Source organism: Tachypleus tridentatus, chromosome 9 (assembly GCF_004210375.1).
Source record: "Tachypleus tridentatus isolate NWPU-2018 chromosome 9, ASM421037v1, whole genome shotgun sequence".
In the NCBI taxonomy this organism is placed as follows: domain Eukaryota; kingdom Metazoa; phylum Arthropoda; class Merostomata; order Xiphosura; family Limulidae; genus Tachypleus; species Tachypleus tridentatus.
In genome coordinates, this window is record NC_134833.1 from 99794380 (window position 1) to 99938558 (window position 144179).

General features: G+C 32.7%; 3 protein-coding genes across 5 annotated transcripts; all 3 read right to left on the reverse strand.

Annotated features, from left to right (window-relative positions):
* Positions 1 to 1327: 1327 nt before the first annotated feature.
* Positions 1328 to 13993, reverse strand: LOC143225864 (uncharacterized). The gene is made up of 5 exons (XM_076456015.1): positions 13712 to 13993; positions 5719 to 5829; positions 4773 to 4860; positions 3504 to 3601; positions 1328 to 1487 (listed from the first exon to the last, which is right to left on the reverse strand). The coding sequence occupies exons 1-4, from the start codon at positions 13976 to 13978 to the stop codon at positions 3510 to 3512; spliced, it is 558 nt and encodes a 185-aa protein (XP_076312130.1). The 5' UTR covers positions 13979 to 13993; the 3' UTR covers positions 1328 to 1487; positions 3504 to 3509.
* A 9817-nt stretch (positions 13994 to 23810) lies between these two features.
* Positions 23811 to 25093, reverse strand: WRNexo (WRN exonuclease). Its single transcript, XM_076456016.1, has one exon. It carries the CDS (start codon positions 24773 to 24775, stop codon positions 23951 to 23953), a length of 825 nt encoding a protein of 274 aa, XP_076312131.1. The 5' UTR covers positions 24776 to 25093; the 3' UTR covers positions 23811 to 23950.
* Positions 25094 to 29707: 4614 nt separating this feature from the next.
* On the reverse strand, positions 29708 to 114242 carry LOC143225869 (TOM1-like protein 2). 3 transcript variants are annotated; one of them, XR_013014118.1, is made up of 16 exons: positions 113690 to 114242; positions 94766 to 94850; positions 88393 to 88477; positions 77443 to 77589; positions 75831 to 75965; positions 74296 to 74376; positions 71347 to 71511; positions 71064 to 71142; positions 63694 to 63809; positions 60210 to 60300; positions 59366 to 59516; positions 53723 to 53810; positions 43884 to 43918; positions 41641 to 41691; positions 38278 to 38320; positions 29708 to 35214 (listed from the first exon to the last, which is right to left on the reverse strand). XR_013014118.1 is itself a non-coding variant. In XM_076456024.1 (16 exons), the coding sequence occupies exons 1-16, from the start codon at positions 113751 to 113753 to the stop codon at positions 35060 to 35062; spliced, it is 1557 nt and encodes a 518-aa protein (XP_076312139.1). In that variant the 5' UTR covers positions 113754 to 114242; the 3' UTR covers positions 34046 to 35059. The 3 variants fall into 3 exon arrangements, 2 of the variants coding, with proteins under 2 accessions (XP_076312140.1, XP_076312139.1); XM_076456024.1 differs by lacking the exon at positions 43884 to 43918 and adding an exon at positions 43782 to 43802 and having other exon boundaries at positions 34046 to 35214; XM_076456025.1 differs by lacking the exon at positions 43884 to 43918.
* Positions 114243 to 144179: the final 29937 nt, after the last annotated feature.

Here is a 144179-nt window from a genome sequence, read left to right on the forward strand (position 1 = left end):
CTGCAGATATTTGAATTAAGTAATTAATTTATAATGTTTAAAAGATATATTTTCACTGTCTTATTCTGTATTATTGTACTGTCACTTTCATTCTTAAGTGGCCTATGCTTAGTTGGAGATATAACTTATAAGCCATTTCATGAAAATGTTAATTACCTCACTCAACTGTTAAAAGCACCTTGAAAAAGAGTTTTGTGTAACAGTGTTCAGGCCAAACATCTTAAATATTTCTATGTAATTTGATAATTCCTAACTTCATCATAATGTTTCATTTTAACATTTCAGATGAGTAATTTTCTGTTAAAGTATCTAAATTTCTGTGTCCAGTGAAAATGACCTTCCACACACATCTTATCTGACATCTTCATCAACCAGTAACTTGAATAAGGTTTAGGAATAAAAGCCTACTTTCATGAGCCTCAGTTTCACTATGATGAAATTTATTTTTGTATTAGACTCTCTTTCCCATGTGAGAATATAACCTGTGTAAAGACTTAGTTTAAACTTCATAACTAATCTACATATGCTATACTAATGTTACATATTACTCCTGAAACCACTATATACAATTGAACAACATGCTACATATTGGTCCTTCTGGATAAAAGATTAAAACATACAATGACCACATGACTGCATATACATCTGTTCTTTTTCTGATGAAATGTTGTCCTCTTTCATACAGATAACTGGTATCTTCATTCTGTTTTAACAAAGGCTTTTTTGTAATAATTCCAAAGCAAAGATTTGAACTAATTTTTTACTTAAATTCCACAGGACTTTTCCCAGCATCGTATTTGAATCTTACCAAGCTTGACATCATAATGGTGTGGCATTACATAAATAATACCATGCCTGAAGTGGTCCTGATAAATTCTTTCTTGAAAGGTTTTTATATAGTAGAAAGAGTCCCAAAATTTAGATGCTATTTATGCCCATGTTAATAACTCAACCAGGAGTAGGCAATAAATATAGGAAGTACTATAATAGAAAAAATGGAATTGGTTTCTTGTAGCTCATGATATACAGAGAAATTGAGCATCACTGACTGACTGACCAACCAAAACTTCTTTTTATATAAATTGATTCTTGTAAGAAAATCTAAGAGACAAGTATGAAAAATTGTGCATGATATATTTTTGAATCTTTTTAAAATTCTTCACAGAAATATCATTTATAAAAAAATTTAAGAAAAGAATTTTAAAGTTTTATAATAAACTAATTTGTTTAGCATTTTATTAATTAAAAATCTCAGTCTGAAAGAAGTTAGACTTCCTGAACTTAGAGAAATTTGTTATTTGAATTATAAAAGTGCACTTCTTCCAGCTTTACACTGAACAGAATGTTTTTATTTTCTCAGTTTATTCATATGAAATAACTACAAAAAAAGTAACATAACTCAATCTGAACTACACTCATTTTCTATTTCAGTAGCATTTCCATAGAAGCTGGAATTCTCAGCTAAGAGGATTATATTTTCTCACACCCTGTATATAAAGAGAATAATAGTAACTTTTATATTAAACAAGGATTAACAAAAAATAGTTTTTTGAATGTATATCAGAAAATTAATTAATGTATCACTCAAAACTTTCATCTATGTTTTTGAACTACAATAAATCTGCTAAGTACACTGAAAGCTGAAATATGTATTTCATTTTTTTTTCTTTTGTACGACTTAATCCATAACCTTTATCACTTTGGGATATCAAATCAATCATCGTAAAGTAAAACTTAGTGGTTTCTCACAGTAGAGATATAACCTACTCATACAATACTTTACAAATATACTTTGTATTTCTAGAATTGGTTTGATTTCTTTCAAATTTAGCATAAAACTACATAAGGACTATCTGTACTAGCCATCTCCAACTTAGCAGTGGTAAACTAGAGAGAAGGTAGCTAGCCAGTAAACACCATCTATATTATAGCACCCCCCCTCAGCTGAAAGGGCAAGCATGTTGAGTATGATGGTATAAATATTACATGATTTGAAAAAAATCATTACTATTGAGGATTGGTGAAGTGTGAAACCCTTGAGATCATAAGCAAGTATTCCACACTTCTTTTAATTCACAATTTTTATTTTCTTCACAATGTGACACAACCTTTTCTTTTTTGAATACTTCCTTCACCTTAGGAAAACACTCTTTGTTTTGTGATGACCTTTTGAAATGGGTATCATTTTTCATTATTGTTGAAATAATGCTGCTATTAGGGATAGCAATATCCAATGAACAAAACATGAGTCACTACCTTAAGTTGCATTTTTAAAATAAATCTTCAAAAAAATAACATAAAAATGTATTTAATAATGTGTAATATTTCTAGGAAAACATGATCTCATTTCAGAATGCAAACTTCAAGAGATGTTTTTCATTAACTTCCTTTTTTCCCAACTAGTGCCTGAGAAACTTTTTTTAAAAAATGAGTTTAACACAATCTGATTTTACACTAAATGAAAAAAATATCAGGTATCATTTTTTGAAGTAATGATAATAACTGCAGGGATAGTTCCCCTATAACCTATCCTTGTGATCAGAACATTACTACCTAGATTGAAAATAATTGTGCACTTCATTACAAAAAAAGTGCATCTTTCTTTTTATGATAATTATGTTAATGGTATGTACCTAACATCACACAAATTTAAAGAAAACAATTTTAATTGGTATTTTAATATCCTGTCAGCATTATAAATTTCTAAGTTAAAATAATTTTGGCTCACAACTATATATATATAGACACACATATATGCATACATAAGATGACAGCTATTGTTCTGCTATTCACTACTACTGTATTTAAAATTGATGTACAAAACACTGGAATTTCAAAACAAAACTGAAACTGAAGAACTTAAATTTATGTTTCATTTTAATATATCTTATTAATTATTTTAGATAAATAAAAACATTTATGTAGCTTTGCAACATAGATAACACACAAGGCCAAACATTTATCACAAATTAAATGAATTTTAAAATAATTCAAATTATTAATGATAAAGTTATCTTTACAATAATGTTTTATTGTAATTCAAAGAATTGTACTGATATCTTAATGTACACACTATATAGGGCAACTCAAGTGAACCAAACTAAGAATGTTTGGTTCAGGCTGAATAAACCCAAAAACATTGCACAAATTACTATATTTTTCACTTATTAAAAAAACACACTTTTCTCAGTTGCTCTTTTCAGAAAACAGTTCGAAACTTACACTTCAAATATTATTTGACAAGTATTTAATCACCTTCATTTTTGTTTTATACTAATCTTTTTGGAACTGAATTTTTTAACTTGAATGATTTTATTTTCTAGATTTTTTGTGGCCTTGAGGGTAGCTGAATCTACTAAACACAGTTTCTTTTATTAAAAAAAAAAAAGTACAAATCAGCGTAATGTAACATTTTTCTTTTACTTATTAGGATAAAACTGTAAAAATTGTTAACCAAACTGGCATTATTATGATAAATTGTAATAAGTGTGTATGGCACTTACCCATGGTTACTCATATACATCTTCCTTATCAGCTACATATCGAATAATATCATTAGGCCTCAGCAGTCGCTCTGCATCTGAATCTGGAATTTCAAAACCTGAAGAACATCAGAGATATCTTTTATTTATATAAACTCATTCAAATTGTTTCACATGCAGCCTAATAACACTAGAATCTTCGTTAAAAATAAAGTATTAAATGTAACAAAAATACCACAGATACAAGTATGACTGACAGACAGGTAACTCAACTCATGACTCGATCAAATATATTTATGTTTTTGTTCTTTATATAGTACTTTAAATTAAAATATATATTGAAATCATTCTTAAATTTTAATGCAATTCTTCTAAGCAGTTATTCCTATTGTTTTTTTTTCAAAACAGTGTTATATACTACTACTGAACTGTCTTCACTATTATGTATCATAATTATAATGAGGATGTTAAGATTTGTACTGGGAAGTTAATCATAATTTCTAGATACAACTGTTATTTCAACACATACACAAAATATAAGATTAAATAAAATCAAATAAGTATTGCTAATGTATATTTCCAGTTCATTTACAGGTTTCACATCATGTAGTTATCCTGGTATTTCAATGTTAAGTTTTACTCATGTCCAAAACTGATAGACATTTTAAAGTTCTAACATAACATAAATGTAAAAAGCCTCACTTGAGAAAATTAACTAATTAAAATTGAATGCTCATAGCATAAAATAAACTAGAATCTATTAACCTTGAAACACTATTAGAAAATACTTATAAATTTCCAAGGCAGAGTTTTATCATTTGCAAGTGTAACTTGGACATAACTTAAGATAGTATATCCTCTTGCTCACTAACATGATTTCATGTTACAACTGTGCATCAACAAAAGTATACATTAGTGTTATCTTTAGCAAAGTGCCAGATTCACTGTTGAGCTTCATATTATAAACATCTCTCATAACTGTAAATTATGTCTGAATAAAGAAACAGTGAATGAAATAATGACAGGGAAAGCAAATGACTAAAAAACATTATGCAAAATTCAAGAATTATTTGAAGGTATTACAGTTGTCCTGCTTTGAGATTCTTAAGCTCTACTCTGTTTATGAAGATTAGATTTGCATTTTCACAGTACAAAGTTAAAAACTGACTAAATGTGTACTTTTTAACTTATATGAGTAATGAAATAAAAAGTATAGTCATTGCTGTTTTACTATCTATTATATATTTAACTTTTCTGTAATATTAGTACAAAACAAAAGTATAGCATTACCAAACTCATCCTCCATTGCCATGATAACCTCCACATGGTCTAAACTATCCAGACCCATGTCACTCATAAAATGAGAGTCTACAGTCAACTGAAAAAACAAAACAGTAAATACACAATGCCACAATGTCTAAAGTTTTGCACATGTCAACTTAAAACAAAATCTCATATCAAAGACGATATCTGTGTGAAGCAAAATATGCTAAAAGATTAAGAGAAATAATATTAAGTGTATACATGGTTTACTCTCAATAAATGTACATTTTTATTGACAACTATCATGTGTTTAATATTTAAAGCTTTTTAAAATCCTACCTACCATAAAGTATTATTCACATAATTGATATCAACTCTTTAAATGTTTAGAGATGAAAAAAATTCTTGTTGTGCCAGGTTTACTTTTAGATACAATTAAAAAACAAGACGTTTCAATATTTCAGTACTCATCTGCTGCCACTCAATGTAACAATTACATCAGACTTCTACTGTCAATAGTTACAGCGCTTCAATGTTTCACTGAAAAAAAAGGCCTGCTTTGACCAATTGTAAAGGTGTTTTGTTACACCAGCATTATGTACGGCTCCATACAGCAAGGATCACATCCTCCTTATTCTCTAGACTTTGCCCCATTTGATTACCATCCATTCTGAAGTTTGCAGAAATATCTTGATGGAAAAGAGCTTGGAACACAGGAAGATATCAAAATTACCCTCTCTACATTCTTTTCCTCCAAACCCCAAGAATTTTATAGAAGTGGCATTCAGAAGCTTGTGAATCATTGGCAGGAAGTATTGATAATAATGGAACATAAATTATTGATTAAATAACATTAAAAGCATTTGAAATCCTTTCTCTTTTTCTGAACCTAAAATCAGACATTATTTAAGGGATGACCTGATATAGATGAAAAGTTAAGATTTAAAAAAAAATTGTAACTTAATATCCTTACCTTTTCAGCATCTATTTTGTCATATAATTTTAAAACTAAAAGAACTCGATCACGAATCATTTCCAGAGTCAAAGGAGGTTTCTCGCTGAAGCTTCGAACACTAGCCAGTGGCTAAAAAAAAAGAGAAAAAGTTTACCAACACACTTTACATATACCTTTTATACTTTTTAGAGTTACAGCTATTTTTATCCTGTAAAAGATGTTTGACTAACAAATAGAGCTAAACTGGGTTTTAAAAAGAAGCCTTTGATGTTAAAAAAAATGTTTTCATTGTTGAGCAACCACTGACTCCAAGATACTCCCAGTAATAGAGAATGATCCTGTAAATCCGGTTTCACCAAAAACGTCAACTCTCAATGTAACAAATACCTGTTACCCACCCCTCTTACTACATTAAGATTTTGTTTGTATCATCAAACATACTGTTTGATAAACTTTTAGTATCCAACCTGATAAAAACAGATTCACTGAAGTAAAAAAAATAAAAAAAATCCATGAAAATATTACAGATAAAAAAATGTTTAATTACATTACAAATTATAACACACAGTAAATTTGCAGCAGTGTAACAGTGTAAGTTAATACTATAGGTCTGTTTCCTTTTTACATTTTTTTAGCATTCAAGTGAATTTCAAACAGGTATTTACCTCTGAAGTACTGAAAATCTTTCCTTGTTGAGTTTATTCTCATAATGCCAACAGCCATGTGACTCAAAGTTCTGAAAGTCCTTGATGCAATGCGAATTTGTATGCCATATATCTAGAATTTTCCAATTTGTCACCTTCTATCTAGAGATCTTACCCAAGGTCTGTTTTCTCACTCTAATTTACACTTCTAAATTGCAGTTGTGAAAAACCACATATACAATTGTGAAAGAGGTGTGTGAGAATGTACATAAGAAGTACATACCTGTTTTAAATTCACTTTCATCCTACAAATGCAAAATTCAAAGTAAGTAGGCTTACCTCTGAAAATAATATTAAGCTAAATACCTACACTGAAAAACAGGTAAGAAATGGAGAGAGTTAAAGTTAAACAAATATAGATTACAAAGCAGAAATGTAACAACCTAAGCTACATTCTATTTGACCAACTACAGGGTGTTCAGAAAGTCACTGTGCAGTTTTGAAAGCAGCGATAACAGCATTCATTCAGTCTATTTCAAGCAAGCAACTGATAACAGTGCTTAGAAACAAAACAAGAAGGATCCAAGCCTGTATTGATGCCAACGGGGGTCAGTTTCAACATTGTTTATAATTGTCATTCATATTTACCTCCTGTATTCTATATTGAAACATGTCTGTTAATAAATATATAAGTGCACAGTGACTTTCCGAACACCCTGTAGAATTTAAAACCAGACATATATGAAGAACTGGAGAATTAATGAAGCAGACCAACATTATATACAAACTGGACAAAAAGACAAAACAAAATGAAAACATTATTCTTAGCAGGGTATCTCTGCCCTAGACACCATTTAATTCACACACAAAAATTAATCATTTAAGGCAATAATATATTTTCTATTGGAGCCAACAACAGATAGGCTGTTCTCAGGGTAGGACACTACAACTTAAGGGCAATGCAATGAAAACATCAAAATATAAAAATAAAAACAGATGTTCTCAGGCTAGTTGGAGCTATGAGAGGTATTAATAAAAGGTATAGACTCAAATACCTTTTAATTCCACATAAGAATGTACACACAGATGTGAGATGTTTGGTAAAATAAACATATCTAAGAAAAATAAAAAACAAGCAACAAATGAAATCATGAAGTTGAAGAGACAGCAATATGTTGTAAATATAATTGTGCAAATGTATTTCAATTTGTCTACATAATAGTCCTCTAATAGGTATCAAAACCAGGAAGCTAAATACACTACAATATTATGAAAATATAGCATAAACCTCACCTAATTTTAGCATCTGTAGTTAAATCAAGATATATATCAAATGGATCATCAACACATGCTAATCAACTGGAGAGGATGGAAAAAGATCCATGGAGTGATATTAATTGTAAAGTATAAACAACCTATTTCAAGCTTCTTTGAAATATTCCATCTGTATAATACAGCAATGGCCAACACTGACTGGGTATAAACAAAATGTTTTTTTTAAACAAGAAACTTGGTCAAGTAGAAAAGGTATTACACATGATAAAAAACAATGGTTATCTTCTCTCATAGCTAATCATTGGTAGGAAGGTTCTTTCATGATATATACACACGCATATGAAGAACCTTCACACAGATTATAAAAGAGGAGTATGAGAAGCATCAAGGGCATAAATATCACATCTCCTACCTGAAATGAATAACAGAATATGTTTTCAGGGACAAATGCTATTTCATGTCTTTCAAGGTTCAAAATGAGGAGAAGCTAGACATTGTAAAACAAAAACTAAATCCAATTTACAATACTGTCTAGAGACTTCATCACAAAGTAAGATCCCAAAAAAAGGGGAACAAACAAAAGAGAAAGTTGTTGTTCTGAATTAAGCACAAAGATACACAATGGTCTATCTGTATTCTACCCATCGTGAGTATCGAAACCCAGTTTTTAGTGTTGCAAGCCACAGATATAATGCTGTGTCACTGGAAGGCTGAGACAGAAAGAGGGAAGTGGCATCAGTGGCAAGTTAATGTTGCACAGATAAAAGCTCTGTAGCCTGCGACAGAATTAGTAGATAATCCACAATTATGGAAAAAAAAGACCCCAAGAAAATGAAGCCAACTGTTGAGGATTTGTAGAAAAAGACATAAAACAGAATTTTTAACATATCAACTCCTGAATATAACCCAGTAAAACTGGTAGATGCCTACTAACAAAGCAAGAATGTAATAAGGTTCAATCTACTTGAGAAGAGAATCCTTCTTCTCCAGTAGAGAGTCATATGACAGGCAGTAGTGACTCTGTAGACACTGAACACTGACATGGATGATGGATGTTCAAGACTTGAATAGATGTCTCCAAAGAGGAAGCAGAATGGGACTGAGACAGACAATGCAGTGAGAGAAACCATGGTTGAGTTTGCCAGTATAGAGTAATGAGGAGAACTCCTTAATTTGTTACATTGATCTTGACCAGTATCTGAGGAAGAAGAAAAGAAGATTTGGCTTTAAGCATCCAATGCTAGAAAAGAAGGGTTTGGAACAAGAGACCAGTAAAAGTGAAAGAAGATGGTTGTCCACCACTACAAAGATATCATAAGGTAATGAACTGGCCATTTGTACTACCTATAAAAAAACTAAAAAATATGAACATTTAATAAAGATGCTGAAAATTGTCCCCAATGCAAGAAAAGCAATTTTGGCAATAATAAGGACACAGAACAGTACTACCATAATACTCAAAGTCTTGCTATGCCACAGGATCCAGCTGAAGTGTTCCTTGAACTGTATTGGACTAAAATCCCAGATGTAAAAAACTACTATGTTAATACTGACTTATTGAATGTAGAGCTATGGATAAGCCACTAAAGAAAAATATTCATCTAGGTGGTCAAATAAGCTTGTGTAGAAGACTAGATAGATACAATGGTCACAAAAAATTAAATATCCATGTAGAAGTCAATGTCAAATGAATGGAGAAAAGCTCCAACAAAACTATAAAAATCAGTCAATGATAAGGGAATGGCAGTGGAGTGATAAATTACCTCCCACTGAAATAAAGAAAGTATGGAATAGCAGATAAATAAGAATATAAAGTTAAATATTTCACATATCAATTCCTATCATCCAACAACCATAACATCAAAACTTTCATAGCAACCTCACATTCTAACTGAAAATAATGTCTCCATGAAAATATGATTTGAGACAGATCCCAAAACTACCGATTTTCACAGAACCTCAAAGAAATAGGAAAAAAAAAACTAAGAGAAGTGAATTAAACAATTTAGTTTGATTCATTTTGATAGAAGTTTAAGATTTCTTGGTTCAGAATATTTGAGCTATAAGGTCTGAAGAAAAAAATTTTAAGATTAATTAGGATTTATTCTGCCCAAAAATAAAACCAGGATCCAACATACAAACTAATGATTCAAGATAGCCCTCTCCTGAATAAAAAAAAAAAAAGATCTGGAGCATAAAACAATAAAACTGATCACAAAATTCCACCTTGCCTATATTTACTCACTGACGACTTATTAGGTCCAAAATGAATGAGTAGTAGCAAATGACAACACACAAGTGTAGGAGACTAAATAGAAGAATGAAAATTAGCTGTATATCTTCTCAAAAGAAACCTTGAGTGCATGGTTGTTGACAGCATGAGAGTAATTCAACAAGGATTTTAGTATTTCTGTGATTAATCTACCTGATTTGTAGTCAAACTGAAAATAACAAAACTACTACAAGAAATGGATAAAATATAATATGATATCTAATTACAGTTATGCAAAAATCCTGCATTTTGATATTTTTCTAAGTCTGCCCTTATATGGTATGCAGTAACACAATGCATTTTCTACCTACTAGAATAAATATAACTTGTTTTTGTTTGTTGTAGATATGTTCAGTTTTTACATAACATGGTCCACAATGTTTCTGAGTTAATTCATCCTTTGCCATCCCTTGGAGTCATCCAGTATGACCCATGGAGAAGTTTTTGTAACAGATGAGATAATTTTTTCTAAAAATATAGCAGAGAATTCTTAAATTGCATGACATTTTTCTTTAATCTTGAAGTTAATATTGCAAATGCCAGGAAAATAAAAAAATATTGTTTTTAATACCAAAAAGCATGACAAGGGATTCTGAGTTTTATGCAGATGAAAATTCCAAAATAATATATATCTGTAAAGAACAGAAATGTAATTCTTTAGAAATGGAATCATATAAAAATTAACCAGAGATCAGGAGACTGCCTAGGACCCTAATAAAAACTAATTAAAAAATTATTTTTACCTGAAAATGTATTTCAAATAGATACTCATATACATCTACTTAAAGGACTTGCATTTCACTAGCCTTGAGCTAACACCTACCTACTTGTTGAGAGGAACAGAAATGGCATCAACAAGGGGCATGCATAACAGAGAGCAAACCCAGTGAATATTCCAAGGGTAGGGACACCATTTTGTGTGTGATATCTGGTTCAGCCAAGAGAGATGCTCTGTCAACAAATTCAGAACTCTCACTACATAAGGGATAACCACCATGGTACTGACATGGTCAAGCCACCAAGACAAATCCCAAAAAAGAGGAGAGGAGAAATGCACCATTGAGGACAATAATCCCAAGAAATATTCCATTAATACCACAATGTATCAGAAGAGGCACATTTGTATACAGCCTAAGAGAATAATTGTTCCACTGAAATCAGAGTCTTCATAAGTAAATGAACCTCCTGCATAATGTATAAATGACAAGTGTAAATCTTGGTGACAAGATACTCTATTGTTCACAAGTGAAGGGTAATTTCAAATGAGATGAGAACTGAAGAACATGTCCAGATGTACAAATATTAGGTAGGCATGAGAAGAGACTTGGAATACTTGACTATCCAGTCCAGTTGAGCAGTCAACCAAAGAATAATGATGGTGTGAGAGATCTCCTCTAAAGAAGGGGCAAGAAGAAGCCAATTACCAATGTAATAATGGAACTTCAGTCCCAATCCATGAATATGGTGGGCAAATACCCTCATGAATCAACTGATGATGCAGTGGAGCAGGCACAATGCCTAAGAGATGAGTATGGAACTAAATGACTTGATTCTGTTAGACAAAACAGAGAAAAATGTCTGGCAATGGAGACCTTACAATATAAGCACAAACATGAAGAGGAAGGGCCCTGACATCATAAGGTGAGAGGATGAGAAGAAAAAGAATGGGAAGAAAAGGCATAGATTTAGCAGGCATAGGATCACAAGGACAAGGCTGAAAAACATGATAAACCAAAAACAACAATGACTGATGCCTGGATACCATGACACAGGTATTCAAAGCATCAGAAACACCACCAAAGATCTCTGAAGAAAAACAGAAATTTGACAAGGATCACAGAAATAAGGTTGAGGTACAGGAACATTAGTTAGGATGGCATCCAGACTCAACAAGTCCCAACAACAGAGGAGACAAGTAACAAGATATAGAACAGAAAACATAGTACAGCTGCAGCATTGAAAAGAAGAGAACAAACCACTCCATAAAACCCTTCAGAAGCATGATGATGTTTCTCAGAAATAAGGTGAAGAGATGAGAGCAAATGTAGGAGGGTGGTACAAAAAGAGAAAGTTAAGGTGTCTGCCCTACAAACAGGTAAAACAGATTACAAAGACTGGAAAGCAAATAACAGAAATGAAGAATGAATGTAGACCAGGACAAAAATGTAAGGTAAATGGAGAGGACAAAGCATGTGAGTAGGATGTGCAGTTGCTCAAAAAATGAATCCTAATGTAAAGAGAATGAGGAAAGACAAAGTAACTTTGAGTTTCGATTTTGTGTCATAAAGAACAAGAGAAATCAAATAAAACTGGAGAAAGATAAAAAAAAGAGCATATCTGCAAATTCATGTCAAGAAAGAGATTACAGTGGTGAAGATTTTCTTCTCTTAAGAAAGCTATATTCAGAGCAAACCCTGATGAGGAAAACATTTGATCAATACCATCGTTATACTGATCATGTCAAAGTAAGAAGAAACATCAGCCACATCAAGGGAAAGAGGATGCCCTGTATGCATGCATAAGAGAACCCATAATTCATTGAACAATGGTTGTCACATCTTCCACAAATAATGATCTTCCAGTAGCCACAGGTTCCATGTTAATAAAATCATTACCTTCACAGAATGAAGATGTTAATACCACTTCAGAATTCACAAGTAAGCAAAAAATTTTCTTTTCTTGCTCTTTAGTAAAGAAAGAAACAGTTAAACTGGAATAAAATTCAAGTTCCATAAACTCTACCCTTATAAAATTTATCACATTATGAATCCTTTGTCTTTATTATCTTTCACTACCAAAAATACTGAGTATTTCAGCCAAGTTTCCTTCCTACAGTATTTTGAAGGAATAAGATTACTCAAAATATACAAGTCTTTCTTAGCCTTAACAATATTTTTTTAATTTTACTTGTGAACATTACAACTGACAAGTTCACTAAATTGTTCTAATAAATTTTAATTTCTTGTAAATAGTAGGAACTTATGAAGAAAATTAGCTTTCTTAAAATGAGGAACAAAACTTCAAATTCTTGATAAGGCATGTAATTGTTTTATAAATAAAACTAAATTGGCTGGCATTATGTATTTTAACTTTTCTAAGATTTCAGTTGGGTTTTATACTAAATATCTGTTTGTTGCATATTTATTGAATTAGTAAAAACTTTACTTTCTTTTGAGGAATTTTCTGTTTATTTATGTCAGTACTTTTGAATACTTTAAGACATTAAACATTTATAATTTACTGATATATATTTGTAAATTCAGTGCTAGTACTATGAAAAGCTCAACTTAAGGATATTTCTCTTATTTAGAAAAGTACTATCATGAGGAAGAATGAACTTAATTATTTAAAAGTTTAAAACGAAAAGTATATGTTTTACACTTGAGATTAACATGTGAAAAGTTTGCTGCTTTTGTGAGGTGCACTGTTATTGCAGAAAATCCGTAGTTTAGTATGATTTAAAAAAGCAACATGAATTTCAATCAGCTGTTTAGAATGTTTACAAGAAGAACTATGTTGGTCTTACAGAAATGATGTCTGTAAGGATTTGATGTTATTTTAACCTTGTGTATACATAAAACACCAATAGATATATCTAAACATACCTTCCTTTTAATGTTCAATATTTTTTGTAGTAATACTGATAGTCTCAATCAGATACATAAAAAAAAAAAGTTGGTATTATGGCAAATTCTGGCCATTAAACTATATTGCTTTAAATTATATTAGTAGTAGTCCTTTACTATAATGCTATATTAACGTAATTTGTAAAAAGTTAATTTAAACTTGTTAAAAATGTCACAATCCAATTTCTTCGTACCGGGAAAACCAGGTCTGTTCGACATAGTATCGAGTTTTCTGCAAGAATACTGTGTTTCCACTTTTTTCCATATAAATTATTCGACTGAGAAAATGCAACACTAGAAATTCTTGGAGCAAAAACTCTTACGTTAAAGAACATTGAATGATTCTTTAACCCTATCCGAATAATTCTAGATGCATTATTCAATGCCATCTCTAGCGTTGATGCCCTTGCCAATACTTGGTAGAAATTTGAAGATAAAATAGGGAGCGCTCTCTGCTCCATAAACGCAAAATATTAACAATATATTGATATCTTTTTGTTGTTTGTAATGATTTTTAACAACTTGTCTGTTTTACCATACAATTTTACTTTTGCTAGTAATTTTGAACCTAATCAACCAATGGAAAAAGTGCTAGAAAAAAATGTGTTGTTTACACAGAATATTAGAAAACGTATTTATAGAAGCGTAGATTAATAGTAAAATGAATATTTTTCCTCTGCCAAATCATTAGTTGCTCTTTTAACAGAGATTCTCTTTCTTTAATTTAAGGTTGCTCTCGCTTATGACAATTGTTTCAAATTTCCGAAAGCTTTTGATAAGTTGCATAAAATAAAGAAGTTTTCTGATACTTTAGGTTTTAAAAGTATAAGTGGAAACAGTCAATGTCCCCCAGTGGCTCAGCGGTATGTCTGCGGACTTCCAGCGCTGAAAAGCGGCTTTCGATACCCGTGGTGGGCAGAGCACATATAGCCAATTGTGTAGCTTTGTGCTTAATTAAAAAAACAAAACAGAAACATCCAAAAAGTGAATTGCATACGTACCCCTGGTGGGCACAACATAAATAGTCCAATGTGAATCTTCTTGCTGAACAACAAACAAGTTTTCCGAGTATAAAAAGTAAGGTTATTGAAAATAGAAATATTTCAGATAAATAATAATGGACTTTTATTTTAGAACTTTGTTATTATTTATCAATATTGTCTAAGTTTTTGAACATTACTAAAATCATAAACAAAAAAGACAGTGAGAATAATGTTTTTAGTTTGTTTCTTGATTTGGATGATCTGTTTAAATTCAATGAGTTTTGTTTATTTTTGAATATCGCTTAAAGCTACACGAGGGCTATTTGCGCTAGCTGTCACTAATTTAGCAGTGTAAGACTAGAGGGAAGGCAGCTAGTCATCATCACCCACCGCCAACTCTTGGGCTACTCTTTTATCAACAAATAGTGGGATGGACCATCACATTATAACGCTAACACGGCTGAAAGGGCGAATATGTTTGGTGCGACGACGATTTGAGCCCGCGACTCTCAGATTACAAGTCAAAACCTTAACCTACCTGGCCATGCTGGGCAAATTCAATGAGAGACACAAAATTTGGAAAATGTGTTAAAACGTTGGTATCCTTTGATAACAGTATTTTATTTCTTACAATTAAGTGTAATAACCGCTCTACTACTAGAGGCTCTGAAAAAACTTATTGCAAAATTTGGCGTCAATATCTTACTCAGTACGATAGATCAAACAGAAAAGTCAGTTCATGGAATTATACTTTGTCATTATATTCAACTGGTAAAAATAAAAACATATTGCAGAAAGGAAGCTCTATTCAATTCATTGCTGTGATCGGAAGCCAAAGCGCAGTGTTTTTGCTTTGATTATTTGAATTTCGTGGAAAACTAAATAATGGATATCTGCGCTAGCCGTCCCTCATTTAGCAGTATAAGACTAGAGGGAAGGCAGCTAGTCATCACTACCCACCGCCAACTCTTAAGGTACTATTTTACCAACGAATAGTGGGATTTACCGAATATTATAACGCCTCCATGGCTGAAAGGGCAAGCATGTATGATATGATGGAGATTCGAACTCGCGACCCACAGTAGAGCGCCTCAACCACCTGGCCATGCCAGGCCTGCTTTGATTACGTTAATAAATGTTGATATTTAGTTAACATCAGGCGTCTAATCTATTTATTTTATTAGATTTAATCCAGTCTTTTATTAGTCAAACTAATATTTACTCCAAAATCTTGTTTTCCAATAATCCATTATAAGGCAGACGTGTCTAATACTCGTTTGGAAATAAGTTTCACTTGAAATATTCATCACAATACGCCTGTAGCATCACTGGCATGTCAACTAGGCATTGTCCAAGAATTTTAAAAAAAAAGAAGATGGTTTAGTGTACATGACTATTCTGGACTGTAAGTGATAGAAAGCATATTTTGGTCTCAAAGCTTAAAGGGAGAATATAAGAAGACTTATACCATTTCTTGAAGAGTTTTAAGCAGGCAACTGCCTGGAATAGCTGGAATCAGGAGTAGCCAATGCAACACCTGATCCTGAGCTTTAGTGATCCATACCTAGCTGCATTTAGGATCAAGAAAAGGAGCCACAAAATGGCTGAAACATAGTTATATTGGAGTTGTTTCACGAACTTTACCATATGGAAGTTTACTGATTGATTAGGCTGAGTATAAAGCTTCAAAAAGAACCAAAACCGAAAATATGGCCACTTATGAGAATTATCTTCACCAACTATATAGGATGATCTACTCAGCAATGACAGACTGAATGATCGTCTTAGTAGACATCTTCATAAAGCCATAAAATGCTATCTGAATGTGAGGCACGCCCTAACTTTGATAGGGGTAGTTTCTTTTACGAAATCGTATGAAGTAGTACTTTAAGCATGTTGTTAGAGAATAAAAGCCATCAGCAGCAGCTGTATTGTCTACAACTCAGAAAAATTAACAACATACACAGGTAGCCAATGCAGATTATGTTTCCATCTGGAAGTCATACAAAACAGGAAGAGCAAAGTGTTTGCTTTGCTTATGGTCTGGTGTGGTATTGTTAGATAAAATACAATATTTGGCTGATCAATAAAGGTAGCAAAGCTATTGGTTCCAGCCAATGGCTCAGCAGATGCCAATACTTTGCCAACCAGCGAATAAAGCAAACATATTGGTAAGTTAGCTTAGTAAATCCAGAACAATCAACAGCAAATGGTGAGTGATGTTGCAAATAGTGTGGAAAACTGATGGGCCCCAAATCATATTTAGCCACTGGCTTGGAGATCACAACAGACTGCTTGTACAAAATAATTTAATTATTAGCCATGATCTCTTTAGGCTTGATATGTATCTATAGGAATACAAAAGTGAAAGCGTGAGTTCCCGATTGACACAAGAGTAGCCAAAACATTAGTGGATCTAATGATAAATAAAGTTCTCGAAATGAAGACATTCCTCCCTCCTGTCGGTGGATACTGACTTCATTCTGGCAAATTACTCTATACTAGACATCAGAGTAGGAGTAACTCTCTGACACATGCTGTAAAATGCCACTCACAGAATGCAGGCAATTATTTTAAACGTTATAGCTGGTATCAGCTTCCACAGGATGAATGCGCTGCAGTAATAATTCATTATTCCCACCTGTACAATGAATGAGCTGATGTTGGTTAGATTAAGCCCATGGGCTGTGAATTGCATCACTGCGTGTAGTGGAGGGAATAACAACACCTCCATATATTATGAATGATGTCCCATGGCTTAATCCAAAAAGAGTCTAGTGTATTGGTGCTATGCAGTATGGTTACATAGTTAACCTGAAGATGATCTAAGAAGGTCGAAACGTTGTACTGTACTTTATTACCCATACCAGCCGTCTTTAGAATACGTGGTTGTAGAAGCTATGCATGACATTAGCTGATTATTGTCTACAAAGCAGGCAGCATTAGCTTATATAGTTATAAGTGTAAAAAGAGATGAAGGCTCAGTGTTGTGTTGAAACTATGGACAATTGACCATCCAACTGTATGTTGAAATGGTTATAAATGTAATAAGCTAATTCGAAGTAACTGACGCTAGCAGTAACGCTAGAGGTGAATCTGTTATGCCAAACTAGAAAGCAGGTGCATGGCTACAAATAGAACTGGTTGAGGATTCTGCAAACAGTCTAAATTCAATGCATCAAAAGTAGCATACTGTTTAGTTGGTTGAAAATACTGATGTATTTCAATGACCAGGTGGCTGATTAGTTTAAACATCAATGACTTATCACAGCCTAGCTACGGATGATAAATATCTGATAAAACAACCACCATAATAGTTTCTCTAGAACACTGAAATACAGTGGATGTTGAAAGATGGGATCATAAAGTTGTTATAGAGTGTCTTACCATCTTCAGTATTACTTTTCAAGAAGTTGAATAGTATACTAAAGGTCTGTCTTGATTTTAGATGGGTGAATGTGATAACTCGTGTTGATTGTTTCCCTTCGACAGATGAATGTCTAGAAGGTTCCCGTTAGTTTAAAACGTTGGATCTGGTATCTGCATAGTGGTAGGTTGAACTGAAAACAGACTTAAGACTGCTTTTGACGCAAGTCATGGCTTATATGAATTCCAAATCTGTGCAATTAGCCTGCCACTTTGTAAAAGCTGATGAAGAGTGTTCTGAAAGGGTTGCAATGGAAGAGACGCTTATTTCAATGATATTTGGTTGAATATCCAAGTTTGTGTTTGAGAACCTAAATACAGTATTCCAGGAGATAAATAAAACAGGCTTAAAACTGAAACAGAGAAGTGTACACTTATGTTTCTCAACTTATTGTAGGTCTATGGGCCCGATTAAGACAGTGACTGTATGATCTTGGTCTCAACATGTCACTAAGGCAAGATGTGCATAGTCTATTTGGTTTTGCATAGTACTATCAGAGCTTTCTGGCTAAGCTTTCCAATACAGTAGTGTACTTGTCTGCTCTTACAAAACCTGAGACACATTTAAAATGGAGTATGGAATGTGACCAAACATTCCAATCCCTAAAGTTTGCTTTAGAGGATGCTACAGTTCTAGCCTATTCAAACAAGACAGAAGATTTCTTTTGGAAACCAACACCCAAGATGATGGAATTAGGGCAATGTTATCACAGTTGCAGAATAAAGTAGCACTTGTAATTATGTAGACTAATAGCTCATGAATACAAATTATGTATGATGAAGAAAGAACTGCTCACTGTTATGATCTTTATAAAGTACTATCATCATTACTGTGGTTCTTAAAAATCTCGAAGAGATGATGGATACTGATTGTTTGTTTGTTTTTGAATTTCGCACAAAGCTACTCGAGGGCTATCTGTGCTAGCCGTCCCTAATTTAGCATTTCTAGTAAGACTAGAGGGAAGGCAGCTAGTCATCACCACCCACCGCCAACTCTTTTACCAACGAATAGTGGGATTGACCGTCACATTATAACGCCCCCACGGCTGAAAGGGCGAGCATGTTTGGCGCGATGGGGATGTGAACCCGCGATCCTCAGATTACGAATCGCACGCCTTAACGCGCTTGGCCATACTGGGCCGATGGATGCTGACAAATTACAGTAAAAATATGCTTTTGTCATTATGCATTACTCAATTCCACAGGAAAAAAATGTAAATTGACTTTCTCATTGCATACTAAGATGATGTCTATTCATGTGATGTTCTTATCCTGAATACCATGGGAGGGTTGAGACCTTAGTAATTTCTGCAATAACAATACCGAAACGTAAAAAAAGCTATTGAATGGATGCCATAATTAACACTTTAGGAGTTCCAAAAGGAGAAAATAAAGGCACTTGAACTGGTGTAGATACTGCAACAAGGAAAATTCTAATCAGCAATAAGAGAGAAAAGCAGTATAGATACACATTGCCTGTGGCACGGGTATGATTAGCTATGAGTACAAGAAGATGTGCTTCGACATCTAACTTGCCAAGTATGTGCACAGGCCTGCTGAAATATAATGCAGTTTAAAAGTGAAGGATCCTTAGGAAAGGTATGCCAAGCCCGTTTTTGAGCTTTCCTTGCTATGTGGCAGGCAGAATTCCATCAAGGACGAGGATACTGTGGGAAACGTATCAAGGTTTAGGAATACACTGAGCAGCTGCCTGGACAATAGTCAGTCACTGTTGTCATGCAGTTGTCTATCAATGATTTACAGACGAGAGTAGGTTCAACTTCTGAGAGAGCAGTAAAAGAGGGCTAGTTGGCCTAGTCCAACTTCCATCAAGGCATGCAAGCTGGGTAGCATCAACCACGGCCAGTCTCTCTCAAAATGATCACTATCCCGTGGGCTACTGTTAACCATCCAAGAAAAGTGAAGGGGAGCAGACAGAAAGATCAATAGCAGTAAATGTCTGACAAGATGCATGAAAATAAGTATAAGAACCAGTAATGAAAAGAGATATGTTCTATGGAACAACTCCTCCTTTCCATATCAACACCACCACAGATGGGATTATGTCCATTAAGATCTCCTAGGATTAAAAAGGAAAATGCTAACTGCTCAATGATGGCATTAAGATCTGACTGATCATAGGTCTATTCAGGAGCCTGATAGAAAGAACAAATAGTGATGGTATGACCCAAGAAAGCACAGATGGCAACAACCTCCAATGGTGTAACAGGTGGCAAAGACAAGGTGGGCACATGCTGATTAACCAGCAGTGCTACCTCACCATGCACTTGCCCATCACACCTGTCATTTCTGTACAAAGAAAACTGCCAAAAGGTGACTGTATTAGCAGGTTTAAGAAACGCTTCCTGTAAGGAGATACACAAAGGATGGTAAGAATCAATCAAATTCTTAATGGCATCTATACTGGAACAAAAATCCCAACAGTTCCACTGGATAAGAGTGCCCATTTTTATTTACATGAAGAAGAATGTGGTGGGGAGCCCTTCTGTTTTTGATCATGTTTTTTTCTTTATTGGTCAAAGATCTATCAACCTCCATATAACCTGCCACGGGTCAAGTAAGCAGATCTTTGTCTGTGGACAAAGATTAAAGTGACTGAGGGTGCAAATGAATGGTCGTTTTATTTTTTTGGGTTGCAGGAAAGAATGGATCCAAAGCCAAAGGAAGTGGAACTGGGCAGTCACTGGAAGGAGTGGCAGGCACACAGATGGAAGTAGACGTAGATTCGTCAGTTCTTTATATCATGGAGGATAAAAGATGCTTTAGATGTTTTGTAACTGACTCTGCTGCAGTTTACACTCCTACTGTGGCAGTAGAATGAAGTGCAGTAGCATACGTCCTAGATGTAGTTGGGGACAATAATTTTTAGCTTCTTGGTAAGAACTATTGTTTATAGTCTTCAAGTGTTGCACCTGTTTCTCCTCTACCAACTTAGGGCAAGAAACAGAGTAAGATGGGTGTGGACCACTACAGTTAACATTATGTTGTGGTTCTTTAAAATGTGCTCATTGTGATGGCAAAAACCACGATGCTTACAAGAGACCGAACAATTGAGACTGGAAAATCTGAAGGGGTTAGGAATGTAAGGCCATACATTACAGTTCAGATAACCTGCTTCGACTGTAGCAGATGCACATGGTGATGTAAACGTCAATATCAGAACATTAGTAAGCACCATAATTCCATCTATGCAAGTTGAGATTCAGTGCACCAAAGATACGTCTTAGCTGAATAAACCAAAAAGGATCTCCAACTCAGGAATGTTCTTTAAATTCTTCTCAACCATAGCTCCTGTGGAAAAATTCAAAGTTGTATGGGGAGTAACCTCGATGGGTATATCACCAAATGGCCTTCAATTTCAAGAGGAGTTTGGTTTGTTGTGGTGAAAATGTTTCCACCAAAATTTCTTCAGACACAACTTCTTTACTGACTTAGTAGAGCCAGCAAGCCCCTCTAATTCCTTTTTAATAAGAAAAGGAAAACACCTACTCTAAGGATATCTTGGATAAGGAATGAATGATTAGAAACTGAAGTACAGAATCTGACTACAATGTTGACTGTACAACAGAGTCTTCCATGTTTGGTCATTTTCTGATAATGTTTTTTCCAATTTTTCTTTTTTATTTATTTCATCATAAATAGAGTTATCCATAATAAAGATGCTACATTTCAGTGCCCACTGACCCCACCCACTATGAAGCCCTATGAGGAGATGCACCACAATGTCAAACAAAGACACTGCAGCAATGCCAGGGTTTCGCAAGCACTACACCCAAACACCAGTGTCAGAAACAATGTCCACAACACCCATTGAGAACGTTCAACTCTGATACTTGGTTGACCCTAGTCCAAGTGGGCCAGCTGACTGACCTTGGGGGGACCACCCCAAGGCCTTCTGTCTACAGAAATTCATGGCCAAAGTAGTGTGTTAGGGTTAGACCCCTTAACCACCAGAATCCTCTTCTACCTTTTATGGGTCACCAAACATGTAGGTGGATGTTTAGATCCCAGAGGAGGTAAACTGAAAGTACAGAACCACATACAGGAATCTACGTCAAGGGGCCCTACTCAATTTAAAAGAATAACATGACAATACATACATCAGTGATTATTCTTACTGTACATTGAAAAGGAGTTTAACTTCACACAAGACACAAAAAAAGAAATTTGGAAGCTACAAGATTAGCTTGTCAAGCTATTTTTAATTACTACTGTATTATGTAATATTAGAAAATTATTCAAGCAAGTCAACAACTACCTACATTCTAATTTCAAGAAGTTAACTAATTGCAGAATATATGTATGAATATACTTTAAATTTACCTCATTATAAAACTGATTGAAAATATAATTTATTTCAGTTATAAAGGGTACATTCTAGTAGCTTTAACAAATCTAGCCATTGCATCTATATGTTTTATATACTCAGACAGATCTGTAAGACTAACACAAAACAAACTAGTTCTTCCAGCACACCAAGCATTGATGATGCAATATAAGCTATTGTGAATGGAAAATAGACGTTCATGAATCATTATAATAGTACAAAATTGATCTGTATGAATAGTAAACATTACTAGATACACATATACAATAATAATGTTTTTATAAAATTGTCACCAAAAGTCCTTTTACTTTTTTTACATAAAAACGTACTTGTATTATAAAGTTCTTATAGAGGTTTACTAACTTTATTTTCCACTTTCTTAACATTTCAACTAAACATGTTACACTTCACTAAGCTTTATATTATTGTTACTTCACCTTTTGCATCTTCTAAACATTACTAGTAATATAATATGATGCTCACATAACTTCATACACATTTTACACTTAAAGACCAATGTGATGATAACTTATTTGTTCTGAAGAAAAGCAATGCCCAATTTTGCAATTTGGTGAAAAATGTTATTAAAGTAGTGTGATTGAGCTTTAAAAGTCACCTACAATGCCTAAATATTTTTATGATATAGAATGATGCGTGTCAATAAATTTAAAAATACTTTGATATTTAAGTACTTTTCTTTTGGAATTAAAACTATCAATGCTTTGTCAGACAATTTTTCAGAGAAATATTCAGTGACTATTTAGAATGCATTTTCAGTTTCATCTACCCAAGAACTTATTTTTCAGATTATGCAAAATTTAAGAAATTAAAAAAAAATGCAATTCATATAATTTACAAAAACAGCGTGTCAACTGATATTCAACTTTGAGCTTGTTGTCTTTCTTGTTTGTTAGTTCATGTGGTTATTTAAAATCCCAATCTATTTATCAGTGCCACTAGATGAAGCATTTGACAATTTAACCCTGACCTTTTAGCTGTATTGTATTTTCATTGCATTTTTGTAGTGGCATAGGAGTAGGACCTAATTTGTTTTTCAGTTTGTTGAACTATGCTATATCAGTGCATAAGTGAAAATTACTTTGCAGCAATGTTAAATGCTTAATCAGATGAAATAATGAGATGTGGCCTAATAGTAAGTAATTAAATTCAAACTCGAGCAGCAACTATGTATTTCTTATTACAAGTCTGTTAAATTACTCAATTGTAGATTTTAAATCATATAAAAATAACATGTCAAGATATTTGTCTACCCTAAGAAAAAAAAAAAAAAGATCAAGTGTAATTTTCACAATTTTTAAGCCTAAAAAGCCAGATTACATTTTACAATGTATTTACTGTATTGCGTTTAACACATGCTTTAGGATGCATAGTTCAGCTCACCTCATAAAATCTCAGTGAATGTTCTTCCAGGCATTGATTTATTTATATCCAGCAATATTAGATCTAAAATATTAAGTTTACAGTTCTTTTTCTAATATGTTAGAGATTAAGGTTAGGTAAAAAAAGTAATCTATATCCAAGCAAAATTTTAGTTTATTTTTTAACTACAAAATACAATAATAATTATAAAATACTGAATATACAATAAAATAAGTAACACTACTCAATATCATTAAAACACAAAACATTTTTGTTGTTTTCACATCGAAAATTAACTATTTCATTTCGCATAGTTTCTTGTATAAAAGAAAGGATGCAAAAGCATCTCGTGCTGCATACTGGATATGTTCTTGGGATAAAGGCCACATATGCCAAAAACTTTTTCTTACATTTGTCTCTTTTGGTAAACGTCTCTGTAAAATGAGTTGTGTAAGACCTTCCAAGCTCCATTTTCGTCCTGGCTTGTCCAAAACTTTGCAGGCTAGTTCAGAAAGGTCTATACAACTTGATTTAATAATCTTATGAACAGGAAATTTAAAGTCTTTTTCTATTTTCCATAAATCTCCTGCAATATTAAGTCCTACTTTTATAATTGTGGACTTTTCTAACAAAAATCTTAGAGCTTTTGGAAAACCTGTCATTGACGCAAGATGGAAAAGGTGACAATCATTTTCTGATGAGCATACCTGAATGAGGGAAATTTTGTTCTGCTGTCCTACTTGGTAATTAACTGACCATTCTACGTCAAACCCAACAACCAATGATCCATGTTTCTCACTTACTGCGATTAAATCTTCGCAAATTCTTGATGCATCCCCAATGTTAGTATGACAGTGTATATTCCCGTTAAAATTCAAATAAGGAAAATCATCTGATAGTACATTATCCAACAAAACCAATACTTTTCCTGCTTCACTTGAACTTGAAGAAATCGGAACGTTAGGCTTGTTTCCATGATTAACGTCACGCAAGGCAGTTTGAACACTTTCAGTTGTGCTTTTATCTGAATATTCACATTCAAAGTTCTGTACATTATTTAAAGAAACTAACCACTTTGGTATGGCACGTCTTCTCAAAGATTCTAGTTTTTTTTCAGCCATCTTGCGTTATTAATTTCCTCTTCTTAGTGCATCGAACAAAATAATTTACCTTTTGCCCGAATAACACATTCGTTATATTCCGCTTCGTTACATTAACGTCAGTAGCGGGCACTAAATCTCTCTCTTGATATCTGGGTATATATGTGTATACCCAGGAGAGTCAGGTACACTTGACCTTTTCCACCTTCCTTTTCTTTGTTTGTGTGAACTGTTTAGCATATTAATAATTACTACATAAGGGCCAAAATAACCCACACTTACTCAGTCTCCTATCAAGGCAATGTGCATGTATCTTTCACCAACAGTACATTAATGTCTAGCTCATAGATGGCCTGCTTTTATTTTAGTACTTAATTATTGTTATTATTATATTTATTTATTTATTATTTTATTTTTCAATTGTTTAATAATTTTTTTTAATGATATATAATACATAAGTTAATCTGACAGAGGCGCATAGGACTATCTTCATCATGTACGCAGTACCTGTCGAGTTCGCATAGTTCAATTTTCTCCAATTTTTATTAAAATATTTTATTGTACAATTTGTTTTGTTTGTTTGTTTTGGAATTTCACACAAAGCTACTCGAGGGCTATCTGAGCTCGCCGTCCCTAATTTAGCAGTGTAAGACTAGAGGGAAGGCAGCTAGTCATCACCACCCACCGCCAATTCTTGGGCTACTCTTTTACTAACGAATAGTGGGATTGACCGTCACATTATACGCCCCCACGGCTGGGAGGGCGAGCATGTTTAGCGCGACGCGGGCACGAACCTGCGACCCTCGGATTATGAGTCACACGCCTTACGCGCTTGGCCATGCCGGGCCTTATTGTACAATGTAGGAGTCTATCTGCTATTGTTGGTGTATTTGAATATTTGAGCATAAACTTTGAAGAGGTGATTCTAGGTACTTTATATGCTGTCGTAAGTAGTGTATTTTATAATGACTGTAATTTGGTTTTCAATTGTTCTTTGCTTACATTAATGCATGCTGGAGCTGCATAGTCTATTACAGGTATTATATATGTTTTGTATATTTTTAGGATGTTTTCAGGTGTTGCTCCACTGTTTTTACCAATTAGACTTTTAGCATAGATTGTTCTTCGCCAGATTTTAGCTTTTACATTATTTACATAGTTTGTCCATGTAAGTTTAAAATCACACGTTAATCCTAGAAATTTTGCAGATGTAGTAATCTGGAGAAGAGTTCCATTCATGTAAATCTGTGATTATGCTTTTTGGTGTTTTGTTGACTTTGTAAATATCACTAGTTGGGTTTTACGTGTTTATTTTGATTCTATATTTTTGACAGTATTCATATATTCTGTTTAATTGCGGTTGTATATTTGTGACTGCTACTGCTGGCGTTGGGGCACTTTTCCAGATTGCTACATCATCAGCGAACTGTGACGAGTATCCATGATTTGGATCTTTAAGTGCATATTGTTCACATACATGATGAAAAGAATAGGGCTAACCACCCTCCTTGAGGAACATTGGCTTTGAAGTGAAGAACTCCGAGAATGTTTCCTCTACATTGTCTGTTTCCGAAAAGTTAGAGAGCCAGCGAATAATTCCACGCGATAGTCCTATTTCGTTCTTACGGAACCGGAGATCATTATGTCATACAGTGTCAAATGCCTTATCAAGGTATCGCTAAATCTTTCTCTCTCTCTCTAGGTGTTTGGGTATATATATTTGTATACCCAGGAGGGACCGGTACACTAGATCTCTTCCTCCTTCCATTACTTAGTTGGAATGGCCTGATTAATTCATTTAGAATAAATACAAAATGGCTGATGTAATAGCACAACTTTAAATCTGGTCTTTTTCAGGGCAATGTCCATTTATATTATTCTTTCATTTTAATAAGTCTAGAACGTAGGTGGTCTGTTTTATTTTCACACTATTTTATTATTATTATTTTGAATTTGATTTTATCTTAAAGATCTGATGTACAAGTTTAACGGGGAGAGGTGTTTAGGTCTCTCTTCATCATATATGCAATATCTGTCTAGTTCGTTTAACAACTCATTTTTCGCCAATTTTTATCAAAATATTTTATTGTACTATGTAGAAGTGTATCTGGTATTGTTTATATATTTGAGTAATTGTGCATGAACTTTGAAGAAGTGGTTTTAGGTACTCTGTATGCTGATGTAATTAGTCATTCGAGTTACAGTTAACTTTTGATTAGCGCTCCTAAACTTACGCCCTCCAGTTACTATGTATATATTTATTGAACATGTGCTTATATATTATAAAGATATATTATATATATATATATATATTATATATCTTATATATTATAGGACAGGGACTGTCCTATATGCCCAACAGTAGAATATACTTTTGGGATGCTAGTAAGATTAACCAATTACACGTAAAATTTTTGATGCGATGTTTACTAACCATTTAAATAGTAAACAAGCCTGCGGCACTCAATGACGTTGAACTGTAACAATCTTATTTTTACAATGCACTTTGCACCTATGGCAAATGAAGATATAAAACCTTTAAAAGGTCAGTCTTTACTGGCTGTTGATTTTATAACTGGATGAGACAGAAGCAAATATTGCAAAAAGTAACCCCACAAAATACCCGAAGGCGGGTATCAAGCTGTTAGTGCATAATTTCATTACTGTTCTAAACACAATGAAGCTAAGCTGAAAGAGCTTCAACCTTAAACTCAATTGATGCTGCTTCCAACCATATAACCGCTGTTTAAGGGTTAAAGAAAAAGTCCACATTGTAACCGGTGTTCGCCAGTCGAGAAAACCCTTTCGGTAAAGAGGTGTTAAAAATATTCAGACTTCTTCCCCAATGAATGTGTTCTCTGTAAAAAGTCGTCGAGGAAAGTGGTTAAAGAAATATTGTGAAACTACACTGCTGTTGAATACATGTATTTTGAGTGATCTACTTATGTAGCACAGTAGTGAGAAAAATTCCCTTTTATAAAAGCCTGACTGCAGCTACCAGTCCAGAGTATCTTTTATCTAATTACGTTAAAAAAAAGGAAAAACTGAACCAGTCAGAAAAACAATAACGAAAACGGGTTGAGGTCAAAAGCAACATGGATTTCTTCATGTTTTGTTATTGCTGAAAAACACAAAAGTGCAACTTGGAATAAATGCTGTTCCATAATCATACTATAGCTGATACATATGACCAGACAATGATAAAAACAAAAGCAGCTTTTCTTGATGACGATCTGGGATACAAAAGCAGCTTTTCTTCACGTTTTGGAGACAGGAATGTATTTCACTTCCATTGAGATACAAGTTATATGGATCATCAACGGAATAGCAATGGTACATGCTCTCATACATATCTCTCCCATTTTAATGGTTTAGTATTTCTTTTCCTTAGAAAGTTTATCTTTCTTGCTAGTACTCAAGGACTGACTTTGTAAGAGACACCTGTCCTAGCATCAGCATAAAAAATGCATTGTAAGCCTTCTGCAAAAACAGTGGAAAACAAGTAATCAAGTGTTAACATCATCAGTGACACTCAAATAATGTTGGGTAATTAGTGGTATTTGCTAATCAATTACATTTGCTTAGTTGATCATTGGTATTCCTTAAGGGATGATATGAACAGCAAAATACTAACAAAAACAAAGTTGGTTGTAGTTGATTTTCCTCTAGTAAGCAGTTTCAAGTTAGTGGCTATGACAGACAGCTTTAGCAGCATTGCCAAAACAAAGATGAAGTTAGAAAGTTTGGTAACAATGGGAGTCACACACCTGAGACCCTCAAATCATGAGCCTCCCCTTGTTGATTCATCAAAGATGTGCAACTTTGAAGTACAAAAAAAAAACAACCACCAGCATATAAAGCTAAATTTGGACACAGTTTGACAACTTGGTAGATTTTTGTTTAACAACAAATAAACATAAACGCAATACTTCAATTACTTAAATAGTTGTGATCAAGAAGAAATTGATGCAATTTTGGTTACATACTAGTGCAGTAAGAGACTGTAACTCATTGTCTGAACTTTATACAACCACATTCTCACCAACATTCACAGATGCATTTGCTTTAGGCTAGTTTCTATGAATGAAATAAACCAACAGTAAACAGAGAATGATTCCTCTGATTCCTACTGTAAATGTTGTAAGGTCTGCCAGAGTAGATACATTAATGCTTGCACTGCATTACAGGTAATAATACTGTTTACCAACTACTAAAAAAAAAGGCCTTCATGATGATGAAAGAGATCCCATCAGACTGTTAAGTAATACATGCTTCTGGAGAGGCTTTTAACTCAATGTGGAACAGTTGCCACTTATCAAGGAATTTGTCTGTTATAATAAGCATGATGTAAACATTCATAGGTACAATATTCTTTGTCAGCATTTTAAGAATGGTACTGCACTTCCCACAAATGAGGAGGATTTATTATTGCAATTGAAGAACACAACTTATTAAACAGCAATTTATGACTGGAGCCTTCTTCCACACATCCATGTTCTGCCACCTACTAGCCTAGAATGGAAGGTGGAAATTGGGTAAATAAGTCATTCACTGCATGAAAACAAAGCTTGCACAAAAAGAAATTTTGCAAACAGTTCACTTTGGATATAGTAAATCAAAGTGTAACAGTAAATTTTCCATGAACATACCATGTGATTCCATAAACTGTACGTACCCAAACAGAATAAAATAAGTCAGAGAGAAAGTGATAAAGATTAGTACTGTCTGATATGAGAAACATTTTTAATGCTTGAAAAGTAAAAGTTATGAAAATATAAAAAAATGCTTTTGGTTACCTTTGTACACAAGAAAAAAAATGTGTATTTAATATGGCAAATGTGATTTCTAAGCCGTTTTGAAATTTTGCAATAGCCTGTACTACTCACCACCAAAAATAAATAAGATTAATTTGAAAGAAAATTTTTAAACATTGTAACTAAAGAAAACATAAAATTTTCTTCATTCAAGCTTTAATAGGCTCTGCTACTACAAAAAGATAAACTATACAGTATTAATAATGGGATAATAAACAAAAACTCATAATTTTCCTGAATAATGTGTGAATTTCAGTGTTAACACCTTGCAATTAACAAGACAGCAAAATTTACAAAATAATTATATCATTCCGCATAATTAAGCATCCCACTGAACCAATATGTTGTTAAAAATCCCTTACTATACAATTTGATATCAGTTTTAAAGGGTTCTACCACATACAACTTCAGTAAATATCAGGGCAACTGTTCACAAAATTATTAGATCTCAAAAACATATGAACAACTTTGATTATATAACATATTTTTGACAAGATTCTCTTTTCTTTTTTACATCAACACAAAAAATATTATATACTTACAATAACACATAATCACCATTACAACACAAATATCAATTCTCCACTAGAATAAAATACAACAGAATAGAGAAATATCTTGAATTTTTATTTTGTTTTAGGCTTTCCTCAATTTTGTCTTATTATTATTATTACAATTTTTTTAAAGACAGTATTGTCAACCCTTGCATACATTGTTAATAGAAAACTTCATTTCATATTAATTAAATCATTAGAAAAACAGATATGTTCTAATCAGGAAAGTTTCCAAACTTTATAACTTACTTTTACACATTCTTAAAGCTAATACTCTTCAATAATTTTTTATAAAGCTAAATTTGCTGGAAAGTAATAAAAAATAATAAGTATTCTTTATTTTTATACATACCCATATATGATAAAACAGCATATATTTGCCAATCTTCTATTAGTCAAATAATAACTGGTATATACAAACACAAGAGAGAAAGGAATACAATTTTAATATAGAAAAACATATCAATTATGTGTTACTTTAATCATACACTAAAAATATTATAAAAATACTAAAAAATAAATCCAGGGTATTTCAAGTTTGTTATCAAATATAATACATTTGCATTATATAAACTGTAAGAATAAATTTGTGTCTCTCTGAAATAACCATAAGAAAATAAACAATTGTAAGAAATAAACTTGAAACTTGGTGAAAAGTAATAGCTTTTAATTTGTTCATGTTTCTAGCCTGATAAATCTTTAATCAGGAGGTTATTATAACTATACTAATAATACATATTTAACATGTAGTAATTCCTGTGAAACAAAGTATATTTTACTTTCAGGAGTGTAACAGTAACAATTTGATTCTCTAACATGTCAATAAAATAAAAACATTCAAAATTTGCTGGGAATAGAATTCTACATGAAAAACAAAAAGTTTAAAATTTTTTGAGTAGCAAATGTTTAGGTAGCCTTTATAAGAAAAGAGGAAGTGTATTTAATATTTACTTCTATTAATACGTACTTAATCTCCTACATAAACACACTTCAAGAAATACCATGTAACTCACTAAATCATTTTGTGCACTTCCTTAACACAAACGTTCTCTAACTGCATAGTTGTAAACAATAAAAAACTGAACATTGTAAAAGCACATAACTTGGGAAGTAGTTGTGGGTGAGTCTTCAAATCAAGGAAATAAAAATGTCAGTAGACAGCCTAGATTACAGGAATGTTTTACCTGTATTCTATAACATTAAAAAGAACACATTTTACAATATTCAATGCATACTTTATAATATATAGAGCTCGTAAAAAATATGATTAATGCAAAATAAAAAAAGGAGAGAAGAGCACAAAAAAGAACATCTTGAGCAAAAATACAGGTGAATGATCAGAAAAACCTTATTAAATTAGAATCAACTTTGCATCACATTTACTTTCTTACAAAGGTACTGCCTCTTTAGAGTAACACCAGAAAAGTAACAAAGCTGATACCAGTGATTTTGCATCTCAATATGGTGACCAATAAAAATTATATTACACAAAAGTGTGTAAAAAACTCAAACCCAGTAACAGTTTGGCTACTTTAATGCTGAGGCTACATAAATAGATATCCATGGCCTGATAGAGATTTTCAGAAGAAATATATGAAATCAGCAATCAGTATATGAATTATTATATTAGTAGGTAGCATATGAAAAGATAATTCATAACAATTTTCTGAATCTAATGCTGTAAAAAGAATGATCAACAAATTTTCAATTTGGGAAAAATACAAGTTCACAGAGAAATAAGTTAGTAACAGTGTAAATTTCATCTTAAACTGTTCAAGCAATCAACTCAGTATTACCAATTCATCAACAAGTAATACTGGGGTAAAAAGTCCAGCAAAACTTAAGTTATGTTAACAATTTTCACAGTAGCATTAAAATATTAGTCTGTGTGATCTTTCTATAAACATACAATAGTTTTATTATAAATATATTATGAAAACCAAGAGTGAAAATTTGTTGTCTAATGTTTATTTCTAACACCAGTATGACTATTAACAATTAAACAAAAACCTATCACACAAAACATCTACAATTCTATTCAACAAGAAACTTAACTTTAGAATTCCTACCATACATAGCAATGCACTTATTGTGAGCCTCACAGACTGATTTGCTGAATGTAACATTCTTGTCACCTTAATTTTAACAAAAAAGCAAATGACAGTGAATATCCAACAACATTTATAACTATAGCATCTGACCTGCAAGAAAAAGTTGGTTTTAATCACAACCAATTCTAAGTTTTTCTCTTCTTTATGAAATCTATAGTTATAAGTGATTTTGTACTTTTAATTACTACGAACTGTATAACTGAAGTTTACACAACTTTACAAAATCTTTTCCTTTCCCCTTGCAGAATAAATCATTCTAATTAATTATGTTTTGGGTACTAAAATATTCTAGATATTAAGTACTGCAAACTCTTTAAGCTGACAAAGAATTATTATCAGTTTTGTAACTTACAATATGGAAGTGAAAAGGTCACAAACTGAAAAGACTAATTCTCAGAAAGCTGATACACTGCAGAGTTTTAATACATGCTTCACAAAATGTACAAAAAGATTTTACACCTTCTCAAATCATGAAAGTATCTAATAGAAACCTAATTCAGCCTCATGAAATTGCATTTATAAAAATCAGCTTCATATTTTTAAGTATGTTTCTAAAATGATCATTAAATATTTTGAAGCAAATGACTTTATAATATTTATTATGCCAAACTTCAAACTTTCATGTATGCAGTGAAAGTGCTTCTAGTTTATTTCTAATAGAAAAGACTATTGAAAAGAACTACAGGATTTGAAAAAATGTATTCCAGTATAAACCATTCATTTAGTTGGACTACTTAACAGATAACATTTCCAGCATGACCCCAAGTTCAGAAAAAAAAAAGGCTGATAGACAAAAGGTTGGATTCCAGATACAGAACATGTTTCTGAAAACAAATCTATGATAATTAATAACTATTGGAGAGCTATTATGATGATTCTATGGATTAGTGTTATTTTAAATGGAAATGTTAAGACCCCATAATTTATTTTCCCTCATGTAAAGGGCAATCTTATTGAAGTTTACAAAATTATCAAGAGGATCAAAAACGTTAAAGCCTCCAATTTCTTTATGTTATATTCCGAAGATAACAGGAGAAGATAACTCAAGTTTAAGATGTGTAAAGACAGACTAAGTTTCAGTTAAGACAATTTCACTTTCCTAATAAGGAGACTGACTTAAGGAATGCACTGTAATTGGCAGTAGTGGAGAGTAGCACCTTAAAGGGGTTTAAGTTAGAGAACTGATGATTTCCTGAAAAACAAAGGGTGGATTTAAAATTTTTCATTTACCAAAAAGTGGTGTGAAATGATATCCAACAAGGACCAAATGGTTTCTCAATGTCCATAGGTTATTTTTTGAGCAAATAAGGTGCTCTATATGTGAGTTTTGATTGAAAATATGGAAATTTGTTTGTTCAATTACAAGCTGAATATGAATCTGATTAAACAGCCAATATTTGTCAGTTACGGAACGTGTTTTTCAATACAATGATAGTAAATCAAATACCAACCTAATATCAGGCAACAATCTTGAGTGACCAACTGCTTCAAATTTGATCATTATTTCTGAAAACAAACCTGAGTGATAAAAATACTTTGTTTGCTCCTAAAAACAAAATACTTCTAAATGCAACCCTTGTTGAGCAACAAACTGTAAAAACCAGATGTGAGTATTATTTTTAAATGTGTGCCTAGCTGATCAATAGGTTATATGGTGAGAATGTGAGAATCATGCGAGAAAAAATAAAAATTTACTGTCACATTTGATGCACAACTGCAACAACTGGCTGTTGATAATTATAAATCTCTACTATATTAGTCAAGAAATTCTCACCTAATATGTTGTAGGAATCAAGCAACTTTGAATCATAATTGCTGTATGTTACGTACTTTATTAAACAGATTCTCACTGAAGAAAATAACCTTAATTGACTTACATATAATTAGATGTATGACCTTAAATACTTTTTAATTAAAAAAATGTAAGAAAGTTATCCAAATTAAATATGATTATCATATTAAAAGCATTTTTTCCCAACTAACATATGGAGAAGTATAAAAAAAATGCTTTGAAACACTTATCGTTAATATGTATGAAATATGTCTTTTTACTATATATGCCAACTTTAAAACTGTTCATATATACGAGGTTTACAGACTGAAACTATCTCCATAATATCAACTGATAATATATTCTTATAACAGTCATGAAATTACAGCAATAACTTTTAGTAAAAGTTACTTACTATCCTACAATAAAAATATATATTTTGATTTGTAGGTAGACAAGTATAACAAAGAAATTTAAAACTTCTTACAACCAACTATACAGTGTAGATAGAACGTAATATTGTAATACAATTCAAACTCCTCCAAGTAAAAAATACCATATGCTTTTCTAGTGACACATAATTTCCAAGACCTTCTGAGTTCAATACAATTCATGATAAATGTTGCAAAATAATGTAAATTTAATTCACTGTCTCAATAAATAAAAGTAGAAAAGACAAATCTCTTTTTTTGACAGAAAATGTGGGTGTGTATATAGTTTAAATATACAACATTTGAACTTATGATTCTCTTGTACAAGCTAATTCAATATTACAATACATTTTGTATATGTTAATCAAGGTAAGTGTGTGTGTGTGTGTGTGTGTGTGTGATTATAAACAGATATTTAACACAATTAAGCAAAAACTGATAAGAGAGAGTCTTTCTTTTCATTTGACCTAATTGCAAAACTTTATATTTTTAGCTGAGTATTATTAAGATTGAAAAGGTTGTAAAAGCTGACACCTAATATAGTTTTGTAGATTTCAAAAAGTGCTAAATATCTTAGCTGTTTAAAACTATAATGTATTTCTCTTCCATGTTGGGAACACAGTTTTACAAGGCAAACAAAGAATTCTCTTCTCCAGCTCTATCCATGGTTCTTTTTCCTGATGAGTTAGTGGAGGTTGTTGCCTGAGTATCTCCAGCTGTTGTCACCACTGGCAACTGTTCAGCTTTAGCTGCTCTCTCTGCCAAGAAACGGTCGAATTCTGTCAAAAAATAACAAATACTGTATTAAGAAAGTTTTAAGTTACTCTAAAAAGAAGAAAGTGAGAAGCAAAATGTATAATAAATGCTCTTATTTCCTAGCAAATAATGGATTGTAATTGAACTGATGAATGAAAATGGTAACATTTTTATATGAAGACTATGTAACCTATACATAGTACATGCATAAGTAGTAAGGGTGTGTGTATCTTGTTATAGTAATTGACACATGTATCTAAATACTGATGCCATGATGCACAAGTTTTACCAATGGTTTGTTACAAAGTCTGACAAACTTGTCTGTAATTTATTATCTATATTACTAACATTATCTTATTTAAGTACTTCACACTTCACATTGCTTTTTCAAATTCTCAGTTTGATCAACTAAGTGGCAGCTAGCACAAGAAGTAAAATAAAAAATTTAATATCCATCTATCTATTTTGTTATTGTTAATTTGCTATGTTACTTTGCAACATGTAGTACTCAATACTCATTTTCCTTTATTGAATCATTCTGATTTCTTTTTATACAAAAGACTTATAATGTTTAATGAAAGCTTGCCAAATTTTATGAGGATACATAAATTATATTGTATCTGATATGTTGATACAATTGTATTACAACCTCATGATATAATATTCATACTGCTGTATCACCAACCTATAGTAAATAATAAGTTAAATTCTAACTGAACTGCTGAGAGATGATATTTTGTGAAGGTATGCGACATGATAAACTCAAATAAGGTAGTGAGACAAAATATCTTTTCTTTATATACTATCTTTAACAGAATAACAGAATATGCAATCAGAACCCGTAAGAAATGTTTTAAAAACTTAGAATGCAGAAAAAAAGTGACACTACAATCTATATATCTTCCAATCATGTTGCTTATTCTTGTTGAAAAGCCTTGGATATATTTTTTTAAAGTTTTGTGCAAAGCTAGGCTATCTGCACTAGCCATCCCTAATTTAGCAGTGTAAGACTAGAGGGAAGGCAGCTAGTTATCACCACCCCCCAAGAACTCTTGGGATAATCTTTTACCAACAAAAAGTGGGATTGACCATCACATTATAAAGCCCCCATGGCTGAAAGAGGGAACATGTTTGGTGTGATGGGAATATTAACCAATGACCATCAGATTACAAGTCAAGTGCCTTAACCACCTGGCCATGCTGGGCCTACCTTGGATATATGGCAAGCAAACCATCATGTATTCAACTTTACACATTCCTTTTAACTTTGTACATGATGACATTTTTAATTTATTTATATGTTTTATGTATAATCTGTCAATGGTATCAGGATCACAGCCTCTGTCTCTCTTTTAAATAAAAGAACTCTGAATTTAAGCTCTAAATATAAATGTAGAGAAGATTAATAATTTTTATGTCCACAGATAACACAATCTGTTATGTAGTAGAACAGCCACAGGAAATAGTTTTCTATAAACAACATTGAGAAAAAAATCCATTATCTTGTTTAATTGTCATACTTACAGAACTGTTGAATAGAAAAACAAACCACTGTTGCCACATCCACTTGTACAATCCTCTCTTTCAGGATTTGTTAACAATTCTCTCTTACATTTAATACATGTCTACAATGAACAGAAAGCCAAGGTATTCATCTATTAAATGGTGTATTATAATATGTTTTCTGTACAAAGAATTCTCGATGTTTCTTTCGGTACAAACTTCATAACCAAGGGAAACATACTGAATAGCTTGAGTGAATTTGTAACAGCTCCTGCACATATTATGATTCTATGTTCTTTGGTGCATTATTTAATTAAATATAAATTATTTAGTGCATTACTAACATTTGTGTGAAAATAGTTGGGTTAAGCATCATCTGCAGTCAACAGAAAAAAATAAAATGAAATAAAAGCCCAGGTTAGTACTTTATTTCTTGTTTTTCATGGGCTTTCTCTATTTATCATTATAAAAGTGACTAAAATATAAAAATAGGAAACTCTTTCAGTTAGTTAAGGTTAAATTATGTAAAATAAATAGTTATATAATAAAAATATTTCAAAAGGTATGCATGCAAACAATCTGTTGTACCTCATGGTTAATATAACTTAATAGTATAATGTGAACCTCACATTCCTCAAGCATTAGAAGTTTATAGCTATTTAGGATAAACATGTAGTTTCATGTTAGAAACTGAAGTAATTCTCATTTGAAAAAGTGTAATTTGTACTTAGTTCAATATTTTTCTTGGTTACAAGGTCAATCAGATTGACCAACCTTGTACAAAGTTAGGGTAAAGAAAAAAATGTCTGAAATGTACTTACGAGGTTTTACAGATTATGCAAGTGAAATAAGAGTTTTGAGATAAAGGAAAGTATTTTTAATCTTAACACAAAAAACACTAACTTGAACTAGTAAAAAAAAAAACTCAATATATTCATGAACAAATCTTTTTTAATTTATTAAAAATACTTCAACAAAATATGATTTTCACATGTAAAAGGTTTTAATGTTTACTAAAAGTGCCAAATTTTGTGAATATATGCATACTATATTAACAATTTGTAGAATCAAAATATAACAACTTTAAAAAAGTTTGTTTGTTTTGAATTTTGCGTAAAGCTACTCGAGGGCTATCTGCACTAGCTGTTCCTAATTTAGCAGTGTAAGATTAGAAGGTAGCTAGTTATCACCACCCACTGCCAACTCTTGGGCTACTCTTTTACCAATGAATATTGGGATTAACCGTCACATTATAATGCCCCAGCTGCTGGAAGGGTGAGCATGTTTGGTGTGACCAGGATTCGAACCCACGACCCTTGGATTATGAGTTGAATGCCTTAACCCACTTGGCCATGCCAAGCCCTTTAAAAAAGTACAAAGTGGTTGTGTGGTCAGTCAATTCAATTGAGCTCATGAAGAGAATGCTAATAAACACTGGTCTCCCTTACCTGTAACAGGGAATCTGTGATTTAACAGCTTAATAAAAATTACTTCTCTTTAGTGAAACTTACCTGAATGGTTGGTTCTCTTTATATGTGAACTGATGATAGAAGATCCTTTTACATGCAACAGAATACACTCACCTGAACTGGTAATAGTAGGTTGGACCCCTTTGTCTGCAGCAGGCTACAGTATAACAAAAAAAAAGAATAATTAACATGTGTTAAACTGCCTTGTATTAAAAAAGCATTTATGTTTAAAAGTACAATTCTGTTTTAAATATTTCTACTTCAAATGTGTATAGAAAATGTTTATTTTACTTTATTTTTTGTACTGGAAACAGTCTTGAATTGTACCAAAATAATAAAAGCATATAAAAGTATCACGAGATCTAAATTGTGTTAGCACAGAAAAACAAATACTAAATTTTATCTTAACTAATCTAATGGACAACATGTTAAATGTAATTTCATTTATATGAAATACACTCCTAAGAACATCTAATGTGGTTATATTTTATAATTCATATCATGTATCAAACATCCAAAGCAATTGCCACAAATAATCAACAAGAGCAGAAAAAGTCTCCTAATGTTGAATAAATTTTATTTCCAAACTTGCAGAAAAGTGTTAACTTGAATGAAACATATACAATGGTCCTTCGTTTAACAAGCACTTTCCTTAACAAGATTTCATTTGACGTTTTATCTTCTGCAAGATTTTTCAATTCATTTGACAACAAAAATTCCTTTTAACCGTTCACTTCACATTGCTGGTATCATGAAAATTTCCATACTCACTGCCCAACTATTCACACTATGGAAATTTCTACACTTTCTTCTTAGCCAATCACAGTGGCCTGGGAATATTTTACCATAAAACCCTTTTCTGTATCTCTGGTGTATGCTGTATTTGTGTGTATTACTGATAAAGAGAAAAGTAATACTACATATAATACATACAATTGGCTTTAAACCACACTAACTGGCTAACTGATGACAGTCTTAAAACAAAGATGCTTATTAAATCAATAGACCAAAAGAATTGAGTATGCATATGCTTTGCCTTTATTGTTACAACATATTAATGGATTTTACTTAAATGTGTATATAGTTATGTGCAGTATTCAATGCTGACAGCATAAATGAACTGTTGCACTCATAGGAGCCAATAAGTCTCACAGACAAGGTTCTTTGATTTTTTTTGTGATTTACCATAATAAAGTGTGTTAAACCCTAAACAAAGAGAACTTGGAAAGCCAATACAATCCAGAAAAAACATGAATTTATTAAGAAGCACAAAAAAGATGTTGGAAAAAATGTTTTTTGTGCTAAATATAGGCTTCCTTCCTTGATTGTTATACTTGCTAAAATTGAAGGCAGTGAAGGTGAGTAATAAATTAATCAGGATGTTCAAATGCAAGTCATTGATAGTTGAAGTGGAGAAACTTTTATTAATCTGAATCAAAGAGAAGCAAATAAAAGGTGATTCCACAAGTTCTGAATTTATTTATGAAAAGGCCCAAGAAATGTATGAACATTTGAAGATAAACATGCCTGGGTTGTTCAGACACTGAAATTGATGAAATTAAGACAAGTAAGGACTGGCTTAATAAATTTAAAATAACAACTGAAATTTTAAGTGTAGTAAGGCATGATGAAGCTACAAGCACTGACAAAGTAGCAGCTGATAAATGTAAAATTGAATTTCATAAGCTGATGGACAAAGAGTTATCTTCTATAGGAAGTTTTAACATTGATGAAATGGAGCTTTTTTTAAGAAGAAAATGCCTTAAATAAATTATATTACTAAAGATAAAGTTGCTTTACCAAGTACATAAGCCCATGAAGGACTGGTTGATTTTGTCATTTGACAGTAATACCTCTGGAGACTTCAAATTGAAGCCAATGCTTGTGTACCATTCAGAGAATTCTAGGGTGTTCAAGCAATAAAAGATATCCAGAGGGCAACTTGGGATTTATTGGAAGTTAAACCACAGAGCATGGGTGACTAGGGAGCTGTTTAGTGAATGGGCATCAGAAGTCTTTTGCTATTCTGTGGTGTGGCAAAGTACCTAATAGCAAATAAATTTCCTCTGAAAGCTCTGATACTCATAAACAATGATCTTGGCCATGACTCTGAACTTGCTAGTTCTTTGAAGGCCAAATATGAATGCATTAAAGTGATGTTTTTGCCTCCCAACACAACCCCAATCTTGCAACCCATGGACTAAAATAAGATCTGCAGCTTTAAGAAACTGTACAAAGAAAATGTTTAGGAGATGTTACCAAGCAGTTTTAACTGATTCTAATTTGGAAGACCAAGTACAACATCTTGGAAGCTGTAAGACTGATTATGGCAGAATTTCAAGATGTTTCAATTTGCTGTATGAATTCAGGATGGAGATCATTGTAGCAAGAGGCAGTCCATAATATTGAGAGTTTTCAAGATGAGGAGGCAACAGGAAATGTGGACAAAGAGATTGTTTCAATAGGTCATTCAAATGTACTTGTAATAGCAATGGAGGAGTTGAAGAAATGATGCAGTCCCATGAGCAGGAACTTTCTCCTCAAGATCTGCAGCAGTTGAGAGAGATGACTAAAGAAGCCAGTGTAAAGGAAAAAAAAAAGAAGGATGATTACATCTACATTCAACATAAAAGACATTAAATATCACTGGGAAAAGTTCAGGCAGCTGGCTGCAAGACATCCTAACATTGAAAGAACTGAACTTGTGTTGTGAGATGGAGGACAAGGTGGTATCATACTTCAAGAATCAGCTTGTGAGTAGAAGAAAGAGAGTCACTCTGCAAAGTTTAGACAGATTTTTTTTTCATTAAAAGGCAGTAAAAAGTCTCCATCACCCAAAATACTAGTAATGTCATCTGGTACGAGTGCTTCTGGGAGATTAGAGATTCCAAATGTCATAATGGAAGATGATTCCTCTTCTGAGAAACACTGATTCTTTTTCATCCATCAATACCTTTCTAAATCTACAAGCAAAATTTTTCACACTTTTAAGTTAGTGTATTATTTATTACACTAAAAGTAGTTTTTAGTTATTTATGTTTATAATTTTGCCTCAATTGTACCCACACACTGAATTTATTAAATTAGTTTATAATACCTGTATTTTAAGTCACACATACTGGAATTTTAAATTTAATGCATTTTTCACTTAACAAATTTTTTTAGGAACCAATTAAGCTCATTAACTGAGGGACCATTGTATTCAATTTTAAGTCTGAGAAATGTAGAAACAATCAACTTCCATTTTGAAAGTACATCCTCTTTCTATTGATTCCCAATAAAATAAGTTATTGCTATTCTTTATTCACTTTCTCTATGATGACCAACTTACCAGAATACAAGTCGATAATATTACAACTAAAATATTAAAATTTAGAATATATCTCATTAAAGAAATAATAAAGACGAGAAAAAATAAAACAAAATCATTACTACAGTCATTTGATAATTTATCACATTAATAAAATAGCAGCTTACTTTATCTTCTAACCATCTTTCCATTTCATCAAAATCTTGTTCTCTATGTAACTGAAAACAATACATTTAGGTTATTATGTGTATTTACTACCTTACTTACTCAATATAAATATTTTTTAAATCTTTCACAAGTGTGAGTACATGTAGCTCATCAAAACAATATCAGTTAAGGAAGTAGACAAGTTTATTTTCCCTATTTTTTTAGAAGATTCATTTAAAGTAACACGTGTCTTCTTGTGTAAAGGATTTCTGTAAAGTTAAACATACTATGAAAGTAGATGACAATCTTTTCCACTAAATGGTCAGGAATTAACATTATAATACATAATAATTTATTTTTCCATTGAAATGTTCAAAATTGACATAGACAGTGTATACCTTCAGAAAGATAACATTGTAGGAATTTATATTTCATAATGATTTCTCAGCTATCTCAAGATCAAGTCCTACATCCACTGAGTAATGTTTGTTTTTTATTTACTAGTAATAATTTACCTTAAATGTAACAATTAATTTTACCAGCTCATCACTGCCTTATTGAAATGGGGATAAAAAGAAAGATGCAGGCAGTACTTGTCTAGTTGTCCAAGAGAAATCAGACAAGGAAGCACTTGTGGAGAAGCAGCACAAAAGCTCTGATGACCAGTCAAGTCACCAATAATGAACTCCTGATCTTAGCTGAGAAACCAGCAGTTAAAATTATCACTTGATTGTAAAATCAATGACTAAAAGAAAGTGGTATTCCTCGCTTTCTGAACTATCAGGTGCTGTTTCACTATGCACTACATAGTGTGATTACTACTGGGTCATTATGAGGTTAGGATGCTTTGATTATTGCAAGATTAACTGGACCAAAAGGGTACTGAAGCTCTGATTTTCTGAGCTATAGAGCAGAGTTACACAATGAGATATGAGACAGTAGATGCTTAATTACTACACAAAGGGGCTGTTAATAAGTATGATACCTAGAACATCAGAATTTGTAGGGTTGAAGATGATTGCTGGGAACTTTAAAACTTGGTTGAATGAGCATTGTGGCCCTTACTTTCCAAGTTATGGAATGAGTTGTTATAGTAAAATGTTCACTATACTGAGAAAATTGCTCTCCCTGTCTTGCTATGTGATATCACAATTTATGAGGAATAGACCTCAATACTCATGAGATTTCTCCAATACAATTAATTGTGTATACTTCACTTCTCCATGTACTTTGAAAAAGAGTTATTTTTTTAGCAACTAATATTATTTAAATTGTTATAAATCTAATTTGAGCAGTGATTTTTCCGTATTGCCAGCCAACTATGACAGCAAATGTATTTTAATACAAAATACTGTATTTAGCCTACAGTGGTCTAAGTGCGTATTGAATATATACAGTACTGACAGCAAAAATATTAATAATGGCTCAAAAGTCTTAGGTCAAGTGAATTCTGCTGGTAACTATCTATTTTATGATGCTAAGAAAATGTGCTTACAGATGACTCATAGATAACAGCATATTAAGGTATCACAGCTATTAAGACAGTTACCAAATCTAACATATTAATTTCTATGGTTTTCTTTTAGCAGTACAGATGTTGTAAACCACTACCAAAATTAGCTATTAAACAGTTAATTTTTAATTGTTGTTAATCACCATTACCTAAAGATGCCCAATTTCTATGAGCTTAAATGTCACAGTTCTAATTACTTAAAAAACAGAAATGGTGTTGCATTTAATTAGATCCTCACCAATTAACAACCACCAGAAAACATAGTTTTATTCTCATTATTATACTGTATCAATCTTACTAAACATAGTAATATTATACCAATACAATCTAAAACAATAAAACAGATTTAAGTATTAAAAAAAGTTAACTTTCTATTTGTTATTTTCAAGTATATATTACAATCAGTGAAAAAAGTTGAGTAACTATTTAATCAAAGATCTCTTATGGCATAAATAATTTGTTAAGATTTTGGATAAAATTTTTGGTAATTGGTAGGTTAAGAAACAAAACCATGATATCAGAAGAATAACAAATATTTTGTTATTTGTCATTATTATGTAATACTGAAAATGCTGTTTTACTGATGTACATGCAAGGACAACAGTTCACTATTCAAACATTACACTAGAGAACTTGGTATAATCTTACCTTTTGAATCATATCTTCTTCCTATTCACAGGGAAGAATTAAACAGAAAACAGATTTTAGATATACATGCACAAGCACTAGATTGTTTGTTCAAGTACTTACTACTTCTGTCCTTCAAGAGCTTTGGGTGCAGTGTACTACAACAAACAAACAATGTGAAGTTGAAAATGTAATTTTGATCTTTTCTTTATGGAAACTTGTAATGGTCCAATTTAACCCTTTCCAGACCAAGGTAGAGTCACTGCCTCAACTGATTTTTTCCTTCTCAGTGTAGAAGACAATTTTTCTACACTGAAAATGCATTTCCAATAGATAATTACATCTCTCACACAATAGCTTTACTCGATTATTAGTGCTCTCTGTATATGCAATATTTGCTTGTCACTAGCCTTGAAACTCCCACCTATCTTCACACTGTACAGATGCACTGTAAGATGCACATAGACATGCAACAACCCTCCACCAACAGCAATGTGACACATACTCCAATGTAGAACCCAATCTTCACTTCAAGATTAGGCATGAAAGACATACTGAAAGTGGGAAGAGATGGTGGGAAATGTTAGCAGTAGCATGTATCTATTGGAGATATGTTTCCACTGTAGGAAAATTATAACTTCTGATGAGATAACTTACCTCCTCTCATAAAATAGCTAGAATCCCATGCTGATCTGGTGGAAAGATGGGTTTAAAATGGGCACCCTTCAAAAGGCACCCAAAAAAATTGAGAGGAGAATACATGTAGGAGACCTCATCAAATCTGAACCAAGTATACTCTTTGCCCATTGTGACGATAATTGTGACTAAACTCAAATGGATGCACCAATTGGTAAAAAGATGGCAAGAGTACATTGGACCGTAATAAGTAGGTCAACTCCAGTCCAAAACTTAGTGATGCCAGGAATGGAACATCTGGTCCACAAAAGAGGTGGACTCCTACCATATTCAGCTCATGCCCAGGAACCAGAAGGAGAAAAACTTCCACTCCAAGAACCTAGCCAGCATATGCACAAAACTTGAACACAACCAACACCAGCCACCTGGGAATTTGAGATCCAAGCAACAGCAGGTAGGTAAAAAGCAATGTGGAAGTTCAACTCCATTTCAAACCATGTGGCATTGGGATTGGATCATCCAGTCTGATGTAGGAGGAAGGTCCCAGCCCAACCACATTTATGAGGATTTATTTTGGCTGTCCAGATCCAACCAACACCATCACATCTTGCAATCAACATCCAAACAGAGACAGGAAAGAGGGTTTCTAGTGAGAGGGGTGAATTGCATTGTGGTCCACAGAAGGAGGATAATCACACCAACCACTACTCTTAACTGAGTAGAACAATTACGCTAAGGAGGAAATCTCTGTGGTTTACCACCCCAGCAGCTAGAAGCTGGTAAGTGGCAAGGATACCAGTAGTTCAATTAAAGTGTACCTAGACAGGAAACACCACAGAGCAGAATCTAACAAAAAAACCAAAAAAGAGGTCACTGTAAAGATACAAAGAGATAATTAATGAAAACCTACCCAATTACATATGAACTGAGAAGTGCAAGATATCAACAGGAAGCAAATTATATCCATTTGAAGAGAACACAAGAATATGATGAAGGTACTGGAAAATGAAAGTGTGAGGAGTGATCCATATATCTGCATAGAAGATCTTCAAAGAATGACGAAAACAAACAGCCAAGGACATCGCAATGGCACATTCAGTGAGAGGAAACATGGGGAATAAAAAGGAATGTAGAAGGAAACCTTGTATATCACATACAGGGGCATAGCCAAAAATGGGGGATGGGGGTGGGTAGTTTGAGTGCTTGATGCAAGTGCCACAGGTGTGAAAGCCATGCTAGGGAGGTCTGGGGGCATGCCCTCCTGGGAAATTTTTTAAATAAATACATAAAAGAAAAGCCTGAATTATGCATTCTGAGACCACCTTTTTGGCAAATTTCAGAATTGCACACTGAGGTGTTTGTCTTATTTTTTTAATCATAAATAAATATATAGACCTATATATATAATATATAACTTAAAGTTATCAGGCCCAGAAAAGTAGGCCTAGTCCTATCATCAACATATAAAATATAGAGTCACTCAGGAGAGTCCAAAATATATGTATAGTGTCTTTTACCTGTATTCAAATATCATAGACAGTGTATGTTCAGATTCCCTGGATTTCAAGAATTAACTTCACAAATAAACAGTGGGTGGCACCATGGCACAAACCTAGAACCATTGGCACCATCTGTAGTGAATGATTCACTACAGCATAACAAATTACATCAGCTAATATTGAGAAACACTTTGCAGCATTAACCCTGTTGAAGCAACAGATATTTCAGGCATTGAACAGTTTCCACTGTGTGTTAGATATCTGCATGCTAATGACATCTGTTGCAATGAGAGAAGATTTTTTACAATTTATACCTGTTTATGATGTGACAGGCAGAAACTTGGCTGATGTTATCATAACAAATCTGACAAAATATGATATTGGCATGGCTAACCTGCGAGGACAAGGGTACAACGATGCTGCCTCTATGAGTGGGAAATTCAATGGTGTCCAGAGACACTTAACTGATAAATTCCCACTTCCACCCTATGTACATTGCCCATTCCTTAAACTTGGCAATTTCTGATGCTTGTAAAGAAGTTCCTGTGCAAAATTGCATGGGAGTAATTTCTAGCATTGAAAACTTTCTCAATATACCCAAACGATAGCACGTTTTGGCTCTTTTGGTGGAGAATAAAGCACCTGAATCGAAAAAAAAAAGTTTGAAAGATCTCTGTGAAAGAAACACTGTGGGTTGAGAGGCATGACTCAGTCATCGTCTTTCTAGAATTAATCCATGCAGTTACAGATGCACTTGAGACCATATCAGGTTGGCAAGACAGAGATTCTGCCACGCAAGCCAATTAATTGTTGTGTTCTATAACACAGCCAGAATTCATCGACACTCCACATACCATTGCTAAATTGTTTTCCTTTAGTGTGCAACTTACTGCAGCAACAGAACATTGATTTAGGTGTTGCAAAGCATCACGTAGAAATAGTGGAAGATTTGATCCATTCACTCAGAAATAATACTGTGAATGAATTTAACAACATTTTCTGTGAGGCTAAAAGACAGATGTACCATGCTAACCCACAAACCATTAGCCCTGAGTAGTACTTTCATATTGTTGTATTTGTACCATTTGTTGATCACTTTCTTTCACAAATATGTGACAGTCTGTCCAGTCACAAAACTCTCCTTACAAACTTCATGTGTCTACTACCATTAAGATCTACCACAGAACGATCAGAATCTACATCCCAACAATGTGACCAAACTAAAGAGTTGGTCAATATATACAAGGCTGACATTGACAGCACTCTACTAGCTGCAGTAGGTGAACTTAGGGTTTGGTACAAATCACTTGCAAACAACAGACCAAACAATGTCATAGATGCATATGCAATGTGCAATGCATAAATGTTCCCAGTCATTTCTAGACTGTTGAAAGTATTTGCCACACTGCCTGTGTCAACAAGCTCAGTGGACCATTCGTTTTCAACTCTCAGAAGACTCAAAACGTATTTGAGAAATACCACCACTGAAGATCAACTGAATGGCCTGGCCTCATTATACATTCTCTGTGATATTAAAGTTGAACCAAACTGTATTGTAGATGTAGGGCAAGAACGAACAGGCGTTTAAGCCTTTCATTAATATTTGATTGTATTTCTCTAGTTCTGACAAAACTTGCTGAATTAAAAGAGTGTTAAATCAGAAATTTGCATTTGACCATTTGTTGTGTGTGAAATTATCTGCCACGCAATCACGGATCTTTATGAAACTTTCCAGGTGGCAACTGAACTTGTCTAAGAAGTTTGGGTCCATAGGTTGGGTTTAATCCCCCTGGCTACGCCCCTGATCACATAAGACCAGAGTGTTCAGACGGGACACAGAAAGCAATCCTCATATGAATGGGAGTACAGATGTGAAATAGAAGGCAGTGAAATAAGAGTGAAGAAGTAATTATCCTTAGAATCAGCAGAGGTCTTGGGAGGGAAGGAAACGATCAGGATGAAGGATGACATAAGTGTGGTAGTAGAGAATACGAGAGACACTGATAGGGGACACATCTAATAAGTGACATCCATAGGCTAATGAGAAAAGGAAAAAGGTCTTCAAGGGAGGGTGATTGAGGGAACAAGAAGATAAAGGCTCAAATAATGGAGGGAGAGTAAAGGTAAGTAAGACAACATTAAGATTCCAATCCAGCAAGAGTATGGGTTGGGAAGGACAAAGGAATGAAATAATAGGGAGAGAAGTGGAGAAGAAAAGACATGGGAAAAATGAAAGGTAGAGAGCAAGGCTGCTATACAACTTACAGTGGTTAAAGAGTCAGATAAAGAAATTCCAAAGATGAGGGACAGGAAGGGAAGAAGTCATGACAGAGACCAACAGCAAAAAATATGCCATTTAAATTGGTAAAGAAGAATTGAAGAAGGGTGTAACAAAAGGAAAATAAAAGATACTACACATGTGGAAAGCTACGCATAAACCTGGAATGTTGGAAGGGATGGAAGGAACACGGATGAGTGAGGCCAATGAGGTAAGGAAGTGGGAGAGAGCAGAAGCAAAGGTGGTGACAACTAGAAAGGCTAAAGTAACAGGAACCAGAGTTGACCAGGCTAACACAATGACATGAGAAGAACTCAACATTGAATGGTTTGGGTAGTGGATGAGACCTGGGGAAGGAGAAGATTGGGCAAATAAGCACAAATGTAAAGGTCTCTCTAATCCTCACTGAAGGTATCAACTGCAAAAGCCAAAGGATGTGGAACTGGGGACCAGAAAAGTGAGAGTTTGGTATTCAAGTGGACAGAGAAAGCATTCATTTGTAACACACCCAGTTAAGAGTACAGCCACCATAAGACCTGTGGATTGAGGACCACTTCATGGGGAAAATTTTGTAAGGACAAGACAAATGATCCATGAAAAGATTGAAAGTATGTGAGATATGACAAGCCAGCTAGTGACTCTCATGGCTATTAGCCTAGAACAGAATATTCAGTGTGTGAAAACAAACATCATGAATGAGTGCCCCCTTGCCAAGTGATGCATAAGTCAATAGTCAAGTTGTCAGAATGGATCATGACAAAATCACACCTCAGAATCAGAAGGAAATGCACATATAGAGGGTATTAGTAATCAAGAAAAGCTGTTATGTAAGAGTAGGTAAGTTATTGCATCAGAAATACTTCCATCTTTACGGCACAAAGTTACTAAAGGCTATATTCTGCTGTCTCTAATTTTAAGTTGCCAACTACAGGGAAAATAACTGGCTAACAGCACTAACTGCCAACTCTTGGCACATTATAATGCTGCTAGGGCCATAAAAGCAAGGATGCTAGGTGCTATATGTCAATCCCATGACTCACAAATTACAAGTTATGCAACCCAACCCAACCACCAGGCTATGCCAAGCATCTAAATATTTAACCCAATTGCACGTAACTTTGTACAAATTTACTATTAAAAATAGCATCCAGTTCTGATTTAAAAACAAACAAACTATAATTTAATGTACTTTTCATACTATACTTTACTACAACATGAACTTTCCAAAACTTGTTAAAACATTTTCTGAAAGAACATAAGCATTTAAATATTTCTTATGTTGCTCACAAAGTTCCATTTTATATATTGAATCAATTTCAATCTAACTGACATCTACTGACCTAATTATTTTAATACTTTGCTGATTCTAGTAATCACTGCTATAAACCATGAGAAGTATGGTGAAAACTGACAAGAGATTTATAGATATCCTATGATCTTACATGTCAATGGCTAGATTAGGTAACAGTATTTTAGCTAATAATATTCTTAGTTGAGATTAATTTATATCTTATTAACCCTCTTGTCACATGGCATAAAAAAATAGTTAAAACATAAACTTTTAATATTATACAAGTTTTAAGTTCCTAACTTTATAAGGAGATATTTAACAAAATTTTCAATCTCTCCTAGTATAAGAACCATGGCATTTGTTCTCCAGTTCCATTCCCTTCTCTAATTTACTGTCCTCTCTGAAGTAGCTAATCTAATGTAAGTTACTCAATATAATATAGTTATAAAAGTATTATTCAGACAAAGCATAATTTTTACAGCCTCTTTTTTTTGTTCAGACAGCCTTAAATCAGAAAATTAGATTCACTTGCCACATCTCCTCTTTCACAAACTGCTAGTAGTTCATCCTAATGTTTAATACTATATTATTTATAACTGAAAGAAAGCAAAAGTTTTATTCTATTAAATGACATATTATATTACATTGTTTTCTGTGTAGAGAATTGTCTATTTGATTTCCAGTTCAAATGTTATTCTCATGGGAAATGCAGCAACAAACTCAGCTGAATTTTTAATGGCACTTACTGCATAGTTGGAAAATTAGAAACATTATGATTGGTGTAGAAAAATGTTTTATTTTTATGTGTTGTTATTCTGTGTTTTTGTACGCATTACTTAATTAAATAAAAAAATTAGTGCATTAGTACCATTATTATGAAAATGTTGGGTTAAAAAGACTCATGTAAGTCTTGTTTTTCATGTTTATTATTTATTTGATATTATAAAAGTAACTGAAGAACAAAAATTAGATTCTTACTGATTTAGGTAAGGTTAGATTAGATAAAATAAATTTAAAAAATTCTCATGAGGTATGCTTGTGAGTAACCTGTGCATTACTTAACTCAGTAATAATGAAATACATGTGTGGTAAGATCATTAATTATAAATGATTCAGAGGGCAGTAAGATAATAAAAATTGAGTAGAAATAGATTTATACTGTAATAAACATTAATTCATTCAGGAAAAGCTAATGTAGTTTCCTGTTACAACTTTAAGTCATTCTAGAAAAAAAAAGTTTGTTGGTTGACTGTTTGGCATTTATTAGTGCAGCAGCATTTGCCCAGGATGAAGAAGGGAACAAAAGGTTTTGAGCATCTGGATAAGAAATGTTATTAATGATTTTTAAATGCTGTACTTCTTTCTCCTCCACCCACCTAAGGTAAGAACATAGCTTCTTGACAGACTGTGGAGAGTCAGCAAGTCCCTCTAATTCCTTCTGAATAAACAAGAGACATTTGCCCTAAGGTTTTATAAAACAAAGAATGGAGCATGAGAAAATGAAATACTGATGTAGAACAACATGAAGACTGCTGTTTAGAGTTGTTCTAATATGGTTGTTTACCAATAATTAGCTGTTTTTTTAATGATTTTATTTTTTTCAGGATTTGGGGATCTACAATGAAAGTAAAAAGATTGAATGCCCACTGACCCCACCTACCACATAGTCCTACAATGGGATGCACTACAATGACAAACAAGGACACTGCAGCAACACCAGGGTTTTGAAATCTCTATACACAAACACCAGCATCAGACACGATATCCAAAATGCTCACTGAGAACTCCAAACACTGGTACTTGGTTTACCATAGCCCAACAGAAATAGCCAAATGACAATGGGGACCAATCATCTACAGGAATTCAAAGCCAAAGTGATGTGTTGTGGTTGGATTCCTCAACCACCAGGATCCTCTCTACCCCATCATGGATTGTCACTCATGGCAAACAGATGGGTGGATGTTCAGATCCCAGAGGAGGTAACCTGAAAATACAGAACATTCCCTGAAAGGTGCCCTCACCATACACAGGAATCCACCTCAAGGAAGGGGGGAAGGATAATTTACATTTATTTCATATCTTCTTTTACTGTGGTTGCAAAATCAGTCAGTTTGACCAACCTCACACAAGGTAAGGGTAAAGAAAAATGAGATTAAAATATAAAGTTTTAGAGATTATACAAGTGAAATTTTCAAATGAAGAAAAGTGTTTTTAATCTTAACATGAGAATCATATTACACTGTAGTAGTTAACACTTTGATTCCATAAACTCATGGACAAATGTTTTTCCACAGAAAACATACTGAAAGCTTGCAAAATTTCATGAAGATATTTAGATGTTATAGTATGAAAACTCTGAAGTTGAATTTAGGGTTATGTATTTTCTTCAAATGACCAAGCCCACAGAGTTAAAACAATTTATTTTCAATAAGTAAAAGTTCATTTAGTTATTTATTTTGTCTGAATACAATAAACATAGCAACAATGTCCAATAAATAAGAATCTCAGTTTTGCTCATGCCATTAGAATATTTTACCATTCTTCACTCATATTCTCTAAACCTAACTAGACTAACCAGATGTCTTATTATACATGAAAATATCCACAGGCTTCAAACAAATATGTAACATTCAAACATTTTCAAGAGTGAAAAGAAAATGTTAAGAAAACAGCACAAACGTTTTCAATGTGTAGTTTATTCTTAAGTCTTCTTGACTTCCCACTAAATTTAAATGTTCTTCTTTGCAAATCATATATCTAAATCACTTTTCTACAAAACCAGAAATTTACTTCTCATACTAATTTAATCATTCTACATTAACATAAACACTAAATAGCCTGCTCTATTAAACGTTTTTTTAAGCTTCCTCTGTAGCTATTTTGCATTACTGTTTTTTTTTTATATCATATTCTATGAGGCTTTGAAAGGGTGCAAATAAGATGCTGTACTAATAAAACCATATGAAAATAAGGTAAATCATGTGAGAAACAAACCCTTGAAAATGATTTTATCAAAAGACAATAGTATGTTGGAAAACATATGCCTATCCTTTTGGGATGGGCAGAAAAATTCTAAAAAAATCAGCAAGTTCACTGTTTATAGGCAACTCCTCAGAACTGTGCAGAAATGCAAAACTTTAAATTTTAAAAAGTTTTCTTTGGAAATTACACTAAATAAATGTTATACAATATTTGTTAGTAGCTAAGCACAAATAGCTTTCTCCATGGGTATCAGGTATCTAATCCCAGATTTTAATTGTAATTCTGCAGATATACTGCTGTGCCATTGGAGAGGCTTTTTAGGTCTCCAGCAGGGCTATAAAATGATAAAATATCAACATAATCTATTTTTTGCATAATATATTTTTGAAATGCAGTTAGAATTATCCTTACCTAAATTTTCAAATTTGATATGCAGGCATGTACTCTCCACCTGAAAGGTGGTCACTGATCTGAATAGGGTTAAACTATAATATTGCAACTTACTAACAGACTTCAAGCAATATCTCACATTGTTTTATATAATATTTATATACTGTTTCATGTTTATTAACACATCACAACAAAAATTTTAAGCAATGTAAATAACACCAAGTCACATGATTAAAGAACATTAAACAACATAAAAACAAAACACATTTACCATTAATGATTTCAATAATTATCTAGGATATATGACATACAGAAAACAACACTGACTCTTAAAAATACTGTAACAGTTGAAACATTACATATGCATAAAATGTAAATGGACCATACTTAACACTCACTGCAACAAAACATGCCACAAAATAGAAAATAAGCAATTTCACAAAGAGCAACACACAACTTGGTCAGATTATTACAAGTTTTTAGGATATAATGTTTGAACCATTAATTTAGATAATTAATTTTATTTAAGTGAATGCACAATAGATGACTTCAACAATTCACTGAAAAATTGTTTTTGAAAAATAAAGTCAAAAGAACTAATATTTTCTTTTGTTATTTTGTGTACTCTTATTTTTCCCATTTTCACTGTAATATCAGCTTATCTGTCATGTGCGCTTTGGATAAAATTCAATTTTAATTTTATATTTCTCATTTTCATGTTTTTAAACTCCACATTCCACCTAGTACTGTAGCTAATCATTTTTCAGTCTTTACAATTATATTCCATCAAAATGTACTGAAGAATAAGAAAGTCATTATTAGAATCTAAAGCTACAAATAAATGAAATTAAAAGAATCAGAAATAACAGAAAAACCTCATGCATACCTCATGAGAAGTGGCCTTAGCAGATGTAAGCGAGCCAAGACTCACACTAATCTGATTCTGATTTGTGTTATCCTCACATACGCTGCCACTGAAATAAAACAAATAAAGCACAAGTGAAACTTCAAGATTTGCACATCTCATTCACATAAAATGGCTGTCTTAAGCTGCTTTTACACTTAAAGTAAAGGTTTTAGTTGTGAAAGTATACAAAACCAATGTTAAACAATTAAAAGGTTAATTATGTTGTTTTTATAACAAAACATTACTATCCATGTTCTTTTTTTCTCTCCAAAAACATGTAATAAAATAATAAAACACACAAGCACTTAGATCTAATGTGTGTTCCCAATATGTAACTCATCAATGCATTCAGGACCTTAAGTAACAAGCTGATCAGTTAATTTAGCTTTATTAACATAAGCACCTGTTACAAGTTTTATAAATCTTTTAATCAAATTCTCATCCACCAAAACAATAAAAAAAATTCTATTTTTGAAAAATAAGGAATTAAAATAGATATCAATAACAACAAAATTGCAGAACTTTAAAAACTTACACAATAGAATATGAAGAAAATGTGAAAAAATTAAAAGCATTGGATTTCATTATTGTTGATTGTATTTAAATGACCATGCTCTGAAAGGACTTCATGTAAACACCATTTTTATAAATAACAATGTTTTGAGACAACATGGGGCATCATTTTCCATCTTGCTGTTCCATCCTTTAAACTAAATTAATATAATTTTTTAAAAACCCTTTGAGCCAGCCCTTATCATTAATATACTTAAGTTTTTTCTTAAACTCACTTAAAGTTATTGCCTTTACAATATCCAAAGACCAACCATCTGTTAGAAAAATGATACTATCTTAGCTGATGATAATTCCTATTTATGTCCCCTAGTTCTTCTATTCTCACTGTTTAATATGAAAAATAATGATGTACCAACACTATCAATTCCTTTTACAATCTTCAGAACCTCAATAAAATCCCCCCTAACTCTTCTTTTTCAAGAGAAAATAATTTGAGAGATTTCCTCATGTAATGTCTCAGTCCCAAGCACCATTCTAGCAACCTTTTTCCAAGCCATTTCTAACAATTCAATGCCTTTCCTAAAGTAAAAAGCCTAAACTAAGTGCAATATTCTGTGCAAGCAAATCATAATTTATTTAGACTTATATTCAATATTTCTGTAGATACAACCTAAAATCTTATTTCCCTACCACTAGCAAAAACAAATGCTTGGATGCCTTTAGAGACTGGTTGACTATTACACCAAGATCCTCTTTATTTTACAACACTTTTAAGGTTATTCCTGTCCAAACTATTCTTATTATTCAAATTATGATAACCCACAGGGATTATCATGCATTTATTATAAATAAACTCATCTTCCATTTATTTGCCCAATTAACTATATGATCTCAATCCTTTTGTAAATCAGCAGCATCCTCTACACAGCTAACAACACCTAAGACCTTAATATCATCCACAAATTTATGTACCTTATTGAGCATTCTTTCATCTATGTCAATGACATAAAAATGTCAAAAGTTCTCAGAATGAGCCCTGAAGTCACCAACTTGTGACATTAATCCATTTGTAAGAGCCCTCTGCTTTCAATCCATTCAGCCACTCTTATATTCAACTTGCTAACTTATTCTCCCACATCTACAGAGATAAATTTTTCATAAGCCTTTTACGTAGCCTTGTCAAATGCTTTCTGAAAATCCTGATACACCAAAGCTACACCCTTACCTTCATCTACATAAGCAGTAACTCTTTAAAGAATGTAAAAAAATTTGAAATGTAAGATTTTCCCTTAGTGAAACCATGTTGACTATCCAACAAAATTCTAAACTTTGTTAAATAACATTGCAAAACATCTTCTATGAACCTTTCCCATGACTAATGTAAGATTAATGGGTCTATAAGTACTGAGACAATTTTTATCACCTTCCTTGAAAAGAGGAGTTACATTAGCTGCCCACTATTCAAAAAGTGACAAAAAAATAGTAGTGAGTGGCTTACATATCCAATTTTTATCCTCCTTCAAAACCATTGGGGAAACATCTGGCCAAAAGAGACTTATCATTTTTAAACTTCCCAATTTTTATCTTGTATAAACCTTTAATAATTTAGGGAATAGCCACAGGAGAGTTACATATAAATAACTCTCACAGCTCATTCCTAGCAGTCTCAAAAATTATAGCCCATAGTTACCAAAATGTGAAACAGATTTATCAATCATATTTTTGACAGTTTTGGCTGTGATAGTTTTTACTTGTATTTGAACAACTAAACATAGTCAATTTTTTCAAAGTGGTTAAAGTCTCTGTAGTTCAAAAATCTTGTATTTTTAATATATTTTTAAAATAAATCCTTTTTCAGAGCAAACAGAGATCAGAATTAGTGAGATACAATTATAGTACAAAATCAAGAAGAAACTAGGTCTCAGAATAGAATTACGAAGTAGAAAGTTATACCAACAGTCGTGTGTTAAGAATATTGCATGTAAACATTAAAATAATTGAAATTACAAATGCTTCAAATGTTTACTATGCTGTACTTCACTTTCAAATTTATGGTTCCATTAAAATGAATAATTAACAGTTTTAGCTGCAACACAGCAGCTCAAAGGATGGCTTTGAGATTTTTTGTTTCAAGTACAAACTTTTAGCTTGTAATTCTATCATATCTTAACTGATTTGAAATATAATTACAGTTTGAACTCAAGAAGCCAAATCCTTTTGATTGATGTATTTGACCATACTTAAAATCTCAGATTATTTTAGTCCTGCCTAAAATAATTTCAAGAGCTGCAGCTATTGAAGATTCCCTGTTGTTTGTAATTAGTTGTAACAAATTAATTAAATATTGCATAATAACAGAAGTATTAATACATAGACTACTGAAAATAATACCAGATAATATCACTTAAATTTTCAATAACAAATATGTTCAAGTAGAATAAAAATATCACCAGATAATATACTGTTTTGAGTTCAACAAATAAGTTACAGCCTCTAAATCATAACCAGTGACAATAACAAGCAATAATATTACCAGAATAAGTATAACTTGTGCACATGTAATAAAGGAATTTATCCCTATATATACTTTCCTCACAACTAACCCTCAATTTTATCTCTCATGAGAAAAGAACAACTCTTAACAGTACCTACCCTGACCTTTAATGTCACTGTAACTTTGATTTTAATTGATAATTGCAAATAGCATAACCTTATTAGCATTTTGATTTACATTAATTATAACTTTTGCTCTGATTGTTGATTTTGACTTAATTTATAATGAAATGGAGTTAGATTTGTTAAAAGGACCCAAAATGCTAATGGGCCTGAATGAAATATGACAGACCTTTGGTGTTAAACCTGAGGTATTAAACAAAGTGGGGAAAAAAACAAAACCTCTCATATCGAGAAATGAAGCCTTTTATATTTTGTTTGCCAGGGGCAGAGTAGTCTGGGTTTAATGGAGATCTAGAAAAATGCTTTGAATTTGAGTGTATCATTCAGACTATGCAAATTGACATGGGTACTGTCAAGATGTGAATATGGTTTGGATTTGTTCTAACTAATGATAGTTAACCATGTTTTAACTAGGAGTATCACTAATACCCCATTTTCAAAATGAAAATATTTAACTATAAACACAATACAAACCTTCTAAACAGTATTAAGTTTTGCATGAAAACAAAACTACAAAATTTGGTTTAACTCTTCTATGTTGTGAAATGTCCAAATATTTATGAAACTTTTATACAAAAACAATAAAAATACTTCTTTGCCTTTCTAATACACATTTATAATATTATCATTGATCAGGAAGTTGCACTGTATATATCCAATGAGTTTTAACTTGTTTGATGTTCCTCAGTTTCTTTCAACACTTTAATCTACCAACTGATGCAGCCAACTTTCCATTGTAAATGATATAAGCACAACATGATAAAGTTTATCTGTGATCAGTGACCTTACCTTTCAATATTGTGAAATAATTTGTTTTGAGAGATTCTGCAACATAACATTTTGTCAATAATACATTTGGTTAAGATAACTTTACACCTAGTAATTATAGCTTGTTCTCAGTGAAAAAGAATTTTTATCTGAATAGTTTGTCATCACAGGCTTTTTTGTACTTGTCAAGCCTCAAAATCCACAGATAACTGATGTCTTGCCATAAAAGAATTTTTTTTCTACAGGTTTCAGTCATAATACAGAAAAAATATCATAAGGAATAAAAATAACATAATAATTAACTATACACAAAATCCCAAGTCTGTAAAATAACTGAAAAGTATTTCAAGAACTTTTCTTGGGATTTAAAATTACATAATATTGAAGATTAGCACCTGACGTTCTGGTGATTACTGACTATTGGGTATATTTCTTTTTAAAGCAGAGAACCCATCAAACTTCCCAAAGCCCTCTTGGACAGTGCAGTAGAGGAAGCAAGAAATATAAATTAAATGTCAAGCTGGTTGAAAATGTATAAAATGGACTGGCAAAAATAAGTATTAGGTTTGAAGGTGTCAAAAAAAATCAACAAAAGTATGATGTTTATGGTTCTGACAGCTAGACATCACAAAAATGTACGTTTGAATATTTTTCAGTTTTTATTTACAAAATACATTAAATAAGCATTATATAATGCAAAATTATAAAGTTTGCAATATTTTAAGTTCAAATGTTTTTGAAATAGAATTATATATATCTTAATATTTATGTGCGAGTATGAACCCATCAGTTGGGAAAGCATTATGAAAGTTAGTAATGCTATGTTGTATTGTGGCATTTTCAAAAATTCTACAATGTTTCCAATGGTCAAAATTTTTTGAGAAAAAACAAATATATTTAATCACTTTAATGAATCATATTTTTAGAACTAATTTGAAACAAATAACATTCAGTATATGGCTGACACAAAGCTTTAAATTAAATTGATATTAATCATTTTATAATGGAGAAAAATGTATTACACTTAGAGTTGCTTTGCACAGATAGCACTAGTCTGTTTCAGCTTGTTTGTTTGTTATTTCTTTACAAATGTTTGTGCTAAGTCATAGGCTGTACTTCAACCTATCTGCATTAGTCATCCCTAAATTTGAAATGATAAAGACTTGAGAGAAGACACCTACCTAGTCAACACTGCCACTGACTATTGTCAGACCAAATAACAGGATTTAATGTCATTGTCATAACACACTCACTGCTTTAAAGAATTAAGTAAAGGGGTTCAAATCACAGAACCTCAATATCCAAAGCTTGGCTATTCTGTTTCAGCAGAATTTATAAAAAGCTAAAGATAAGAGTTATTAATAGAGTCAAGGCTATTTACTAAAGACAAATATTATTCTACTGTATTATTAAAATATGGCATTAGTGATAAATAATGACACTCCTTCTTTCCATCTATGTTGTACCTAAATTTTTGGTTGCAGTGTAAAATAGTAAATAATATCAACACCAAAATAGGTTGAAGCAATAAAAAATATGTTCATTCATTTATTTTCTTTAGTATTTTATGAAGATTAAGTTTTAAATTTACAAAATACTACTGAACAGATATCTAAAATATACAATAATATATCACATTTAAATTTCACTGAAATGAAGAATTACCTTGTTCTGGTTTGTTCACATGAAATATTTCGAGACTGGGCAAACATATCAAAATCATCATTTTCTGTCTGATTTTCATTTCGTGGCTGGTTTGTTGCTGAAACCATTGTTATTTGACTAATAGCACTAGTGGCATTTGTAGATCCTAAGTCTAATCACAAACATGTTTATGTTAACAGAAGTGTATGACAAAAACAGAAATAACATAAAATTAAAGCTAAGATTTAAAAAGAAACAGAGTAAAATAACAACATTGTTTTGAAAAACTTGAAGCATAGGCTACTATTCCTTAATTCATTCAGTAAAGTATTCCTCAAAAGAAAGTGTACTGAGATGGATGAATATATCATATTATCTCTCAGGAATAGATTTTACTGAATGATTTAAATCATCTTATATATTTTTGGAAAACCACATTAAAACCAATTGATTTTTTTACATCTTGAGCTGACTTTTTATTGGACAAAAATGCTGGAAGTTTTGACAAGTTAAGGGCATTAGAAATACATCATATGCACTCACATACATGTAAATAGTCGCAACAAGCTTCGCACAATTGAAGTACCTGTCTTACTTTTTTTTTGTGATTTTCAAAAATAATTTCAGGTATATCATCACTATTCAGCTTAGTAAATTATCAGATTGTCATTTACTTGACTCTTCATTTATCTTGTGTACAAAAAGGTATGAAGCTCACTTTGGACTATTTCATATAAATATGTACACTTACATAAAAAATACTTCAAAAAACAATCAGTTTGTTCAGTTTTTCAGTGATTGAAAATTATTATTATACTATTAACCTTTCACCTTCATATACCAAGGTAATAATTCTGCAATTTACCCAATCCTGCTAGTTGAGTCTGGATATTGTCACTGCCTGCAGTACCATTCTCACCAAAGTCTATCAGTGACTTCTCATCAGATCCATTTTCCTAAATATGAAGAATAAAAACTAAATATATCAATGTAACAATATTAAAAGAATCTCACTGTGGCCTCTCACAAAAAGGGTTTCAAAATGTCAGTTTACTGATATGCTCATTATTAACTTGTAAACATTTTCTTAATACAAGTGTTTTAAACATTCTTTAATTTTTTTCAACATTATGTTTTTTCCCAAATTAATATCAAGTTTAGATAACATGAATATTCAATTAATTAAAAGAAAATTCACCAGAAGGTTGTTTGCTGTAACTCTATACATACAATGAAATGACTAGACAAAATACTAAGCTTGCCTCAGATCTTCTTGCACTAAATCCTATAGCTAAATTATTCAGTAACATAAATTCCCCTGTTCTGTCTTTCCTCAGTTACTTTCAGTTTGTAGCTGAAATGAAAACATATGGTTACATGATTTCATAGCTTAACAAATAAGAATACCCCTGTTCTCTTATTCCTTCATTTCTTTCAGCTGGATAAAAAGACCTAAGAGGAAATCCAAACAATATGGAAATAGTTCATAGAAAACAACCATACATTTCAACACTGTATGTAAAGACAAAATTCTTTTGTATTTAAAATATTTATTTTGTCTTAACCAGTAAAATAAGTCTAAAGCCAACCAGCTGGTATGACCAAATAATTTGAAATTAAATTGTAATTATAGATTTTTATTTAATATTGGTGGAAATAAATACTCCATGATAACAATATTAAAGTTAGATATTCAGATCTATATCAAAAATAATATACGTTACAAATCTCTGTCAAAGGCAAATGTCTTCCATGGTATTGTTAACAATATACCCAAACTTGCTAATTTCACTGTGGGAGAAGTTGAATTGATTAAAATATGGTAGGCCTCCAAGCAGTGCCTGTGGTGCCAGATTTTAAAATAAAGGCTAAATCTGACAAATTACAAAATTAAATTGACTGAGATATAGGGTACTTTTTATCAAAAACCTTCTTGTGGAGGTACTGTGTTACAATCATTTACATTAATTACAACAAAATGAGGGTATATATTTCAAACATGCTGTTTCTTATCTTTCACCTAATAAATAAAGATGATCTTTCTTATGTTAACACTGAGAATATTCATTTCAGAACTCACATATTTTTCTATGATGTCTCTGATTCATTGATTATTCTACTGAACTGAATATTACATTTTAGATGAAGAGCAAAAGATCCTATTTCTGTAAACGTTCATTTTTGTAGGTTGAAATATTAAAAAGACAAGCTTTTGTAGATTATTATAGGGTTCCAAAGCAATTATACAGAAGTTAAGCTAACTTCTGAAAAACAGTAAAAGTTTTCTGAGAGGCTTGCATGGGAACGGACTCAAATACTTTGGTCAACAAATTACCTTATATCATTCTGAATGAATATCTTTAAGATGACATTTATAGTTATAAAATTATTCCATAAATTTTAGAAATAAATTAAAAAGAGCTAAAAATGGAACATAAGGGAATCATATAAATGGCACCAATGTGCCACCAGAATTAACTGGGCATCATCAGGATGAGGTACTTATCTTTCTCACTATGAATTCAGTCAATCTGACCAACTTCATAACCACTTCCTGCTCTCAATAGTTTCCATACTATAACTTTTAATGCAATAAGTGTATCTTCACAAAATTTGGTAGACTTTTAGCAAATATTACAAGGCTTTAGTGCAGAAACAATGAGACTTTTTAATGAAGTAATTTTCATACAGAGTTTTCTGTTAGTACACACACACACACACATATATATATATATATACAATATTTTATTTTACTAGTCCTATTGCATAATGATTTCCCACAGTAGGATTAAAAATAACTTTTCTTTGTCCCAAAATCTCAAATTTCATTTGCTTCATCTTCAGAGCCTCCTAAACAAATTTCAAATATTTTCTAAGTAAAACATTAAATTTTTCTGTTATTTTTTCTACCTTAACTCTATACAAGGTTGGTCAATTTAAATGATCTCATAGCCACAAAAAAAATCAAAACAATCCATTTTTCCTTTTTAAAACGACTTCAAATGTTAGCATGTAACCACATTTGTTTATCATAAATATCTTTAAACAATTTATATCTATTTATACTTAAGTTTTATTAATGTACTGCACTTTGAACCATGTGTAACTACTATTCACACCACTGTAAATTGTAAATCACATGATTAACATTCAGCTCATGTTACACTATCAAACTGCATTATACACAAACTACTTGCAAGCATACCTTATGAAACTTTTTTACCATATTATTATCTAGTTCATTTGAACTAACTTTATCTAACCAAAAGTTTTCCTAATTTTTTTGGATTTTAGTTACTTTTTTAATAATAAATAAAGACACACATGAGCGGTTGGTGTTTTATGGCACAAAACAATTAGTAAAAATAAAAAGTAAAAACACATGTGGAAAAACAGGAAATAAGGTACTTACACTGCCATTTATTTTCCAAGTTGTGACACATCTTAAAGAATAAAAATGTAGATTTATCATATGTTATTGTTGAGTGGCTCTTAGTATAACTAAAATGCTCAACAATTTTTCTTCATGGTAGGTGGTATAAGTAGTTCAAAACTATGGTTCTGAGTGAACCAAAAAGTGCAACACAAATAAACGTTTTAAAGTTCATGAAATGATTTAAATCGATAGATTAACTTAAAGATTTCCCACCTCTGAGAACTGGTGTTTTTGTTTGTGCAGAATAAAAATTAGGAGGTTCTGTTTGAAAGTAAAACAATTTTAGTGACACCAGGATGATTGTTAAAAGCAGCTGAATTGTTTGATTGGTATTAAAAGGCCATTATAGCTTTTATCATTTTATTTTCTTTGATTTTTGATGAATAATTCAAGCTTTATTTATCATGTGATATTCAAAAATGTGTGTGGGATGATGAAGATGTTCCTTCACTGAAAGTTCTATACTCATTCTGATTTCTTCCTGTTCATATGATTCCTTTATATTCCATTTATAAACTATTTTTCACATTATTTATATCTTTGAGAGGTATCTGAGTATCACATCTGCTATAATAATTTTTCTGTCCACAATTGTGAAGCAAATACAGAAATAACCATTTAATAAATGTTCTACAACAGAAAGAGTTCTTATGATAGGGTGACCATACATCCCTTGATGAGGAATGTTGCCCCAGAGAGAAAATGACTCCAAAAGTATAAATTACTTGAAAAAATTTATTATTAATTCTATTATATTTTTAATATTTGCTATGATGTTTACAGTGTAATTACAAAATAAATAAACAATTTAACAACAAGTTTTTATTAATGGTAATATTATGTTACTTAGGTATAGTATTTAGGTGTAGTAAAGTAATTGTAGACAATTTCTGGTCATTTTCTTTGTACCAACCTGTTTTTGTTGAGTTTGTACTGGTTGGCTTTGACTAACTAGGGTTTTTTTCTTCTCATATCTTTCATAACGAAGGAACAAGTTATTCAGCTCATCATTAATCCTTAGGAGCTCATCTAAACAAAACATTAAACATTTTTTAAAACTTTACAACTTACCAAATAATGTATTTCTCACATTTTAGATTTATCCCAATGAAAGGTTCTTTTCTCTGCCTCTCTAAGCATTGGTATGAATTCTACCTTGCTTGCTCCAGTCTTCCCACAATTTTGCCCCTACTGATGTTAATCTTGTTGCTCTCTCCACTCACATCATTGTACCCTCTATATACCCCCCCATCCATATGCAAGGTCCCAATTATCCTTTCTTATTCACTTTTTCAAGATTGGTAAGATTAAGATTATCAGATCCAAACTCTATCAATTATGGGAAGGAAGGATGGGACAGTGTAAGAGGAAGTATACATTATTTAAAATACACTTTCAAAACTGGAAGATGTAAACTTCTGAAACACACACCCCTCTGACACTTTTGCTAGAATCCCACACTGACCAGGTGGAGGGGCTGGTGAGTGCAAGAGCCACACAAAAAAACATCTGTATTAAAAAATAGGTGTGCAAAACTGAGATATGATAAAAAGCACACGAGAGGTCAGCTGTAATATTTCTAGAACAGGGATGTTCTTCATCCAAATAAAGTGAAATCTAAACATGTGAGATAAAAGCCAACTAGTTACAGAGTCAATATTGTTTATTATAATGAGATATGTCCAGGCATCAACCATACAGACAAGGTTCTACATCTCACAATTAGATTTATAGGGCTGTGGACACAAAGCTAGATCCAAGACTGCAATATGACATAACTGTATAATAGGAATATGGCATGAAGGGAACCCAATATTAAAGTTAATGGACTTTTTCACGTCAAGAAACGAGAATTATAAAGAAAAGGCAAGCAACAGCTGAGTGGACAAACTCTCACTCCGATCTGAAGAAGCACAAAATGCAACAAACAGAATTTGGAATTATGGACCAAAGCACCCAATCAGAAAGTTACAGAATGTTCCATGTGAACTACCAGAATGATGTAGGTAAGATACATTAAGGTACACAATATCCAACTGGACAAGTCTTCCTCAAACCTGAAGAAGCTTGGAATGAAACAACTGAACTTGTAGTTACAGATCCAATTCACACTTCACTTAACCTGAAGAAAAACAGAGGTCATCCAGCCTGGAATTAAACACTGAAATTCTAGCTTCTCAACCTTGGAGGGAAGGAAAAAACCTCCTGTGTTAGAATTATGAGAAGGATGTGGAACAGATGAAGCTGAACCAATGGCCCTCTATCATGATCACAGAAAGTAAGAGAATGACCAAACAAGAAAAGCTATGCTCATACAACTGAGTAATAATGAGTCATCTCTAAATCAGAATTACAAGAAGGCTCGTATATAGGCTCAATTGGCTCCTCACTTGACATCTGAGAAAACAATTCAGGATTAAGAGTGGAAGAGTATCCAGCATTGCCTGTTCTACCTGAGTGGAATAAAAAGTATAAACATCACTCAAGAGGAACAGACCTCTGTCCACCACTTCAGTGACTAGAAACTGAGAATAATAAGAACTCCTTTGCCCAACTAGAATAAATGGAGGATTCATACTGGGGAGCCCATAGAAACAAGTTCCCTATTTTGAATAGTTTGTTCAATTTAGGGGTAAGCAGGGATGATTAAAGTTACTCTATGTTTTATTCATAATAGTCCATGCGTAGCAGTCCAATATTGCATACAATATTTGATATAGAATAACTGTTCACCACCTGGAAAGTACCAAGGCAGTCTTATGAAAAATTCCATCTCAAGAGAGTTTATTGCTATCAGGAATTTGTAAAAACATGCCTAACCAAGTAACATTCACCACAGAATGAGATAAAAATTAAAATGAAGAGAAGGCCCCTGAAAAGGAATAGAATAGCAAAAAAGAAATAAAGTGACCCACCTCTAGGAAAATCTTGCTGGGGCATGTAACACAGCAATGGAGATGAGAGAGTAGCCAAAACCCATCCGAGGACGAGATTGATAAATCATGTAAACAATTTGTCAAAGTGACACTGAAGAATCCTAATGGATAAATAATTGGTGAGATGAACCTTGAAACACTTCAGTGTGCTCCACTTAACACTGGAGAACCCAAACAGGGAATGAAAGATAATCTAGATTTTAAATGGTGATATAAATGAAAAATGAAGAGAAGATGAACAGAAGAGAAAAGCCTTATACCCTTCCCTAGCTGCTACAGTTTTAGGTAGAAAGGATCCACTTGGATACAACAAAATGTAGTTGGAATAGTACAGTATCCTGTTGACATAAAGCACAAACACATCAGAATGTTGATGTTCAGTAGCCAAAAACAAAAAAACATATGCTTTAAATGAGAGATAATAGAATGAATATGACCCCAAAGGTTCAAAAGGTAGATGTGATAATGCATGGAGACCCACTGTGATATCCTAATTCAAAACCCAGAAAGGCTAACAGGGTCTAATAACCCAAAATAATTTCCAAAGTAGTGACAAAACCAGGATCTCAAAATCCTTTCTTCTCTTAAAAAAACAAAAAGTAGCTAAGACAACTTTATAAAAGGCAACAGATGAAGGCACCAGACCTTTATCAAACAACCATGTAAAAAAAAATTGAGAGACACGTGATACAAAGGGATGTAAAAGGTGAAACCTATGTCTAAGAGATCACTGATAAGTAAACCATCTTCCTTGATAACCTTCTAAGAAAAAAAGTGTTGAATAAAATGTGTTAATTAAAATGCCAATCAATGAATCAATCCTTCATGTGATGTGATGGTCACATAAAAGTAAGACATGAAGTTTAAAAGTGCTGACTACTAGATGAAACATGTCTGATCAAGGGTGACTTAAGAAAGATGACCAAAGATGAAGGGGAAGAGATTGACACTCCTGAAAATACTGGAGGAGTGGAAACGAGGCCTGACCCAGCCAATATAATGCCACCAAAAGAACATGGGAGGACATCCAATGAATCAGTGTCACAGTCTTGTAAAACAAATGAATTGAGAGGGATGCATAAAGAGGAAGACCAATTTAATCCTGGCTGAAAGTATCTATTCCCAAAGTCAGAGAGTGAGATACTGAAAACCAGAAAGATGGGAGCTAAGCAGTCTAATGTATGGTAAAAGCATCAATCTGTGGTTTTTCTAAACAAGAGCAGATCCAACAAAAAAACTTGAGGAGGAAGTATCCATTTTGTAGGAAGAGTTCTGTTGGGACAAGACAACTGCTTGGCAGCAAGATTTATTACCCCTGAAACATGACAACTGAGGAGAATAATGTGGTGTTTGTATGTCCAAAAGAGAAGACTCACTATATGAAAACAAAGATCTGGAATTCATGATGATGAGAAACCCATTTGAAGTAAAAATGTATTCTCAAGATGGCTGGTACGGGAATTAAAACTTTAATTGAAATAAAGTACAGAACAATGTTTCAACCTCTTTAGGTCATCTTCCACTGTTTTGAAAATACAGAGATCTGGAATGAGTGTCCACTTACTTTGAAATGCATGAAACTACTGTATAGTTGTCCAAATGAAGCATCATCCCCTTCTATTGCAACAAGATGTGAAAAACACTCCTAAATGAATAAGATACTGTGTGAAAATAAGACTAGACTACTTCTTAATAATAAATCCAGCTCTTGCAGCTTCTGGTAACTTAGTTTCAGCACATAGTTCTGCCAAATACCAGGAAAGAGAAAGAAGAAGCCAGTCATTTATATAATGGTGAATGCAAATACTATAGAAGTGAATATGACAAAAAAACCTCTGACTATCTTGCAAAAAACAGATGGAGCTGATGTGAAGTTGAACTGTAGCTCACAAAATTAATAAACCTGGTTGCTGTTTACAAAACAGAAATAATGCCTTAAGGAATCAGTGATTAGAATCTGTTAAATTTTATCATCCATCATATGAGGTAAAAGAGCCATAGAAAAAAAAGAAATTACTCCATTGTACACCGAGGAGGCTAGAATAAGCAATAATGATGGCAAAGATTGGTGACAAGTTAACAATTTCTCTTTTCTTTTTTGGGTATGACAAACAGCCAAGAATAAAAGACCTCATGAAAGAATATGATGCATTTTATGGCCTCTTTGTGTAAAAGATGCTGGATGGTTTGTACCCAATAAATAAAAGTAAGAGGATCCTTGAAGAGTGGAAATCCAATTGGTATGAGAAATAGGGGACAAGAAGATATGAACTGAATGACCAATCTACTCCTAAGAACTTTAAAGACCCACTGATCTGTGGTGAATATCTCCCATACTTACATAAACCCTCTGAGGTGAGGTCTCACAGAGAAAGACCATTTAAGGTACTCATCAATACCAAAATCTGCAATCTGTCCTGAAGGAAGATCCCCATATGTAAGGTTGAAATCTCCTTTGTGTTTTAATGGATAATGGCACTTAAGCAAAATATATGGTAATTCAAACTGGAAATATACTAAAACATCCTACAGGATATCTTTGGGACAGTCAAAAAAAACAGTGTAGAAAATGAAGAATGTAAATGAGTCTCATCTACTCAAAATTCCATACAGTCTGGAATTCCCACAAAAACAGATCGTCTGAGAAATAGGAGCTTAGCTTCTTTGTGCTCTCTCAGGGCTCACATAGGAAGGTGAACTCCCACTAATAAGACATCTATCTTTCTCCAAAAGATCCTAGCAACAAAGGAGAGAGCAGAAGCTGATAATCTGACCAAAGAGGAAGTCAATAGATGACTAAGATCATCCAAAATTTGAGCAGGGGATCTATGATGGGCTTCAGATGACAGCTGCAAAGATTATAACAAATGCAAAACTGTATTAAGTGATAGACAAATTCTGGAAAACTGGGACTGATTATGAGGAACATGGACATTTTATCTCTAGCTCCAAATAGGAGGTGGGGGATCTAACCCTTGAGAGTCTAAATAAGGGTTCTTTACGTGATGGAAATCAAAGGCAAGCTGATCCAATAAATGAGGAGGACAAGGCATGGCAGCACACTCAGTCAATTGATCTGCAAATTTCTTGCATCAACAGCAATGTTTGGCAAAGATGAAAGAACAAGGTGATCAGCCAAACAAGTTTCTGTTATTAAAAAAGGTGAAAATTCAAAAGTCACAAGAGATATGTTCAAAATATTACAAACATGGCATACAAGTTGTAAAAAAGGGTGCAGGAAGCAGAATGTCTCTGAGGTTAGAAGTAGCTGACTAAGCAAAGGAAGGTGCTGGTGAAATAGTTTAAATTCTCAATAATTCACTTTAGATCTCCTAGAAACTCAACCTCAGAGCCAACATGACAAAAAAGCATCAGGCTGCATGTAAGGCTCTACTTCTCTGCATTTAAATAACTGTATGTCCTCTGTAGAAGGTGCCCCCCATGATACCTTGGGAAAATTAAACTGGTGAGGTGGTAGAGGGGAGGCATCAGGTGACTCTGTGTAAAATCAAGAAAATAAACAACAAACTTGTGCCCCACAAAAAAGTGTCTAAGATAACTCAAAAGAAAACATCAGAAATGTAGCAATAGTGCTGAAAAAAATCTGCAATAAACACAAAAGACAGTCTTCATAATTGAGAAAAAGTAAACAAGAAAAAATAATGGGGATCTTATATACAGATTAAGACTAGGGATGCATTATGTAAGTGAAGAGAGTCATAATATTACACCTTTAAGATCAGGCTCATGCAATTTGTGGAAACAGTGTCATGAATTTCTATTGTATTGTTATACATGCATTAACTCTGAGGTATCCTCTCAGAAAATGGTTTTACAATTAAGTATTTTTCTCAAAAAATGTTATTTTTCTATTGCAGTTACTTACATTTAAACAAACAAAAATTAAGCTCAAGGTGATTTTTATTTTAAGTATCAAAATACTTTTCTTCATAATCTCTAGAATTTCCTAAAAGTATATCATACATTTTTTGAAGACAAATATGAATATTTATACGTTAATTTTCATCATAATTACCAGATTACTAAATATCTATTATTATTAATGTACAATGCAATGAAGTGACTAAATTTAGAAAATAAATGAAATACATACCTTTTGATTTTTTTGTATAATATTTTTAAAGATGTTTTGCTTATCTTCATAATTTGGTTTGTTTTTTTTCCTTTTCACATAATAGCTAATTTTTAATGTTTTATTTTCCACTTTTGTCCTTTACCACTTACTATTCATCTCAACACAAGCAGTAAAATGTGACTAATTTTACAGGCAATTTACAGTTTTTTTGGAGAGACATGTGCAACCCTTTGGCAAAATTTTAATTTAGTATGTCATATCATAAACTTTGAGAATGGATGCAATGTATGCTGTACACTTGAAAAATGTTAACATCTTTTAATTGTGCATTTTAAAGCATAACTGATATGCAATTAACTAAAATCTAATTGTAAGACATAAGTACAATTTAAATTGTATCTCTGACTAAAACACATTCAGACAAGAAACAACTAAGTATTACACTTGGTCAAACAGCCAACCATACTATAATCAATTTCATAATGAATATGCAGTGCCAATTTCAAAATATCTACTGTCAGATTCCACTGCAAAATAAGCTCTTTCTTATAGGTATACATATGTGTATGTAGTCACTACATTGAAGACTATAAACCTCAAAATAATTTGTTGAAGATGGAGATGGCAGCTGTCAGGGGTTGAGAAAATTTATTACTTATTCAAACTATATTCATTCAGAAAAGTTTGAAAGAAATGAGTTAAAAGGTTATCTTAGCATCTCAGTGTCTAAACATATCCCTACAGTACTGCAATTGTATTACTGAAGACACAGTGCATCAAAGTTGAGAATTTTCATCGCTTCGTGGTTATGTGACAATATATTTGAAGTTTCAAGTAGTTTTTAAAGGTTTATTTTGAAATAAAAGACTTAAAACTTCGATAAAATCAAACTTTGAATCACAACATCCATTATAATATTAAATTAATTCACATACACTGAAAGTGCATCTGTTGCAAAAGGGTTCAAATTACAAAAATGCATTTGGGTATAAACATAAAAGAGAGCGAGTTAGAATTCATATAAATGTTTAGGTGGCTAAAGAAAAAAACTTTTCATCATGATAAAGCTAAAGTGTCAAACAAATTACCTTTTCAAAAACTCCTTATATTATCATGCTCAAATACCTAGTCTTGAGTTTTCTGTTTAACACAATAGTTTCAAATACTTTAACACAAAATATTCAGAAGAGAAAAAAAAAACGAACATATGTATCAAGGCTGAATAAGAAAAAAGTACTTTGTTTTCCTTACTTGTAACTTCTTCATTGGCAATTCTGTCTATGAGTTCTACAACACGACTTTGCATAGCTCGACAAGTTCGTTGTAAATCCTGTTAATAAATAGAGATTTAATGTTTTATTTCCCCAATTAATAAATTTTGTGTCATTACACAAAATGCACACTTAACTGAAAATCACTAAAAGAAATTAAATGAATCAGAAAATGTTCTTATTTCTCAAAATTATTTTAAAATAGATGACTAAAACTATTATTTCGATCTTCTTAATACACACAATGGAGAAGATTTCTTAACCTGAAGAAGTTCCCAGTCACTATCATGTTCCTTTCCAGGAGTCATCTCTGTTAACATTTCTCCAAATACCTTCATATTTCCTTGGACTACATCCAATTCACTTTTAAGCTTTGCCAGTTGTTCAGATGACAAATTTAAGGGTCCTGAGCTTCGTACTGGACTGACCTGAAAACAGTTAAGTTACTTATTCCACAAAGTTTTGTACTAACTGCTTCCGGACATCTTTAGAAAAGCACGATTATGAAAGGAAAAATAATAATAAATAGATTCTGTAAACTTAGTTCAAACAATTATCAAATGAGTGCATTTAAAAAAAAATAATCACATGAACATAATCTGTAGCCCTCAGTGGTCACCTGCAAAAATATTCCACATATTCACAAATAAAGCCAAACTAGCTCTACTGTTCCTAAGTTTAGAAGATAGTTACTGATGAAACTATCAGCACTGAAACCTATAGATAGTGAAAGAACAGATGGGAAATGAGGAAGTGGATGGATGAACATGGAGTTTAAAGGGATTGGGAGGACAGGATACAGCAAATGGAAGAGGAGTTTGAAAAAGGTAGGACATAAGGGTAGTCAATGAAAAATGTTGAGGAAAGGTCTCAGCCCATGACTATAAAAAATCAGGTATCCCATCAAAAAACATAAACATACTTATGTAAGAATGGAAGTCTTCCCCCAAAAACCCCACCAACAAAACATCAAGTGATAGGGCACAAGGCTGAAGAAGAGCACGTCAATGTAGTAAAAGGAAGGGATAAAATGTCTGCCAAAAACTTTACAGGGAAATGATGGATTGCTTCCACAAGAATATAAATGGAGGACAGATAATGTAAAAGGGTAGTAAGGTTAAGACAAAGGTGAGAATACAGAGCTTGAGAAAGGCTAACAGAGGACAGTAAATCAGAACTGCAGCCTTAAAAAAGAAACTTCAAAGTTTGGGAGTCTAAAAACAAACAAACTTCAGCATGAGTCTAAGTCAAGGCATACATGCAACCAGTCGAAGAAGACAAGGCATAACACCACCAAAGTAGTGTTGAGAGCAAAAAACGTTTCAACATGGATTTAGATATCAATGGAAAGAGTAAAAACAATATTCTGAAGAACCTGAATGAAAAATGGAAAGAATACAATAATAAATAGGGAGAATGAAAAAAAGAGGTAGCATACATGAGCAGAAAATTTGCAAAAGGGCTCAAAATGTTGAAGTATATCCACATTTGCAATGGAACAATTGTTTGCAAATTCAAGTGGTGAGAAAAAGATTGCCTAAAATCCACATTCTTAAACACAGGAATTAAAGGAGGAGAGAAGTGTGAGTCAAGGCCTAAAAAAGGCCCAAGCTAAATGCAAGACTCCAACACCTGTCACACAATAGCTGCAATAGACAAAGAAGCACCTGACAACATTGTGAGTCGTCTGCCTAGAGTAAAGAAAGTCTAGATGTTCAACACTACACAGTATAGAAAAGACTGTCTTTGTGTAATTCACACAATGGAAAATAAGAGCCAAAAAAGTCTGCAGTTATTTGCAAATAAAAACAAAAAATATTTTCACAACAGACACATTTCAACATGAGTGTCAATTGAAAAGTGATGATTTAACAAGTAGTATGGAACAATCCAGCTGCCGTGCTAAACTCCTAGTTGTGAAGGGTTGTTATGTGCTCATATACATGCAACAGTACAATAATATCACATGGAAAAACATGAAGTTAAATGGGAACCTCAAAGCTGGTGGCACATTAAAAAGTTCACAAATAATGGGAGGGAAGCACTGAATTGGGAAATTCAGATGTGAGTAGATGGTATGTATTGTATTGAAAACAGAAACAAAATATAACTATGGAAAATTGTCAAATTCTAGTTATCTCCTTTTTTGATATAAAAAAAAGTCCTTGTGCTTCATATTGTATTTAATGCATACTTCACATCAATCTAGAAACAAAATACAACTACAGAAAATTATTGATTTTAGTTATCTCTTTATATAAAAATGTCCTCTGTGCTTCATATTATATTTAAAGCACAATACTACACATACAGTTATGACAGAAAGTGTTTGTACCCCTGCATCGTGAGTAGTTTTCCTCATAACTTAAAAAGTATCACGAGTAGGCTAATAGAAGCATAATATATTTTAAATATTATACTAACACACATCTAGATAAATTTTTATGTACATTAAATGACAAATAAACTGTTTATAAACTGTCGTAATTGTACATATATTTGTACTTTTAACAACTAATATAACCAAACAAAGCAGGCTAACATTGAAAAATAATGTCGTAAATCTCACCATTACAATTAGATTTAATTTTGACATTGACTACATTTTTATGCAATAAGCAATACAACAATACTTAAAACAAAAACAATTAAGTACAATATTTGTTAGACAATAATCAAAACTGATAACTTAATTATCTGTATTTTTTTTAACAATGATGATTTTGTGTAACACTAAACTGTACACACAAAGCTGAACCAACCAACAAGAAATTGTACCATTTTAATACAATGTTCACACATGAAGAACTTCTTCTTTACATTCTTTTCTACAGCTACTGTACTTTCTTTCAAACTCAAAATTAGAGCTGTAAAATTACTAACTGCCAATTATTTTTTGAAAGCCTCTTTTAATAACCAATTTATAACAAAGAAATTATATTCTTAAAGATCTTTGACTTTCCCTCAAACCTTCTATATGCTGATAAAGAAATTTCACAGTTAATATTTACATAATAATGTTCCATAAACTTAAACCAGACATCCTTAAGTTCCTAACACTTTCTAAGATGTTACATATTTGTTAAGGAATGATTAAGTCACTACATGTACAAGTGTAGAAACTAGAAATATCCCAACTTACTTGTGAACATATAAACACACAGACACAGACCAACTGAATCTAAACTTCCATGATGAAACAACATATTTACCTGGTGGGCTACTGGATGCTGATCTACAGGTTGTGGTGGTCGTTCCACTTCACCATGAGGTTGCTGATGGAATGGTATGCTCTGTTAAGCAACACAACAAAGTACCAAAAAATTAATACCTAAAATAATGCCAAGAGATAAAAATAAACATTAACATTTTTAATTAAAAACATATAAAATGCTTTAAAACTAGAAATATAAGTAGAAACATTAACTGCAAAGGTATACCAAAATGGAAAAATTATCCATGAATTTTAAGTATTTGAAGCTTAACAACATTGCTCTTTATAACAGTAAAGATAAGCTGAACACAGTTTCTTGGAAAACTGACAGCAAGTATGGAACTAACATGAGCAGAAAAACAATGATTTATAAGCATGAGGAAGAATTTTCCTGATGGTGGAACTTACTACATGTTGTAGTAAGTATTGGTCTGTCCGTTGAATATACCCGAAGAAGACAAAACCTGTACTATGTTCCACCACCAATAAAATTATTCCTTACACCCACAAATCATTGCTTGCCAGCTTATTATTATATTAGCATAATGTGCTTCCTTACTCATGTAAATACACCAATGAACTTAATTCAATTTCTTCTAATTCTGTGTGTGAAAATATAATAGAATTGACATGATTTATTGAGGTATGTCATTAGATTTTAAGTAAAAATATATGAATAAAACCAATAAACATAATTTAAGTTAATTAACAGGAATAAAACTTATGAAACTAACACTTCATCAAAAGCAGTATCAGTAGAACTATTTTCTTAATCTCTTACTAGTAATAAGATAAGTATTTCTACTTTCAATGTTTTCTTTGACTATTAAATAGTTTGCGTGTATCTTTTATTTTAAAGATGTTAATACTCTATTACTATACATAAAAGCACAAATTTAAACTCTTCACAATAAATGTTTACTACTTATCAAAAATAAAACAAACCAAAACTGAAGAATACTGAAAAAGTTATTTTTAAGTGTTTAAGGAAATATGTATGTTTAATGTTAAAAGACATACAAATCTAAAAACTAAAGAAACAGATCAAATCACTTTAAAATGAAAGAACCAAGTAGTGTAAATATTAAAAAGGTTTTCCAGTCTCCAGCCTTTAAAAGTAGCATTAAGGTATATGATAATAACCATTATAAGTAAAATATAATAAAACATGTCACACATAATAAAAGTACAACTTTATAAAATCACATCAAAATAAAATTTATACATTGCCTAGCATTCATGGAACATTCAAATGTTGATGTAACCCAAAAGTAGGGGTAACAACATTCAACCATAATTCAGCATTAAAAAAAACCCACCTAAAACAGAGCTTTACACAGAATGCATTCATGTTGAAACTAGAATTACATCCTCATTTTCATAATTTTTTTTTCTCTCAATCCTCTTACTTTTTAATAAATAAGTACATTAGCTTCCTGAGCACAATGTTTACACTTTATCATAGGTTATTCAGTTAAAATATTTATAGCATTTTAACTTAAAGTCAATAATATTTAAATACTATTACCCTACCCTTTGTGGCGTATGTATTGGAGCCATTGTCTCTAAGTCTGTCATTGGAAACTCAATACCTTTCTGCTTCAAATCCTGATAAACCTGGACAACTCCTTGCATTTCTGAATTTGTACGGAAAGCATCAGCCCAACTCTAATTAAAAACACAAATAGAAAGGCATAAACTAACTTAATATATCAGCACATCAAAGCAAAAATTTAATTGCTCGAATGTATTCTGAAAGAAATATTTCTGTTGTCTTATAAGTTCTAATTAAATTTGGTGAATGTTCATCTTAGATACTTATAAAAAAAATTAAAAATGTGATTCCACTGGCCTTTAAATGTAATCAGACTTACAACCAAATTTAACAAAGAATTTCATATCACCTACTAATGACATTTCTCTATGGCTCTTCATCCATATTTAAAACTTTACAGTTATTTTTTATAACACCAAAACTGCAGGTACCTAAAATGAGTAATATTTAATAAAAATATCCATTTATATAATAAAGAAGCATTCCACATTCAAAAATATAATTACTCTGGATGATACGAGCTTTACCTCCATTCAAACAAATTTAAAAAATAGTTTTTTACTCCTAATACAGGAAATAATGTGTCTCACACCACATCACACTTTGCAATTCAAATATGCCCTATTTGTGCTTCAACCTTCTCCTTGCATAGCACAAAGTGCAACACAGTTTTGGTTATAGGGAATGCACAAACTTGATCTGAGATTTTTAAATGATCTGTAATTTGTACCACTCTTTTCACAGAGTTCTTAAAGATGTGTACTGTTATGTTTTGTGATAATACTATTGGATAAGAAAACACATTTTATTGAAGAGAGCCTAAATTGTGGCCTCTTAAAAAATCAGAAGATTGGTTTCTATTTTCAAAAAAAAATGTTTTCATAAAAAAACTTATTACATTAGTAGGCCTAGTGAAAAAAGGCACCATACAGCATAATTTTTAGGTCTAAGAATTCACAGAAATATTAAGCATAGTGTTAAAATAACTTTTATAGAAATAGTCTTTTGAATGTTTTTTTTTTCTATAAATTCAAGCAATTTGATACAGTATTTTGTGTTTCTTGAATGCACATGAGATAGTGTGTTAAAACTACAAGCTAGAGCAGTGGGAGGCAAATGTTTCTAAATGTGAAATGAAACTATCCTATTATCTTGTTTGTATGTTTGTTGTACAGATACTTTACACTAAGACATCATGAGGGGCATTGCTGCTATACAACATTTTTGAATAAAACATCTCTCCATAGAATGTTAGCTGACAGAACACACAATAGTTTGGTTCCATGAAGGATTGATGCTGTTTGTTTTTAATATATTTTACACAGTTGTCTGACAGTTCAAAGTACATATACATAGAAAACCTTATAATAACAACTTCATAATTTATTTTGTTCTGTACTTAATATTTTCCAATTATTCTGTGAAAGAATAATAGATATCTGAATAATGGTATTCAATATTTCATATAAAGCACTTGTGAAATAAGATTGGAGTACATTTTTTAATATCATCTAATATAATTTGTGTGATTATTTTATCTAGCATTTGCTATAAGACATTATTTTGTGATGTATTTCAACCATTACTTACTTGTATTAGACTCAGTACCTTCTCTTGAACAGCAGCAGGAGGGTCATTTTTTGGTCCAATCAACTTAACTAAGTCCAAAATAAAATCTTTTTGAGTAATAAGCAAGTGAAATCTCTTCCCACAGTTCTTTACGCAGGTCTCTAAAACCTAAAATATATTGCAAGTAATTTTGTTACTTCAGTTTTAAACTTGCCACAATTAAGCAATGTATGTTCAAACCTTCTTCTATAAATTTTATATGCATCTTTTCAATAAATTAAAACTTCCTCAACAATTTGAACAGTTCATTCTTTCTAAGCAATTTCGCAACACCAAATCTTAACTACATACCTATGACCTAAAAGGAATCAGCACTTAAGGTTATCTTACATTTCAGTTTAAAATATTTTTAATATTTACCAGGTTAATGTTCTTAAAAAACAATCATGAACCATTCCATGTCAAATCATCCAGATTTTGGAAAATTTCCCAGGTGACCCCTTCAGAGTGCCTTGAAAAAATTCACATGTGCTCATCTACCTATATAATGAAAAACTGCCAAAGATTAGATCAAAATCTCTAATAGTTTCTGATTCACAGCCCTGTAAAATTTAATTAATGTTTTTTTATTTTTGGCAAATTAATTTTTGGGCAACATTGGCTGCTTAAAGCTGCAAAAGTAGGTGGTAGAAGGCTGAAATTTGCTACACTGATGGAATTAATCTCACAGAATTCAAAAATGGTCTCAAAGTTTCACTCTCTTAGCATTTTCATCACCTGAAAACCCAAAATCATAAAAAAAACATCAGTTTATTTAATAAGCCACAGCTCTAAGACTTAATATGATACAAAGCTGAATGTTTTTTGCAAATTTCCTATAACATATCAGTTGATAAATCAGCAATTGTTGTAATTGAAAGTCTGTTAGATCTCCTGTAAAAAAATGTTGCTGCATGCAATTTTTCATGATTTAGCTAAAAATATCCATACTTCAGGCCACAGTTTGACCACATCACCAGTTAAGTCAGCCTTTTCAGATTTTTACCATATAATCTTGCATCTCTGAATGTGATCTACAAAAAAAATCAAGATGGTATTCAACCTATTTTTTGAGTTATAATTTTTTAAAGTATCCTCTGACCATTCGTTTTTTACTTGAAAATAAAAACTTCAATTCAGGTGTATTACTGTGTGCAAATATATCCATACAACTTTGAAAACATTTATGAATCCCATTGAAATATTCTAATCAGCCTTTACCATATATTCTTACATCTCTGAACACGATCTCAAGATATCAGTGTTGTTAGCATGTGTGTTCTGTCAGATTGTCTGAAACACAACACAGTTGCTGTTCATGCTTTCATTACCACAGTACTAAGCCATAGAAAACAGAAATATCCAAACACAGAAAAGAACATTTATTTCAGCGATGGTGCAGCTTCACAATACAAGAATTTTAAATATCTTGCAAATCTTTGCTACCATTTTGAAGATTATCAGTTGTCTGCTGAATGGCATTTTTTTTGCCACCAGTCATAGGAAAAGTCCATGCAATGGAGTTGGTAGTTCGGTAAAGAGGCTGGTGGCTTGTGCAAGCCTCCAATTGCCTATAAATAATCAAATTTGAAGTGTCTCTGATATGTACCATTGGGCAAAGGACCACATTCAGGGCATTCAGTTCTTTCTTGTGAATCAGGAATCAGTCCTGCAGAATTTTGTAAAGTTTGATCTACTTGAGCACTTTGTAAAATTCAAAACTGTGGCAGGTATTAGGTCACATCATAGCTTTATTTCCCACTCTATCAACAAATTGTATATGAGAAGGCTATCAGATGATGATGTTTACACAGTTGTAACTGTTGGTAGTAGCAGTGAAAGTGATGCTGCAGTAGCTCAAATAGGGTCTGATGATAGCAATGACAATTATCAGCCAGGGAAATATGTGGCATGCATATATGATCATGAATGGTATGTGGGAAACATAAAAGATAGATCAGATGACCATTCCAATGTGTTGGTGTCATTTATAAAGAAATCAAGAAACAAACTGTTCTCATGGCCTGCAAGGTCACGTAAAGATGAAAGCAGGATTCCTTTCCAGCATATTCTTTGTCTGATAAGTGCACCTACCATGCAAGGCAGTAGTGCTTGCCACTATGTTCTAATTCAAAGTGATCTCAACACATAATCAAATTCAAATTTCAGACATTCATTCAAGCTGTCTCTGAACAAAGCAATGTTTATTTGATGTTGTTATGGCTAATTTATCACCAAAGCAGTTTTTGAAACATTTCATTGTCATGATTATTTCAGTTTGGTGTGACTATAATGTTTCTCAGTTATCCCCTGTTGTAGCACTGTGCTTTTTTGTGTCTGATTTACCTTTGTATGTATTATATTATGAATCTTAAACTCAGTCATATCTCCATAACTGCAATGCACACACAATATATTTGCATTGACATGTGATCTAACTAGTTATGCCAATAAACTTGTTCAGAAATGAATTAATTTTTGTTTCTTACAACTTCATTATTTAACATTGCGAAAGGCTGGTTAGAATATTTCAGTGGGATTCATAACATTCTGATAGGTATATTTCAAAATTGTATGGATATATTTGCACACAGTAACACACCTGAACTGAATATTTTAAAAATAAAAAACATATGGTCAGAGGATACTTTAAAAAATTATCACTCAAAAATTAGGTTAAACAGAATGTTATAGAATATTTGAAAAAAAATATTTAGCTTGTATCATATTAAGTCTTAGAGCTATGGCTTATTAAATAAACCAATGTTTTTTATGATTTTGGGTTTTCAGGTGATTTTACAGCCTCACTATGAAAATTCTAAGAGAGATAAACTTGGTTTGAGACAATTTTTGAATTCTGTGAGATTAATTCCATCAGTGTAGCAAATTCCAGCTTTCTACCACCATTACTCTTGCAGCTTTAAGCAGCCAAAGTTGCCCGAAAATTAATTTTCCAAAAATAAAAAAAAAATAAATTTTACAGGGCTGTAAATCAGAAAATATTAGAGATATTGATCTAATCTTTAGCAATTTTTCGTTATACGGGTAGATGAGCACGTAAATTTTTTCAAGGCATTCTGTGGGGTCACCTGCAACCCCACAGAACATGGAATGACCTTCATGTTATTCTGTCAATTTTTCCAAATAAGTTTTTAATCCTGACCCTGAAAATCAGGTTTATAAATAATATGAGTGAAATTTATAATAATTGGAATTCACTTTCTTATTCTATTTCACACCATAACAATCATTATTCATGTATCACAGCTAGCCTGATGAGCTCTGGTATTGGGAAAAAGATCTTGTTGGCACAAGACATGGAAGATGTTGTGTTGTTAACACATTTTAGTATACTGTTATTTGCTTTCACTGAAAAATTCTTATAATCATAATCAAAATGTAATTAAGCATTCACTTTGTACAAAGATGTAGTATATACTCTTAACACTTAAGGTCACTTGTCTAATCAGCATAGTTTGAATATAAAAAGGTATAAAATTCCCAAGTACATACAAGCAAATGGTAAAATTTTATATTTTTAGAATTAAAACTAATTTTAAAATGACATCATAAAACACTGAAAACATTTCCTCACTGAATTTGCTGTTATGATGTCAACAATCATATAACTAAAAGTTTTGAATGTTCTTAAAGAAATGTAGAGCAAGTACCACCTACAATTCTCCACTATCCTATTTTCTAACAGAGTTATTAAACATGGGTCAGGTGATTTTTACATGAGCTTTGCTTTTCCTGTCATAATTTCAACTTTAAAAGTAGCAGTTGTGATGGAAAACCATGTATTCCCCTATTATGAGGAAGTAGAATGGAAGTATTGCACAGGTAAGAAGCTTATTTTAAACCTAAAACATTTAAATTTAAATCTGAAATGCCAAAAGCAAAACTACCCCCACTCAAAAGGAGGAGGTAACTGGGGAGTGTAAATAATAATAACAACAAAAATATATATATATATATATATATTGCAAGACAATAAGGTAACAACCTATAATTAAAGAAACATGTAGTCATGTAGAGTTGCAGTAGAATCCATAACGAAAACAATCTGAAGAACTGGATTCAAGGAAGAATGCATAGAGTAGCAGGCCCTATACAAACACTGAACATAAAGTATGTGTGCGTTTTCTTCTAGCAAAGCCACACTGGGCTATCTGCTAAGCCCACCGGGGGGAATCAAACCCTTGATTTTTGCATTGTAAATCTGTATACATACCGCTGCACTAGCGGGGGGCTGAACATAAAGTAACATATAAAGAAGGTAGCATTTTTAACTGGGTATTTCTTCACTATGGATGCCTTTTATTTTATACTTATTTTATACAAAAAGATGGTCTGTTATGGTGACAATGTGTTTACCTGTAGATTCAAGAATGGGAGCACAGGTGGTGGCATAAACAGGTAGAAGGAATACTATATCCATCTCTTGTAGAGGAAGGTTCTTGAGAGTAACAGTCACACAAAAAAATAATGACAAAATATACTCCTGAGGCTTAGTCCCACATTGTACACACTGACATATGTCAATGAGTTATAAAACAGGCCAAAACGATGGGCTCTAAGAAATACCCAAGCTGATTTTCTAGAGCAGAAAGTTATGAAGGTAGCCCAAAAAAGTTGCTATAAGGAAAGAGATAAACATCTGCAAGAATTTGACATGATTCAATCTACTCTACAAGAAAATCTGGCTTCTCTAATACAGAACCACATAACAGCCATAAAACTGAAGATGGCATACATCATTTTGAAACATGAATGTTTAAGCCTGACAAAATAGTTCTTTCCAAACACCCATAGTAGAATAATAAGAACTTGCTTGTTCAATAATGATCTTGGATTATACCTGAGGAAGATGACAAACAAGAAAAAAAAGATTCTCCTAAGAATGACTCAAAGTATCCACTGCTGGGGTATGGAAAAGGGGGACTAATTAAGTGGAAGAAGATGACTTCCTCCTTTTGCAAACACATTGATCAGAGGATAATAAAGTCCTTTGCACAACTGCTGAAAAGCTAAAGGGTGCAGTATGTGGAGAGAGTATGATAGAATGTTCTTGTATGATTATAATGGAGATAAAAAAGTAAAAAAACTATGACAAAGCAAATGCTGCTGAATTGAGATACTTCTCTAAATGTTGAAAAATACAATCATTGTAGAATTTTCCAGGTAAAATAAAACAGTAGTGATATAACAAAGGTAGGAACTCTTGAAAGACACATTTAACTGACCAGAATTTTAAAATATTGATGTGAGAAACTGATTCCTGAAGAGACCAGGAACTTGAAAGATGATGTTCCCCAACACAGCACCTCAGCTATGAAGAAAGATATCTCTGCATGCTGTAGAAGAAAAAGGAAACCTACAGTATTAAATCCTTGATTTAGCCAAACTTCAAGTTAATCAAGAGTAGCAGAAGAGAGAAAGGAAAATTATCTGAGACAGCAGGCCTGAAGTTGATAAAGCATCAGAAGCCAACAATCCTAATGTTGATCATGGACAAAGTAAAAGTAACATCTACTTGTTTATATAATTTTCTTTTTATCATCTCCAATGAGTAATCACTTCGGCACTGCATTCATAGCCATACTGCCAGCAAAACTGCATTGCTAAGGTCAAACTGTGCCACACTGGACTATATGATAACTGCTCAGACAAACAATAAGGCAAGTTAAAGCTTCAGTCTCACTGATACTTGGTCTGAATGTGCCATGAAGATCAAATGGGGATTGCAAAACTCTTATTGTACAAACATGTGAAACAATCATGTTAATTATAATCATAGTAAACTTGTATACTAAAAATCTTGCAATATAAATCAAAAGTAAGAATGTGAATGTTCCTTCTGAAATGTGTACTAGAAAAACTGCAACAGCTAAACAGCAACCTGCTAGTTTACTTGAATTAATTTTAAGTCCTGAAACAAGAAACAGGTAGAACGTAAAGATATTAACAAAAAACAACTACAAGATTTATACAAATGCCAAACAGCCTCCAAAATAAGTAAAATTATTGTAGAAGCAAGATTAATACTCTAATAAAAGTTTAAAATTAAGGTGTATAGTTGAGTGCTTCATTGTACAGTAGACATTAAGGACATTCTTCCAACTGTGTTTAAATTCTCTCTGCAGCAAGGTTCCCTTAATTAAAAAAAAATAACACCCATTCAAAGCTGGTTTCCATACTGACTGAACTAACCCTCTGAATTTTAAGCCTCCACCCCCATTCTGCTGGGAGTACACATTTAAAGCAATTTTTGTTACATGTACATACACACTGTTTTTGAATATACTGTGAAAACATTAAACAATAGAATACTCTTAATAACATGTGAACATAGATAAGTCAACTTGACCCCTACTCTGATGACATAATGCACAATTTATCAGCTTGTGTATCCAACAGTGTTTACAACAAGAATTTCACAGGATAATATCTTTGAAAGCATTTACAACAGTATATGGTTCACAACTAGTTCACTAAACATCACAGGTCAATATAGTCACCCTTCTGATATGTTTGGAATTTAGCAGGATACCACATGGACATACATAAATATCTGTGCTCCTAGTTATAAAATCTGATTTCCCTTTCAGTCAGGTTATTCATCAGTCAATAAATAATCTTTCTTCACAAATGCTTAAATTTTAGTAATTTTTATTAAAACATAAAATAATAAATAAAAAATATTAAAAAAACAACAATTTTGAGTATTTAAGGTATTATGAATAACATTATTCCATAAAATTATGAAAATAATTCTCCAAAACATCATGACATGTGCACTTTAACTTGCTGGTAGCAAAAGGGTTAACTGCCTGCTTTATCAAGTGCCCATGTAGAGAAAGAGACTAAAGACATTGCCCTCAATCTGGAATCTCCAGGTGCCCAACACTGCTTCTTTGTTGAATTTCATGCAAAGTTACAACAGGACTGTCTGCTCTAGCTGTTCCTAATTTAATAGTGAAAGACTAAAGAGAAAACAACTAATCACTACCATCCACCATCTACTATTGGGCTACTCTTTTACCAATGAACATTATAACATCAGATTGATCATTATATTATAATGCCCCCACAGTTGAATGGGCAAGCATGTATGGCAGAACAGAGATTCTAAACTACAACCTTCAGATTGTAGGTCAAGTGTCTTAACCATCAGGCCATTTTGAGCATGTCAATTATTGCAAGATTTATTTTGGTTACAAAAAACGTAGAAAAAAAGAGTGATTAAAAGTTCTGCCCTTAATGGTGTGATGCCACTTAGATGAAGTTCTACTGTATATTGTTGTAAGCTATGTTTCTAATACCTCTACTAATACATTTGTTTGCTGGAAGCTCATAATGACATATTGATGCTACAATACCTTGAAACTTCTTGAAATATACAGAAAATTAGACTGTATGAAAATACCAGATTGAATGAATCAGTTCAGTGTCAGTTAGTGAGTTAGACAGTGAGAGTTGGTATATCTCTTCTTCAGTGGTCAGTTATTCAGCATTTTTATTATCAAACATTTAGCAATAAAATTAATATGTAAGTTAGGCATACATTAATTTTGAAGCTTCTGTTGTTTCAGAAGTTATGCCTATTATTGAATGTAGCCTGTATCAAGATGTTTGAAGAAATAAATTAATTCATTATCATTACATGGACTAAACCTTGCATTATTTTTACCAAATAAGCCAAAAGAAACTGCTTAATGATAGAACATATTTCAACATAAATGCTGGAAGTGGGATTACTTTGGAGAAAATAAAACAGAATTGACTGAACTTTGAGATGGTATTACAAACATGAAGACAGAGAACAATTTGCTGAAGATGAAAAAACACTGGCAATAAGAAGAATTTTTTTGGTTTTGGCTCTTAAGCACAAAGCCTCACAACAAGCTGTACTCTGCCCCCAAATGTATTGAAAACATTTAGAGTTGTAAGCCTGTGGACTTATCAGTGGACTGCAGGAAAGAAGAACAAGCATAAAGGAACAAAAAACAATTAAAGCAGTAAAAGAAAACCAAGAAGAAATACAAATTATTAGAAGAATGAGGCAGAAAAATAAAAGAAGAACAAAGAGAAGTTTATAGAAAATTAAAAGCAGATAAGACATAAGAAACAGGAATATAAGAAAGGAGTTAAAGGAAAGAGTTGTAATATTTAAAGAAAAGTGAAAAGTGCAAAATAGAAATATCAAACCACCTTTTGTGCATTTGCCCAGAAATTCCATCCAATAACACCATTTACTATTAAAAAACAACAACAAATATTTGGTCTTCATCTGTTACCACTACTACTCTGCCATCTGCAATTGCAAAACTTCCTAGACTACTTCAGGTATATCATTACCAAAATTCAGTTTCAGAATTTAGTTGGCCAGTTCAACAAAACTTCGTAACTGAGAAACCAACAAACTGTGATTGAAAGGTCCCATGGGAAACATATCATACTCACTTCAAAATAATTTCCACTGAAAAAAAAAAAAAGAGTGAAATGGTGATCAACAAGCTATTCATCTTACTGTCCATTCAAAAGGACAAGTTTAATAACATTACGTAACCTTTAAGCTAAAAACCATAACATCTTTAAAGAAAGCTCTTCTGCTGTTGCTAAAACCTGAATCTGCTAAAGTCTTGAATAAGCAACTAAAAGCACCATATAGATGTTATGGGAATGTCAGATTAAATAATGAAACAGCAACTTTCATGACAATAGTATAAAAAAAATGATGGGTTAGTTGGATAACTAAGTATAATTTAAAAGGATATATTCCTAGGAAATGCAGACAAAAACCTGTAAAAAATAAAAGAATGACAAGAAAAAGGAAACAAAAAATAGGAAATTCTTATAAATGTGGAAACCATAGCTATCAGAGCCAAAACTGTGAGGAATCAACAGCTGTTAGTAAATCAAGGAAACAATATTCCAAGAATGAGTCTTCAAGTCCAACCAGATCAAAAGTACAACAAAGAACAAAGTAGATATCAAAAAAGTTATCATTTTCCTATATTGGAAATGCATTTTTGATAGGTACTTACCTCCACTCTGCCCTTTACAGGCAAAAAAATGTGTTGCACATACCACAAGCCTTAAATCTCCCACATCTGAAACTGACCGACTCCAATGTGTTTCGTACACAAATTATCATGCAACAACACTCCATAAACATGAATGATTTTCTCTACTTAATTGTACCAATCTATCACTTCAAGTTTCAGCAGAAATTGGAAGTACTGGCTTTCAGTGGGGAGGAAGTAGCCAGAATCCCATGTTTAATAAGTGGAGGGACCAGCATGAGGGAAATAAAAAAGCATCTGAAAGATATGCTCAAAAAGATCTCCAGAGTTGAAGATGATACGCTGGAGACCACATCACTTCTGAAATAGGTATGCTCTTCACCCATTGTGGAAAGACGTCACATACCTGGTGGAAAATTGGAGAAGCACATCGAAAAGGAAAAGAACTATGGCACAATAGTGCTCTGTATCATAGATTGTATATTAATATTATGTAATTCAATCACAGAAAACAAAAAAGTGAATAAAATCAAAGGATGTGACCCTAGGTGTAGGGTGCAATGGACTGTACATGGTAAGTCAACTACATCTAAAACACATGCTGCAAGGAACTGACATCTACCCAGGGAAGGGGGAGGAGGAAATCAGTCAATTCCAGATGTAGGAGATTTAATACCTGTGGTATGCACAAACATGTTTGTACATAGAGAACAATACTGATTAAGAAAAGCTTTTTATGGTAACACAGGGGTATATGTATCAGAAACATAATTAACTGGACTCACAGGCAAAGTTGAGAGCATCTCACCTGTTCTTAACAAGATAAGTTCTTATTTAAAGAAATCAGTCCATGAGTTTGTTGATGGGAACCTTTGTAGTACATACATTGATACTAGTTCTACTGCTACAACTGTTCTACCTAATTTGGCAATGAAAGGTGGTAGAAAACTGCCTCCAAAGATGAAGAAAGAAGACAGATTAGTAAGTACTTTAAGTGGTCAAAGTTCCAGCAAGAGAAACTTCTCTACAGTTCATATGCGTGAAATTGACATTGAAGAACAGTGGACATTAGGAACAGACTTCATATAGAGACATGAATGCAAAGTTAAAGAAGTAGCCCTAGTAAATCTTTACATCCTGTACAATGCTAATCAAAGAAAAATACAAAAGGCTCAATACAATTTTGCAAGAAAGTAATTCAAAGTTGATTTTATGGCTTTCAAAAAACCAGTAAACATTAAGGCCAACCACTATGTTTTCATCTTCCAGCCAGACTCGTAGAGAGATATTCTGTTGCCTATTTTAACAATTAAAAGTACATACCAAACTATGTAGTCTGTAGGAACTGGTCTAGGAATTACAAACAAACTATAAAGGCAAACAATACAACGTACTGATGTGTGAAGATCTATGCTATAAACTGTATCACTACCACAGTGATTAGAGACAGTCAGAAGTTCAGAGACTAACTTTATCAGTTAAAACTATTCTCTTGATTGAAGATTTTTGTGATATCTTGTGTAGTTTTCTACAACTGTTTTTTTTTAATTATGAGATGTAGCATTTTTTCATCTTTGTTGAAAATATATTCAGTGAAGTACTGTCAGTATTAAATTCTTAATTATCACCAAAAGGGTTAAGAAATACAAAAAAAAAAAAAATCTCAGTCATTACAATAATTAATTTAGTATGGGAAACGTGCATAAAATAAAAACAGAACATGGTGTTACCTACACCTTCTACACATATGCCTTCCAGGTTCTGAACAAGTTTACATTATAAAGGAAAATAGTGTTAAAACAACCATCATGTGTCAACCAGGCATTAAATGTACAAGTCTACAGCTTACACAATAATAGAGGTTAATTTTAAAATGATTTAAATAAACAATACATATACTTACTGTAAGCGTGTACATGACTACAGTATAATTCTTGCCAGCATTCTGTTGCAATCTCTTTCTTACAGCTTTGACTGCATCTTTAGGTCTACCGAACACAAGGATACAGTTTAATTATAATAATAATGAAGTTTCTTATATTTCCCAAACAACTATGCTAAACAGACAAAATTATCAGAGATACCACTAAAGATTATTTATTTTTCATACTTTTCAATTTTAAGGAAATAAAAACAAACACTTCACTACTCTTCTGATTCTTCTGTTAAAAAATAATATTCTATACCAATTTGGGAACATTGTAGTTTTGATATGCCTAACCCACCAAGCACCTTCTAAAATTAACAGGGTACATTCTAACTGTATTATGTGGAGATCAGATGAGAATAAGCAAGAGGCTGTCATATTAGATCACTGTTACTCATGGAGAACCTCATGAGCCAATATTTAAATCTTTATTCTTTCTTATCTACATTACTGATAGAAACTGATAAGGGTGTATTTAGTAAAGTTTGCTGATGACATTAAACTTTTCTGGATTTCTAAGTGTACTGAAGATATAGAGATGTTACAAAATAACAAGAATGATATGCATCAGTTGTAAAATTAGACTAATATTTGACAAATAACCTTTAATTATAGTGTGTACAAGGTAATGCATTTGGATTATCATAATTTGAATCACACAATATAGACAGGAACTAACTCAACAGCATGACAAACAAAGATATGCTTGAAATGATGGAACATTCATTCAAACTATTGTAGTAATGATCTGTTGCTATAATTAAAGCTAGGTAATTGAATTTTATGGTGTATTTATAGACATACTGATTACAAGTAAGAAGAGATAATAGCATCTTCACAGAAATCACTGATTGTTGTCTCACTTTGAACACTACAGTTTTGTTCTTATTTAAGGAAAGATATTTTCTTATTGAGAAGGGTACAGAGGAAGGCAACTAGGATGATTCTGGGGATAGAAATATATTAAGATCTCTTATTTCCTTTTGAAAACAAAAGGATAAAAGTGATCGTATTGAAGGTTACAAGATTGTTCATGAAATAACTAGGATAAAGGCCACTGGATTTCTTTATGTCATATTCTAAAGATAACAGTAGAAGAAAATGCAAGTTTAAAATCTTGGAAAGACTAGAATGACCAACTTATAAAATAAGTCACTGTCAGTAGTAGTGGAAGTCAGCACTTTAAATTTCATAAGAGGAAACAAAATTTTCTTAAAAATAAAAAAGGTAGCTTAAATTTTTATTCTTCAAAGGATTATGTAGAATAACAGCCTTTAATTACCAAACAGTCTTTTGTTGTCATAAAGTTACTTTACGTTAACTGACTTTCAATTGAAATTTCCCTTTCTCGACCTGCCTTAACAATGCTCCTAAAAAATCCTTTTCTTACTACCCTTTTAAATAGCTTAACTTTTCATACTTAGTGCATAAATGTAAAACAAAGTTAAAAATTCTATTTTTGTTAAATTTCTCAATGTTTTTAAATTTTTTATGCAGGTGGTATTTTATTCTCAAAATCAGTCTAGATATGACTTTGCTGAACATATGAAGTATAAACAAGTGTAAAACCTAAAAATCTATTGATGTTTTCAAATTTAAAATAATTTATCAATTTGATTAATGCTTTGGAATGTAGATGTTATTTTATAAAGACATGCATCTGAATTTCCGGTAGGAAAATTACAAGTGAAAACTTATAATCCACAATAAAACTATAAAAAACTGAGTTTGTGTTACTGTAATATTTCTTAGAAAATGAAACATTTCTATTTATGTAATGTAAAACATACCACTTGAAGACATTGATCAGTGAAAGATTTTCTTAACTAGTCACTTAAAAATTTTAAGTTTATTCTGCTAGTTGGAACATTGAATGATCATGGGAGCTAGTACGTATTTTGGAGTACTCATTAGACAGAAATGTATACAGAGATAAGTAATTAAAGTAACATGCAAGACCTTGGGAACTAGGAGTGCTGGAGATGTAGTGGTACCCTTGAATTGAACTACAGAACTGCTTTGTACCTAACAGCTGATGTTAGAAGTGTCAACTTGTACTGTTTATGTTTTACACTGATCACTACTTGTCAATAGTTTATGCAAAGTTATAAGAATGCAAATTGACTTTTTCCAAATAAGTAAAATCTTACTTCTTACAAGCCTTGTAGTACAGTTACATGACATTTATTATCTACTGTGAGAATATAGAGCCTTTAGTTACTCCAGGAAAAAGTTTGTTCCTAATATTGAGAGTATAAGAGCCTATAGTGTCAGGGAGCTTGATTTTCATTTTAGTTTGTTTCCAATAAGCCTCATAAATATTTTTAAGATAATAACAGTGAAATGGGGTTACAATTTTGTTCAACAGTTTTAAGTATCACCATTGCAAAAATTGTTCCAGAATCAAAGACAAGATACACCCATGCTGGGTGTATTTTAATATAAGCAAAACTCATTATGAGAAATAAATAAAAAGTTAAGAAACTAATTGATGAATTAATTATTCTAAAGTACTGAACAGTTAGATTAATATAATGATGAAGATTAGTTAAATGTCATTCCTCTTCATACACTTGTAATTTACAATAACACTGTGGAAACAAAAATGCAAGCTTTGTTTTTTAATAAAATGATGAAACATGGATTTCACAGTATTGCAACTGTCAAGATAGTTACTAACTAATTGTATACATGTGGTGTGAAAAACTGCTCAGTTCCAGTCAGAGTTAAATGGGAACAATGTTTATGTGATATTATCTTTGTACACCACACACTATAGTAACATCATCATCACTGTTTTAATTATTCACAAAAACATAATTTCTTGCTAAATAATTAATATTTATCCATATTTTTGTTCAGTAAATGATAATTTAATAAGTTGTGTGTTCCAAAAGAGTACATTAAATTTAGGTTATAATTGTTCTAGTTTGATTGTTGGAACATACTTTATAGCTGTCCCCAAAATGTTATGTAATGGTATTTTGTACTTTATTAGTTTAAAATTTTTATTTATTACGACTGATTCCTACTGCAAATAAGCAATAGTTAAAGACGTTAATATCTGTGTGGACCACAAGCTACAGTGTAAATTTCTTTGTAGACTGCATGCTATAGTAACACTGTTTATGTTATCATGCTGATAATGATAGTAGTAACTGTTAAAAATGTCATTCAGTTGATTTCAAAGAATAGCTGTTTTTTTATTGCTGCTTTTATTGCTAAAACATTGTTGCTTTTATCAGTTTTCACAGTGGGATGTGGAAGGAGCTTTAACTCTTTATTCATAGCCTTAGTAATTTTGATTGATCTTGTAACTACCATATAACCAAGAAACTATATAATACTACAATTTCAAATGTAGTATCTACATGCAATTTCACAAACATTTAGCAAACGTCATAAGTCTGTTGTACATTAAAAAAAATCAATATATTTACTAAAGAGTTCTTGCTGAACCCACAATCTATTACTCACTCTGTCAGCAAAATGATTTTTATGTTGAAGATAAGAATTTTTTGTTCATTTCATAGAGTTCCAGTTTCAATTGCATAACTTTTGAAACCAGAACATCCCAAAAGATTATCATTTTTTTTAAAAGGAAAACTGTATATTTGTTATTTTCTTTACACTAGTATCAGATGTATACAGGCTCAGTCAATTAACCCAATCTTTGTAACCACTATGTAAAACATAAATATGAATTACTTTTTTTTTATTTTAGAATAATTTCACATTGTAACAGACAACTACATTTATTTTTACAGTCAAATCTAATACTTTTCAAATCTCCCAGTCTCTCATTTGTTGCTTTACAAATTACATCTAAAAGTACAAGCAAAAGGAATTTACTACAGCAGTGCAACTTTGTGTAAATAAGGTATTGTATTACCAGCAAGCTCAGTTGAATTACAATATGCTGCACATGCAGGATATACATGTACCATCATGCATTTTTCACTTAATTTTTCTTATCTAACCTAATAACTTTCACATTTTCATGTTTTAGTTACTTTTTTAGTATCAAATAAAAAACAAATAAAAGCAAGATATTTAGTAGCTTACCTCTGATTCCTGTCCTTTTTTGTAATTAAAACCTATAAAAAAGTTAACTCTACTTTTTGGTAGAGTTGTTGTTAGCACTTAATTCTTATTTATTTCTGATATGAAATTTAGAACACTAAATAATAATATGAACAAAGAATGCAATGTTATACAACCATTATTATTTCACTGGCTTCCTAATTAATCTAATTAAGTGGTTTAAAATAATTCTGTTGGTTAGTCAAGGTGAATCGGTGATAGCAAAGAAAGAGAGTGTATACCAAATAATTCAAAAACTGTCTTCAAAATTACCTAGTTTCATGAATTCAGTAAATTTAATTTTTTTTTCTATTTTTTATTGGTTATAAATAATCCAATAGCAAATATCTCACAGGATTGTTGGTACTTTTAGGAAGACAGGGCATGTGGGTTTACCCTTCAAGTTTAAACCTCAGCAAATCAAAAAGATTGAACACTATAAATTCATATCGTCCTAGCAATATCTATACTGCAAGTATAATTTATGTGAAGCTCAGAAGTTTAAACAAGAATAGAAAGAATATCTAAGAGAGACAATTCAGAGCGTGGGGGTGTCACACGTACAAAAATTGACTCAATAGGGTTATGGAAGAAAAAAAACTTTGATGTTTTGGTTAATCAGTCTCTTAGGCTTTCTATACATACTGATGCTGTCAATGGCAAAGCATATATGATTTAGGGTTGTATCTACAGGAATATTAAATGTGAGTCAAAGGAGATTATTATTTCTTTGTACACATGTCTTATTAGGTTTCATATGAAGCACTGTATTCAGTACATGACTCCTTAAGAAGGAACTGAAAAGGGTTCAAGGAGGAGCTAGATGATGATTCCTGGGATGGAAAGAATGTCATATGAGAGCAAGTTAAGATCCTTAAAATGATTTTGTCTTGAGAAAGACAAGTGACAAAGGTTCTGATTGAAATGTTTAAAATTATAAAGGGATAAGGTTGAGCATGATGTTTTTACATGTTAAATGGTAAGTGTGGTTGGTCTATATGATCAAGATTTAACATTTGGTGGAGCAGATGTTGTCTGCAAATTAGGCAATTTTATTTTTCAAACAGGGTGGTCAGAATTTGGAATGGATGGTTTTCAGGCAAAGTAAATGTAACAGGAATGGGTATTTTCAAGAGAGAGCTAAATGTATCTGTCAACTGATTTTAGTGTTTACCTGTAGTTGTTAACTTTAAAACCCACATGCTAAGACTGCTTTCTGCTGGATTTCAAATTTCATTTACAGAGAACCATTTTTATATATTCAGTGACATCTTAGATGTCTGATATCATACTGTACATATAACATAGCTTTTTCTGTGGGGCAATTATCCATGAAACTTGTTTTACCTAAAACTTTTGTATTTTCCCAAGATTTTCAATATTTTTTGCAGGAAGTCAAACTTTTGGAAGAAAAAAAACTGAGATGTTGATACAATCACTCATGCACAGTGAAACAGAAGTGTATCACTGGAAGAAATTAAAAAGAACAATAAATTATAATAATGATATAATTGTATTTAATAAACAACAAACAATTCAGGCATGACAGTACATCCATACTAAAAAGTAGTATGGTTGTAGGCTTTCTAAACTAATGAAAAAAAAAAAACTTCACCACTCTGTAATACTTGAAAGGTATGGCTTAATGAATACTTGGGAAGGTAGGGCTAACAATAGATTCATGGGTGTTTGATAAAATAAATAGGACAACCATAATAAGTCAAGAGGCTCCAAACCGTTCTTCAAATATTATATTAAAAAGTTTAGTGTGCAGGTCTAATCAACATAGTTTTATACATTATGATTTGAGAAGATTTATTAAAGTTTCTAACATTGCATAGTAAATTGTATTTAGTTGAAATTGGACTTTAAATGTATAAATTGTGAAGACTGGATTACATACCTCCATCTGTATTGCATAACTTGTTTAAATAAAACTATGGATTTGAGTACAATTAAATAACTATGTATTGCCAAAGTCTAAAATAAAATTGTGGCACATTTGAAAAACTGTAATAACATGCTTTGATAATTCATCCATAAGCTTTATTCATGTAGTTATACCTTCAGTTTTGCTTGTTACTTTCTTTTACAATTTTTTGATGAAATAAGCATTGAATCTAAATCTTAGTTACAACTGATTACTTAAATCTAACATGTATGATGACGAGATCAAATAATGTTAAATAATACAATACCACACATGAAAATCTTGACTCTTCATGACAAGTAAAATCAAATTTGCATAAACAATCAAAAAACTCACCCCTCATCAGTTTCATTAATGAGATCACAGATTTCCATGTTTAAAGCCCAGTTCTCTGATGCTAAAGAGGCATCTGTAGCTTGTTCTATTAGAATAGAAAAATAAAACATTCATATGAATTCACTTTGTTTTCATCAAATATCAAAGATTACCAATTATTGGTAACCTAATGCTATAAGTTTCACACAAGCAAATCATACATACATAAATAAGAGCCAGGTGATACAATACTATGTGTGCCATCATGGTTACTCCTCATCTACAAACAGTTCAAAGTAAATAAAGTGCAATGGGACAAAAAAAAAAGGTCACACTCCCAAAACCAGATATAAAATGTTATCTCTGAAGCAGAACTACAAGAAAGCTTCTGTGTAGACTGGACAACCTCCCACCTAACATCTGGAAAAACCATCAAGGTCAAAGGAAGGGAGGGTATCCATCTTCACCTTTCTTCTGAGTGGAATAACGAGTACAAACATCAATCTGGAAGAAGAGACCCCTGTCCACCACTTCAGAAACTGAAAACTGAGTGTGGTAAGGATTCCCATACTCACTAGAAAAAAATGGGGAATTTGCAATGGGGAGTCCAAAGGAAATATGCTCCAGAGACAGTGCAATAGGTGAACCACATTCCCTATTTTGAAAAGCAAACCAATCTTGATTTGTTCAATTCAGAAGTTAGCAGGGATAGTCAAAGTCATTTTTATGTTTTATTTATAACAGTTCATGAATGGTGGTTCAGTATTTTCTTATGGAACACCCCATCTCAACAGAGCTCATTGCTTCCAGGAATTTAGTTAATAAGTTACTGGTAGCTAGTGCTGATGTAAGAAAGATGTCCAGGGAGGAAGTGGAAGAGGCTGAGACTCCAAAAGCTACTGGAGGAATAAAAACTAGGGCTGACTCAGCCAATATAATGGAATCAGAAGAACTCAAAAGTACATGAAAAAAGAAGCTTCTTTGAAATCCCTAAGTACATAATAGCAAACCTAAATATTTTGCCAATAAGGAATCTTTCTCTATAAATGATACCAGGATAATTTTAGCCAATCAAGATTCCAAGGAGAGAGGAAAAGCTTGACCAAAGTAGAAGTCATTAGATGATTAAGATCCTCTGAAATTTGAGCAAGGAATCTATAATGAGTAAGAAAGAATAATAGGAAGCGTACAAATGGATTGGGTTGTATATTGGGTGCACTGACATAGGTGGAGAGAGTTACAAGGTTAAAAACACTAATGACAACACAGCTGGGTATAAAGGTACAGCACTTTAGAAACAAAGTTAAAGTGTGAAAAGAGATAAGCATGTTCTGGAGTTTGTTATGTATAAAGAATAAAGTTAGTATTGTTTCTTTAGATTAAGTACCAGCAGATGCTGGTATCTGTTGGCATAAGCATTATATAACGTATATTATTACATACATTTTGCACACAGTAACTTTTATTAATAATGATTTACAAGTTTCCTACTTAGGCTTCATGCATTCATTTTGTAGAAGTTCAAACAATGGTGCTGGATATAACTTAACTGTCATATGCTTTGTATAAGGTGGTTATTGTTGATTAGTTTATGACATATAACTATATTATTGATTGCAAACGTATGACACCAACATATTCTGAATGCAATATATAAATACTTAACTGTCAAGGTTTGTATTAAGTTGCCATTAGTAGTTTTTGTTTATATTGTTGCTGTGAGGGTCACTCCATACCAAATCACCCATGGCTTCCTAGTTCATGTCATAGATTTCCTCAAACAATTTATGACATGAACTGGGAAAAGTTCTTTTTTCTAAAGTGAGATAGCATGGAATGACCCATTAGTAATACATACACAGGCAAACCATGCATGTTTCAATCTATCAGTGGCTGAGCTTAATTCATAAAATGTGTTCAGTAAAGTTTCTGTCTTCATTACTACTCAGTACATGAATATCACTTACTCAGTGTTTATGTTTTGTACATCACCTTTGTGTATCAATAAAAAATTATTAAGTTTACCAATTGTGTCTTTATTAAATTAGTTGAGGTTATTGTGGATGTCCTAATTGCCAAGTTGTGAAACAAGTCTGTCACATGTATACGTAAAAACAGCACCTGATGATGACCAAAGAAGGTCAAAACGTTGTTCGCTCCCCTACATAAAAAATTTTCTCAACCCAAACGAGCCACTTTTACTTGTATATTTTTCTCTACAAGTGGGTTTTCTCAACATCACTGAAGTCTGTCACATATTTTACATGTTTTTTAAGAAATGTAACAAACAAAATTTACTAGACTCAATGACAAAACTTAAATGAAAAAAAATTAAATAAGCTTCTTATTATCATTTGCTTCTGGAAACCACAGTTTAAGGTATTGTGATGCAAATTAACTCATTTGTTTACTCTATGCTCTTTGTATTATTCACATGATGATAGAGAGTTCAAAGTACAATAAATCCATAAAAGATTTATCACTACTAAATTTGAACAATGAGTTAAGAGAAGATGTGGAATAGATTGGAGAAGTCTCTTTCTACAAGAAAAAAATACTAGCTCAATTCTACTCCTGAATATTTTATGGGACACATCAAAATCAATATAAATCACATATATATTAATCCCTTGGTGTTAAGTAGAAAAATTGACAGGTTAAAAATAAAGCAACACAGCAAAACAAGTTTTTCATCCATAGTGTTAAAAGAGGTCAAATACCAAATACAAAAGCCTCTCCCTTTCATCTTTTGATGAACCAAAGAGTGCTGAAGGGTTGCTTCTATTATTCTTATTTTTAAACATAGTGATGAGAATTGCCCTGGAAGTTATAAGAAAAGAGCTAGACAATCAACAAAATTTCCTGATAAACAGTTGTCCCATTTATAAGTTACATTCAACTAAATTATTGTTTTCATAAGGTTAATCTTCTTATTTTTAGTTTGTTTGAGTTTTTTACAGATTTTTTTTGGAAATACCCTTCATTTAATATGACAGACATTTTCAAGTACAAAAATTAAAAATTAGGTTACTTTTTAAAAAGTCTAATATGTTGTAACTGAAAAGATATCAGATAAACAATATGAAATATACTCTTCAGAAAAAGAAATGCAAAAGGCAAAATTTGAGACATATTGTTAACAAGTTTATTCTGGGTAGTTCTGTATGACACGTGTGAAACTTTGCACATTCACTGCTGAACATCCAAAGTCTGCAAAGGTGAAATCCACGCTCACTAGTTGAAGTTTAACGTCACTCAACGTCAATAACAAGTATGCCCCCCGTGAGCATCAATAACTGCTTGGCATCTCCTGCCCATGGAAGCAATGAGATGACGAATCACATCCTGTGGAATGGCTGTCCACTCAGCCTGCAAAGCTGCTGGAAGCTGAGGTAGAGTCTGCAGTTGAGGTTGTTGCCATTGCAGACATCGATCCAACTCGTCCCAAAGATGTTCGAAGGGGTTTAAATCTGGTGATCTGGAGGGCCAGGGAAGAATGTTGATGTTATGGTGTCTCAAAAAGACAGTGGTGAGTCGGGCTGTGTGAGGACGGGCATTGTCATGTTGAAAAACGTCGTTGATGTTCACCATGATGGGTTGCACATGGGGCCTAAGAATCTCGTCGACGGTTGCGTATGGTCTGATAGGAAATCCTACGCAGCCCTGGTATGGTTGAGGCAGTAGACGTCGCAGTGGTGGTCCTATCCTGAAGGTGACATAACGGGATGTTGCAATCTTGTGCGGGCGTGGTCATACGAGGTCTGCCAGATCGTGGGCAGTCACAAGTTGATCCATGTTGTTGGTGACGATTCCATAGCCTTGTGATGGTGCTTGGGTGGACATTCACAGCTCTGGCAACATCTGATCGAGATTTGCCTGCTTCCAAGCAACCAATGGTGTTGTTGCATTGTGCTTCAGTCAATCTTGGCGTAACTGTATTGCGTGTCAGTGGCTCAACACTGAGCTATGGAAACTGAGAACCCGTCACTTTTATAGGGATTTTGCACATGTTGCACTTGCAGAACATGCAGATCTCTCAAACAAATTTATTGGACATGAATGCATTTTGGCGAAAAATCCGATGTTTTCTTCCGTTTTCAAAGTGCACAACTTTTATTGTCATTTTGGTCTGACAATCAGTGCCTTAACACGTGTAACATTACATACTCTGAGCTTGTAACGTTATTACATATATTTCTCTTTAAAATAATAAAAATATCCCTTTTGCATTTCTTTTTTTGAAGAGTATATAATAAGCTGAAAATAAAATGTACACAGTTATATGACTTTCTCCCATCAAATTTTCATAAAAGAAACAAACTTGTTCTTTGTTAAAAATAACACTATGTAACAGAAATTTTGTTCCTGGATAGTATGTGTTATTTCTTAATTGCTTATGTTGTAAAAGTAAAGAAAATGGCCATTATTCCCTTCAAACTATGCTTTTGTGACCTGAATAATGAAATTTAGAAATTAACCAATTTTCTATGTAAAAACAGGCAAATTTGCACATTTTCATTTACATAAGCTCTGAATAAAACAACATATGAATCAAGGTTTACATGTATTTATACTAAAGTTATATAAAAATGAACAAAAATGTTTAGAGGTGAATAGTTTTTCAAGATTTGTAACTGTAATGTAAATCACTTTCACGTATCAGCCCTCAAATATAGTCTCCCATCATGTTTTCATTATATGCTCTTTGGTAGTGGCATTCAAAGTCCAGTATATCCTGGTGGAAGTGCTTGGCTTGCTCCTCTGAGTATGCTCCCATGTTCTCCTTAAATTTATCAAGATGAGCATCAAGGATATGGACTTTCAGGGGCATCTTGCAGCCCATTTTACTATAGTTCTTTACTAGAGCCTCAACCACTTCCACATAATTTTCAGCCTTGTGATTGCCCAAGATGTCCTGAACCACTGTGAAAAAGTTGTCCCAATCTTTTTTCCTTACTACTAAGTTTCTTGGGGAATTCTGTGTACTTCAGAATCTCCTTTATTTGTGGTCCAACAAAGACACCAGCTTTGACCTTTGCCTCAGACAGCTTAGGAAAGAAGTTTTGAAAGTACTTTAAGACTGCAGACTCCTCATCAAGAGCTGTGACAAACTGTTTCATAAGACCAAATTTTATGTGCAATGGTAGGAACAACACCTTCTATAGGTCCACTAGTGGCTCACACTTGACATTGTGCCTCCCCACAGAGAATTTGGTCCATTGCAGCCAGTGCTTCTTCTTGTAGTGTGCTGTGGTGTTCCTGCTGTCCCAAAGGCAAAGATAACAAGGAAACTCAGTAAAGCTTTCTTCGAGACCCATCAGGAATGCCACCATTTTGAAGTCTCCGATAACCTCCCAGCCATACTCATCATACTTCAAGGCTTGTAGCAAGGTCTTGATGCTGTTGTATTCCTCTTTGAGGTGTACCAAATGAGCTGGGAGGAGAATGATACTTATTCTCGTTATGGAGCGGCACAGCTTTGAGGCTTCTGGATGAGCTATCAATGAAGAGGCACCACTCATTCGGATTACAGGCAATTCCAACTGCCTCACACAGACTGTATAAATTGTAGCAGAAGCAGAGCCAATCTTGATGAGTGAAGTTTTACAACATTCTGGAAAATTCTTGCAAGTTTGAGAAAACACTCTATCAGCTACTCAGCACTGAATTTACCTGGAATATTCTGGAAAATGGGTAAATTTGAAAATTCATTACCAAGGTCACAAAAGCAAAGTTTGAAGAGAAAAATAAATCTTTTCCATTTACTTTAGGCATAAGCAATTAAGAAATAACACTTTCTGCCCAGGAACAAGAAAAAGTAAAAATTTTATTACGTTGTGTAACTGTTCTTACATTTCATGTGATAAAAAACTTGTAACAATAATGTATGATTCAGTGAAAACAAATTCACTGAAAGCAGGAAAAAAAACAAAGATATTATAATGTTTACTATCTGACAAGAAAACTTGCAATGATACAAGATGATCTCTTTGCAGAGATTAAAATTATATGTAAGGTGAAAATCAAGCATTATGTGTAACACAAAATCACTGTAGTATGATAAAATCATCAATTACAGACATTTTGGATTTTTTTTTCTAATTTATCATTATTAATAACTAAGTATAAAACATAACAAGCTTCAAAGGAAAAACTGTTGATACTGGTAGAAGATCAGACAGAATACATTAAAATAATCATTACGTAAATGTAATGATAACTGTAAATAGTTATGATGGAAGAAACTACACAACCACAGGTGCACTGAGAAATCAGTGAATCAAACATCTTAAAAGTTACTGCAGTAGACAGTGACAAGTGACAACAGCTAGTCTTTTATTTTCCCTTTTCAATACTTCTTAGCTAACTAGAGCTAGTCATAATTTTTTAAAAAATCCTTTTTGTGTAAATAGGTTAATGTCTAAACAGTATTACAAATTGTTATAACTGTTTAGTACATGTATCATAGCTTTTGACAAATACAGTTATATGAGCAAGTTATTAAGCAATCAACCAGGTTTTGAGCAAGTAAAGAATAATGAATATTGACTTGCCTCAGCTTTCTTTTATTAAACCAATCTTGCCTTAAGAAATATTGGTTTGTTTACAGCTTATAGCAATGCAGGACATATTTCAAATTGAAGCTGCATTATTATTTTTGATCCAGAAGATAAATATGAATAATAGACATTGTTGGGGCTAGTCACATAACCAAAGGTCACTACAAGCCACACCCTCATATTTGTGAGCTGTATAAAATCAGAATATACGCATACAGTGGCAAACAGTCACACCAATGAAAGTAGTAATAGTTACTATTTTGATGACCAGACAGTTAAAATAAGTGAATACAGTAATAATCATTAACACAAATTTCTATTAGTTGATTATTTCTGTAAAATTAACTAACTTAATCATAATTTAATTTAATCAATTATTTTATATGAAATTAATGAATATTCACAGGTAATCAATTATACTGATTACAAGAATTAATCAACCAGCTGCTCTAATTATGGTCTTACTTCTGCAGGGAGGAAAATTCTAGAAAGCCTTATTAAAAGAATTTTTAAAACACATTTAGCAAAATATGATATAAATGAAATCTAATAAGGACTCACCAAAGAGAAACATTGCTTTACTAACCTGTTAACTTTCTTTGAAAATTTATAATCCGTTATGAAGTTTTGTGCTTAGAAACAAATTTGAAAACATAACTTACAGATCTGGGTGATTAACTTGATAGAATTGTTTACTTATGCGTATGAGTTTGTGTTACAAATTATGATTAAATCAATCAATGTCACAAAAGTAATTAACTAATCAAAATTAGTGTTTCTAATTGTTAATTTTCAATTATTTCTACTATCCAAGTAATCAAAATATCACAACTATAATTTTTCATTATTATCTTCAGTTAATACAAAGTTTTTCAGCTTGATTAGAGTCACAACTTATAAAAAGGGTTAACTAATAGAAATTAGTATTTCCAATTATTCTAACCATGTACAATGCAAGTGAGAAAAGTCAATTTGTTGAATGTAACTGATTAATGGTTGGTTGGTTGATTTGGTGTTTTGTGGCATAAAGCAGCTAGGCTATCCACACCAAATATCTAGCAAAAAGTTAAAATTATAGTAAATTTAGTAAGATTCATAAAAGGAAATTAAGGTAAAACAAAACAAAGTTTTAAAAAACATAAGTAGCATAAAACGAATGTTTACATCTAGTCTACAACATTAATAAAAAAAACTACACTAATACAAGTTGTAAAGGACTTTCTGCAGCATAATTATAATTATCATAACTCAACAGGAAGACTAACAGGTAAGTATAAAAACCACCATCAGTCACCTGAAGTTGGCCTTTCCACTCCTGGTTCCCAGTTATATGACATTATGGCCATTTTCAAAAGGTAAAGTAATAAAAGTTTCAAAAGACTTGCAGCAAAATTTTAATAATAACTCTCCAGGATGACTAACAGGTAATTCAAACAAGAGATCTAGTCACCTGAAGTTGGCCTTTCCAGTACTGGTTTCAAGTTATTTGATGTTACCTCCATTTTCAAATACCAAATTGAACTAGATGAACTGTGATTCTTAAATGGGAATCACATTAAAAAATGTCTAATGTATAAATTAAAACACTAAAATGGCCTTTAAAAAACTGTGGCTTACTGTGATCTGAGTGTTACACAGGCTACACATTGGTGCATCAGTTCCAGATAAAAGAAATCAATGAGTTAAAAAATTGACGAATGCACAGTCTAGTTAGAGCAACTTCCTCTTTCCGATCCTTATGGAAGCAAGACAGCCAAAGTCTAATATGAGGTTTTATTTAGAAAAGCTTGTTTTCATGTTGCTCACTCCAAGTCGACTGCCAGCTGGTACAGAGCCAAGCCTTGAATACAGGACCATAGTCCATGTATGGAACAGGCACAGTGGTGATAGTGCCAGAACAAATAGATTTAGCTGCAGAGTCGGCAAGCTCATTCCCGCAAATACCAATGTAACTTGGTATCCAGAAAAACTGGGTAGAAGTAGATGTCAAAGAGAAATGGGCCAGTCAGTTTTGAATATTGGCAAGAACAGGGTGTGAAGTAATGAGAAGCAATTCCAGGGTCAGCAGTGAACTAAGCAAATCAGTACAAATAGTGCAGTTCCAGTACTGCTTAGCATCTATGTAATCCAGAGCAACGAAATGGCACTCAGTTCAGCAGTGAACACAGAAGCTGTAGAGGGGATTTTGCATGCAACCACCGAACCACAACAAACCATGGCAGAGCCCACACAGTCACCTGATTTCGAACCATTTGTATAAATAAGAATGGAAGGATGGTTTGAAAGATGTTCAGCAAATAGCAGACAGTATTTCCAATTGGGAGTGTCTACTTTTCTCAGATGACTTGCATATAGATCACATTTGGGGGCTGTAAGAAGCTATGGTGGGATGGGCTGACCAGTGGATACAGCAACATTATCTAAGGACAGACCTAATTAATCCAACTGCACCTGGATACAAAGGCCAAAATGAGCAATGACAGATTGTCTGTTCTGAAAAAGTATGGCCCACCGAGAAAAGAAAACACAATCCCAGGTGGGATGCTTTAGTAAGGAACAAAGTTTCAAAGCATATAGTAAAGACAGTTGCAAACTGCAGAGGTGCAGTTCATGAGACTATGTATAAGCTCTGAAGTGGGGAAGTGCAGAAAGCTCCAGTACAGAGCTGAAATCCTTGATGATGAATGGGGTCCAGCATCTTTAAGGCCGAAGTTCTGGCAAAGCCATAGGCCAGTGATCCATAGTCAAGTTTCAATCAAATAAGAGCATGATATATCTTTTGCAAAGAACATAGATCTGCTCCCCAAGTGGTGGAAGAGAGGATACGGAGGATGTTCAGTGCTCTTGTCCATTTGACCCATAGCTACTTGATGTGTGGTATAAAGGTTAGCTTACGGTCAAAGATAAGCCCTAAGAACTTAGTCTCAGAGAACACAGGCAGCACAACTTCACTGATACGGAGTTAGGATCAGGGTGTATACCCTGTTGGCAGTAAAAGTGCATGCAAATGGTTTTAGAGAGAGAGAAGTTAAAGCTGTTTCCTGTGGTCCACTTCAGTAAATGATTGAGGGCAATCTGTAGCTGCCACTCAATATACCTATGTACGACAACTGACATGAGATGTGAAGGTTGTTGACGTAGATCCTGTTTGCAACAGTGAGAAGGAGTTGTTCAGTGGTAGCATTAATCTTTATCCTAAAAAGTGTGACACTCAAAACACAGCCCTAAGGGACTCCAAGTTCCTGTAGAAAAGAATGGGAAAGTGTTGAACTTACACAAATTTGGAATCTCTTGTCCTTTAAAAAATTTTTAATAAAAATGGGCAAATGGCCATGTAACCCATATATATGTTGTACCTCCATGTTGTATCGCCTTCTCAATGCCAAAGAATATTGATACAAGATATTGAATCAGGTGGACCACAGTAGAGCACAGTCTTCGGAACCCACACTGGGTGGGCGAGAGGAGGTTGTTTGATTCAAGAAACTAAAACAAGATGAGCATTTACCCTCCTTTCTAAAGCCTTACAGAGACAGCTCGTCAAAGCAATTGGACAGTAGTTTGAAAGAAACTTGGGATTCTTCCCAAGCTTAGAGAAAGGTAGGACAATAGCCTGGCACCAGGCATCAGGATAAACATTCTCCTGCCAGATCCAGTTAAAAACAATCAAAAGAAAAGCAAGAGAATTAGGAAATAGATGGCACAGCAATTCATAGTGTACATCATCAGGTCCAACTGATGTACTGCCAGACCAATGAAGGGCCAGTTTGGGTTCCACCAGTGTAAAGGGACGAGTATAGTAATAGAGACAATCAGCTTGAAAGGAAAGAAGTGATCACTCTGCCGGAGTCTTGATGGCTAAGAAGGTGGAGGATGAAGCAGAAGTGCCAGATACCTGGCAAAAACTTTCACCTAGAGTACTGGTGATGCACCAGGTATCAGCTACTTCCTGTCCATCAGAGAGCAAGATCAAGAGGGGGACAGAATTATACTGCCCACTGAACTTTTGAATCTTGTCCCATATGACTTTGGAACTGGTGGTAGAAGATACATTGGTTGTGAACTTAATCCAAGATTCCTTCTATCTGTGACATCTTATTCACCAAGCACGTGTGCAGGCCTGCTGGAAAGTGATGCAGTTCGAGAGTGTGGGATATCTATAGAAAGTATCCGAGGCCCATTTTTGAGCCTTCTGTGCCATGTGGCAGGCAGGATTCAACCACAGACAAGGATATCATGGAAACATATCAAGGTTTCTGGAATACATTGAGCAGCTGCTTGTATAATATAGTCAATTACTGCTGCCATACAGTTGTCTATTGATGGCTTACAGACGATGGCAGGATCAAGTTCTGCGAGAGCAGTGAAAGAGGGCCACTTTGTGTGATTCAGTTTCCACTGGAGCACACTGGTTGGGTGGCATTAGCCACAGCCAGTCTCTCTCAAAATTATAGGAAAATGATCACTGCCTTGTGGATTATTGTCAACCCTCCATGAAAAGTGAGAGAATAGTAAAAGGGAGCAAACTGAGAGATCAGTAGCATTATAGGATTGACTAGGTGCATGAAAATAAGTAGAAGAACCAGTATTGAAAAGAGAAAGGTTGTGATCAGAGAGCATATGCTCTACAGAGCAACCTCTTCTATTAATATCAGCACTTCCCCAGAAAGGGTGGTGTCCATTTAAGTCCCCTGGGATTAAAAAGGGAGATGGTATCTGTTCAATAAGAGCATCGAGGTCTGATTGATCATATGTCTCAAAGACAAATGGTAGAGAGAACAAACAGTAATGGTATGAACCAAGGAAACACGCTGATCAACCAACAGTGCCACCCCTCCATGCACTCGTCCATCACACAGCCTGTCATTTCTGTGCAAAGATAACTGCCAAAAGGTGACTGTATCAGCAGGTTTCAGAAATGTTTCCTGTAGGGAAAGACAGGCAGGATGGTAGGAAGCAATCAGTGTTTTGATATCATACAGATTAGAACATAAACCTTGACAGTTCCATTGTATCAAGGTGGCCATTTTTATTTATATGTAGGTGAAGTGGGTGGAGAACCTTTCTGTTTACGACCACATCTTTTTTTTTTTACTGTCTTCATTCAAAGGAGGTCTATCGACCTCTATGGAGCCTACCTTGGGTTGATTTGTCAGATCTTTGCTGTTGGAAGATGTTCCAGTGAATGAGACATGAACGAATAATCATTTTGCATCTTGGGATGGGAGATGTATCGAAGGAAATGCCTGTACCTAGAACCAAAGAAAGTGGATATTGGGATTTGTTGAAATATATGTAAGAGATAGAGATGGTGTTGAAGCTGATTCACCAACTTTTTTAACCATGGAGGTCAAAAGACTTTTCATTTTGTTTGAGAATGATTCTTTTGGAGGCACAGAGAGGTCTGCACTCCCATTGTAGTAGTGGGGAATGAAGTGCAGCAGCATACATCGGAGATGAAGTGGTGGAAAGTAACTTTTTATCCTCAGGGTAAGTAATGTTATGAATCGTTTTCAAATGCTGCACCTCTTTTTCTTCCAACCATTTACGGCAAGAATGAAAGTACGATGGGTAAGAGCCATTGCAATTGATGCAATAAGGGTCCATTTCACAGTCACAGGCATCATGGTCTTTGCCATAGCAATGAGCACACATCAAGGAACCACAACATGACATTTTTGATTGACTGAACTGCTGACATTGGAAACATTGGAGAGAGTTTTGAATGTATGGCCCTACACTGGAATTAAGACAGCTTGCCTTGATGGTGGCAGGTGGGCATGGTGATATAAATGTCAGAATGAGGATACTGGTCAGCATCGTAATTCCATCTTTGCGAGTGGTGATACGAATCATTGCAGAAACTCCTTGAGTGGAGAAAGCAGCAAGAACCTCTGACTCAGGGATGTTCTTTAAAGAAGAGATCACCATGTTGAGATGTGAATGTTTCCACCAATATGTCACCATATCGAAGCTTCTTCACTGACTTTGGAGAGTCAACAAACCCCTCTAGTCCCTTCTTAATGACAAAGGAGGACATTAGCCCTAAAGGTTCATCTGAAAGACTGAAGGATAAGAAAATGAAGTACAACAGGTGTTACAGATGTTGAAGATTGCTGCTCAGAATCTTCAAGGTGTGGTCGTTTATATAGGGACTGTTGTTTTCACTATTTTATTTAAGTTTTTATTTGAAGGATCCACAATAAAAAAAAAGGAAATTCCAGTGCCCACTGACCTCACCCACCATGAAGCCCTACGAGGAGATGCACTACAATGTCAAAGAAGAAAACTACAGCAACGCCATGATTTTGTGAGCACTATACCCAAACACCAGCATCAGATACAATGTCCACAACACCTGTTGAGAACATCCAACACTAGTACTTGGTTGACCCCAGCCCAAGTGGACCAGCTGATTGACCCTAATGGGGCCATCCCAAGGCTGCCCGTCTTCAGAAATTCAAGGCCAAAGTGGTGTGTTAGGGTTGAACCTCCGAACCACTAGGATCCTCTCCCCTTCACAAATTGCCACACACAGAAAACACGTGGGTGGATGTTTAGATCCCAGAGGTAAACTGAAAGAATAGAACCTTCCCTAGGAGGTCCCCTCACCACATACAGGAATACACACTGAGGGGAACTGATTAATGAACCCAATAATTAATTAACAATTTCCATTTATTACACAGTTTCAGTCACTTATTTGAATGAAGAAAAGTATGTGGATATGATTAACTTAAATTTTCAAAAAGATTTAGATGAGATAGCATGCACAAAACTGTGTAAGGAAATTATGTTGAGAAGGGAAAGACTACTTTTTAGAATTTTGTGTAGTCTGATAGAGGAAGTAGCATTACTTTGCCATTTCAGTGGATACATTCCTGGATGAGAGACAGCAAAAGTTTGTTATTAATGAAACCCAGTTAATGAATTTAATAAAACAGTAACTCAAGTGTCAGTGTTCAAACCTCTGTTTTTCTATTATTGTTGTAATCTGTACTTTTAATGTTTTATTTGATTGCTAAAAGCATCTAACATGATGAAACTAGATTTAAAAAACTTATAAAAATAGTCCTAGAATATCTAGAATGTTTCTGAATGTTAATGGTTAGAAGACTGTAGGAAATATCTAGAAATTAAGATACATTATTAGTATAAAAATCAGCAAAGCAACAAGTTTCAGTTTGTTCAGTGATTGAGTAGTTAGTAAAGTATTCAGATCAGTATTAGTTAATACATGCATTAAGTTCCTTAAATAATTACCTGTAAAGTAGTACAAACAAATTTATTTGTATATTAGTCACAAACTATTAGTGAGTAGATGTCTCTTCAAAGTGATAGATATTATTACTGGTGAACTTAGACCTAAGATTGTGTACAAGTGATATTAGTCTGTAGCAAATATTAAGAAATAAACTAATTTATGATAATTACATGGAATGGACTTCACATTATTTTCACTAATTAATTTAAAATTACCCAACCAACAAAAAGAATGATATTCCAAAATTACTTTTATTAACCCTTTTGCAATGGGTTATGGATAATACACTCAAATTTTTATTGAACTTCTATTTTACAAATTTATTTCAATAAATTTGAAATCAAATTATAGATTATAATTCAAACTTTAATATTATATACGAGTTAATTTCTTAATTTGAGAGTTAATATTAAAACACACCTAAATATAGATTTTAGAGAATCATGTGGTACATGGAATGCAACACTTTAAAATTAGATGTTTATGATGTCAAAATACTAAGTCTATTGTTTTATACAAATTAGGAACTCAAATTACCAATATTAATAAGCTGGAATATAAAATAAGAATCTCATATTTCTCTATTTTGCCGAGATATGGCTTATGTAATGAGACAAACACAGTGGTCTGTTCACCTTTTTCAATTTTTAGAAATGACCCCATATATACACTTCCATATATGACATGTGAATAATCAATCCACAGTTTATAATGTCCCCTTGTGGTTTTCACAAAAGGCTACCACATTCTTTCAAATCAAAATTTCAAGAAATTAGGTTGAGTTTTTAGTTTGTTCAAAACTTCACATTATTTTAAAGCTAAATTCATTTTACTTACTATGCTTAATAAATTATAATGGAATTCTGTGGTATCAGTATAATTATTTATGATTTTATTGGTTATTCAACTTTATGTATAAAACCTAAAAAAAATTTTGCAACATTTTAAAAGGCTTAGCAACTTATGTCCAGCAGTAATTGAGTTCAAAGGTCATAGTTAAAAGAGATAACTGTTAGCTTTACTTCTTTATTTATTGTTCTATATTTGAAGATTTATTTATTTCAACATTGTAATAATCTATATACATGTATAATGATTGAAATGTGACTGTATATTACAAAATACTAAAACACAGCCAAGTCAGAGAAGTCTGGATACGTAATAAGTGCACTTGCACCATGTCAATGTTAGTTATGTACTGTTAGCCTGGCATAATCAGAAGGTCAATATAATAAAACAAAAAAAGTGTTATGGGATTTATGCTACTTAGATTAAATGTTTATGTTTTTGTTTTATAATATATAGTCATTTTAGCCTATTTCCTTATTTTTTATAATGGTTATGACGTTGGTCAAGTCACAGACCCCATACAGTTAGTGTATGAAAAATAACCAAACAAAGTCTTGCTGAAGCAAACATTTGAAATATATTTAGGAGGTTTAAGAGATTATGCAAATAATGTATGAGATTTTTGAAATGAAGAATAATTTTACATCATAACATGAAATCACTTTGCACTCAGACTATTAATGAAACAGACTCAATATTTTCATAAACAAGTCTTCAGTAAAAATATTTCATTAAAAAAATCTGATTTTTTGTGTACCCTATACTTATAACATTTACTAAAAGTCTACCAAATATTGTGAGGATACACATGCTGTATCAAAAGTTATAGTACAAATACTTAACATATGCAAAAGTGTAGACAAACTCATGTATACTATACCAAGCCTGTGACGAAAGGGTTAATGATTGATAAGTACATAATTATCAAATTCATAAAGTCTGCATCATAAAGACAAACAATTTGTATCAACTGGTAAATCTGGTGAATATTTGAAAATTTCATTTAAATGTAGCAAGCAAAGTAATAAATTTAGGTTACCAAAATTTGGATTGCATTTGGAATAACTATAGGAACAAACTCACTAGTATGACTGAAGTAAATAAAGAAGTAAAGCTAACAGTTATCTCTTTTAACTATGACCTTTGAACTCAATTACTGCTGGACATAAGTTGCTAAGCCTTTTAAAATTTTGCAAATTTTTTTTTAGGTTTTATATAAGGTTGAACAAGATATTTATCTTGAAATACTCAAGCCACAAAAGTGCTCTGTTGCTCATCATAAAATCAAACAGAATTTTACTGTGTGCTTATAGACATACTGATTACAAATCGAAGCTGACAGTTATCTTTTTTACCCAAATCACTAGTTAGGCCTAATTTGGAATACTGTGCATAGTTTTTGTCTCCCTATATAAAAAAAACAAACAGGAAACAGTTTCTATTAGGGCTACAAGAAAGATTATGTGGATTGAATTCATATGTATACCTCAAAATCTACTTATTTTATCTTGATAAAAAAAGGTTAATGGGAAGATTTTGTTGAAGTTTACAAGATTATTCAAGGATCAACAAGATAAAAACATTAAATGTTTTTATGAGGTATTATGAATACAAAAGAATGAAAAAGCACAAGTTTAAAATTTGGAAGTGACAGACTAGGCTATAAGTAAGACAGTTTTATTTTACTAATAGTGTGACTGGCTTACAGAATTAGCTGCTATTTCCAGTAGTGGAAACCAATATTTTACAAGACTAAGTGTAAATCATGGATTTTTTCTGAAAAATAAAGAATAGGTTTTAATTGTTTCTATTTTTCTGAAGAGTTGGTGTATAAGGAAAACCAAAGTTTCTCTTGTTGTCCTTATTTTATGTAGCAATCAAAAAGCGTAATAAGTATGGTCATGTAGGCAAAAACGTGTACAAATTTATCATTTTCTTTTCACCTTAACTTTCTCACTATTGGTAAAGAGAAAGCATCATACTACTTGTATTTAATATGCTTATTCAAGAAATTGTTTCTCGACATGACATTTTAAAATAAATTATAAGACTTACAAACTAATCAGAAATGTCCTTACCCTAGCAAACTTCAAGAAAGAGAAAACTGAACTAACCCATAATTAACCAAATACTCTTCAATCCCTTTCCTACACTCCTACAAAGGTTCACCCTCTATAAACATAGGTGACACTTTATAATATAAATTTACCACTATACAGAAAAAAAAAATGACTGTGACAACTGAAGACGTCTGACCTATCCAAATCTTAAATTTATGATTGCTTATTTTACTGCCTTCATAATTTCATACAAGAAAATTTCATGCATCAATATTACAATTCTTATAATAATTTTGAATACTTCAATTAGATAACCTTAACCATTTTTTGTAAAGATACAACAAAAGGTAGATTTAGATATGTCAATCTATTTATTTCCAGAATAACACAATAGCCCTTGTGTAAGCCTTCTCTAATAACTCTTACGATGAGGGTACAATATTAAACTTTGAAAAAAAAATAAAGTACAAGATAATCTGAATAGTAAGTTAAAAATCATAAATATTTATTTGTTTAAAAACGTTAATTAGTACGAATAATTCACACTTGCATGACTATGTCTTCAGAAGTTACAAAGAGAATTATATTAAAATATAATTTTGTTATGCCTGTCATTTTACAGTGCTATGACAATTAAACCAATAAAATTTTTAAATACAACTGTAAATTTTGCTCCATTTCCTTTTTCAGCTCTAGTTTTTTTGATAAATTACATACACAATAATTATATTCACAATTACTGCACTAGTCAAACTTAGATTCAAATTACAATAAATTAGAGGATATAATGTATAGTTGAGATAGATGCAAACAGGTCAAATACATGAACTGTAATTAAAAGCATAATGAACATCAAAATATTTGCATATAACTTTCTGCTATCATGAAAGGGCAGGCTGCAGTCTCACACAATGTGAAAAATAAATTTGGTATAAGCCAATACTCTAGGTACTTGCTCTAATTTAAATTCTTTGACACCAGTTCCTCCTTTGCAAAACAAGTTTTCTTAGTTTAAGAATAAGAATAGACTTGCACACAGTTCTTGAAACACATTTGAAAATCATACCAACTAATTTATGGCCAGCACAAGCATAATTTCTACACTCTCAAAATGAATACCTGTTTACACAAGTTTTATTAACAGAAAATGTAAGGAAAACTATACATTAAACAACCAGTACTTACAACATACAATAGAAAACGAAAGGCTAAAGCAGTTACTTTGATTGTAACAATTAAAGTATTTAAAAAAACAAAATTTGAAGGGCAACTCAGCCCATCATGGCTGCCACAAACACATTTGATCAAACATCTATCTACTTATATAGCCCTGATTCCCCAAATATTCATCAAACCTATTGAACTCTCTCAATCCCACTGCATGTCTCACCTCTGAAGGTAATGTATTCCAGAGTTTGATCACTCTATTTTAAAAACTGTATAACTTACAAACAACTTCTACCTTTCCACATCCTGTATCCTGGTTCCTCCGACTTTCATGCTTACCAATAAATAAAAGATTACACATCAGTACTAACTATTATGTTTACATTTTTGAACACTTTAATCAGATTCCCTTTAACTCTTCTTTTCTCAACATTAAATGATTTTAAGGACTTCAATCTAACTTGATATGACAGCTCTCCTATCCCAGGATTCATTTTTGTAATACACTAGACAGCCCTCCATTCTACAAATTTTCCAACAACACAATGTCATTCTTAAAAATGAAAAGTCAAAGACTGAACCAAACACTTTAATTAGAGCCTAACCAGATATCTGTACAAAGAAACAATAATCTTCTCCGACAAGAAATTGCATTCAATATTATTATAGATACAACTCAAAATCCTACATGTTTTCTGGTTTCTCATTTGCAACAACTCACTGCATTGAACTGGAAAATAGAAGAGATACAATTAAGAGATTGATCTTCTTTAACATTAACAGTGTTGATTTAATGTCCATTAAGGTGGTAATTATCGTTGTGACTAAATTTCTGCTTACAACTTAAAAACAGACATTTCTACAAACTGATCAAGGAGAACACAACAACTTCAAGCTCTAGTTTTAAGTTGTAGTTAACTTATGCTCTAGTTCCCGACAACGTTGCCACAGTACTGAAACTTTAGTCAAATTCAACGTTATCCTACATGAAATATTTTACACATACGATTACAAAATAGCAACTAACAGCAACGGTAATACCAACCAATTTTCTGTCCAACAGGTGTGGCAAATGGATTTCCTCCAAACTGAGCTAAAATTGCTGCCATTGTGTCTTCACTCTTTAGCAAGTTGTAAAAAATGTAATATTAATAAATTTTACTGTTAGCTTATAAAAATGAAGTTTGTTATCACAATATCACATGTGTAGTTTAGTAAGAAACTTTGAGAACATATGCTTTCGTTATTTTGCCTCGAAAACGATAAACTCAGAATCTTCAAGTAAATAAACACTATATTCTCAGCATCAATTACCGGCTGAAATTCTTATCAAGCGACTGTACACAGCTAGTGATGAGCTGGAACTCGAATTTATAAACCCGAGTGTGCCCGATTTTTTTCAGTTTTATGTGCGATTCGATTCGAATCTGGGAAGTAAAAGAAAAAAGAGTTCGGTATAGCCCGAGCATAAATCAATCTTTTTGAATTAATTTTTGTTTTCGAAAGTCGAAAATTAGGGCCAGTTTGACCCGCTCGACTAAAGCCCGAGGATATCCGATCAGATTCGGACTCGAACTTCTCCGATTTATACATAGTACAAATTGTGTAGGATTAGGCTTAGTTATCGCTCTCAACTGTCAGTTTTCGACCAAATAAAATAAATCAGGTGGAAAAAATATTAAAAAATTCTCAGATTCAGTGATCTGTTTTAATCTTGTAGGTATAAATACAAGTTTCACCTCTATTATATCATAGCACCTTCAAACATGAGAAAGGTAAGAGGGGATTAAAAACATGAGCATTCAGTTTATCATTTATGACTATTATGTTTAAAATGGTATCTTTTAAGAAATAAAATTTGTTCGTTATTAAGCACAAAGCTACACAAAGGGCCATCTGTGTATTGAAACCCATTTTCTAGTGATATAAGTTCGCATATATAGCGCTGTGTCAATGGGGACAAGAACTAAAGTAAATGCAAAAATTACGTAAAATTATAAATACTTTCAGAATATGCCTATGAGACTGTCATTTAGGTGTTAATGAGCAGTTTACAAACTAAAGAAAAACAAAGCAAACAATAGTTTAATGCATTGTTTGATATAACATGGCAGTAGGGCTTTTTAATGAATCATTTATTATTAGGTCTGTGTGATTTTTCATTAAGAATAATATAATATTATTTCAACAGTTATAGTGTTGTATTTTCCTGCTGACGTAGCCTTTTGTTCGGTGCTAGAACTAATCAGGTCGATTGGGCAGGTGAGACATAAAATATCAGTCCAATCGCTATTTATGAATTTCATTTATAAGATATAAATTCGTATCATATATAACAGCTGTGCTGGTGTAGTGTGAGCAAGACTATGTAACTTTACATTAAATATATATATATATTTGTCTTTCAAATATTTCTAGTGTTTTGCCATTCAATAAATGTTTAAACATTTTCATTTGAAAAAAAAAATCTGTCGAATTGTTTGTTTTTATACTACCAAATGAACAACACAGTATTCATAACCCCCAGCATGAAAGTTCTTTCGAGTACAAGAAACTTTTATTTGTTTATTGTTATTTTTGTTCTTATGGTGGGAGAGATTGCATGTTTTTTTTTTTTTTTTTTTTTATTTCGCACAAAGCTACTCGAGGGTTATCTGTGCAAAATCAAACATAGTGTTTTTCCCACCACAACAATTAACTATCCGATATTGTTGAAACGTCACGTTGCTTAGCGTTAAGCCTTAGAAACAAGAACAAGTAACTAATCTAAATACTAAAATGAATGAAAATCGGTATAAAATAACGTCCGGAGAAATGTTTACTCTCTTTAAAAGATTTCCTCCTAATTTTTTTGAGAAGAATAGTATTTTATTGTTAATTGTCACGCTGGTTGTTGCTGTGGTTTCTAATTACCTTCTGGATATTAGCCGTTTTATTTTTATTTATTCACGGTGGACAGATAACTTTCTTCTACTTGAAAAGATATATCTACTCTTTCTTTGCTGCATGGCGACAGTGCTTGCCTTAATGTATTTCAAATTAACTGGATCAGAGTATTCCAAACACAATGTCTTCAGATTTCTCCAGTCGGCAGTATTGTCATTCATTACGACAGCACTTATTTCCAACATTGTATTTCTATCCTACATGTATAAAATATCCTATGAAACAACTAATGCAGGCTGGAGATTGAAAACAGCAGTCATCTCTGTTATGAATAAAGAATACCCTGATTTTGGGTAAGTTACGAGATTTAATGAAACTTTCTTATACTTTTTAAAATAAAAAAAATTAACGTAATTATCTGATGTCAGAAGTATTTGACTGTTAAAAATATGTGGATTAAAGCAACAGAGATGATACTGTGTGTCTTTAATAGATTGAATCTTTCATTAATTAACTGCATCTTTAAACATAATGTGTAATTAGTAATTGACGAAGCTGATCTTTTGTGTTAATTTTCACAGTTGATATGTGCTTACATATGTGTAATAGCAGTTGTTGGTTCTACGGATTTCTACAATAAGGTGTATCTGTGTTATCAATACGTGTATGAAACTAATGATTTATTCACCATGTAACGAAAATTACAGATCTCGTTACTTAACAATTTTCAATCTTCTTTCTATTGTCAGATATCCTGACTATAAAAGATGTAGTCAAGGTTGCCCCGAAGGAGAGACATATTTACTTGATCTAAGCAACCTTTTATTTTACTATGAAGTATTTACAGTTGCGATAACGCTTTGTTCATGTCAGCTACTCCTTCGTGAATTATTGGTGAGATTTTAACTTAAATCGTCTAATGTAGTATTTTTATTGAGAATGCCTTAGTCAGTTAAACAAGACTATATAAAAAACAAAAACTTTTATTTGAACCTAATTACATTATGTGTGAAATTATACATTGATCATTGTAGACAATTTTTTTTAGAGTGATAAAGTGAACTTACTTTTCACCAACAGCAAAAACAATGCAAGAGGTGTTATTTATAAAAAAAACATGAGGGATTGATTCTTGGTCTAAGTAAGAGATTTAACTTCGTTCATAACTTTAATAGTGTAAAGTCGAATGTTCTGCACAACAATCATTACATTATAAATAATATTTGTTGACCAACGCGTATTTGTGTGGTGTAGTAATTCTTGTTTTATATTTTCTCAAAGAATAATAGAATGGCAGAAGAAGAAATTACGGAAACATTAAAAAGTTTTGCTTCTGTGGGAGATCCCAACGAAAAATATACTATTATAAAAACAATTGGACAAGGGTAAGTTTAAATGTAATATGTACACCTGGAGCTTTTTCTGCATTTAAACTTATAGAAAAGTGTGGTGGTTTGAATATGGTAGGTACTCTTATTAGTACTTGAGTTTTTGGTTTGAAATTCTCTATGTCAGTTGTTCGGAAAATTGAGTCCGAAGAATAAATACTTAACATTTTGTGAAAAGCATTTTCTGTTTCTTCGGTTAGCAATTATGAGATGCCTTGTTCAACACGTTCCATTTTTATCAATATTTCTGTGTTGATAACTTTCTTCCAGATTCATTGTCCTCTGTGACATGTTGATCTTCCGGACTGAAAATGTTAATGGGGTCCTTCATTGCCTTACTGCTTTACACTTTCCACTGAACTTTGTTTGACTATTTCTTATAGATTTATTTCCTTTTCAACTTAGCCTGTGGACATTGGTAGGCTGACTTTTAGCCAGCACTATTTCACATACTTTTTTATCATCTTACTTATCTTCTCTTTTATCTGAATCATTCCTTTCTCCCAGAAACTACGGTGGCTCGGGAGTGTAACTCTGATTAACCTTCCTTCCATTTCTCACTTTCTATGTCCTGTATGTGCTAATTATCAATGTTTAATTGCTTACATGACGTTCTCATGTAGTGTTAATTCCCCTCTCTTTATTCTTTGGAAACCGCTCTTTGTTTGTAATATTTCTCCCTCACTAACTGAAATTGAGCTTTTGATTCAATAGGTGTATTCCTCTTTGCATAGTTCAGAAAGTGTTAAACATTTGAAACTAAATAACTGTGCATTTTGGCAAATTATGAAGAATAAAATAACAGTGTAGAAATACATCATTGCTCTGCAAACTTTTAAAGTACGTTTGTTCCGTCACAAGTAGGCTTAGCATAGTCAGGTCGTTAAGGCGCTCGTCTTGTCATCTGAAGGTCGCAGGTTCGAATTTCCGTCGCGCCAAACATGCTCGCCCTCCCAGCCGTGGGGGCGCTATAATGTGACGGTGAATTCCACTATTCGTTGGTAAAAGAGTAGCCCAAGAGTTGGCGGTGGGTGGTGATGACTAGCTGCCTTCCCTCTAGTCTTACACTACTAAATTAGGGACGGCTAGTACAGATAGCCCTCGAGTAGCTTTGTGCGAAATTCCAAAAAAACAAACAAAACAATACATGGTATTCTAATTTCTGTGTAATAAAATAAGCATTCAATTTTACAAAGATTAGAAACATATATTAATCCATTATGCTTGTTTTTTCTCAAAGCACAATAATTTTATCACTAGAATTTAAGTACGTCTTTACATATCAGTAGATTGCATATTCTATTGATATTTCTTTTATTATTTCAGTGGATCAGCAGCTGTATATAAAGCCACAGATAGAGAAACCGGGTTGACAGTTGCTGTTAAGAAGATCTATTTATCGCAGCAACCATATAAAGAAGATTTAATTACTGAGCTATTAGTTATACGCGAAAGGAAACACCCAAACGTAGTCAGCTACTTCGACAGTTACCTCGTAGGAGCTGAACTCTGGGCAAGTGTTCTTAGTGTTACCTATTAGTGAATTCTCTTGTATTTTCAAGTTTACATTCCATAGAGTGCACGTTAAGGTACTAATCTTTATTAAACTTAGTAAGTCAATTTCGAGCAACAATATTGGTTTAAAAATAGTTTTACACATCATTCTAACAGGTTTGCTTTTTAAAAATTTTGTTTCTAAATAATACATGATTGCGATACAATATTCTAAATAATAAAAATCTAACTCTTCAAGAGTTACTTTAGTTTTTACCTCGTGAAAAATTATTATGGTATTGGTATTTGTATTAGATATATGATTACTGACAGAATCTTAAGTAAGGAAAAAATATTATGTCTCATTGTTTATGATAGATTTTACTAAATAATAAAATGTAAGTGAAATTTTAAATTTTCTTTGTTTAGGTAATAATGGAATCTTTGGGTAATGTTCTCACCAAAACCCGTCTGTCTGAAAATGAAATATCATCAGTTTGTAAAGAAGTATGTTATATTGACTGTTATGAATAGAGGTTTTTGTAATTTTGTTTTCTAACATATGTCTAATGATTACAATTTATTTAAAAGTCTGTTCAATAATTATTGCAGTTCCTTTCCCATGTCTGTTATGCAAGCATTATTATATTAATAACATTGCTTATATATAATAATAATAATAAAAGCATGTGTCTGTGCGTGTATGTTAAAGTCATAGCTTGAAGAAGAAAAAACCAAAAAACCAAATACTTTGCACCTGTACCAAGATGCTTCTGAGGTTATACACCTGAGTATTACTTGTACACGTATATGTGCATCTATTTAAGGAGGCAAAGTAACAGCCACCAGCAATGACAGTCATGTATGACCAATGCGTTTCTAACGAGGAGTGACCATGTGCCATGACACATGGTTGGTTAACGTCTGTCACTTGGAATATAACAACGGAATAACCTGAGTACAGCTGGATACTTTCATTTACAAAACGACACTGAATGTATAGTAAAGCCAATGTGATTTATTAACAGTCCTTTGTAAAAATGGCTTCCATGTCACTCAGCTACAGAAGAATGTTTTAATATCGCTGTTATTCTGTGTACTGAAAATACATGAAATGAAACATTTAAATAACAAAACTGGAAACTATTTGTTGATTTTTTTTCAATTTAGAATCTCCACTGGTTAATTCGGAAATGATTTGAGTTTAAAATTGCACAGGGACAATTACTCAAGGTGGTTGGTCCCAACCTAAAAAGCCCACGCTTTTCTCGTAGCCAGTTTTATGTTAGGTGCTCCAGTGTCAGTAAGCACTTTTTCATCTTGGCAGCAGATGGTAAAACAACTAATATATCAACCCAATCAAAGCTTGTTACATCTGCTAGTTATAAATTTAAACAAGCTTTAATATTTCTTGTTCTACTTGATGTTTGTATTGTTGTGTTCAAATAACAATATATATATATAAAATATTGAAAACAACAAGCACACTGAATTAAAATTATAGTGATATTTAAAAATATTTATCTTTGAAATAAATTTACATCTCATGTAGGTTCTTCAGGGAATAGAATTTCTTCACGTCTACAGTGTAATACATAAGGAAATCAAAAGTCAGATTATATTAGTTGGGATGGACTGGAGCATAAAACTAGGTAAATTTTAAGACATATAAATGTCAGGTTTGGTTATTAGAAAAACAAGTTAACTGCAGATGTTTCCTTTTCAGGATTCCTAATAATTTGTCCAAATTTACTGAAAATCAGGGGTCTCTAAAACCCTTCACGATTATCTTTTATACACCTCTAATTTGTAGCCAAAATGTAGAAATTAGATGAATATGTAAAAGAAAATACACCTGTAGCTATCTTGTTTTGCAATAATTTTGAGCTTGTACAATATTTTAGTAATTTACAGCATTTAAATTGCAATATTTAATAAGTTTTATACCATTTGTATAGATATTTTCATAAAAAAGTTTTGGCTCTGACATGTAGGAGACAAAAGATAGAATTAAAATGATGTTTTAGACACGCCACTGGTATTGAATCACAATAGACAAACTGTTTTTTGTTTTGTTTTTGATTTCGCACAAAACTACTTGAGTGTTATCTGTGCTAGCCGTCCCTAATTTAGCAGTGTAAGACTAGAGGGAAGGCAGCTTGTCATCACCACCCACCGCCAACTCTTGGGCTACTCTTTTACCAACGAATAGTGGGATTGACAGTCACATTATAACGCTCCCACGGCTGAAAGGGCGAGCATGTTTGGCGCGACAGGGATGCGAACCCGCGACCCTCAGATTACGAGTCGCACGCCTTAACACGCTTAGCCATGCCGGGCCTGGACAAAGTGAGAATAATGTAAAATAAAAACACACCATCTGCACTTAGCTTGTTTTTATTAGAATTTTGAAATCAGTTGGTTTTCAATATTGTGCCAGCATTCAGTGCTTGTGCAATGATTTTTGTTATTAAAGTCATTACTTTCATTCCTACATGAACAGAAACACATATATTATGATGTTGATACGTTACATGGAAATCATGTTCACTCAGAAATAAAAAAAAATATTTACGTGTAAGAATTAGTGTTTCCAGTTCTCATGTTCAGTACAATATTTATGTGCAATACATTCAGTACAATATCAACTACATAACATAGCTATGTATTATTCTTTTAATAAATGTGTATATAATTTGACATATAAGCCAGGTTTTACGTGTGCTTACGAGCAACGACACAGTCATGTGCCAAGTAATTTTCTAGCCTCCTTTACTGAAAGAAATTGCCATATATTACTTGGAGGTAAGTAAATAAATTCAAAAAAGAAAATAATTTTACTTTTATATTGTCTTTATGACTTTTGACTTGAAATATTTGGAAATTATAAAATAATTTATTGGACATTACATTTGTTTTAATAGAAGCGTCTTCGAAACACATTTCATTAAGAATTTTTGTTCTGAAAATAAGCGCCAAACATGTATAAAAAGAACAGATTTGAAGCAATATTTTGTACGTTGATAAGATTTATTTGTGCATTTGGATGATTAATTATTTCTATTTTTCTACCAAAATTTGCAATAGAAGCAACACAAATCAAAATTACAGTTAACTATTTGAATATTTCTCTTTAACAAATGATAATAGAATTTTATTTCATTATAAATTATATGTCTGATTATTGAAAAGATAGTTTTGTAGGTTCGGCATGGCCAAACGTGTTAAGGCGTGCGACTCGTAATCTGAGTGTCGCGAGTTTGCATCCCAGTCGCGCCAAACATGCTCGCCCTTTCAACCGTGGGAGCGTTATAAAGTGACGGTCAATCCCACTATTCGTTGGTAAAAGAGTAGCCCAAGAGTTGGCGGTGGGTGGTGATGACAAGCTGCCTTCCCTCTAGTCTTACACTGCTAAATTAGGGACGGCTAGCACAGATAGCCCTCGAGTAGCTTTGTGCGAAATTAAAAAAAAAAAGAAGATAGTTTTGTTACATAGGTGATTCGACAGGAGGAGAATGGGCACAAAGAATGTTATCTTTATGTTGTCGTGCTCTCAAGAAAAGTAGTTTAACAATTTTAAAATTTTACTACCTATGTTAATCCTGACATACTGACTACAAAACTGTAAGAATTATTAATACACTTTAAATTCATTTTGTCAGGCTAACTTGAAATGGTTTCTAAATCATTTCTGTCTTCATTTTCACTCAAATGAAAATTTTATTCTTGGTTCTTTCCATCATATAGCTGATTTTGGATTATGTGCCGTACTAACACCACTCAAACTAAACGAACATCAACGGCCGGCACTTCGGCACTGGATGGCTCCCGAAATGGTTAAAAAGGAAGAAATATGGACGTGAAGTCGACATATGGTCTTTTGGCATTACAGTTATTGAAATGATTCATGGGGAGCCTCCTTATTGTAATGAAGATCCCCTCATGGTAAGTGTTGCCAACCAGACGTACAGCCATGGAGAAAAATTAGATTGAATTTCAACTTTCTCCTTATTTGAATGTATTTTCCTTTTTGTATGTAAATACTTTGATGAGATGAGAGTAGAAAATTATGATTGAATAAATCTATAAGAGTTTCCTTCTGGATAAATTTAAAGTATTTCGTAATCAATTTCAAGATCTTTTAAGAATTTGGGTGAATTAATGCTTGCGTTAGTTGAAGAGAAATGTTTCTTTAATAATATTACTCATAAAAATTATCATTGCTTCACAATACCCAACTTTTTAATAGTGAGATTTATTTTACTTGAAAACACAAATGATTGTATGATTTGGTTGAAATGTCTTCCAGCAACTCTAATAAGAAAAGACAGAACAAGGCTTGCCCATTAATCACACATATAGATATACATAAAGTCATGATGTCCCATTTCTTTTTCAGCTATTTGATCTCATAGCGAAAAATGGGAAGCCTAATACTAAAGAAAAAGAAAAAAATGTCTCTGGTATTCCAAGATTTCTTGGATAAGTGTTTAGAAGTAGACGTACAGAAAGATACACAGCTTCTGAACTCTTGAAGATATGTCGTAAATTACTGTTACTTCACTACGTTATTTTGTTTTGCTTTCAACCTATTATCCTAATGACATACATCAAAAAGCAATATTAATAAGTCGAAGAATTCGTTGTTGTGCTTGCATGTTCATTTTACAGTTTGAGTACATCGACTTAAAACATCACTGCATAATTTATCATTTTTATTTTGTAATATCCATCAATCCCATACAATATCACATTTTACTGCAGAAAAATTTACCTGTCTTGACGTCAAGATATATGGTGTACTTAATAGCGATTGGGGAACAGTTCAATTCTCGAGCAATTTGTCGGAGAGTCCAACTAGCATCACATAAAGCTTTTATGCACGTTCTATGATTTCCTGACAATCCTTCATGCCTTGGGGGCTGGGACATGACAACAAAACTTAATGTATGGTGTTAAACACTGTTTTAATGAAGGTTTATTTGTGGGTTGCTATTAAATGTATTCTTCCCAGTATATAAATGTTTTATATGCTAAGTTCTCTGTTAAGACACTACATGTGGTTCTATGACAATTATTTCAATCCCTATATTTCATTCAAGCACGAATTCTAAAGAATATTGATTATTCTCACGCTGGTTCATTCAGTTGTCAAGAGGGATCAGTGAAGAGTTACCATTGTGTTGAAATTTACAATCAGTTACCACATGGTAGAATTATATCCGTAAAATAGAAAGAGTCACAAAATATTATCTTGTCCTAGCACTAGCACTTTTGCACAGTACTGTCTGTATACAGAGACTGATTTAACAACATGTTTATGATGTAGAATTAGTATTTTTTTAAACAAATATTTTTTTATTTTTCACACAGCATCCTTTCACATTACGATCAAAGGAATGTGAACATCATAACTTATTACAAGCGATGTGAGACAAATATTCATCCTCGTTTATATTGATTTTTTTGTGTATTCTATGTGTTGTAGTTTTGTATGTATTGTAAACATTGGCACGTTAAATATTTATGATGTATAAATTTGCTCATTTGTTTTATATTTATTAATTTTATTTGGCTGTTAAATTTTACTGTATGTATATGTTTTATAATGTACAATATCATAATACAATTGAAAGAATTAAAGGAGAATTTAATTTGTTTGAAATTACATTATTCTGTTCATATTTGGTGATTAAATCAACTCCAGAAAAGAATAAAGAATTAAATATCATATTACCATTTTTGGTCCAAGTTATAATTTTATTTTCATAACGGATAATGTTTGTGCTAAAAGCACCAAATTATCTACAAATAAAAAGAAATATATAAGTTTTCAATAGTTCAATTAGTATTTCCCAAGATATATCAATCCTACACAAAATATTTCAAATAATATAAACAATATCTTCATATTTCGCAGTTATATAACTGAAATTACAAAAAAATAAAGAATAAAAATAAATGTTTCTAATAAATCAGCATGACTATTGATTATTCAACATAAACACCATCGCTATCTATAAAATTTGTTTATTTCATCCTACATTGTCGCTTTTAGCTTCGCTTTCAGTTTGGGATTTTAAACATTCTAAAAACTCTGTGTTGATGTCGGAAACAAATTTTGTCATTATGTATCTTAGTATTTTTGGAGATTTAATGTTCCTAATTCGAGAATGCTGTGTAGGTGAAATGCAATTGCACAAGGACAGTTCTACAAACACATGAAACTGATTGGTTTAATTTCTGTGGTCATAAAGGTGTGCAGGCCGTGATGGTAGGTAACTGGTGGCAGTTTATTATCCATCCGTGATCATTGAGAAGAAAAACTGATATATTGTTAAAATCTGCACTTTTGTGGATTAGTGTAGCAAGAGCATCTCTTTCGAAGTGTTACATAAAGCTTTCTCTGTTGGAGGAGAACCTTTAGAAGTGAGGTATTGTTTGTGAAAAACAGTTTTGTGAGTTAAGTGTAGAGAGGAGTGTTATGAAGTAAGACACCCACGAAATTGTTGGATATGATGTTTATGGTGGAAAATAAGAAAAATATCATCAATATACCTTCTTTAGAGAACAGGTTTGAAGCTTCAATGGCAATTGTCAACCCATTTGTGTTCTTGGTGACTGAGGAAAATGTTGACAAGCCTAAAACTCATGTAGGAGCCCTTACCAACTCCATCTATCTGCTCGTATAGTGTTATTAAAGAGGTGTAGAGAGTCTTTAGTCGAGAGTTCAAGCACAGATTTGAAATAAGGTTCAGAAAGTCCATTACCAGCAGAGACGTACCCGAGGGTGTAGACCTTCTGAAAAATCAACTCGTTTTATAGCATTGAATGAAAAGTAAAACGTATGTAAACACTTGAAAGAGAGATTCACGAGCTAAACCATAGACTATACACATTATCCAGTTTTACTGATACGAGGGTATGATAGATTTTGAACATGGAATATCGATCCATTCCTCAATAGGTGGAAGAGAGAACATGGAGGATATTGAGCACCAGGGTACACTTGACAGGAAGTTTTTTAATACGTGGAATACATGTAAATACACAGTCAAGGATGAGCCACAGAATCTTAGTCTCAACTACCATTGGAATAGCATCACCAACTAGAAGCAGCTGTGGGTCAGAAAACAAATCGTTTTAGTAGCAAACATGTAATGAAATACTTTAAAGAAAGAGAAGGGGAAACCGTTTCTTCTGATCCACCCCAACAAGAAAGTGGGACAATCTGAAGCTGCTGCACAATAAGTGTGAAAGTCGTCAACATATAATGTGTTAGTAACAATAGGAGAAAATTGTTCAGGGATAACATTGATTGTAATACTGAAAATGTTATAATCAAGACAAAAACCTGAGGAGTGCTGTCAACAAAATCCGCATTAGGTGAGCGAGAAGACGTTATTTAATTCAAGGATCCAAACAAGACAGACATGAACGCACTTCCCTAAAACTACACAAAGACAGTTAGGTATTCAAAGCTGGAGGGTGGTAGTTAGAAGCATCTCAGAATGAATGCTGTCAGGTCCAACTGATGTAATGTCGAACCAGTGAAGAACAAACTTTCGTTCCACCAGCGTGAATGGGTGATAACAGCTATAGAGATGATTTGTCTTCACCACCCAAAAAAAAAAAAAAAGGTAAAGAGTCAAACCGCCGCTTAATTACCAAGAGGGCAGGGTACGAAAAGGTGTTGGTGATGTCATGAACCAACTTCAATAGCCATGGTCATCTTATGGCCATTGAAGAGCTAGATCTAAAAGGGAGAGGAAGCATACTTACTGCTAACATTCCAAATCCTGTGCCAGACGGCTTTGAAGTGATGGTAGAACAGATGTTGGTAGTAAATTTATTCCATGACTCTTTCTAGCTTTGAAGTCTGACAAGCTGGGCATGGGCACAAACCTATTGGAAATTAATGAGTTTGAAAAGAGTGAAATACCTGCAAAAGATATCCTAGGCTTGTTACTGAATATTGTGCGCCCACTGGCATTTAGGAGTTAACCTTGAATGACGTAGAAATTGGGATTTGAAATCATATTCAAACAGATCTCGTCGAGTGTCTTCTAAAAACATATACTTATATATATATATATATTATTATCCAGTGAGAGATATAACAAATTAACATTTCCAAAAGGGACACTTTTTGTCTACCTCAACAGAAGAAAAGATGTTTTTCTCTATCTATATGTCTTCCCGGTGTAATGCTACTTAATAATCTATATATAGTATAGGAAACTATACTTATAATGTAGGTGGGGTTTAGTATGGTAGTACCCTAATATCTTGTTATTTATGTCCAAACATCGTATTGAAATCTGGAATGCTAACTTCAAGGACAGTTTTACTCTCTCTCCTCTTGGTGTAATGTGTTTTAATGTTTTTGTTTATTTTTAATTTATTTTGCATTTTTTTGTTTCATTTTATTTATTCGTTTTTTTTTTTTTTTGTAAGCAACCACCTTTCCACTTCTGGATGCAGACAGAGAAATGTGGTAAATATTTGGTATGTTATAGGCTAGATCATCCTCATCTGCTCATTTTCTGTCTTAATTATGTGAGGCTGGCGAAGTGGAGGTTAAACTTGTTAGACGATGTACCCTCCGATGACATTTGATTCTTACTTCCCTCAGTACCTCTAAACACCAGGACAAATTACTCGATAATCCACTTCATGATTTGTGCCTGAAACTATATATTTTTGTTGTTGTGGCAGTGATTTTTTTTTCTTTCTGATAACTTTGAATTTAATTATATTCCATCTAAAGTTTGGATATGCTGCGTAAGATTTATGCTGTCTTTTCTTTGGATGATTTCTCATTTTAATCTTCAGATTTTCTATGCATGTGCATTTTTCTTTCTCTATTCTCATGCAGGATGAAACAATTAGAAACAATGTTCTCTCCTCTTCTGACTCATTGGTTTCATCTCCAGTCTCCTGATTACCCAGTGAACTAAGGGTTTGTCTGAGATGTGTGGACACAACTGATTAATGCATTCTACATACATTGCATTGGATCTGAGTAGCTCATGCACTACAGGGCCAACTTTGTCACAGTATGATACATATCAATATAGCCACATCAATATTGTTTTCATGCTTCTTGCATGTACTACAACTATTCCTAATTATTACATTGGGACATCGGTTCTTTTATTCTATGATCGTAATTTAAATTCATTTTCCTGCAACATTTATATTCAACGTGCTATTATCTCTTCCAGATTTCTTAAGTTTATTAATCATTCCAATGAAGTTTCTGTGATAGAAATATTTCCAGTTGTGTTTTATGAAGACAGCCAACTTTCTTCATCACTAAATGTCTGTGTTCAGGAGCAATGAGCATATGCAATTAAAAGTTATATTCTTGCGACAGAGATAACACTACCATGACTGTGTTACAAATACCTAATTACATAATGCAGAACTTAAAAACCCCACCTATGTAAGTATAATGAGTGTTTTACTCATCCAGCTCAACTTGCTAGTATTAAACCATGGAACACTGCTTGGACAAACAAAGGAGACTTAACTCTCTTCTATACATGTAATCGGACATTCCACTGTTTCTTCAACTCAATTTGGGAAGAATTGGATATATTTTCTATAGAACATTAGCTCGCCTATTTCAAAAGTACAACAGACTAACAAATTCCGTCGTACGTGGAATCAAAACAAACTGAGCTGAAGATTCGCCTCTCTTCTAAAGTGCAGGTAATTTATATTTGTCAGAATGAAATCAATATTCATATATATGTAAAAAGCTGTTGGTTTAGGTTGAGAATTTTTTTAATGTAGAAGAGCTAACAACGTTTCGATCTTCTTCGGTCATCGTCAGGTTCAAAAAAGAAGGAAAGAGGTAACTGACCGATAGCTGATCACATGTTCGAAAAGTGTTGTGTAACTGAGTGTTGGAATATGAAGGGCGTGCTTACTTAGATGTTTGATTATATATATTAATATAGATATAAAGGTGTTCCTTTGTATTGGTTTATTTTGGGCTTGAGTTGTTGTATAAGTAAGGCTTCTTTAATTTTGCGTTTGTTTATGTTTGTTTGTTTATTTAGTATTTGAGTGTTTTCTATGGTTATGTTGTGTTTATTTGACTTGCAATGTTCGAAAACGTGTGAAGGTGACTTTTTATGTTCTTTGTATCTGGTTTCCATTTTTCTACTTGTTTCTCCAATATAAAAGTTGTGACAATTATCACATTGTATTTTATAAATAATGTTATTGTGGTGTTTGTCAGTGTAGTTTTTACATAGCATAGACCTCAGTTTTGTGCCTGGTTTTTGAATAAATTTGGTATTAACTGGAATGCCATATTTTGTTACTAGTTTTTCCCAGATGTTTGTTATTTGTCTGCTGATATTGGGAATATATGGTATGCAGCAGTATATGGTTTCGTGATTCTTTGATTCGTGAGATATATTTACTTTTGTTGGTTGAATTTGCTTTATGTCTAGGTGTGTGCGTATGATGTTTTCTACGGTTTGTGGCGGAAACTAATTGATGTTGATGAAGTATTATTTTATTTTGTCTAATTCGTTGTTAATTTTATCTGGTGAGCATAGTTTTATGGCTGTGATTATTTGTTTTTTTAGTATGTTGAATTTTTGTTTTGTTTTATGTGCTGAGTCTCAAGGAATGTATAGTCCAGTGTGATTGATATTTCGGTGGATTTCTGTTGTAAATTGTGTATCGGTTCTTGTAGTTTTGAGGTTAAGAAATGATATTAGATTGCTTTCTTCCTGTTCACACGTGAAGTTAATGTTGGGATGGATAGAGTTAATGTGATTGAAAAAATTAAGTGTATGTTCTGTAGATATGAATCCCGCAATCGTTTCGTCTACATATCTGTACCAGTATAGTGGTGGATATAATGCTGTGTTACTTGCTTGTGTTTCAACTTGTGTTATAAAAATATTAGCTAGAACTGGTGATACTGGGTTGCCCATGCTTAAGCCATTTGTTTGTATATAGTTGTGGTTGTTGAACATGAGGTTTGTCTTCATCGTGGTGATTTCTATGAGGGTTGCTAATTAGTTGCTGCGAATGTCTATAGATGGGTTAGGGTCTCGGATATAGAGTTCTAAGGCTATCTTGCAGGCTTCAGTGGTTGGAACTTTGTAAAGAGAGATATAACATCAAAACTGCCCATTAAGGCTTTATGATTAAGTTGATTAAGATTAGACTTGAAATTAAAAGAGTCTTTGATGAATGAGCTGGCTGATGTTACATATTTGGAGAATGTCCATGCTGTGTATTTACCAAGATTATAATTAAACGATTCATATGTGGACATTATTGGTCGTAATGGACAATTTGGTTTATGAGGTTTGGGGATGCCGTATATTTGTGGTGTGCGTGAGTCGGTTTTACGTAGGTAGGAATAAAGTGTTTGTGAAATTGTGTTGGCTTTTTTTCATTTTCAGTAGTATTTTTGTTTAGTTGTGTTTCGTGTGTCTTTCTTGGATTTGTGTGTATTGGTTTAAATTTGTTTGTGTCTGATAGGAAGTTCTTCATTTTTTTGGATGTATTCATTCGTGTTCATTATGACAATAGCGTTTCCTTTATTTGCTTTTAGAATTTTTATGTTTTTGTCGTGTTTTAGGTTTTTAGTAGAATTAATGTCTTTTTTTGTAAGATTGTTTTTTAGTTTTCTGTTTTGTAAAATTTTGTTGATGGTTTTGTGAGAAAATTCTTTGAAAAAATCGTTTATGATGCTGTTTCTAGGTGTTTCTGGAAAATATAAATTTTTAATTTTTTTCTGGGAAGTTTGGCTGTTGGATGGCAATAGCTTTGTCGAAGTTGTCTTCTTTCTGTTGATTGTTTACGGTTGTTTTCTTGTTTTTGCTTTCTGTGGAAAGTATCACAAGTCTCCTGACTAGGTCTTCTGAAGATGTTTTAAGGTTTGAATGTTCCTAGGTGTTGTTGCGAAGTTGAGTCCTTTGTTAATTAGATGTATCTCGTCTGTGTTTAATTGTCGGTTGGATCTGTTAATTATGAGGTTAGTCAACGGTTTGTCATGTTGGTGTCTTTTCTGTTGTTTGCATCTTAGTTTTTTCTAGTTTTTTGTTGTGACAAAAAGTTCTGCCACCAAATCAACACTCGATGTTTCGTTGTATAAGTCCGTAAATTTCTGGTTTAATGCAGCATGCCAGTTGATGGCCTAGGTTAATTTGTTTGTTTTTGTAAGCCATGTAGTTTTTTGTATTTTGTGTTCAACATGGCGTTAAGTAGTTACACAACACCTTTCGAACATGTGGTCAGCTATCGGTCAGTTACCTCTTTCTTTCTTTGTGAACCTGACGATGACCGAAGAAGGTCGAAACGTTGTTAGCTTTTCTACATAAAAAATTTTCTCAACCCAAACCAGCCGTTTTTTACATATATATTTTTCTTTACAAGTGGTTTTTCTCGTCATCACTGAAATCAATATTCACTTCCCATAAAGGAAGATAAAATAAGGATTTTCAAAAATTACAGGAATGGGTCAACCACCTTTCCCTGAACTTCTCCCACTTCCCAAATAACATATTATGCCCGCTAAGTGTAATAAAGATTTTGTTAGCCTTTTTTCTAGCCCCGGATTGTGTCATGTCTTTTTATACCCCATATGTGGAATCAGCTTGGTCTTAAAGAAGTGTTTAGACATGATGTCTCTCTCAGTATCTGTTGAAAGTGAAAGCAAGAAACCAGAAAGCTTTATGAATTTTAATTGCATAGTACTTCAACTGCGTGGTGAGTGTTGCTATTTTAAATAGTTTCTATATTAGTAAAATGATTGATTAAACAGTAAATCATTTTTTATTATGTCCACTTGTAGCAAAATGACCTTCATATAGAAACTGAAAAAGTGCTATATGTTATTAATTAGAGTCAATAAGTTGTCAACAAAGATTTTAAACATTTTATTGGACCTTATCAGTCAGTTTATAAAACTAAATATTATAAATAAGCATACCTAAATGAAGTGAAAAACGTCAGGAAATGGAAAAAGTATGATTAGATATAGAAGGAAGAACTATAATCAGTACCTTAGATCATAAAAATACAATCAGTTTCTGTATCAGTATTTATAAAAAAAGTTATGACAGAAACGTTTCAGTAGTATGTTAGTAACATTATTCTCTCATAGAAGCACATGTAATTGAAAAATACAAACGTAAATTTAAATTTGTAGCAACTCCACATAAGTATAGAAACACCACTGTAAGACACACAGAATACACCTAATAAGACCTTTGTGAAACACATTTGAATTAAACCTATACAGTTTTGTCAGGTACACTTTTATTATGCTAAACCTATAACAGATGTACATTGATGTAAAAATGTCATGGCTTCTATTAACGTGTAACAAATTAAATTAGGTTGATGATACACATAGCTAACATTTTTGACTCCATACGTAAGCTTATTCACAGCAACATTTAGTCAGATATATTGTGTAGAATATTTATTCCAATGAATTTCCCAGAACAAGGCGTACTGTATTACATTGATATTACGTCAAACATTTCAATAGATAGACAACATTATATTCTACACAGTGTTAGAATTTGTTTTCATACATGTCCTAAGATTTTTACCATGTATGACTGATGGTGATAAAAACAATGAAATTTATCTAAATCTATATAGATGCGAATAAGTATTATGTGTTTGTACAGGAAACATTACATTTATTAAAGTTCATATAAGTTTAATAAATAAATATCACAGACGCACTACAGAAAAGTGCACCGTTCAGATTTTCGTAACAACATCACAATATGATACTCATTTTCACAATACAACATCAAAATACCAGTTACTGATTGTAGAAAAATAATTTTTGTCGTATTTATATGTGTAAAAACAATTTAAAACAAATGGATAATATACTGAAATATGAACTATTCAATGATTGAAACTATCTTGTTTGTAGCTTTTACTTTTGCAAAGTACGGTTCATGCTGTTAGAGGAACACCTGTGAAGCCATAGTAGAAAGAGAGAGAGAGAAAGAGTGACATCAGATTTGTGGTGCCAAAATTACTCTACAAGTAGTTTCCAAAATTTACAGTCATGCTATCCACGACATTAAAATTATTACAGTGTTTCGACTACAACAAATCTTTTATTGTGCACTATTATTATCAAAGGTAATATACTTTAATTGTCGTAACTTTTTATTCATTGATTCAGAGTATTAAGCCATATTATTACCGAACATGTGCCCTACCGTACATCTTACAATTTTAATCACTGGCATTATTGGAATATGTACGTCATAGGTCACTCTCCTCTAGTCAAGACTTGGTGGTATTACTTCCTTATTCCAACCTTTGAACACAAAGGTGAACGATAACTGCTGAGACAGTGAGCAGAACAACAAATTTCCATCGTTCACGGAGCCTCCTCCTAGGAATATGTCTCGCTCTTACCTCATCATTTATAATCTGATTTTCAAGATGAAATCGTGAACTCCATGATTTTTATGTTTAAAATGGATTATGGTTATTTTTTGTTGAGAATGTAACATAATGACTGGACTGTGAGAGCAATATTGTGTGGGTTTTATGCTAAAATTTCGTTATTGGTGGGTTTATGTTGAACTCTGCTTTACAATATTTGTTCGGTCAGGTGATTAAGGTGCTCGACTCGTAATCTGAGAGTCGCAGGTTCGAATCCCAGTCACACCAAAGATGCTTGCCTTTTCACCCGTGAGGGTGTTGTAATGTGACAGTCAAACCCACTATTCGTTGGTAGAAGAGTAGCCCAAGAGTTGGCGGTGGGTGGTGATGACTAACTGCCTTCCCTCTAAAGTTACGCTGCAAAATTAGGGACGGCTAGCGCAGATAGCTTTCATGTAGCTTTGTGCGAAATTCAAAAACAAATAAACAAACTTCTAGATTCAAATTTTTGGTTATTTGAAATATATTGTATAAATTTTGTAACATTTTTTCTGTGTTTATGTTGTTAAAGTATGCTGTGTTTCTTTTCACTGAATTTTATTAAATGTGCTTTACTCTGGTGGATTGTGTTAGTATTTTGTTCAGGGTGAGTACTGTTAGCATTTGTTCTGTGTTGGTAGTATCAGCTGGTGTTTTCCTCTCTATAGATTATGTTAGTGTTCACATGTGCGGGTCATGTCAGGTGTTTGCTCTGTACGTGCGTTGCAATAGCGTCTGCTCAGTGTACATTGCATTGATGTTTGCTCTATGTAGTTTAACTTAGTATTTGTATTATATCTGTGTTTTTCTTTTTGGATTATTTCAGATAGTATTTGTTCTGTGTGGGGTATGTTAAGTAATGCTTACTTTCTACAGATTACTCAAATGGACTTTGTTGTTTTTATTAGTGCAAAGCCACACAATGGGCTATTTGCACCCGAGGAAATCGTACCTCGGATTTTTGCGTTGTAAGTCAGTAAAGATACCGCTGATTCACCAAGGGACAATCACTTAGAATCATAGCTCATATAAACGAAAATGTTTGCACGTAAAATACCCGTGTAGTTAATGGATATATATGTTTCCTAAAATGTTTGATTTACAGATAAAAAAATATTGAGTGAATAATGTTAAAAGGGTAGACAAACGGTTGACATATATGAAATATGTTTTAACAAAATTGTAAGTTGTTTTGCTTAATACAGAACCTAAGGTTAGGCATCTGATTGAGTGCCATTCAAAAAATTCACTTTTTTACATAGGTTTTGTAACCTTCAAATCAAATATAAACTATTTTTAACTTTTCTTTTTCTTCTTTATTCGAGAGATTGACAAAACTTTTTTGGATAACATCTAGAAAGTGACTATAATTTTCAAACCGAGAACTATTACCCATAACCGTCACTGTTTTGTTTCATAACATTGAGAAAGTGACTGGCGTTTTCAAACTGAGTGCTACGGATATGATTAACATTGTTTACTTACAAGTAAACAAAGTGACAAGTGTTTTAAAACTAAGAATTATTACCCACAATGCTTGTCATGCTGGATATACTACTGCTACTAGAATTCGAGTTGTGCACGTTCAGTTCGCCATCTTTAATTTTTCTCATGTTTTTATTTACGTCTTTTGATCGTTTTGGAGCGAATGAAAACGTCCAATTTTCGTTTGATTTATTCATTTGATGATTGTGGATAGAGGTCTGTATTGGTGAAAGGAAGTGTTTAGAATCGTTGTGAGAGTTCACCTTACTCTCGATATCGGTTAAAAGTGGAGTCGACAGTAGAAGATTCGACGCTAATTTATCAATGTTAATCTCTGCTGATGAGGTGTAGGAAGAGATACAGGTGCCACTTCCCTGGTTCGGAGTATTGTCAGTTTCAGTTCCATCTACCTTCTTCCTACCCATGGCCTTCAAAATATTTTCGCTTTTAAATCTGTAAAATCAGAAAGTTATCACTACTTTTGTGAAGACCATTCATGCTTCTAATCAACATCATGACATTTATCGTCTTTCGAGAATGTGTTTATCGTTAAACTTTGTAACCGTGCAAGTAATAGAATTGAAAAAAAAATTTTTCAAATGACAAATTGAAAGAGTTTTAGAGATAAAGTACCACATCGCCATTTTATAACACTAATCCTTGTAATTAAATCATTAAAATAAAGTAAAATAGTTGGTTAATTTGTAATGTCTTTTGACAAATACTAAAAAATAGTAGATTATTCGGCACTGGAATGGTGTTTTCCTATGCAATAATTTATTTTTCTACATTGCCTGAGGATATATTGCCATAGATACGTAAATTATATGAACAGTACAACACTGAGTGTTTGTATGTTAAATTAACATTAAATTTTTCGATTAAAAATTCCAGTGTCTAGCTATTTCAGGACATGACTGACAAAGAGATGCACACTCCCATACATGAAAATCAAACACTGTGCAGCTAAAGGTTATATTTACGTATATCATTGTTTTCGAAAGAATAAAAGAATAAAATTATATGTCGACAGTCAACACTTTAAAAATGTAAAACTTTCTGGTGTATTTTAATTATGTTTCACTTTATTTCCTTATTTCAATAAATTAAAGTAAGAAATAACTTACCCATGGTTGTCCTCATTGCTGTAATCGTGAAGAAAGGATTATAATTAATTACTCTTTAAATAACGATTATAATATTAGAAGTATATCCACGTTATTATAGTAAAATATGAGTAAAATCATTGTGTGTTGATTCAATACATTCAGTTATGCATCAAATAACCTATCAGATTATTAAATAACATCACCCACCGAAGGCAGATGGAGTTTGTGTGTGCCCTCCCTGTGTATATTTGTCAGCAAAATTTCTCGAAAATGGCTGAATGGATTTGGAAGAATTTTGGTAAACATATGGGTTATGACCCAACTAAGAAGTTATTATTTTTTGGAGGGTCAAGGTCACAGCAAGGACATGAATATTCAAAAAATTCCTATCTATTAACATGGTGGGCATGTATAGAACATTGTTCTTCATTGTCCTGCCAAAAATAGTTCGTGTCCCTTGACAACGACGAACATATGAACATATTTTCGTATTTTTTGGGAGCCGAATATGATCGACGCTATGTATCAGAGGTATGCACTTTACTGAGTAACCCAACAGTTCAGTCAGATGTTTGACTTTCTCAAGCCTTTCATAGTACACACGTACTAAACTATTTAGTGCAGCAAAGTTCATTGTTATATATTCTACTTATCTAAATCAAATGTAACCGATAAAAACAACAAAATAAGATTTCTTACACTAAATCGAAAATGTTCATTTTTCGTTGTTTTTTTAAATTGGGCAAAATGATCTGAAAAATTCGAACTCAAGATTTGAACTAATGCGAATAGGCAACATTTAGTGCAGGTAAAGTAAAAATATTCTATAATGCGAAATAAAATACGTTTTTCTTCCAAAAATACATACATCAGTTCTCATTTCTTTGTTCACTCTTTCATAAACAAAGAAAATCCATCGTATTCTTCTTGTATTTTTGTAATTCTCAAATCCAAATTGCATAACATGATATATTTTTTGTAGCTCATGTGTTGTAATTTTATTTACCATATTTCAAGTACACTCAGTGTTATCTTCATCAAAATAAAAATCCTTCAAAAAAGAGAAAATTTATTGTAATTTATATGTTGTTTCTTATTGCTATATTTAAGAATTATGTTTATTAATAGTGCTTTTACGTCCCCTATAACACAGCGGCAAGCTTGAGGGCTTATAACGCTACATTTCGAAGTTCAATACCTGCGATGGGCACAGTACAGACAACCCATTAGTCAGCTTTGCGCTTTACAATGAAAATCAAGTAACTCTGGTTTCATATACTAGAACTAGTCCTCTTCATTTTAAAACTTTTTGTGGCTTCATCTAAAAACATTAAGTGCTGATTCACCAAATGTAGTTTTTACTTTAATAATTCTCTTTAATGTGCTTGTACCAACAACTTAATGAACACATAAAGAAATTAACAAGTTCATTAAAAAATGTTCTCTTTTATGCAATAAGGTTTTTCTTGCTGGTTCTTTAATAAAAGTATTAAACAGTTAAATTATATTCTTAAATTATATATCTATTTTAATATCGATGTTTTTTTAAGTTATATCGGTCAAGAGATGACGGAGCTGTGAGTACATGAAAAACTCAGAACCATATATTTATAAATATAAATAACGTATACTGTTAAGTCTTTTTTTTTTTTTCGAAATTCTCGCCTATTCTCTGAAATTGTAGAAGATTCTCGGGTGTTAGAATCAACACCTAATGTGTATATGTAAACACTGGTGTATTGCTTGTATTGCTGTGCAGGCTTACGTTTTTAGAAACTCTCCTCATGCCTATAAATTAACCAACACGATGTAACCAAAAACAGTATATATATAAATATATATACAACTGGTTTGCTGCAGTAGGCATGCTATAGATCTCGGAAGCTATAACTGTGATTAATGCTTATTAATTGGAAGCTTTGGATATTTTCGAACATTACAAAACAGTTAATTTCAGCAAGTTCAACCGGACGTTAGTATTTTTATGAAGGTATTATATAAATTCAAAAGAGAAAAGCTTGACGTTAAGTGAATTGTTTATTTTTTAATTTCGCGCAAAGTTACACGAGAGCTTTCTGCGCTAGCCGTCCCTAATTTAGCAGTGTAAGACTAGAGGAAAGGAAGCTAGTCATCACCACCCACCGCCAACTCTTGTGCTACTCTTTTACCAACGAATAGTGGGATTTATCTTAACATTATAACACACCACGATTAAACGGGTGAGAGTATTAACTACCTGGCTATGCCAAGTCTTTAAAGGAATTGCATCTACATTAATTGAAGGTTAATTTGCTCATCGTGAACGCTCGAAAAGATACAAGGAAGTTCCAGACTACACAGAAAACTCAATATTGTTTGTAAGTTTGTAAAACTTTCGTACATAGACCATTATTTGTAATCACCGTCATTGTAAATTGTGTTATTGTTTGTATATTAAAATATATTATATTACAAAAACCGTGTGTATCTATCGAATTGAAAATATCATAAGTTGTATACATATCGACATTTATTTAACGTCTAAATTCAAATCATTTAACTCAGTTTCAAGCTTTTTGACGGTACGGTGCTCGACTCGTAATCAGAGGGTTACAATGATGAATCTCCGTCACATCACACATGCTCGCCCTCTGAGATGTGGTGGCGTTATAAAATGACAAATGAATCTCATTTTTCGTTACTAAAAGAGTAGCCTAAGAGTTGGCGATGAATGGTGATGATTAGCCTTCCCTCTTGCTTTACACTGCTAAATTAGGGACGGCTAGCGCAGGTAGTCCTCGTATAGCTTTGCGCAAAATTAAAAACACAAACAAACAGGCTCTTGAAATTTCAATAACAAGGTATTAATGTATTGTCATTCAATGAATTTTTAAAAAATGCCTTAGAAATTAAGCAAGAACACTGTGTAACGAATAAAAACAATTAATTTAATTTATGCAAACACTGCCAATTAAAATCCCTTAAAATACAATATTATTTAAACTTTTAAATACAGCTTCATTCTAAACCCTCGCCACTATCACTCATGTGCAACTGTTTTATGATGTGTGTGTGTTTTCTTATAACAAAGCCACATGGGATTATCTGCTGAATCGAGCCCCTGATTTTAGCTGTACTAGCGGGGGCTGTTTTATGATTTTTAACTTAGATGAACCCAAATTTTCAGTAAAAATACTTCTGTTAACGCATGGTAATTTTAGTATTTTTACTTCAGTCTCGAATATAATCATCGTTATTTAATGAATTAATAATTAATTACAAATACATTGCTTTTTTATATAATTTAGAAAACGTTTAAACAATAATACTTTGACACCTATTTATCAACAATTCAAATAACAATCAATGAAAATTAAAAACAAAAAATATACCCACAAGTTTCTTCGGTAGTTTAATTAATAACGTTTTACAACCATTATTGTTCATCAGCTCAAATAACTTTCTTGTAGAAATAATGAAATGATTTTACTTTTCTTTTTCCTTTGAAATAATCAAATTATTTATTTGCTGTTAAACCGAAAAGCTGAACAAGGTTCTCTGCTCTCTGCGGTATTAAAAACTTATTCTTAGCCTTATAAGCTTTTATGACTTTCCGCTGAGCCACCGTGGGGTCAAAATAATTAGAAATCACTAACATAATTTTATGCTGAACAGAATAATGTTCAATAACCTGCTGTTCCATTTCTTCTTTTCCCCAAGGTGAGTTTGACAATAAATTAATCATTACATATATATATATATATGAAGAAATAATATGGTAACTAGCCCATGATCTTGTGGAGGCAGTGGTAGATCTTTATTAAATCCTGTCTTTCCACACAACCAATACGTGGGCTGTTTTCCTTTGCCCTGAAATGACCATTACAAAAACAAAGACAAATCAAATTTTACATATTTTGATCAAAATCATTTTTACAACAATATTAAAATACAGTTTATCCTACGACTGCCATCCGCAGGGCTATTTATGTACGGAAAAATGAAACAACTTACATATCTACGAAATGGTAATTTTGTTCATACTAATTCTTTCAAAAATTCAAAGTTCAACTTAGTTTTTACTAGGAAAACAAAAATGTAATAAGTATTCTATATACGTATTACTCCTGTATTTCTCCGCATAACTACCAACTCTAGTGCATGTAACATTGCTATCTCAGTAAATTATTCTTTTCAAAATTTTTTTAAGCTTAACATGCTTAGCCGGCATGGCCAGCTGTGTTAAGGTGTTCGATTCGTAATCTGAGGGTCGCGGGTTCGAATCCCGGTCGCACCAAAGATGCTCGCCCTTTCAGCCGTGGGGGTGTTATAATGTGACGGACGGTCAATCCCACTAATCATTGGTAAAAAGAGTAGCCCAAAAAAACATAAATATTTGCAAAAATGTTCCAAATGTAAGTAGATTTATTCGAAAAGACGTCTAAGCATTCTACGATGAAAAAAAATTATGTTCTCGTTTGCGTCTTTTCAATTAAAGGCAGAATCAACATAAAAATACCTAAGGAACTTTTTTTTTTTAATTCATGAGAGCTGTATGAAATTTTAAACCTATTAACATTACGTTTTCAACATAAGAAATATACGACAGCTTAAAGAGCGGTTTGATGTGTTGCAAATTTCTCTACTAAATTGGATAAATCAACAAAATTCGCTTCAGGCTTTATGGTTGAAAACTTAATAACCATATGGGAAACGTCAGCTTATTTGTGCTTTTAGACTTAACCCGCTGGGAAGAGAAGGCGAGTATGTTCGCTTTCTGTTCTCTCTCTCTTTCTTTCTTTTTTTTTTTTTTTTGAATTTATATCCTGAATATATATTAGATTCTTTAGATACATTATTGAGAAAGTAATATATTTTTTCACACCAAAAGTGAGTTTCAACTTCATAAACTTTCTACGTTCGATAAAGTTCTGAATCGAAATAATCCGAATTCAGATATTGCCACTTTTATAGTTATTATCTGACTAGAAATGTCCCGTCATTAAAAGTATCTTTGGATCGACGATAATTCTATTTGTAACTTCGATAAACATTTATTCAAAGTAAACAGGAAAAGTACTCATGAACAAATTACACGTGTTATTGTGTTGTTGTTGTTTTCTAGTTTCGGCAAAATTACAAATTGAGTTCAAAGTGTAGAACTGAAAGATCTATTACCATTTTGTTGGAATATATTAATAAAAAAACATACCTAAGATTAAAGATCCTAAAAGAGGGCAGTTTTGAAATATATATGTATTACTAATGACATTTTTAAACCTACCAGTCGTCAGGCGTAAAATAACCCAAACTGCTACCTGCTCAAAGTCTTCTTGATTTTGAATGATAGACTAGAGGGAAGACAACTAAATAGCAGTTCCACAACCAGTTCTTGCGCTACTCTTGTGGGACCGAATAGTGGGATTTGACCAACACCTCAAACTGTCGAATTGGCAATTACTGCTGTTGTGTAGCTGTTTTCCTTCTAGACTATTAGTTCAAAACTATAGAGATGACTATGCGCAGGAATTTCTTGTGCATCTTTACTCTAAATTTTGAAACAAATTTTGATGTGTTTGAGGTTGGAAAATTTAAGTCCAGATTAAAAAAAAACAAGATCAGTTAGATGGTTTTGTTGTTACTTCACTATTGCAACTTTTATTTGATAATATATGACATTTGTGTCATAAAGTGATGAATTACGTGGGCCTACTGTATTAATTTTGTTAGTAATCTAGCCACTAAAATACTGTTTTTGCATATTAAAGGATTACTCAGAATACTGCAAGGTTGCTTACTGTGCTGAAAAGAATAATGTGCTTTACCCCCTTGTTAACATTTTTCAAAATAAGAGTTTTCTTTACCTTCAAGATGATTTCTCCTCTGTGTTGGATGATATAACTTCCCGCATGGCGCACCTTCTTCTCTGTCGTTTTGCTGAGGTGCACTCGATAAGCTGAAAAAAGACAAATTTATTAATTGTCTGAATGTATTCCAAATTGTGAATGCACAACAGCTTGTATTTATTAGCTAATCAAAATCGAAACCAAAAAGAAATAAAAATCGACTGATCATGCTGCAATATACATATTTTTGTGTACCTTGACAAATCATTTAGTATTTCTATAATACGCAAACTTTTGTATAACCCACTCCTATTGTGTGACTTATGCATAAAACAAATAAACACATTTCTGAAGTACAAGTTCTGTTGTGACTCATGCAACAAACAAATAAACTCACAATTGCGAGGCCCAGCATGGCCATGTAGTTAAAGCACTCGACTCGTAAACCGATAACTCAAGTGAGATTGAATTACCTTTTGACGAGAAACGGCCCGGCATAGCCAAGCGTGTTAAGGCGTGCGACTCGTAATCTGAGGGTCGCGGATTCGAATCTCCGTCACACCAAACATGCTCGCCCTTACAGCCATGGGGCATTATAATGTGACGGCCAATCCCACTATTCGTTGGTAAAAGAGTAGCCCAAGAGTTGGCGGTGAATGGTGATCACTAGCTGCCTTCCCGCTTGTCTTACACTGCTAAATTAGGGACGGCTAGCGCAGATAGCCCTCGTGTAGCTTTGCGCGAAATTCAAAACAAACCACATTTGTGAAGTATACGCATTTTTGCTTGTCAGATTTTTTAATAATTCGACCCACACTTAAGAAATACTCAAACTTTTCCGAGACCATTTAATTCCTACAATAAATCGACTTATATTTATGAAGTATATGGAGGTTTCCGTGGCCCATTGCTAAACGTCCCTAGTGGCTTGGCGGTGAGTTGAAGGACTTATAATGCTGAAAACCGAGTTTTGATACATGTGGTGGGCACAGCAAGATAGTTTACTCATTATGTAGCTCGCCCTTACCAACAAACAAAAGTATTGTTCAACTAAAATTTATGTTTCATTCCCCAAACAAACCAACTAACATTTACAAAATATTCAAGTTTTTACGTGTTTGGTTTCTTACTTGTAGGAATCAATCGGCTTTTGTAAAGAATAAATTTTTTTGTGTTTTTGAGTTTAAAGACATATTACATTATCGACATAAGTTACTTTGAAAATATCTGAAAGTAGTTTGTTTGTCTGTTTGAAGTTAAGCATAAAGCTACACAATGAGCTATCTATCTCTGCCTATTACGGGTATTGAAATCTGGTTATAACGATGTAAGTCCGTAGACATACTGCTGTGCCACTGAGAGGCGCCTGAAAACAGCTCGAAAATATTGTGCCTCTAGCAAATGCACAGTCTGTATTTATTTATGTATTCCAACTTCCCATGCAATCACATTTGCACATTAAGAAATTATTTATATATTCTATAAATTCTACACTTGGTATTAGGCATATTGAATGTATAACCTTTAGTAAGGCATGAAAAGGAAAATGATGGATGCCATTTGTCAGGTATTATAATTTATCCCGGACGAGCTTCCAATTTATTATGTTACATGTTACGATTATAAAGGCCTGAAATTTTAATTTTAATTCAGAAGTTGATTGAATGTCAGTATGTATCAAATTTATAATATCTGCCAAAAAGAATGAAACAGAAACACTACAACCCGAGCGCTTTCGAAAGGTGGACTTTCTTCTTCAGGGGAAAATTGAGAGTAGTGATATGATTAAACGAGTGATATATATAGAGTACCGTTAGTGACATCGTGGGGGTCATCCGATTTTTTCCGGGAATTGTTTATTTCTCTGTGTACTGTTGTGAGCGTCTTATTTCCAGTTCAATGTAGCCGATCGCGAGAGTGTGTGTGAAAAGGTGTTAGTAATGTTTTAATTTTGAAATGGCTGAAATAAGCTTAGATTTAAGCAAAATAAAATAAAGATAACACCTGGAGAGTGATTGAAAAAGATATGTTATATTAATCAATTTAAAAAATAAGCTTTGATATTTCATGAAAAAATAAGTGAAGAATAAAGTTATTTTTCTTTTTCCGACAGAGATGAAACTAATGACCAGAGGTCACTGATATAGATTAAATCCAAAAGTTTGAACAGTGTTTAGCTTGGCAATAGCTCCTTTTATTTCTCTATCTGCTTTAGTTTTGAATCCTGTTTCAATGCCAGTGAGAATAACATCGTTAATGGAATGACCGTGTTGGTTGAAGTGTTGAGCAACAGGGTGAATTTTTTTCTGTGTTAATAGAACTTTTATGGTTGTTAAAACGTTCTCTATGAGTTGGATGTGTATTTCCTACATAGTGATGATTGCATTTTTCACACTGTATAAGATAAATAGTGTGTTCTGTTTCACGAGTGATTTCTTTGGATAGTTTAAAATTTCTTTGATGATGCTTGTCGGAAAATAAGTCAGTGGTTTTTATGAACTTGCAGGTTTGACAATGGGCTTTATTGCATAGACGATAACTATTTTGGAGTTGGATGTAGTTTATTTTATGTGAACAAGGATATCTTTTAGAGTTGTGCTTTTTTGAAAGAAGACAACGAGAACTGTTTGAGACGACTGTCAAGCTGTAGTAGCAAGAGGGATTTTATTTGAAAGTTTAGTATTACTCTAATTAAGGATGTTTTTTCCGCTGAGCATTGTTAGTCTTCTCAGTTTGCTTGTCGATTACGGTATCTTTATACCCTCTTTGTAAAATGGTTTGGTATAGATCCTTAGTGTGTTTTTTGTAGTTTGTTTCATCTGAGCATATTTTCTTTATCCTAAGAGCTTGACTGTAGGTAATGTTTCGTTTGGTAATACTCACAATTTTTCTTTTTAACACAAATA

Coding starts and splice junctions, on each gene's coding strand:
- LOC143225864 (XM_076456015.1), bottom strand. CDS start 13,978: ATGGAGCAGAGAGCGCTCCCTATTTTATCTTCAAATTTCTACCAAGTA. Junction 5,830..13,711: donor GAACAGACCTGGTTTTCCCG/GTACGAAGAAAT, acceptor CTTTTTTTTTAG/CCACTGGCTAGTGTTCGAAG. Junction 4,861..5,718: donor ACAAAATAGATGCTGAAAAG/GTAAGGATATTA, acceptor TTGTTTTTTCAG/TTGACTGTAGACTCTCATTT.
- WRNexo (XM_076456016.1), bottom strand. CDS start 24,775: ATGGCTGAAAAAAAACTAGAATCTTTGAGAAGACGTGCCATACCAAAG.
- LOC143225869 (XM_076456024.1), bottom strand. CDS start 113,753: ATGGCAGCAATTTTAGCTCAGTTTGGAGGAAATCCATTTGCCACACCT. Junction 74,377..75,830: donor CAATACATACGCCACAAAGG/GTAGGGTAATAG, acceptor GTTGCTTAACAG/AGCATACCATTCCATCAGCA. Junction 63,810..71,063: donor TGCCAATGAAGAAGTTACAA/GTAAGGAAAACA, acceptor TGTTTTGTTTAG/ATGAGCTCCTAAGGATTAAT.